The 103,469-nt window shown below is 41.8% G+C and overlaps 7 protein-coding genes across 17 annotated transcripts; 5 read left to right on the top strand and 2 right to left on the bottom strand.

Moving 5' to 3' along the window:
* The first annotated feature begins 308 nt into the window (after nucleotides 1-308).
* LOC140276750 (lysosomal membrane ascorbate-dependent ferrireductase CYB561A3-like) lies at nucleotides 309-2,832 on the top strand. The gene is made up of 6 exons (XM_072371552.1): nucleotides 309-342; nucleotides 673-861; nucleotides 1,807-2,015; nucleotides 2,109-2,263; nucleotides 2,438-2,591; nucleotides 2,806-2,832. Exons 1-6 carry the CDS (start codon nucleotides 309-311, stop codon nucleotides 2,830-2,832), a joined length of 768 nt encoding a protein of 255 aa, XP_072227653.1.
* A 2,075-nt stretch (nucleotides 2,833-4,907) lies between these two features.
* On the top strand, nucleotides 4,908-14,409 carry trappc13 (trafficking protein particle complex subunit 13). Of its 2 annotated transcripts, XM_072371613.1 has the most exons (13): nucleotides 4,908-5,027; nucleotides 6,166-6,234; nucleotides 8,918-9,017; nucleotides 9,110-9,194; nucleotides 9,291-9,418; nucleotides 9,568-9,640; nucleotides 9,898-9,942; nucleotides 10,322-10,339; nucleotides 13,174-13,307; nucleotides 13,393-13,591; nucleotides 13,681-13,781; nucleotides 13,885-14,032; nucleotides 14,111-14,409. In XM_072371613.1, exons 1-13 carry the CDS (start codon nucleotides 4,982-4,984, stop codon nucleotides 14,216-14,218), a joined length of 1,254 nt encoding a protein of 417 aa, XP_072227714.1. In that variant the 5' UTR covers nucleotides 4,908-4,981; the 3' UTR covers nucleotides 14,219-14,409. The 2 variants fall into 2 exon arrangements, with proteins under 2 accessions (XP_072227714.1, XP_072227715.1); XM_072371614.1 differs by lacking the exon at nucleotides 10,322-10,339.
* A 926-nt stretch (nucleotides 14,410-15,335) lies between these two features.
* On the bottom strand, nucleotides 15,336-22,340 carry sgtb (small glutamine rich tetratricopeptide repeat co-chaperone beta). Of its 4 annotated transcripts, none has more exons than XM_072371641.1 (12): nucleotides 22,207-22,340; nucleotides 19,434-19,549; nucleotides 19,054-19,157; nucleotides 18,854-18,929; nucleotides 17,831-17,930; nucleotides 17,588-17,692; nucleotides 17,347-17,485; nucleotides 17,178-17,240; nucleotides 16,778-16,815; nucleotides 16,598-16,681; nucleotides 15,977-16,097; nucleotides 15,336-15,888 (listed from the first exon to the last, which is right to left on the bottom strand). In XM_072371641.1, the coding sequence occupies exons 2-11, from the start codon at nucleotides 19,531-19,533 to the stop codon at nucleotides 15,986-15,988; spliced, it is 921 nt and encodes a 306-aa protein (XP_072227742.1). In that variant the 5' UTR covers nucleotides 19,534-19,549; nucleotides 22,207-22,340; the 3' UTR covers nucleotides 15,336-15,888; nucleotides 15,977-15,985. The 4 variants fall into 4 exon arrangements, with proteins under 4 accessions (XP_072227742.1, XP_072227741.1, XP_072227739.1 ...); XM_072371640.1 differs by having other exon boundaries at nucleotides 19,434-19,546; XM_072371638.1 differs by lacking the exon at nucleotides 22,207-22,340 and having other exon boundaries at nucleotides 19,434-22,181.
* A 27-nt stretch (nucleotides 22,341-22,367) lies between these two features.
* nln (neurolysin (metallopeptidase M3 family)) lies at nucleotides 22,368-32,608 on the top strand. The gene is made up of 13 exons (XM_072371637.1): nucleotides 22,368-22,476; nucleotides 24,685-24,935; nucleotides 25,596-25,744; nucleotides 26,128-26,232; nucleotides 27,209-27,311; nucleotides 27,390-27,550; nucleotides 28,326-28,461; nucleotides 29,400-29,766; nucleotides 29,887-30,088; nucleotides 30,196-30,382; nucleotides 30,477-30,605; nucleotides 32,152-32,288; nucleotides 32,377-32,608. Exons 1-13 carry the CDS (start codon nucleotides 22,436-22,438, stop codon nucleotides 32,527-32,529), a joined length of 2,121 nt encoding a protein of 706 aa, XP_072227738.1. The 5' UTR covers nucleotides 22,368-22,435; the 3' UTR covers nucleotides 32,530-32,608.
* Nucleotides 32,609-35,044: 2,436 nt separating this feature from the next.
* On the top strand, nucleotides 35,045-81,573 carry erbin (erbb2 interacting protein). 3 transcript variants are annotated; one of them, XM_072372499.1, is made up of 27 exons: nucleotides 35,046-35,829; nucleotides 44,049-44,119; nucleotides 57,495-57,689; nucleotides 58,311-58,428; nucleotides 59,933-60,011; nucleotides 60,115-60,204; nucleotides 61,779-61,835; nucleotides 63,823-63,886; nucleotides 64,136-64,210; nucleotides 64,851-64,995; nucleotides 65,626-65,698; nucleotides 66,835-66,964; nucleotides 67,064-67,179; nucleotides 67,514-67,583; nucleotides 70,179-70,278; nucleotides 71,865-71,986; nucleotides 72,923-73,084; nucleotides 73,236-73,403; nucleotides 73,515-73,632; nucleotides 73,713-73,896; nucleotides 73,977-75,483; nucleotides 76,124-76,267; nucleotides 77,212-77,268; nucleotides 77,503-77,670; nucleotides 78,369-78,461; nucleotides 78,551-78,625; nucleotides 78,717-81,573. In XM_072372499.1, the coding sequence occupies exons 3-27, from the start codon at nucleotides 57,504-57,506 to the stop codon at nucleotides 78,822-78,824; spliced, it is 4,209 nt and encodes a 1,402-aa protein (XP_072228600.1). In that variant the 5' UTR covers nucleotides 35,046-35,829; nucleotides 44,049-44,119; nucleotides 57,495-57,503; the 3' UTR covers nucleotides 78,825-81,573. The 3 variants fall into 3 exon arrangements, with proteins under 3 accessions (XP_072228601.1, XP_072228600.1, XP_072228602.1); XM_072372500.1 differs by lacking the exon at nucleotides 44,049-44,119 and having other exon boundaries at nucleotides 35,045-35,829; XM_072372501.1 differs by lacking the exon at nucleotides 76,124-76,267 and having other exon boundaries at nucleotides 35,048-35,829.
* A 1,455-nt stretch (nucleotides 81,574-83,028) lies between these two features.
* Nucleotides 83,029-94,200, top strand: srek1 (splicing regulatory glutamine/lysine-rich protein 1). Of its 5 annotated transcripts, XM_072371585.1 has the most exons (12): nucleotides 83,468-83,558; nucleotides 84,148-84,655; nucleotides 85,138-85,265; nucleotides 85,615-85,730; nucleotides 85,818-85,964; nucleotides 87,572-87,750; nucleotides 87,891-88,021; nucleotides 88,116-88,218; nucleotides 88,301-88,408; nucleotides 88,773-88,844; nucleotides 88,961-89,075; nucleotides 91,482-94,200. In XM_072371585.1, the coding sequence occupies exons 3-12, from the start codon at nucleotides 85,235-85,237 to the stop codon at nucleotides 91,641-91,643; spliced, it is 1,164 nt and encodes a 387-aa protein (XP_072227686.1). In that variant the 5' UTR covers nucleotides 83,468-83,558; nucleotides 84,148-84,655; nucleotides 85,138-85,234; the 3' UTR covers nucleotides 91,644-94,200. The 5 variants fall into 5 exon arrangements, with proteins under 5 accessions (XP_072227685.1, XP_072227684.1, XP_072227683.1 ...); XM_072371584.1 differs by lacking the exons at nucleotides 84,148-84,655; nucleotides 85,138-85,265 and adding an exon at nucleotides 83,029-83,269 and having other exon boundaries at nucleotides 83,425-83,558; nucleotides 88,119-88,218; nucleotides 88,304-88,408; XM_072371583.1 differs by lacking the exons at nucleotides 84,148-84,655; nucleotides 85,138-85,265 and adding an exon at nucleotides 83,029-83,269 and having other exon boundaries at nucleotides 83,425-83,558; nucleotides 88,119-88,218.
* Nucleotides 94,201-94,870: 670 nt separating this feature from the next.
* Nucleotides 94,871-102,807, bottom strand: LOC140276895 (interleukin-31 receptor subunit alpha). Its single transcript, XM_072371744.1, has 12 exons — nucleotides 102,665-102,807; nucleotides 102,426-102,571; nucleotides 101,279-101,414; nucleotides 101,049-101,137; nucleotides 100,706-100,913; nucleotides 100,376-100,561; nucleotides 98,458-98,589; nucleotides 98,206-98,367; nucleotides 97,534-97,677; nucleotides 97,361-97,442; nucleotides 97,178-97,259; nucleotides 94,871-96,359 (listed from the first exon to the last, which is right to left on the bottom strand). The coding sequence occupies exons 1-12, from the start codon at nucleotides 102,741-102,743 to the stop codon at nucleotides 95,901-95,903; spliced, it is 1,905 nt and encodes a 634-aa protein (XP_072227845.1). The 5' UTR covers nucleotides 102,744-102,807; the 3' UTR covers nucleotides 94,871-95,900.
* Between the last annotated feature and the right edge of the window lie 662 nt (nucleotides 102,808-103,469).

The raw sequence follows: 103,469 nt of genomic DNA, 5'->3' as shown, positions 1-103,469 counted from the left end.
TCAGAGGAACAAAGGCTTATCCGTGCTTGAATATATCTTAGAAAGTAACCAGTTTCTACCTTTTTTTTTTTTCACTCAACTGTAACAGTGACTTGTACCCTTCAGTGACCAGGATAATGCTGGGAAAACTTTATCAGCATCTTCGTCACACGCTCCTCCAAAACAAACCCCACAAAGCCCATCCCTCCCTCCACCGGCAGGCTTATTTAACATCAGAAGCCATTTCTGATGAAATCTGTCCGCCTGAAATCACCTCCTGATGAACGGATATAAAACAGAAAGGAGAGCAGCATTTTCCTGTCGAAATAATGGATCCACATGAGGCAGAGAAGCACATCAGTGGTAAGTACAGATTTTTCTCAACAGAAAAAAGATCCAAGGCTATTACTTAAGATTTAAAAAGAATATAAAGCGGTGACAATTTGCCACTTAAATCAGCTGCAACAATGAAATATTTAGTGAAATCAGCAACAATGATCTGACAGTGTATGCTGTATGTATATTACTGTAAAACTGGCCGATCTAAAGCATATTTTTTCATTTTTTCTCAAATGGTAGAGCAAGTTCATAAATGTTCATAAACTTTTAACCAACTTGGATCAAAATGTTCTCACAGCCTTGCACTGTTCTGGTGGAGTAGCAACGCTTTCTGTCTCTCTCCCACGCTCACAGGTGCGAATCCGCCTGTGTTTTTCTATGTCACCTACGGGCTGTGCCTGTGTTTGGGCCTGCTCTGTGTGCTGTTCGTGAGCCTCTGGAGCTCACTGTGGCTGGGTGGGTTCGCTTGGAATGGCTCCGACCTGCAGTTCAACTGGCATCCTGTCCTCATGGTGTCTGGCCTGGTAGTTCTGTATGGCATTGGTAAGCTTTCATACTGGGGTCATACCAGCCCTTCTCTAGTCATTGTCCGTCAGCAAATTTTCACAAAAACCTCCGAACCCAAATTTCAAACTTGGCAAAGAAAGTTCCCCCAATTTTTTTCCTTCTGATTGTAGTCAGCTTCTTGTTTTTCTTCTGATTTGTTCATTTTATCCTTGCTAATTTCCATCACTGTGGATGCTTGTGTTTGCTTTACACCTGCTATGTGTCCTGAGCTGTGGAACCAGAGCACTTTGACCATTTTTCTGTTTTAAATTGTTTCATTGTTTTTATAGTTTCAATCTTTTTATCAGTTGTTGGGATTTTTAACACGTTTTTGAAGATTTTGATCAATCATTACGATTCTGTAGGATGTCGTTTATATAACGCTTAGAACAGTAAAACATCAGCTTTAAAAGACCATTCCACCAGTTTTTCCAGGAGTCTCAGCTGATTTGCCACAATGGGCAGAGCTCTGCTTGTGAAAACAGTTGGTTCATGCCATCTGTGGCTCTGAGGAGAGTTTCTGAACATCTGAGCGATGTCATCAGCGTAATCTTCGATAAGCTGTTGTGTAAATTGTCAGATCGATGTTTAATGGAGGTGGAGACAAAGTGTCAGGATTGATTTTGACCTTTCTTTCTTACTTTACCCTTTTCCGTGGCGTCATACTAAATAGATGAAGAACTTCATTAGCATTTGGTGAAAAATAGATGTAAGGCAGATTTATTTCTGTGCGTGCAGTTTTGAACTGTGCATCAGCACAGTGTCAAAATATATAGAACCAAGAAATGTTTGAATTAAAAGAGAGTTCCACTGATAGAGATGTTGTTTCTTTTTTTAGTTAAATACGATCATTTCTCAGAAATGTCTCAGCTGAAGTTATTTATCTGTCACTTTATATAATGCGACCACGACAAACACTCTGTTTCCGGGTTTGGTCTGCAGCGGCTGTGATGTATCGCGTACCTTTCACCTGGAAGCAGAGGAAGTCCATCTGGAAGTGGGCGCATGCTGCACTGATGTTTCTGGCCCTTCTTCTGTCCATCCTGGGCTTGTGTGCTGTGTTTGACTTCCACAGAGCTGCTGGCATCCCTGACATGTACTCTCTGCACAGCTGGGTGGGCATCTGTACTGTGGTCCTGTTTGCATTTCAGGTACAGATTACTAATATTTACACATTTATCTTGCTTTGTAAAAGGAGCTGTTAGTATAATTGACCTCTTTTGTGACCTCGTGTTGCTGGACAGTGGGTCCTCGGGCTGGCTGGCTTCTTATTGCCCTGTTCTCCTCGGTGGTTCCGCGCCAGTCTCAAACCAGCCCATATCTGGTTGGGGAGCGCAATCTTAATTTTGAGCCTGACCTCCTGCATCAGCGGTATCGGCGAAAAACTGTTCTTTTCTCTGTGAGTACTTCAATATCCAACAGATGACAACGAATTGTCCTCCTAATCTAAATGGGATTGCAGCTGTAACATTAACAGAATCACGATGCTGGAGTCTGTGCAGTATGGGAATGACAAAAAAATATGTATTCAAGTGAAAAATTCCTTCTAACCCAATGCCTCCATCTGCTGCAGTGACGGAGACACTGGAGAATCATATGATGCACTGCCTGTGGAAGCAAAGTTTGCTAATTTTCTCGGTATCCTCATTATGGCTTTTGGGTTGATCGTCTTTGGAATCTTATCCAAAGCCCAGTGGCAGCGGCCAGAAACAGATGAAAGTGCTTATGTGAGTATTCTATATGAACGATATGACCGAAGCAGACAGAAGTATGTTATTTTGGTCTGAATCTGTAAAGTTGGAGCAACTGTTTAACTGATAAACTTGTTTTTCATCTTCCATCATTCATATTCATTGTATTTTCGCGTTTTTCATCCCTGCTTCTCTCTGTATTTGCGCTGTCTTGATAAGATATTAATGCGGATGTCATTTCAAATTGCAGCCTCTGCTCAGTGAACATGGCACATGAAATCCAGGCCCGAAGAGTCCAGCTTCAATCATGTCTTCACAGCCACATGAAAACTGTGATGGTATCAGTGTATACAGAGGATGAATAAAACAACTCTTTGTTGTTTCATATGACCAGACTTGTACAAAACTGATCTGATGTTCTATGGTTGAATCTACTTGAGAAGCAAAGCCTCCTTGTAATGCAGATATTATCCCTGCTTGTCACAGTTGTTCCTTCTTGTTTTTCATGGGTCGCAAAATGTGTTTCAGAGGATTGACTCTTCTGTAAAGAGTCTGATGGATGCTTTTTTTAAAGGAATTTTTTCTGTTTTCCTCTTCCTGCAAAGTTGAATCTGCAATTAATGACAACCACAGCTTTTTTGCAGTGTGACTGTGGTATTCTGTTTTGAATAAAGCACGCTAAAACAGCTACAGTTGAAATTTTTGTCTATTTAAAAAACATTTTAGGCTCTTGGTATAAAGTAAAGCTTTCTTGATGTCTATTCTACGAACAAAGCCCCCACAATGACACATCATCATCATTGTGATAACTGTAAATGCCGTTTATTTATAGACTACTCGTAAATTCTTCAAAAATTAAACAAAAGTGCTGTACAAAATAAGATATCACGCAATGATTAAGCCAAATAAAGCCAGTCGAAATAATAGCATTCCAAAGACAAAACAAAGAACATTAGAATTAATTACAATTAAGTGTTCAAACATGATAGAAAGACAAAGTCAATGTTGGGCACTCTTCAAACTAAAAGTTTATTTCTTCTTTATCCAGTTAAACTGAACGATTGATGCTTCTTTGATGACCAAATATGATGCAGATGTATCGCGTTGCACTCCATTAGATGTTAATGGAGTGCAACATGTGATATCACAACCACATGTAGATGGTGCATGAAGAGGGACTATATGTATACACACACTCACACACACACACACACATATATATGCACTCACCGGCCACTTTATTAGGTACACCTGTTCAATTGCTTGTTAACACAAATGGCTTAGACGGGCTGGTCTGAGTATTTCAGAAACTGCTGATCTACTGGGATTTTCACACACAACCATCTCTTGGTTTTGCAGAGAATGGTCCGACAAAGAGAAAATTTCCTGTGAGCGACAGTTGTGTGGACGAAAATGCCTTGTTAATGTGAGAGGTCAGAGGAGAATGGGCAGACTGGTTCGAGATGACAGGAAGGCAACAGTAACTCAAATAAGCACTCGTTACAACCAAGGAATGCAGAATACCATCTCTGAACGCACAACACGTCGAACCTTGAAGAAGATGGGCTACATCAGCAGAAGACCACACCGGGTGCAGCTCCTGTCAGCTAACAACAGGAAACTGAGGCTACAATTCACACAGGCTCACCAAAATTAGACAATAGAAGATTGGAAAAACGTTCGAGCTCTCAAAATTAAAGCAAGTTAACTGAAATGTAACCTTTTAATCCAAAATGAGCTTTTTAGGCAAGATTACCGTTCGCACGTTCTATAAATATGTCAAATTTAACGCCTTAATGGATATATGTATCCATATTGATATATATATTTACAATTATTATATTTACAATCATTTAATCAATTTTGACAGCCCTTGTATTCACATTTATATGTATAGGCTATACATATATATATATACACACAAATATGCAGCAACTGTGTGATGCTATCATGTGAATGTGGACCAAAATCTCTGAGGAATGTTTCCAACACCTTGTTGAAAGTATGCCACGAATAATTAAAGCAGTCCTGAAGGCAAAAGGGGGTCCAATCTTTTTGCTAGCAAGGTGTACCTAATGAAGTGGCCGGTATACGTGTCTGTGTGTATAATGTATATATTACCAGAATGGATGGTAAGATGTCATTTAAATGCCCGAAACAAGAAGAAGTAGTTATTTGAATACAACAAGCGTAATATAAACTATGCACCAGTTTAATTTTGCCTTGGATAAAATAAAATAAAATAAAATATTTTTGTAATGCCCATCTCAGACTGTGAGGGGCAGTACTACATTCTGTCTACAGTCTTTCCTATTTTAGAGGACGAAGAAGAATTTCGTTTCCTTTAGGGTCAAAGTTTATCAGCTAGCCAGATGATCACCCAGCTAGCTAAGTGGCTTGTAGATTAAGACTTTTCATTTCTCAAAATGGATGTAAATCAGACGAAGCAGGAGCACTTGCTTGCGTTAAAAGGTATTTGCTTTTCATCAACGAATATTGTATTTTCAGAGGATGTTTAGCGGTAGAACAGACGGGTTTGTTAGATGTGTAGTAGATAGCCGTGGCTGCAGTATAGATGCTAATAGCGGTAACTATTAGCAACAGCTTCCAGTGGGTTATTAATTTATCAACATAATGTTGTTGGCTGGTGTAGCTTTACAGAGCGCGTTTCTTTTCGAAACTAAAATATGAGACTGTAGATACTGTAGAAATAAAGTGTCAATTAAGTTGTCATAGTGTAATTTAGGGAGTTTTTTATGTGTTGTCAGCAGTAGCTAAAACACTTAGCTTAGGTTTCCCAATAATATAACTGCTGCAGCTATGCTGTCTTGTCTTTAGCAAGTGTGTCCGCGTATGTCAAATAATTTGTCAGGCGGTCACAAGACCAACAGTCTTCACTCTGTTTCTGTTTAATTGGTATCAATGTTTTTTCATAATAAGTGTTCAATATATGATATGTTAAATGTTATATGTCGTTGAATGTTATTCATAATACGGTGTTAAATGTTATACCAGAATCGTTGTTGACATCCAACTATTTGAGATCAGCAGACACAAATTGTAAACTTCAGCTGATCGACTGTCACTTTATTGAATGCAACTGTTTTTTTATCACTATTATTATTAATTTATTTTCTTGTACTTGTAAAAAACATATATTGATGGGTAGCTGATTTATATATATTTTTTCAATAGAACAGGCGTAAATATAAGCATTACGCTTCAGCCTGTGCCTTTTCAGTCACTTTAAAAGGCTTTGATTGTACCGAACACATTTGTTGTTTACTGTGTGACTGAATAAACCAAAAAACTTCAAACTTGAGAGCCTTAACGTTACATGAAAGGAGTTAACGTCCCTGTAGGTCTTAAAGAGAGAAGCATACATATGCTGCATCCAAATGGACATCTTGACAGACCGAATGATTTCCAAATGACCAAGTTGATAGAGAAAATAACATTTGGTTGCAGCCCTATTTTCCACTGTTTCTGTCACTTCGAGGCATTCCCACACAAGGTTGATGTGTGATGATCTGTGTTCTGAGGCTGGTTTTCAAACAGGTAAATGCATCACCGCAGTAACTAACCTCACCGACACCACTTTGCTTTACAGTGATGCGGTTAACGAAACCGACTCTCTTCACAAACCTGCCGGTGACGTGTGAAGACCGAGATCTTCCAGGTGAGCCCGTCCACAACAACGAGCCTGGGTAGAACCACATTTTCTGTTTTTCGGCTCACATTGCAATGCATTTAAGCACCATGGCTGTGGACTGACTCATCAGTCCACTTTGTTGTTGTTTCCCCAGCATCTCTTTAGCTCAAATGTGGATTACATGAGTCAGTGATGTCTAACCTCTTGAATCTTTCAACATAGATTAATTTTGTGTCATCCAATAGCAGTCTCTCTATCGTTGCCTGTAATATCACTTGATCTGCATGTTATGGGATAGTCTGGAAACTTGCTCATTGCAGGTGTATAACTATCTTAATAAAGCCGAGAGGGGAAAAAACAAACCTGAGTAGTGACACAAAAGTCTTGTGATTGTAGGATAATTTCTTACTTTTTGCCTCAACCTATTGTTATTGTTCATCAGATTGTGGAAACTCTGTTTGGAATCTTTGTGACTTGAGAGATTTTTCTCTTATTTCAGCTGCTCTTCTATTTAGTCCATAACTGTTTGTTGAGAAACTGAGTCAAGAAACTGCTTCTAAAGACTGATGTAAAATTTATAATGCTTTGGTTTGGAGAGAGGCTCTGGTCAGCATTTTGTTGCAGTTTGGGAGGCAACTTAAGGACAGAGACCATAAACCTGAGAGGATTGCATCTACCTCATGCTAAGGCTCACTTTTTGATTAAGAAGAACACTAACTACCCTCATGGAATTTTTTTACAGGTATGGGGATTGGATTTAGTTTACGTCTGTAGATATAGATTTACAGTCCAAGGTCACATTCTTGGACAGCAAGGCTGCTTAGAGATTTAACTGTTTGTTTTTCAGTTTAGTGGAGTGCAGACCAAGCAGGGCACCGGTAACCGAACACCACAGAAACCATCAATCACACAGACACTTCTAGGTAGTTTCTCTATTTATATAGTCAGTAGCAGTGAAGTGAAAGTCTATCTTGAAGTATTTAAAGATGAGTAAAAGTGTTCCCCTTTTCTTTAACTACTGCACTGTTAGCTAAACCATACAATGAGATCCAACTGTTGATGTTGGTAATAGAGATGGATACATTGGAGGATGTCGTGATAATGGTTACAGAAGTGTGAGCAGTATAATTGATGTTATACAGAGAATTGAACCCAGCAGGACACACAAATGGACTGTTTAAAAGGACTTACGGTTGAAACAAAGACAGTTTATAAGTCAAAAGGAAAAAACATGAAGTGTCTGAGTAAGTTTGCTGGAATAATTTCAGTGCTCTAAGGCTTTGATTCTACGAGTCCCTGAAACTCTGCTGTAGGACTGGAACACCTTTCTTCCTCGGATATTCCCTCATTTGTGTTGTGATGGTGCTTGTGATGAGTGCCCCTTAAACGTTCAGCATCTCCTCTCGGATAGGATTCCTTCTTTTTTCAGAGCCTGTTGATTCTTATTCCATTTTCCAGTTTGCACATACTCCGTTGCTCCCCTTGACTCCTCTCCTTGCGCCTCTCTTTGATAAGAATCTGCTGTTTTTCCCATTGGTGATGTGAGCAGAAGCCTCGAGGTGACATTTAGTAAAATGTCACATATTTGCATGTTTTTTTTTTTTTTTCTGACGTTGGTTAAATATGAGGCGTGACGCAGCTGCATCACCAAACCACTGTTTTCTTCCAGCCTACTGCATTGAATTAGATTATTTCTGTCAGATGAGCATTAAAGCTGCTTGTGACCATGTTTATATTGACTTTGAATTCAATTTACAATCTGGATTTAAGGTGTGCTCCCTTCAGGCATCACAGATGACAAAGAACAGACTAATGCATCCTCCCTTATAGCGTCTCCATCTAACCACATCTCTCCTCTCCGAATGCCTTTTGTGAATCAAGACACCCTTTAAAATATTTATTTGAACCTTTTTGATGTGCATTTTGACACTGAAAAGTAGAAGAAGTCGATAGAAATGGCAAATTTGAGGGGGAAAAAAACCCCGGTCTTGCTTGAGTTGAGTTGTGTTGCATCAGGATATGTAACCTACGTCATCGATAACACGGACAATCGGCTCCTTCTACGGGAATACAAGCATTTACTGCCACCTGCTGACAGCATCATGCAAACTGGTTAATTCACTCCAAAGCAAGTAATGAAAATCAGCCCGGTGTGTGTTTTAAACAAAGGAATACGATCATTACCCAACCACAATAAAAACAGTTTTATATCAGTTTTCCCATCAGAGTGTGTGTGTGTGTGTGTGTGTGTGTGTGTGTGTGCGCGATGTAGCAGAAGGAGGTCATACAAAGCCTGACTCAGTCTCCAGGAATAAACTACTTGGTGTCTTCATGCAGAACTTTAAGGAAGTACCTCAAAGTGTACACAGAAACTAGCAGACAGTAGTAGAAATGTCTCAGCTTTCACTTGGAAGTGCATTTAGAACCAAAGTAGCACCGTGTAACCACTGACCAAACAGAGAAGAGAGGTGGCGGCGAGGCGCTCGCATGAAATCACAGCCCCGACAGAGCAGTTTCATATTCAGAAAGGTGTCAGAGAGGCAGATGGGAGGCAGGATCAAGGAACCGATCAACCAGATGCATGAAGCCAAACCGTGATGGCAAAATGAGCCCCACCACTGCTTTACAAGGCCAATGACATGCAGCTATCAGTGGAGCCAGAGAGTCAAAGCCACGAGTGTCTATTAAACTTGTGTTTTTGTCTTCAAAGGGGATTTGTTTGGAAAACTTATGAGGGAAGACCCTTCCACTATAAAAGGAGCAGAGTCGTTAATGCTGGGAGAGATGCTCACATTACCGCAGAACTTTGGGTATAAACGCTTCTATTTCCCATCGACTCAAACTTAAACTGCTGCAAAGCAGGTTTTTTTTTGTGTGTAACTCTTCTCTTTGTGTTTCACAGAAATATTTTTCTCGGCGAGACCTTCTCCAGTTACATAAGTGTTCACAATGACAGCAACCAAGTCGTAAAAGACATTCTCGTGAAGGTACGGCACAGACAAAATCACCGTCTGACAAACATTGCACTTTTCGCTCCTGTTGGCATCTGATTCTTTCGCCTTTTGTGCCGCGACTCCCGTCAGGCTGATCTACAGACGAGCTCGCAGAGGCTCAATCTTTCTGCGTCAAACTCCGCCGTAGCAGAGCTCAAATCCGAGTGCTGCATCGATGATGTCATCCACCACGAAGTCAAAGAAATCGGAACGCACATGTGAGTGTTTTCGTTTTACTTGAACTTTGGTTTGACACTCAATCGGTCTCAAAAATGTCCTCCCGCCTGAGGACAAAAACCAGAAAAAGCTGATTTTCAGGACAAACTTTTCTGATTCCAGTTCTGTTTTCCCCTTTCCACATCTCCAGATTAGTGTGTGCGGTCAGCTACACCACTCAGTACGGGGAGAAACTCTATTTTCGGAAGTTCTTCAAATTCCAGGTGAGATGTATTTGAGAGCTCTCAGTAGATGACGCCGCATAGCTTGGAGGTGACTTGAGAAATGCCACAGACCTGCAACACAGCAAATGCAATTAGCCACCCATGTGTGGGTTTGGCGTCTTACGGTCCTCTGAACTTACTGTAGGAACAAGCGCAGCCTTTTTCCAGCTGTAGGAATCCTCTTTTTTCTTTTTAGCCGAATGGAGCAACACGGTGAGAAAAGCCCAGCATTCAGTTTTCAATCTATTTTCAACCAGGTTTTGAAGCCGCTGGACGTGAAGACAAAGTTCTACAATGCCGAGGTAAGTGCCACTCAGACACCGCTGCAAAGTGCCAGCCGTAACACGCTTCGTATCGTGTTTCATGTCGTAGACGTGAACATTTCCAGATGCTCTTAGAGGCAGTTAGCTTTAGAGTAGGCCTCCTGGAAAACCCTTGTGTCTCCAGGAAGATGAGCTGAGCAGAATGACATAAAAGCTGGAGATCAGGGGTTTTCCTTAAGTAGAGGCAATAAGCCACCCCCCCCCCCCCCCCTTTTTTTTTTTCTTTTTTTTTTTGTTTTCCTCATTTTCATATCAGTAGCTTCTTAAGAATATATTTGACAGCAAACATTCATTGTCATCAACTGTTGCATGTAACTTCATTTGTTCATTATGTCTTGTATTTTATTTTCTCCATTAGAGTGACCTCAGTTCTGTGGTAATTCATCCTTCTGTTCTCATGGCTGAACATTAGCTTCTCTTCATCCTTTTCGGTGCAGCAGACTGTGTCTCTCTGAGCCCACAGAAAGGTGCAAAATGAAAGAATGGGAGGAAATGCACCTGCAACCTCAGTGACCTTCCATGAGTTTTCTTTTGCCCTTTCTTTGTATGCTCGTGCTTTCTTGCAAACTCACCCTTCACAGGGCTTGGACTGTCTTTAATTGAAGTTTGTGGTGATCAAACTGGTGGGTGGGAGCTGCAGTAATTGTGTTAAAACAGTCGGTGGGAAAGCAGCAGGATACGCGACGATTTGTGCTAATTTGTAAAGATTGAACTGATCGGGTCAGAGCACAAATGATGTTTTAATCTCCATTTTTAGCTGAATGTCGCAGGCTGGTGGAACAGGCCGATTACAGTCTCGTCTTTGGTGATTTCACACCCAAAATTTCTTGTTTTGTTCCAATCATTTGACTTTTGGTGATGTGAAATTAATCGGATGTGACAGAAATATTCGATCATGTTCAACAAGGTGTTAGGGTTTTGTTGGAATGGCTTTGCATGGAGCAGAGCTGCTAAGCTCTGGGAATTTATATTAACTTAATTCAGAGTCAATGAAGCGTATTATGAATTTCAGGCATGAACTAATCTCTGCTTTTATTCCTGTTGAATTTCACTGTGAAGTAGAGGCTGCACAAACAAACTGACTGATAGAGAGGCAGAGTGTGTTGTTCCCACAAAGCATCAACTACAGTAGTTAGAAAAACCACAGTCCTGCAGCACGTGAAGGCGAGTAATGTGGAACACCTTCACTGTTTGACTCATTTAAGTCCCATTATAATCAAGAAAGTAATTCATGTGAGATTCTGTACAATCATGTACATTTTCCTTTTTTTTATGAATTAGATTTAGTTTTTCAGCGTAGTAAATGAGCTCTCCACATTAAGTTAAGACATCAGTGTCATTTTTCCACCTTAAACAGTATTTAATAAAAACACAAATTGACCAAACAGTTAGTTTGACGTGTTAATTCCAACTGAAATGCAGGTTTATCGAAACGCCTCACTAAATAAACGACTGACCTCCAATTCCACGTGACATAAGATTATGCTGGTTACTAAAATCGAAACTAATAATAAGCTTATGTCACTGCTGGTTCTTCTCTTGATTCGATGCGTTTAACGGCAGCGAACGGTTAACACATAAGAGGGTTATGTTAAGCCGTCATATTTTGTCATTTCCACTTGAAATAAACTTAAATAAAGCACAGCCAAGGCAAGCATGAATGAATGTGCTAACACTGAGCAACCTTTAAAATGAGCCTTCTGATCAGGACCTGATCAGGACATATGAGCGGGCCTTTGGAGGGTAAATTTAAAATTTAAAATGAGGCGCGCTCTACCTCAGACCTTCAGACCAATCGCAACCTTTCATTTAATAATGGGCGAGTTTCATGTTAAAACGCTGGACAGAGGAGCGTCTTCAGCTCATGTTGCTCAGTACTAAATCACATTTTCCTGCTCCTTGGTTACTGTTGGTACTGTTTTAGTCATTCAAACACTCACTACATTAACCTGGCAGGTGCTTTTATCCAGAGTGACTCACAAGTAAAGAGCTGATTGGTTAATATCGCATGGCCTGGATGTAACAATGTTCAAATGCTTATGGTGCATTCAACAAGGGAAGAAATGCCCCGGTCAGCAGAATCTCAACCCCCAGTTGACCAAACTGTTTCTACGTGTCGTTTCATTTGTCATCCACCCCACAGTAGCTAGACTTTGGTGTCCAAATAAAAGGCAAAATGGCTTTAAAACAAAAAGGCTCAGCAAGTTGATGTGTGAGAAACCATTGTGAATAACTCAGAAAGTAAAGTTGAAGCACTAAAGTCAGTCAAACTTGTGCAGCCTCCACTGTTTTTCTGCAGCACTGGTACTAACATATCCTCAGAGGTACACTGAGCAAACCCGATAGAATCAAATTCTCTATGCCAACTCTGTTTTTGTGTTTAAATGTTTGTCCTCCAAGGATGGTTGATTAAACAGTCACCGAATGACTCCCATCCCCTGGAGAGTAGCTCAAAGGATGGGTTCACATTTTATTCTCACATGCCTGAAAGCCGTGTATGATCGCTCTTCGTGTCCGTACTGGCTGTGAAAAGAGCTCTTCGTGTCCGTACTGGCTGTGAAAAGAGCTCTTCGTGTCCGTACTGGCTGTGAAAAGAGCTCTTCGTGTCCGTACTGGCTGTGAAAAGAGCTCTTCGTGTCCGTACTGGCTGTGAAAAGAGCTCTTCGTGTCCGTACTGGCTGTGAAAAGAGCTCTTCGTGTGCTGGTGGACAGAACTCACGCCCCTCATTTGTGCAAAAAGGTCAGCGTAAGCAAACGCCACGCTTCAGCAGTTGGAGTTAGTCAAAGAAAACATCTGTTTTCCAAAGTTAATGTTATTTTCAGTGCGTATCATCGCCTTGTTCTGCGTCGCTCGGGCTGCTGAATCTCACTACCTTTGGTTAAACTTGAAACTGTTCTTTTTGCATGTGGATTTCGTCCATCGGCTCTCACTTTTATGACGTGTGAGGGCGCTGGTCGTGGCCAGTAAAGACAGGAAGAAACTACAGCCACCAAAAACCCTTGAAATGCTCATGTGAGCATGTGAGTCGGGCCTCTGGACAAACTTGAAAAATGTGAATTTATCCTTTTGAGGCAGTAGAATTTTTAGTCTAACCTCGTTGATAGCTGAAGATAAAGTCCACGTGTTGCTCAGTTCACCTAAGAGACTATGTAAGTGTACATGATGGGTAACAGTAAGTATTAATGTGACCCCTGAGCTCTCCATTCCAGACAGACGAAGTGTTTCTGGAAGCTCAGATCCAGAACATCACCACCTCACCAATGTTCATGGAGAAAGTGTCTCTAGAACCTTCCATGATGTACAACGTCACAGAGCTCAACACGGTCACATCTGAGGATCATGGGTAAATAATTCCTCCCCCGTTGAGCACAAAAACGTGGATGGAAACTCGATTCTCAGCTCCATTTCTTCATGTTTTTATCGTGCAGAGAGTCCACATTTGGGAAAATGTCCTACCTGCAGCCCATGGACACACGGCAGTACTTGTACTGCCTGAAGCCAAAGCCGGAGTACGCGGAGAAGGCCGGCGTCATCAAGGGAGTGACGGTGATAGGAAAGCTGGACATCGTGTGGAAGACCAATCTCGGAGAGAGAGGAAGGCTGCAGACCAGTCAGCTGCAAAGAATGGTATTACAGTCCCCTCTTTGACTCGTCCTCTCAGCGTAAAACACTTGATCTTTATCTTTTATTCGCTTTGATTCTTTTGTGCCCCTCAGGCTCCAGGTTATGGAGACATTAGGCTGTCTCTGGAGATGATCCCCGACACTGTAAACCTCGAAGAACCTTTTGACATCATCTGTAAAATCACCAACTGCAGGTGCGACGTGCCGCCCGCGTGGGGAAAGCTTTAACGCTACGTGACATGAGATCAGATGATCCGAATGCACCCTAAAAGCTTCTCTTTAATGCTCACGTTGCAGTGAAAGAACCATGGACCTGCTGCTGGAGATGTGCAACACCAGGTCCATCCACTGGTGTGGTATATCAGGGCAGCAGCTGGGCAAACTGAGTCCCGGTGCCTCCCTCTCGCTGCCCCTCGCCGTCTTCTCCTCTGTCCAGGGTCTGCAGGTACGATCCAAACTTTCAAGGTTTTTATTTAGTTTGTTTTCTTTTTTTTAAATCACATTCTCCTCCTCTTTGTTTCAGAGTGTCTCCGGGCTGAGGCTCACGGACACGTTTCTGAAGAGGACGTACGAGTACGATGACATAGCACAGGTGTGTGTGGTCTGCCCGTACACCAGCAACGAGTGCTAGAACTTTTAACTGCCTTTTTAGATATGAATGGACCAACCGTGGAACTCTGCACTTGATAGTTCTCTCTTTTTGCAACTTAAGGAGGGGATATTGAATTTTAAATGAATTGTGAATAATAGAAATCATTTTCCTTGAAAAAAAAAAACTCCTGTAAATGTGTAATAGTGTTAATAAATTCTCTGTAAACTTGATTTCCTCCTGTTTTTACGGACATGCAGTATGTGATGCTAACAACGGTGGATTTTGCTATTAAAATATCTAACACCATGCACATTTTCTTATTTTTAATGGACTTCTGGAATCTACTCTTTTTTTTTATTTATTTTGTGAATCCCCCTTCAGAAGCAATAGTTGAGTTTTGTAAGTTTTATTCTTTATGACCCGAGTAGAACATCTTTAGGGGAAGGTTCGAGATGAAAGTCCTTCTCGTCCTTATGTGCTGAGGTTAACGGCTCAGTGTAGTATTTTAGTTATACGTGTTACAGTTCTACATTAGTCATACCTAACGGTGCCCAAGTTCCACATATCCTGTGGCCTCATCTTTAAAAAAACAGGACTCATTGGAGCTATTTAAGGAAGTCCAGTGTGTTTGTTTATGAAAATCATCGGTCAGCGCTGACAAGAATTGTCTTGAGTAAAATGAATTTGCTAAAAGAAAAAGGCAAATCGCACAATAAGTTACGTTAAAACATGATTTCAACCGAATCCAATGTGATTGGGGTTTTTTTTTGTTTTTGAGGTCAACATTGCACAATTTCTCACTGTTTACCAAAAAAAAATCCCACAGAAATAAAATAATGAAACAACAGCAAGCAAACATGTAAGTGGATATTTAATTTCAAGACATTATTCATACATGTTTTGACATAACAAAGTGCTGCCATGGCATACTTATTTGTTTCCAGAAAGCATCTGATCTCAAATACCAGATTTAAGAGCATGCAAAATGAACCGTATGAATATGTAGCGACGTAGCAGGTTAAACTGGCTTAAAGGTTGAAGGGCGTTTATTTTTGCTAAAGTGCTGTAACGACCTAACAAAGGCTACAAACACTGCTGTACAGTTACATTGTCTTGATCAAAAGTTAAGTCGTACAAAGCAACGATGTGAGTCCCACTTGTTTTTTTTTTTGTTTTTTTTAGATGAACAAGTACAGAGAAATTCTGCCTACAAAAATAATATTAAACATTATAAACAAAGTCGACAAGATGTTCTGTTTGTGTTCCTATGAGAAAAGCTGACATGTACATTCCTCCCCGACCCTCTATTTAACGTGACCAGAGCGGTCGGATCCGTAACTCATAACATGAAGAAGGCAGTAGGTTCAGCACATGGAAATCATGATCTCTGCCCGACGTAAAAGCTCTGAAGAAAGAATTCACACATGTTCTGTCAGCGGGCTGAATGACTTCTTGGCTCTTTTTTTTATGATTAGGTGTTAACGGCTTGTTTTGCCCCTTTTTGAGTCGGGTTTCATTTCATGGTCCAGTTTCCAGGCCCGTCTGCCTCCACTCCTGGGCCTTCAGCCACAGTAAAGTGCCTTCAACCCCACCCTTGTCTCTTGGTTCCAGCTATGCCGGGGAATTGAGTTAAAGAAATGGGTGTAGAGATTGTTATCGCGCCATATGGTTGCTCTTCCTTGTGGGGGGAAAAAAAAAATAAAGTGTGGCTGGAATGAAAATGTTACATGTTAATTATTTGTTTAAAAATGTAGTTTTGTGAATGAAAAAACAATATTTTTTTAAATATAAGAATACCTGAATAGATCATGAGTGCTCCTCTGCGCTGCCGCTGAAGGAGCGGCTCCGAATGTGGTTCCTGAGCTGCTCAATCAACTCGGGGTTCTGCTGTTGGATCTGCTGGGCAAACTGTTGTCCGCTGACAGAAAGATCAGATCATTTGGTTACCGGCTGTATTTCTGCTCAGATCAGCTTTAGCTCAGCTTCTGATATCCAGTAAATCAAAACAAGGAACTTCTCTGCTGACTTTCGAGGGGATAAAATATCACAGTCCCAGTTCCAAAGAGGGTTGGGGCTCGTGTAAAAGCAGCACATCAGACGATAAAAAGGAAGAAGTTAAAGCCTGGTGGTACTGCTGTGTGGCATCTTCTCTTTCAACATGACTGTAAATGTTTGGGAACTGAACAGACTGTCGCTGGAGGTTTTTACCACTCTTGTTTGATTTAATCCAGGCCCTCCTTTGGCATATTTCTGTTTCATAATCCTTCAAATGTTTTCAGTGGGTGACATGACTGGAATGCAGGCAGGTCACTTTAGTATTATGGTTAGGATGTGGGTGGGTGGGTGTTGTTTTGCTGAAATAAGCAAAGTCTTCCCATATGTTGCTCCAAAACCCGTGTGTATCATTCTGATACTTACGCCTCAATCAAGCTGGAGATGTCTGATAGTCCTCCCACTCCTGCTGCAGGCCCGCCGACTGCGTTAGACATCATTCCTGACATCCTGAACACAGCGAGAGTGAGTCGGTGCTTAATGAAACTCCATTTAAGACCACAAACAAATGTGATGCCAGAATAATCAAACGCAGATTCTACTCACAGCTGTTGCACTTGTTGGTTCTGCATGACACTCGCAGCCTGTAAAAAAGAAATCAACCTGAAACCCGTTGTGTCTCTCACAGGTTTAAAAAAAGGACTATTTACTACTGCTCCCACTGGCAGTTTTATGAGGAAAAGCAGTCCGTAAGTCACTGCGCTGGGGCCTGAGTGCAGGTGCACAGCTCTCAGATTTAGATGTGTCATGTCCCTGCTGCAATAAAACTCCGGCATGCCTGCAGAAGCGTTCTTGACCTGTCAGGCGTTCCCATGTGTCATCGTTTAACAACTATGTATTCTGTCGCTCCGGACAAGGACATTTCCACAGGACAATAACTCTGATGGTTAACAGGCTCCGATGGAACCAGTGACAAGCTGTTCAGAGCAGATATTCGGACGCTTACCATGCTGATGAATGCAGGGTTGTTGATTAAACTGGCCATGTCAAATCCCAATCCAGCAGCTATCTGTTGGGCATAAAGGCACGGCGTTACAGTGTCTGTGAGTGAATAAGTGCTGTATATGCTACATAAACAATAAAGCAAAAATGAACGTAGAACTTCTTTAACTCACCGGACTGGATGCTTCCTTCTGTTTCTGCTCTGCAATCTTCAGGTTGGATTTGTAAGTGTCGTTCTCGGGATCTAACACCAAAGCTTTCTTGAAGTAGGTGATTGCCTCGGGATACTTGTTCATGGCTGTCAAAGCCAATCTGAAGCCACAAAAGAAAGTCCGTTTGGATCGGCTTCCGAAAATACCACAGAGGGAGTTTGTTAAAAAACGTTTGATGATGAGGAAATAACATTGGACTCACCCCATCCTCCCGTAGGCTTTGCTGTAGGTTGGGTCGATCCCAATGGCTCTTTCGCAGTCGCCAGTTGCTTCGGTATAATTCCCCAGTTTACTGTGAGCTGCAGCCCTGCAGAGAGTTGCATCAGATAGCTTACTGTCTATCACAGTCTATCACATAGACGGTTTGTTTGCAGGCGTAACAAAACCTGCAACCTTGGACAGAAGGACAAACTTAGTAAGAAATCCTGATTTCTGTAGCGCATACCTGTTGCAATAATACACGGCGTTTCTTAAGTCCAGATCAATGGCTTTTGTGTAGCACTCCACTGCACATCTGTAGTTCTCCTCCTTCATGTGATTGTTCCCTAGAAGTTTAAAAACTGGATTGTTTACAGAAGTCGTACAGAAACACTGTGGATGCAAACATCAGACCAACTTTAGTTTTTTCAGTCATTCTGTTCAGTCTGTGACAAATAAGGACACCCGCTTTCAGTCCTAAAGTTTTACTCATCAGGAGCTGTTTTGAAAAATCGTCTGATCCTGAGGTCTTAAAATCAGGGGGATTCAGATGGACAGCATGTTACGTATTACGTTATTTAACAACTACTGAACCAAAATGCCAAGCAGTGTTTGAAAAGTTAAGTCCAGCCTATGATTCAGTAGGCAGCAGAAATGCATTCAGTAGCAATAAGTTGAAGTAATGGTTTTCTGTATGATGTTATCGGTCTCCCAGGAAGGGACTTTGGCCCACTCTTCTTTCCAACATTGCTCCAGCTCATTGAGGTTTACAGCATTGGTTTATTCTCTCTTATGCTCTCTTATGTTTTCTTTCTAGAGACACAGCTCTCTTAAGGTCCCACCACAGCATTTGAGTCAGGTTGAGGTCTGGACTTTGACTGGACCATTGTAACACCTCTTTTTCTGTTGTAGACTTGCTGCTGTGTTTGGGATCATCTCCACTTTGGTCTGGTCTGTCCAAAGGACATTGTTCCAGAAATCTTGTGGTTTGTTCAGATGCAGCTTTGCAAACCTGAGCTGTGCTGCCATGTTCTTTTTTTCCTGCAACCCTTCCAAACAAGCCGTATTTGTTCAGTCTTTTTCTAATCGTGCTGTCATGAACTTTAACCTTTAACATGCTAACTGAGGCCTGTAGAGTCTGAGATGTAGCTCTTGGGTTTTTGGCCCTTTCTCCGAGCATTCCATTCGTGAATAATTTTTCTCTCGGTCAAATTGTGGCCTCAAAAGGTATCTGACCTTTAAGAGTTCATATCGAGTTACTTAACCTCACCTTCATTCTTAAGCTGTTCTGCCCGTTCAATGTCCTCAGGAGACGGGGAGGTTTCCGGTATGGTTAGGTTGTCATTCTGTTCGAAATAGAAGAGCCACCGATGCGATTTAAATAGCAGTGACAGTTTTACTTAAACCAGGAAAAGTGTAATTAAAAACATCAAGCATTACGCCACTCACTGTGTGGTCTGCAGCACCCACCTTGAGCAGAGCGTTGAGGAATATCTCTCCAAGTGGCTGTGGAACTGCAAGATGACAGTCACTGGAGCTGATCTTGAAGGTAGTCTCCAAGCACTGTATTGCAACTGTGGTGGAGAATGAGTAAAATATGCCAGAATAATTTAATGTAACAGAACAGTCAGAGAAGTGGGCTGTTAACAGCACTGGCAGCACGTCCAGAGCAAGAAGTCTAAACTCCTCTCTTCATTTTTTATATTAGATTAAGGCCCTATTATATGTAGTCACTTGTCTTACTTTGTGACTAAATGGATGTTGGAAAGTAAGAGTCATTTTGGGATGGACAGAGCAGACTCTCATATATTAATGATGGCATTTTCCGAAGTATAAGCGAGTCGACTCACCCTCGAGGCTCTCCTGCTCATCTGAATTCAAAGCACCACAATGTGTTTGATCTCGTAGGAACTGCACAATAGCGAATGCCAGGCGCTTCTCCACTGCCATGTTTACCTCGAAACTGCTGGCAGAAAGGCACCCACACAACAATGACCACGCCGTTAATCCGTTAGGCGGTGGTTCATCATAAAAGTGATACATGCGTTACGCTTTTTCATTTAAAAATGGTAGTCAGGTGGAGTATCTATGCAATGCTGTGTGTGGCATTTTGTTTGGGTCAGAAAAATTCCGAATCACAGAGCTGTTCAGATATACAGGGAAGTTCTACGTCCTGCTCCAGGCTTATAGTAGAAATGTCCATCTTTATCAACTGCAAAGTTGTTAATTCTACTAGAATTATTTATCCTCATACTGTTCACTATTGAGCCACATCTTGTCTCTTTGTGTCTGAAATGCTCCATCTTGGCTCCTCTCTCTTTAAAGGTGCTCATCGTGGGAAAATAACTTTTAAAACCTCAAAAACTAAACTACTGCTTTTAACAGAAATGGAACAAGCAACACTTCTGACATTATATTAAAAAAGCACCCGCGTAACAAGTTGCTGAGATACAAATGAGAAACTGTAGTGGTGGACCGGACTTTTCTGTTTCTGTAATACCACTTTGTGCCACTAGATAGGACGGGGCTCATCACAGTGTCTCGTCTGCTTTGCGGCCAACAGATGAAGAAGAGGAAACAGTTGCCAGCAGTAGCTATCGTGCATAGATGAGCAATAAGTAGTGAAAAGCAAAGCGATTGCAACAGTGGTGGAAGCTCCTGGCAAGCTAACATAACTCCTGCCACCACCCCATCCCACCTCTATGGTCCAGTCTGCTCAGATCGGTCGGCTTGATTGTCACACATGCCCAGTTTTAGCATCAATTGTGCAAAAGTGTAACAGGGTGATGTCATAAAAAGATGTACAAATTAGGCCTTTCAGGTAGGTCTTTACTGGAAGAGAAAAGCTCTCTTTGTTGCTGATTTTGTAACCTTGGAAACCCTTTGCATGCACAAAAAGTTGTAAAATACTCCAAAAGAAAATAACACAATTTGCCAACTTTCTGTTTAAAAACATGTATCAGTGAAGGCATCAGTCATATGAGACTGCTTGTCTGTGTATCAGAAATGTTGATTTCTGCCAGGCTGCAGTAAAGGCAGAAGGTAGCAGCTGGAAGAGGACTGGCTCTGGAGGGACATGCCCCAAAACAAAGACCGAAGATGGCGCTGATGCGAACAAAAAGGGATTCACTCATCTCCCTGACAACAACTGCATGACACATAAAACCGTGCCCATGAGCTGCAGTGGGTCTGCCAGCAGCAGTTTAACAGCAGGAATCGACTGATCACTCTGCAGAAGAGTGAAACGACGACCAAATTCAGTGCATAGAACAAGAGCTGCCGTTCGCTTCATTTATGGGTCACGTTTGGTTGTTTGGGAAAACAGAGTTCAGGCGAGTCTGACTCTGAAACGACAGGATGTGTTGGCTTAAGTCCACATGCAGCTCAACTGCACTGCTTTATAAAGCAACAGCCATGCTCAAAGTTTGTCCATTTCTCTATTTAACTAAATATTCATTCACGAGAAACGGATTCAACATGAAGAAAATAAAAATGAAAGTCTTGCATTAAAGTTGATTGAAGCAGTGCCCTTTAGTTTTTGTTCTGGGCCCCCTGTGTTTAATTAAAGACAATGTGTGCCACTTTATCTGTAATAATATTGTGACAACTCTAATCATTAATAATGTATTAGGTATGCACCCTAGTTATAAAGTTGAGATGTTCTCACAGCTTCACCTCAGTGGACTGGATAAAACATTATACTGATGGTTTATAACAGTTATTATGGTTGGCCTATCCAGTGGGCAACAACAGACCCAGGTTTCCTGCACACCAACAGACCATTTGTAGTGTAATAAACTGCATCTGTTAAGGAATCTGAACCACTAAAGTGCAATTTAAACAAAGATGAACTCGTGCACTCAAATCCATTTTAGCGCAAATACACCCTGTGTTCCCATCATTCCCACAAAGAGGTGATAACACGCAGCTACCACAACATAAACCGTAAAGCAAACTGGTTAATCCAGCCACGTTATCATCTTTTATCTCTCACAACTGGAAAGGATGCTGGTGGTGCTTTCAATGCTTGTCTCCAAGACAACTCACAAGAGGATGAAAGCGAAATCATGCTTTGCCCCACCAACACGCTGGCTCTGGTTTGGTGTGTTTCTCCTCTGTCTCATAAAGAGACCCACAAAACGGACTATAATCTGACTCTAAGGTGATGGTCATTAACGGTGCCTCATATATCCATCACGTGCTGACGCCACGCGCTGTTATGTTCGTTTAGGTCCGCTGGCACAGCCACTCCTCCTTCAGTGTGTTGACACACGTAGATGCGGTGATGCAGAAGCTGTGATGTAATACCGCTTCACGGGAGAACAGGGGTGTTTAAATCCACCTCACAAATGTCGTACTTTCAAAAAACACAACGCATGAAGGCTAATTCAGCCAGTGACATCGGCAGGTGTCATTTTAAAAAGCCTAATCTGACAACAAGGCTCGCGCACTGTGCAGCTTGCGGGATCCTGGGCTATATATATAAAAAAAATACCCCACAAACCTCCAGAAAACAGCACGAGGAGAAGGAACAAAGGTGAACCCCGACACAAACATGAATTTATACCTAAGATTTGGTGACAGGATGCCGCTCGGTGTCACCCCCCCTACCCGCCCACCTACCTGAGCTCCTCAGCTGTCTGCTGCTACCGCGTCATGAGGGCTCGCGTGAGACTGATCGCATCCTCCTACGCGCCTGCGCGTTGACATCGGAAATAAAGAGGCTTCCCACAAGCGAAAGGGAGGGACGCTGGTGCTGCTGTTCGTGACAGTGACAGTAAGGGCTAGACTGGACGACATTGTGTTTTTTTCGGGGGGGGTTTGTGCTCGAAAAAACGCATGAAACGCCGGCATGTGTGCGTTAAGAGTTGTGGTCTGCCGAACGCTTTGCAGGTATGCTTTCGAGTAAAATGTGTTTATTTAACGTGCCACAAATTGCAGGATTATTTCCAGCTTCTGTGGTTTGCTTTGCATTATATTTCCACCTGCATTTGTTAAACATGAAAAATGATGATTTTCCAGGTGTGATTTTCCTGCTCTCGGACATTTGCTGCTTATAAGTCCTGGCTGTGATTTGATAGCTCCCTGACAGTTATTCTACTTTCTTATGAGCTTGGTTTGAAAGACTTTCAACTGCCACGCCGTGAAACTTTACACTGACATGGAAAAGGTTTCTGCTTAGCATGGAAAAAATGCAGAGCACTTCGTCCATGTGACCTTGAAAGATTTACCGCTTGTGGTATAAATGGGTGTCAAATTAAAGGGAAAACTAACATATAAAGGTAGCCTGAGGTGTAGTGCAACCAGAGCAGCTTCAACTTCAGTGATCCCTCATTGTTTGTGCGTGGAAGGATCCGGGAAAAAGGTAGAAATGTGCAACCACTCTGAGCAGATTTGTATTGATCTGCTTTGAACCATCAATCTAAGCAGAGACTCTCCCACGGCATAGCAGAGCCACCAGATCCTCCCACAGTGTGGGTCAAGCATTCAGTTCAGGCCCGGTGCACTTGTCAAGAGCTTGGTGAAGGATGGCTGAGCTGACTGTATCACTTTCTTTTCACACCTCTGAAAGACCAGTGCATGTGGTGTTTGGAGCACTGAACTCTCCAAAGTACACTTCTCCTGGCAGTGAGGGGTTTATTATGTTTGACAGTAAAAGTGTAGGTCTTTAGAATTTTTTTTTTGTAGATGGTTGTAAGAAATATGGTATCTTTATTGTTCTTTACTTCCTGTTTTGAGTGTTCTTTAATTACCCTTGAGAAGGAGACAACAGAGTAAAAGGAAAGCAAAGGACAACTAGTCTGACAGGAGTGTATTTTCTGTGTTTCTCCAGTGATGTCCCGATTTTCTTGTTATCATGAATGTTTCCTGAGCCTTTGTGGAAAAAGTAGTCGTGTAGATTAGGAGGAAGCAGTCCAAGAATAACCTTGTAAATGAGAACATGCCGATAGCTCAGTTTGTGTGGACGTGGCCGACCGTCCGACACGAGCACGCAACAAACGGTGGTGCATCACTAGTTATTAGTTTATTAGTTCTATCATTGGGAGTATAATGTTCTCACATTAATTTTAATGCAGATTTCTGGTTTATTTTCTAATTCTGGCAGGGTTTTAGGGGTGTTTCCAGAGATGAGCACCACCTTCTGGTTTGGATGCTCTAACATTCTTTTTTTATGGTCGTGTACCAGAATGTTTTGGCTAAAGTAATCAAAGGAGCCCACATTTTGGTGGTATTGGCCAGTCTTCTCCACAACGATGCTGAAGCTGATGTCGAAAGGCGAGGTATAGTTCATAAATCATCGGTTTGATAAACTTAAAGGTCAATAGATTTTAAAAAAACAATGACAGACATTAGGTGTCTTTCGTTTTCATCCTGCTCATTAAGTCTGATTCCACTGCATCAGCGATAATTAATATCCTTTCTGTCTCATTCAGCCCTGTGCTTCCTGAAGTATTGAAAACAAAAAGTAGCACGATTGTGTGTTTTAATGATGAAATCGTACTAAATTAAAGTTAGGACTGTCATTTTGAAGAAACAAGATGATTATTGTAAAAAAAAAACATTGTGATATGTTAGAAAAATTGGCCTATTGCCAATTATTACTTATTGTGGATAATACACTGCCTGGTGCTCTGTTAAGCCTAAAATAACTGTTAACTGTTAACTAAAATGTCCTATCTGCGCATAGTTCCATTTGGTTGCGCTGACTTGCACCTTTTTAATAATGCCACCTCGTTTTGCCTCTGTTTGTGAATGTAGTTCAGTCACACACGAATGGAGATTTACTGCCACCACCTGTTTGATTTCTTATGCTGGACAGTTTGCATGTTGACAGGCATGCATCAGCATGGTAGGCTTAGATCCAAGGACAAATGTGGTTTGAAATCAAATGTGGAAGGAGAACTCGGAGGAGGGTTTTTTTTCTTTTCAGATTTCAGACTTGAAAATTGAAAATTATCAGATGAAAATGTTCCTAGACTGGGTTTAGTCATTCATACAATTTGATTTTTTTTCAAATAAGATAAGATTGTTCTTTTGAAATAGGTTGTTTAACACTGTTTTACACTCCGATGTTGAATGGAGGGTCCAACTTTCTTCCAGAATCTTCAAACAACGCCTGAGAATGACCATCCCACGCGGCTCAGTGATATCGGCCAGAGACTGCTCTCAGGCGGGAAATGGCAGGAACACGCTGAGGTGGGACTTGTCTCCAGACGAGATCAGGACCATGACAGACAGCTTGATAGCCAGAGTAAAGCAGGTCTATGACGACATTGGATCTCTGAACATGGAGAGCGTCTCAGCTGAAAACACACTGGAAGCCTTGGCTAATGCCAAGCTGGATTATGCATGTAAGTCTTTTGAATGGCCCATTTTGTGAATGGAAAAGATATTCCAAATGTTCCTTGATGACTGGGTGACTTCAACCAGTGATAATTTTCATTACAGATTACATTTCATTACATTTGCTATCATAATCTGCCTCCAGAGTCCAAACTTTGGCAGATGGCAGTTTTATTTTCTGTCAATCTATACACGGATTAAGCAGCTAATCTTCAGCGTCATGGTCACCATTTTCTAAAATTTTCACCTAAGCACTGAATGCATATACATCCTCGTCTTAAAATAGTCCCAAAGAAATACACCACTCACTCACATTTAATCAGATTTCTTTTTTCTTTCTTTTTTTTTTAAGGATCCTGTCTAATATGATTTTTATGGCTCATTATATTATTATTTCATATTCGCTGGAGGACACGGTAATTAGAACACACAAAGGCCATAAGTCTTGGTGGTCGGGGTTTCTTCCAAACACTTGTTTTTAATGAGCAGAAACATATTAATGCTTGCAGCTGAGCATCTGAGACCTTTTTTTTTTTTTTTAGCAAAATCGAAACGTTAACAGATGGACCAATCCACTGGTCTTTTAATGAGACTCTGTATAAAACGTTGTGTGTTCTGTCAATCATTGAAACGCTTACTGTTTTTCTTCCATTTTGTTGCTCTCTTAGCATCGCGACATGTTCTCGACTTCCCTCAGTACGTTTGTCCCAGCAAGGAGGTTCGATCTGCGAGCACAGAGGCAGATAAGAAGCTGTCTGAGTTTGACGTGGAGATCAGCATGCGGGAAGACGTGTTCAGACGAATTACTGCCTTGCAGGTACACCCGGTGTCACATTTACCCGAACACGCACATGGCTAAGAATATCGTGGAGGCAAGGTTTATGTAAACACTGCAATTCAATAAGGCCTCTGGTCCACGAAGGCAATGATGTGTGAAAGCACTCACGATCGCAGCGTCTGTGGTGTGAGGATTAGATGAATTAATCACAGCAGTTATTCCAATGTTCTGTTAAGATCAAGGATCCTGCGCCCTCATCTGAGCCCCACCGCTGGCTCTTATTTAACCTTGGAAAGAAGTTGAATCTCATCTTATCAAAGGCAGCCAATTCCGTGGCTGATTTTCATGCGGCAGCGATTAAACGGATGATTTATTTTTTTTGTAAATGTCTCAAACCCATTTATATGATTATGTTTTGACAGAAAAAGCTTCAAGACAGTCTTTCAGGTGAAGAGAAGAGGTTCTTAGACAGACTTGTCGCATTGGGCCAGAGGAAAGGATTGCACCTGTCTAAAGATATTCGGGAGGTAATGCAGTGTGCTGTCTGAGTATGGTTCATCTTTACAGTTCCAGGTGTTTTTCACAGTTTCGTACAACCCCTTTTTCCAGAAATGTTAGGATGCTAAAATGTATAAAAACAGGGAATAGTACTAAGACAGATTTTTAAAAAATAGCGTTGATTTTGGATTAGGTGCCAGCAGCACGTGTGACAGACGTTTTTGCGGATTAACAAAAGCAAAAGTGTTGATGAGCATTCTCAAGAAATGTCAGCAGAAGTCTCTGATGGAGGAAAAAGGGGCCTGATCTCATCTGTTCTGTGGTCTGATGACTGAAAGTTCAAAAGTGCTCCTCTTAATCAGTTGTATAGTTTAAACGAAGCAACGCAAATCATGTATTCTGTTTTTCTGTTAAACTTTTTAGGGTTAGCTCTGTAAACTGGCCAAGGCAGGAAAGAAAAAGGCGTTTATTTAACAAATATCAGCTGTAGTTTGCTACCGTATTAAAGATGACTGAATAAATATGAGTCATTTGATTTATTTCAATAGATGTTAAATCAATAAATTATATATATATATATTTTTATTTGATTAATTGTATTAAAGAAATCCAAATTGATTTGATTTAATGTTAAATTCAATCGAAGTAACAACTATATTTTGTATAGAATGTTTGGCTCCAGCCCCCCCCGCGACCCAACCGATGGATTAAGTTGGTATAGAAAATGGATGGATGGATGTTTGGTTTAAATGATTTTCAGACCTTTTCAGTTTTATTTACACACAGCATGCTAACTTTTTGGAAACTTGGGTGGAGACTGTGTGAGGATGCAGGTGTTTGAGCATGTATTGCTAGATAAGTCTCTCATATTTGGTGAACTGTTGGTGCTGGTCTTTGGATCTCAGATTCAGCCTTTTATTTCCTTACTAATCATCTTGCATAACAAGAGACAAAATTGGATATTCTGGCGTAACGTTCTTGCCGTTGTCTCTTTTCTTTTCCAAGGAAGTAGAAAGAACGTCCAAGCTCATCAGTGATCTCTCCATAGAGTTCTGCAAGAATCTGAACGAGGACAACACATTTCTGTTTTTTTCCGAGCATGAACTGGGTAAGCTCACTGGCATAGATCCCTGTCTCATCTGAAAGTGCTTGGACTGTTTTCACTTGTTTTGTCCGTCTTGCGAAGGCGGGCTGGCTGACAGCTATCTCAACGGCTTGGAGAAGACGGAAGAGGGTCGGTATAAAGTGACTCTCGAATACCCTCATTACTACCCGCTGATGAAGCGGTGTCACAATCCGGAAACGAGGAGGAAGATGGAAGCAGCTTTTCACAGCAGGTGTAAAGAGGTAAGTGAAGTCAATGAATCCTACAGGTTTACCATCTGCTGCCCGGAAATGCTGTTACTTAATATTACTTTAAGGTATGAAATTTCAGTCCTTTTATATAAATTAATCTATGTTTCTGAGGAGGTTTATGTTTGTTTGTTGGATTCTCCAATTAAAGTCTTTACCCACCCATCTCTTTATATCTTCTTTCCGAGGAGCTGGACTTTCTTATCTTTTTAAGTGGTCCTGAGCCATAGTTCTCCAGGATTTCTGAAGGCCTTTAAACGTTTTTCTTGGGTTATTGCCTACTTTAACACTGACCTATGAACCATCTAAGCCTAATGAAAAAGGCACATTACTTGAGGGATGAACCAGTATTGTAACATAACAGACAAACTAAGCAAAAAACCTATTTTAAATAGTGTCTTTGGGCACTTTGTTACTACCAGCCTTTCACGAAGACACATCATTTGTTCCCATTTCTTTAGTTGCGTCTACAGAAAAAGCCAAAGATAACACAGAAAATAGTATTTTTGCATCAACAAGGTGATTGCCAAAGAACTGTTAGCTGCAACCAACCACTACGCACCATCTGTGGCATGAAATAACTCATGTTGTTAATGACATGTTAGAGAAAGATCCATCATCATCTGTGCGGACGTATGGCTGCGCTCTCCACAGAGCTTCCCAGCTGCTCTGGTCTTGTCCTTGTGGCGTTACTGTCATACTCTGCACCACCAGTAACCACAGATGTCACCAAATAAAGCAGATTTGTTTGTTTTCCTTTCTTTTCCAGGAGAACACCGCGATCCTCGAACAGCTGATCCAACTCAGGGCAAAGATCGCAGACTTACTTGGTTACAGTAGCCATGCAAACTATGTGCTGGAGATTAACATGGCCAAAAATGCAAGCAATGTGTCTGACTTCATAGGTATGACCGCTCTGACATCTCAGCCCCCCCGCCCACACAGACACGCATATTAACATTCAGTCATTTAAGATTACGATGGAGATAAATGTCATCTGACAACGATGTGGCAGTAAAGAAAAAACTTGAAGAGTTTAGTATCTGATACTGTAAATTCTTCTTATAAATAGAGTAACAGGCAGTAAATTAGGACTCATGCCGGCAGGTGGATGATATTACAAACAGGAATGGGCTCGTTCTGTGAGAACAGTCTGTTGTTATCGTTTTGCAGCACTGTGACAGCCTCATGCAGTTTACTCATCACTCGTCTGTAATCTACTGAGTACCCAACACAAATTCTTGATCGAAATTCAGAATATAGCAGCAAGCGTGACCTAAATATGCAGCAGAATATGCTGCGCACGCATCATTTTTAAAATGCACTCCAGTGTATTGAGCGTAGAGAGATCAAAAAAACTGCTGACGGCGTTTGATGTACAGTGACAAGTGGCGGCGATGAATTATTTTGCTGGCCTATATGAGCGCTTAAAAGCACAACACATGCATCGGCTCATGATGAGTGGAACTCAGCCGCGGGAGGGTTGAAACCCTGCGGCCGTGCTTCCCCAGTGACCATGACCTTCTTTCCATAATGTGCCACTTGGGAGATCCTCTCTCTGTGGTTTTTTTTTAATGACATCAACACATATGTAGAACAGCTGTTTCTGATGAGATGTCAGAGCAATTTGAAGCAGAACTGGAGAAAAACATACAGATGAATGTCGAGATTAAAATGATGGAAGAGTTTTGACTCCAGGCCTGGCTGTTTTTGAGAGGATCACATAAAAGGAAACTTGATTTTAGTTTCGTGCCACCACTGGGTTCAACTTTGGGGCTCTGAGTAGTGATGGTTTTCTTTCCATCTGTTGACCATGAAGATTGTGTTTTTCTTCCACGAACAGACGCTTTCTACGAGAGACTGAAGCCCATTGGAATCAAAGAGAGGAAATATATCCTTGCACTGAAGAAGAGGGAGTGCTTGATGAAAGGCTTCCCATTTGATGAGCAGATCAATGCCTGGGACCTGCCCTACTACATGAATCAAGTGGAGCAGTGCAAGTTTGCTGTGAACAAGGACAAGCTCATCGAGTATTTCCCACTTGAGGTGGTGACAGAAGGGCTGCTTGGTATCTACCAGGAGCTGCTGGGTCTCACGTTCGCAGAAGTGGAAAACGCTCACGTGTGGCATGAAAATGTCAAGCTTTATTCAGCCCATGACACTGAGACGGGGGAAGAGATCGGACAGTTTTACCTGGACTTGCATCCACGGTAGGCATTGTGTCACGTATTAAACATCCAGTTCGCAAATACGCACTCTGTATGATGAGATCGTTGTAATTCTGTTTGTATAAATGTTCAGACGTCGTCTTGACTGTAAGATTTCTCCAGGGAAGGAAAATATGGCCACGCAGCTTGCTTTGGGCTCCTGCCTGGCTGCAGAGGACCTGATGGAAAACGCAGGCTTCCTGTGGCGGCTATGGTGGCCAACTTTACCAAGCCAAGAAAAGGCTTCCCCTCTCTCCTCCAACACCATGAAGTGGAGACGTATTTCCATGAGTTCGGTCACGTCATGCACGAGCTCTGCTCCAGGGTGTGCGCCACTGTGAACAACACAATCTGCAGTTTCAGTCTCTTTGTATGTTCATTTCGAATTAAGGAGGCTTAATTTCCCCCTGTGTGTGTGTGTGTGTGAGTCAGACCACTTTTTCAGAATTCAGTGGAACTCTCGTGGAGACGGACTTTGTGGAAGTGCCATCTCAGATGCTGGAAAACTGGGTTTGGGAAAAGGAGCCTCTAAGAAGAATGTCTCGCCACTACAGGGACGGCACGCCAATCCCAGACAATCTGCTCGATAAACTGATCGCCTCCAGAGTAGCCAACACTGGTCAGACGCTTAAATTCTCAGAAGAATATAAAGCTCTCTGTAACGCTTATGCAAACGTTCAGAGTCTCTGTCAATGTGCTCGCCTCCTGTTCAGGTATGATGAACCTGCGCCAGGTAGTCCTCAGTAAAGTGGACCAGTCCCTGCACTCCAGCCACAGTGCAGACACAGCGGAAGTGTTTGCAAAGCACTGCCAGGACATCCTGGGTGTCCCTGCTACGCCAGGTCAGTTGTAACTTGAGCAACAAGCGCCGACAAAAATGAATAAAGATTATTTTGAGGCCAAGTTTTTCAACATTTGTACATTTTGGTTGTCTTATTGGCACTTCTAGACATTTTGTTTGTGCGTTTTAGCTAATTTGTGCACGAGGGGATCGGCCGTTCACCAAGGGGCCCTGGCTCTGTTAGATAAGACATTAGCTGTGTTAGCTTGCAGATGTGATTTGAGAATTGTTGGAGGGTGTTTAAAATATTGAGAGTATGCTACTTTTGCCATGCATCTCTGTTTTTCTCTGATCATGTGTAAATTCTGCAATGAAGTGTGAAAAACTGCCTCCAAGCTTCCTTGAGTGTGGACAACGTTTGGTCTGTCGTTCAACTAAATATGTAAACTGATCCTGCGAGGTCACCATTACCCAGCCTGCTTAAATTGTTAACTTTTTTTTTTCTTTCTTTTAACTGTATAAAAAGTTGTTCAAAACTGCTGACATAGGAAATCGACAAAGACTGGAGAGAAGAGAGAACAATTAGCTTATAAAGAGAAATTGAATCACAATGCCAGGGGATGTTATTTGGATAAACTAAGGAAACTGAAGCAACAGGATCCGTATGCTAGACTGGACTGCTGGCCTTTATACCCTGCCTCAGTTCACATTACCACACTTTGTGTTTGAACTGCGCTGATGCAATTTGTGCGAGTTAAACGTTATGAATCCCTTGAAAAACAGTATTACAGGAACAGCTAACGAAGCAGTTTTTTTTTTTTTGCTCAATCACTAAACCTCCTAAAACATTCGGCTATGTTCTTTTTATTAAATCATAGTCATGCGGGTTTTTAGAGCTGATCAGTCCCATTACTAATAATGAAGATTTAGTTTAATCTGGAACTTGTTGAAAATGTGCTGAGCATTTTGTGTTGTTAAGTAGAAATGAATGAAGTCTTAGTGCGTGCATGAAGGATCGCTACACCGTGGAGCCAAAAATGTCCACTTTACATTCTTTTTAACTCATTTTAAACTAATAATGAAATAAAAACGCACATATTAATTGGAGTATAGTACTTTAATACCCCTCCTCTTGCCCAATGACAGCTGGAATAGGCTCCACCTACCCCCCCGAACCTACAGTTGTATTAAGCGGGTATAGAAAATGGATGGATGGAAAATTACACATTAATAGACATTAGAATGAATTCAAATCAGAGGTTGATACCTAAAGAAGCAAAATTTGAAAGAATTCAACCTTCAGGTTCCTGCACTTCCCTCTCTGCTGTGCTTCAGCTTTGCCTCCAAAGCCCCTCCCTGAAGAGGAGGCTGTAATGCATTGTGAGAAGTTGGATTGACCTGAAAGGTGTTTTTCCTCATTAATCAGCATAAAGTGACAGTTTCAGCAAAAACGACTAAGCTTCTTGTTGAAGTTCCCTTGTTCTACTAATAATATAAAAAAAGTTTTAATTATGAATACCTCATTATGGGTAACCAAAGATTTTTTTTAATTTCCTTTATGGAGCACATGCCTTAAAATCCTTGTTGTAATTTTCTGTTCTCTGCAGGAACCAATATGACAGCCAGTTTCAGCCACTTGGCTGGCGGATATGATGGCCAATACTACAGCTATCTGTGGAGTGAAGTCTACTCCATGGACATTTTTTTCAGTCGTTTTAAGAAGGAAGGCATTATGAACCCAAAGGTGGGTCCGACAGATTCTGTCATTTAATTTAATTGTAATTTGGTTTTGTGTAGAGTTGTCTTTTATAAGTACGTCTGTGGCTCGACAGGTTGGAAAAGAGTACAGGAGGGTGATTCTGGATGCTGGTGGCTCTGTGGATGGAATAGACATGCTGAAAACCTTCCTCGGGCGTGAACCATGCCAGGAAGCCTTCTTTCAGTGCAAAGGACTGATTAAGTCACAGGAAACAAAGACATCATAATTCTATTTACAACCAGTCTTCAAAAATATGGGGATATGTTATATAAAATCTCAATAAAGAATGAAAACGGAGTGCCACGAGTTGCAAATAATTAATTCAGGCCTTGTATTTAACTGGGTTGTTCAATAAAAAAACAGAAGCTGAGTTGTGTTGTGACACAGCGATAAAATAACATTTATGGATCATCTGTATGAATGATAAATTGCGAAAAGTGTCTGTGCAGAGGGGACGATGCTGGAAACCAATAATTAGTGACCGGAATCAGGCTGTAATGCATTGAAACCAGACAGGATTCTGCAATGGAAATCACTGCATTGGCTCAAGAACACATCTAAAACCCACTGTCAGTGAACAGCATTTGCTTCCTCTACAAATTACGGTTGAATGAATTGGAAAAACTGACCTTGTGCCGCGTTTACCGAAGCCCTTTTCCTCAACTTCAATGGAAGATGTCACGGGGTTAAGGAAGGCTGGTTGGAGAGATTCATGAGGATGCTTTGTCCACTGCTTTATCACATATGTGTCTATAGCATAAGTTAGAAAATATTACTTTATGATCAGCGTTGGTAATTAAAGAAAGGCACAAAAATGAAAGATAACTGTTGCAGGCTACTCAGACTCACACTCCAGGCTGTTATCATTTATCCACACCAATCCCAGTTTGGGTAACCGGATAAATATGATCAAACTTGGGGAATTATCTCCTTCACGGATGGAAATTGTGGCTGCTGTGTCCTCCAGGCTGAAGAAAAGATGGACCACCTGACTTGTTATCAAATACAGCTCAAAATCCAGCATCTGTGACGGTATGGAGGTATATTTGTGAACACGGCATGACCGGAGCAACATATGCTGCCATTCAGAAAACATATTTCTACGGGAAAGTCTTGCTGATTTTAGCTATACCGTGCCAAACCACATCCTGTAATCCTCTGTAATGAGAGTCTGGGTATGAAACCGTCCGTCCATTTGGGGCATTATCACATGGACAAAAATATAATTCCTTCAAAAACTCCAGCAACTTAGTTCCTCGGTTATCAAAACTACAAGTTATCAAAAATCTTCATTTTTCCATAGCCGTTTCCTCCTGTTCAGGGCTGTTGTGGCTGTTTATCTCGTTTGCTGGCCCTGCGATGAACTGGCAGTCTGTATCCTGCCTCCGGCGCGGTGGCAGCTGCGATAGTTATATCTCTAATAAAAATAAATTAGGCTCTCTGACATTTGAGTGTCCTGATAAGCCATAGCAGTGTGGCAGCAAGTTAGCATGCACTATGGACAGATGTAACATTAGAAATGACCAGATTCTATTTCAGTGAGCTGGTTGAAGGAGCCCTGTTTTCTGCACTCTTGCTCTTCAGCATTTTGAGCAACACTGCCTGGTTTTGGAACTCTTATTCTTAGAGTAGGAGGCCATGTTATCAGTGAGCACACTGATAAGAAACTGTTTCAAAACTACTGACAGATGTGAGAAGCAGTAGAAGCAGCAGCTGCACATGCAGTGCAGTGAAAAACCTAAAACCTAAATGTTTATGCAGTTTATGGAAAACTTCCATCCTTAAAAGGCATCAAGTTGTTATGTGACAAGCTCCTCATTACCGTTATCTAAAAGAAAAATGCCTTCATTACAGTAGGAAGCTTTGATTTGTGTCGTCTCTCAGAAAAAATGAGAAGAAAATGTTGAAAATATACATTAAGGTATTCATTTTACTTTACTTTATATCTAATTTTCATATCAACATATACAATTTCAACTTGAAACATGGTGACTTGTTGCAGGTTTACCTCTAAAAAGTGCTTTCCATTAAATATGTGTGGATTTTTTTGTCTTTATTCCAACCTACACTTATCAGCCATAACATTATGACCACCTGACTTCTATTAAGTAGGTCGTTCTCGGGCGCAAATAGAGCTCTGAGCAGTCAGAACACAGGCCAGGAACATTTAAGGTTGTCCTTGAGGGTTCGATAACAGGTTGCTAGATCCTGAGTTTGGAGTATGGAGGCCAGGTAAACACCTCAGGCCCTTGTTGGCAGTTTTTTTCTGGCCGGCTGCTGTCCTGTCAGGTGAGGCAGCGACTGAAAGGGTTGTTGTATCAAAATAACATCTATTCATCTATGTGAGTGGCATGCAGGTTTTGTCATCAGAACATTGCATTGTGATTAAAAATATGCACAGGAAAAATCCATTACATGACACCTGACATCTTTGGCTCAAATATTGCAACAAACCTGGTTATGTCCAACATTAGGGGTTCTGTATTGGAAATATATTCAAAATGAGCACAAATGTAATTGATTTGCCCGTGTTTTATAGTTACATTTACTTTAAAAATGTACTTTATTCACCTCTAATGTCTCATCTCCACCGAGAGAAAAAGTTGTACTTACACCAGGTGGCGCCACAAGATAACAATATTGGTCCAGTTGTGAACAGCACCAACACCTTTGTATACATGTAAATGTGATTATTAAAGATATATCTATGCCTTGTTTGTGCATTTACAGTTTGTAGTCTGCCTGGAAACGGAACCGTCGCTGATTTGAAAGGGAAAATACAGTCGAACCGATGGGCTGGGGTAGATAGGGGTAATCACCAACACTGTCTGGGTGAGATAGGAAAAGCATCATCTGTGGGGGGGGGGTTCTCTGTGAAGCTGGAAAAGCGACTTCTGGTGGACAGCCTCCCACATGTAGAGGTCGCAGAGAAGAAACTCGCCTCTTCATGCAGTACTTCACCAGCCTCAGCGTAGCTCTGTCGACTCCATACAGCTGCGTTTATTGTCAATGATTAAACATAAGAAATTATGACAGAAAACATCTGGGCGCGGCACACTAGAGGAAAAGGTTTCGCTCTGCCGGAGGTCTCACGCATTTTTGCCTTTTGTATTTCCTTGCTGAATGTCGTGGACATTTTGGATTTTTTTAAATATTCTGTGTCATTATAGTCTACCTGTTACGGACCATTCTGCTCCCGTCTTCGCCTTCGGTTCGTGTGTCTGAGTCACGTTTGGAAGGTAACACTTTTAAGTCCGAAAACAGCTGGGAACGTTCAACTACTTGAGGGCGGCTTTGCTGAGGAGAATGTGCGCACTGGGCCAGCTTCGACTTCGAGTTGCTCTTTAAGTGGGCAGCTTTAGCTAGTTGCTAACGCTAGCCAAACCCAACTGAACTATCGTTGAGAAAATCTGTGAAGCAAGCCAACACCCTCCTCTCTAAATATATATGCTTTTTTTTGGGATAACGGCATACTTTCCACAGCGTGGGCATCATTAAGCGAGACACCGACTCGACGTCCATTGCGGTAAGTCGCTTTGTTTGTGCAAGTTACTGCTTCTGTCTGTGGGGCCCCATACACCATGCTAGCATGACTGCTAGCTGCACCGTAGCGCACTGTTGTATCGCCCTGGTCCCATTCTGATGGTGTCCGACTTGAGTCTTACTTATTAGTTTAATAGGTTTTAATCGTCAAATTGTAATGCTGGAGCCCACACCTGAGTGCTACTACTTAAGTGACTGTTGTCTGCATATTTTCTGTGTAAAACAACAGTGGAGTTTGGGATGTGCTGAGTGTTTTTTTTGGTAGGTTTTACATCAACAGCTGTAGGTGGCTGCTCCTTTTGCTATTTCGCTCTTTGTCATTTCCAGTCAGCAGAACATCAAACGTAGCGTATTGTTGTAACAATTTAAAGCAGTCAATATATTTAACACGGTCGCTAATAGCAGTCATTAACCTAATAGCTGTATTGCAACAACAGCAGCAGCAGTCTGTCGTGGCGGAGCACCTTGAGCTCCTCTACGGATGGGGATTAGTGAGCAGTACACTCGACACAATCGGTGTTTTCATTTTCTCACCCCCTCACTAATCAGCTTACTATATGCACTTAACTCGAGTGTTAAGGTTGCAGATGGAACTGGGTGTTTTTGTCGTTTAGTTTTGATTTGTCTAATGACAGCGGATCCGTCCGGGCTTGTTTCCCTCAGGGAGACGCTGTCAAGAGATCCAGCCTCGAAAATAACGAACTGTGAGGAAAATGAATACATAGATAAAAACCCGAATGAAACCAAACAACATGCAGGTGAAAATAAAGGAAAGATTGTGGTCTTTTTTTCCCCTTCTTCTCCCTGGCTGATTTACAGGTACTTACGGGGAAAGCCCCTGTGTCTGCATCACCCTGTGTTTAAAATGCAGATGTTTTCCAGCCACTCAGACTAATAGAATATGGTCTGAATCTATGTGGATCGTCTTATTTCACAAAGCATAGTGGACGCTGCTGGACCAGCCATAGAGGCTGACAGATGGTGTTGCCAAAGGGAGTATGTGGCTGTATGTTTGCATGTAAATCAGGTGATTCAGGTCCTCTGTGTTGCTTGTTACAGAGAGGGCCGATGCTCCCTCACCCTCATCACACCCAGGCTTTAATTGTGCATGAATATTTCCTCTCTCCTGGCTATTTTGGATGAGTAAGACCTGAGAAGTGTAAAATATAAGGATACAGGCTTTGAACGGGAAGTGGTTTCTGATTTGTATATTTGCAAGAGGTGTCTGTATGTGGTGACCATGTGTCTATCAAGGTGGTTAAAACTCAGGCTCTCAATGCGATGGCAACGTTGTCGAATGGTTAAACTGATACCATATCTAATTAGCCTTCAAAGACCATCCTTGCTGTAATGAAATGTAAACAGACACTAGGACATATCAGCTGCCATTTGTTGTTTTGTCAGCCTTTATTCTACTGGGAAGCGAGTTCCACACAGCCGAGGTTTGTTTGTGTTAGGTGGCTTGGCGTAACTTCAGTCTCTGCTCAAAAGTGGCGGGTAATACAACAGCGACTGTGGTTTTGTGCAGGCTCACATGAAATGGGTGTTTTTAAGTCTTGTTTGAGGCTTCCTCTACACAAAGAATGGCAATCACCTGACACATAATTCATAAGAAGGGCAGATTTTATGAAAGGAGCGGGTTATGAGTTTAGTTTGAGCTGCCAAGGTGATGTCGTCAGCTTAAAAGAGAGCTACTGAAATCTTTCAGTCCATCACAGCTCACAAAGCCACTGATCTCTCTTAGTTTTACATCCTCTGTTAGTCATACAATTGTGGATTATAAAATAGACGTTTATGATGATATTGACTAATGGTATGTGCTATCTATCCCTATAGTTTAGGCACTCTTCTCTAATTTTTGAATGTTCTCTTCTTGTATTATTTAAGCCACATTTATCAGAGCAAATGCTGGATTGGTTCAAACTGTATGAATAGCACAGGTGACGCCTTCTTACAGTATAAGTGTTCATTGACGTATTGAAAGCCATTTCTGGTGGTTAACTTCCTTTAAGCTCCTCATATGATCATTTACAACAAGCCTTATCTGGAACCAAAGATAAGATCGGCACTCGCAGAAGGCTCCCTACTCTACTGCTTGTTTTCTCACAGTAGTATTGTTACACTTGCCCAGCTGTTTGTTCTGCCTCTTTGAGACTGAAAGGAAGCAAACATCTGACAAAAGCAGCAAAGCCATGTTCCTTATCTTTATTATACGCCAACAATGCTAATCAGGGTGCTAACAGTCATGCTAACTTATGGATCGGTTGCCTCCATTGGGAATTCTTCTCCACCAAACGTTGAACTCGGACAAACTGATTTGGTCAGATATGTTAAAGCTGTTTTATTTTTGTCTTTAATGGCCAATGATTGTTCTGGTCAGCTGCTCTGAACTCTCCCTGGATTACTTTTGGGTAATACCATTTTCAAAAGCTTCCTGAAATGTCTACCTTAGTGATGTAGTTCCTGTTGAAACAGAAACTGTCAACCAATGGACTATCAGATGACAGGAGGGATTTGTGGACTTTTGTTGACTTCTAGTATTGCAGTTGAACAATTGACACGGTGCTTTGTGTATTGTTTCCTTACCAGCGTGACTCAAGGTCATTTTATGGCAGAGAGAGCAGCCTTTTTTCTTTTTACTTGTTAAATATACCTCCCTGTGTGGCCAAACAAGTGCTCATTTCCTCTTCAGCAAATTAATCCTAGGTCTGACTCATATTTTATGACAGTTATGACTAGGTAACCTCATCCAAGTAGCACGTCTTCACTGACTAAACACTCTTGTGATGTGTTGATTATTTGCTAGTGACCCAGTATAGCATGAGTAAAGCCATGTTGTAAGAAATGTTGGTAGAAGCTCATCTGTGTGTGTGAGGTGATGTCCACACGTTTGTCAAAAATCCAAAGTAGTAGCCTTATCATTATCATTTCATAAAGTTGTGATCAGAATTTGCAGTCCAACGCCTTCCCTTGGTGTTGTTGGAGCTCGCAGGCTGTTCCCTGGCAGGTGGTGGCAGTTACTGGACATAACTCCAGTTCTATAAGTGGGTTGTAGCTCTCACATCATGGAGGGTAAATGCATTACCGGGAGTGGTAAAAGATTTAATAGGCTTGATTCAGAAGGTGAACCAGTGTTTAAAAACTCAGTTTTAACCGTATAAGACTGTCCCTGCAGTCTTGTTGTTTTCCCATGCATTTAGAAGTATTTAGCTGACAAATGTTTTGGGTTTGAACCTTTTCATTAGATGTCCCTTGGTTTGGGCCTGTATTTGGTGAGCTGATGCATTAAGTTTGCTGTATATGCAGGCCTCTGTCAGGTCCCTGCAGGACAAGGTGTTGCACGTTATTGAGTTTGATTTAATGGGCTAGCTTAGAGAGGCTATATAATGCGAATCTTTCCTGTAGAGCAGAAGGAGTTGTGTAATTATCTGCTGTAAGTTAAGGCTTCTCTTGGTGGGATAAGGGTTTAGCTTCTGTGAGATATGAGCATTTTTCAGTTTTGGACCGAATTTGACATTCTGCTTTAGAAAATTTCAACATTTTCTGATATTTAGCAAATTGATATAGCAAATTGAACGATTGCGGGGAGTCACGTGTGCAACTTTGGAAACCCAGAGGGACCGTAGCATTATTAGATGCAGATCATTTAAAGTTGGTCTACGTTGCGGTTCTTAACTCAACTCACCTCTTCAGTGTCACGGCCCTTAGAAACGTTTACTCCAGCGGAGAAGCAAAAGTTGAACCCCAGCGTCCCGTGTTCACTGTGCTAAATGTAACTGGCACTGTTCTCATACACATGGTCGTGTATGTATTTGTTATTCAGATGTTACTGAGAGTAAGACATAACCCACTCTTCCATTTTTGCATGTATGTCACATCTATTCTCGTACAACAGAGAGCATGAGCCGATATTTTAACGCCTTGCCGACATCATCAGTGTCTCTGCTCGTATAACTTGTTAGAACTACTTCTGAATGCAGTTTTTTAAGAAAGTGGCAGGTTTAGATTCATGTAAGTCAATGTGTGCATGCATGCTTATTTTTTTATGCTTATTTGCATGCAATGACTTTGGAAATGTGGTCACGTGAAAAAGCAGAATCATGAGATTGAGTCAGCAACCTGAGGATGACCATTCATGGTCACACAGCTGTGATACCCGCATACGATAAAAGAAGAACCGGGAAAGACGCCTCATGATCTTTTCCAAGGACAATTACTATCGAGCGCCTACGAAGAGTATTTTTGGATGTGCACATGTGTCCTGATGATTACTCATTACTTTTCAGGATTAGCTGGCAAATGTTACGGCACCAGTGGTGGCTAGCTAACGAAAAAGGCTGATTGTGCGGGTAATTGAGGAATAGTCCATTTTCGGAGAAGGGGCATCCTGAACTGATATTTATCATTCTTGGCAACTTTTTATCCGACTGACTTACCTTATCGCAGGAAAAAGAAAGCCCCCACGCTCATTTCCATTTAAGATTTGAGTGCCCTTTCTAAACTAAATTGTTCTAAACTTAACAAGTGTTCATTGAAATATTACAGTCTATAAATAATATACTCATTAGACATAATTGTCCTACGGCTGATCTGCAGTATTTTGTGTGATACATGCTTTGATTCTCAACCCAAAGAAGAATTGCGGCATGTTTTATACTTGCTAAATCTGGTTTAATATATAGCAAGTAATGCATATTAATGCTTGCAGATATAAATATCGAATGAACAGCCATTGAAGTGTGCTGGAAACCCACAGCAAGCTTTGTGAGTTTGCGTGAATCTTCAATCTTTGTGCAAAAGTGAACACTTGCATACCATTTGACATGCTGGTGTATTGGTTTGAGACACATCTGTGCGTTCCCCTTAATGATTTCTCTGCTTCTCTGACCCACTTAGTACAGCATCTGTCTGTGCTTCGCTCATTCTGTCCATCAGCAGTCATGTTGATGGAGACAAATCCGACAGCACGAAGAAACTGTTCAACCTGGACTTAGAAAACCAAAATCATGTGTTCGTAGAGTGAAAATGTGAAGTTATGTAATGGAAGAAATTTGACAGGGTTTTGTTTCCAAATCGGAAAGAAAAGGGGTTCTAAGGAATATGCCCCGCAAGAAATGGTCTGCTGTAATAACTGCTGCAGATATGCTTTCTATCTCTGCTTAAAACATGCATTCATACTGTTGAGCCCAACTTACTTTATGTGCAGTGGGCATGCGGTGCATTGTCTTCAGGCTGTTTTCATATGATAAGGGCTTGATCATTCAGTTGGGCACATATAATACAGTCAGTACAGTCAACTCGGTGCACTTTGTATTTCTTATTTAACCGTTGTCCAAAAATGAATGCAGTAACATACGGCAGTGCAGTTATCACCTCACCAAAAAGCATGGAAATGAACTGTCTGCAGCAGAGCATGTTAGCAGGAGCCCAGACAGACATTTGGTAACACATTTCCCATTTTAAAGTACATTCTCAAAGATTTATGGGTAAAATCTTTCATTTAAAGAAGAGCTCTTAACGTAGTGTTACAATTGTCTAGATCAGCTGTATATAATAGATACATTTTTACAGTTTATTTTTGGGCTCATTGCAGTCTGTTTCACCCAGATGAATCACTTTATCTTTCCTCTGCTGAAATTGGGCCAAAAACCCTTTCTGTACTCTTGCGCAATTATGTTTGGTAGATACTGTGCGTCTCACTGATGACGTTGGGAGTTTTTCCATCATGCAAACGCTCTTTTTTTTTTTTTTTTGGTGTCACGTTCAAATCATTTCCTCAACTAATCACATTTGTTGCGTAACTTTTAACTTCCCATATCCCCAAAAGACCAGTGCATTGATCAGATCGTTAGCCAACGGGGCTGTTTGTTCATGTTTCACAGCTGGAGCTCTTTGTTTTCAGGTCCTACAGCGTTTTTGTCAGCTTCCACTTGGGATGTACCCCAAACTCAACTCTTGTTTGAATGTGTAAATCACTTGTACTTCAAGAGACCGTTATGATTCGATTTTAAACTGAGTTTTAGTATCGACGATTGCACCGTTTGTTATGAGCTTCTCCTGCAAACATTTACACGAGCTGCAAAATGAGCTTAAACGTCTCTGCTGTCCAATTCGTCACGCATTTCGTGCTAAATCAGCCGAATTATTATTTAAATTTAATTTAATTATAAGATGTGAACCGCTCCGAATTGGCTTTTGCCCCTTTTCAAAGTGGAATAAATTGCATTTGTGTCACTGCGGTGTGCCGTGATTTAAACAGTCTGAGGCCTGTTCACTGACCCCATGACACCACAGCCTGTCCGTGAAGTCATGTGACCAGCGGCAGCTTCGGAATAGGTTTGGTCCCACCTTGATCTGGAGACTTCTTCTCTCGCTGATAAAATCATTCAACAGACCAACATTACGCTGCGCCGGCCTCATTTCTTTCTCACGTTGTCATTTTTGACAGCCTTTTGAGAAGGAGCCAAATTGGATTTGAATTTGCGGCGCTCTGCAGAGTCGATTAGCGGAGCAAAGAAAGGAGCTGACCAAATGAGGAAGCCAGACGTTTGTATTACTAGAACTCAGTTAGATCAGTAATTTCAGAAATAATGACTTTATCGCCATAGCAAACAAAACAAACAGCAGCTCTTTTACTTTGCTCCATGGATATGATTGACTTCCGAAACGATAGCCGATGGAAGGCCTGTCCCTGCTGAGTTTCATGAGAAACATAATACTTAAGAGTATATTTATTATGTTAAGAAGCTTGGAGGAGCACCGATATTTTTAGCGAAGCACGGTCTTGATCACGTTGGTTATTTGTAGCTTGTGAATTCAGAATGAATGTCGGTTTAGGGCGACAGCGTGCAGGAAGGATTATGATAAACGTGTGCACAGATGAAAATTCTTCCCAATCTGATACATCTTGATTTTTAGACTCGGAACACATCTTTTTGTTCACAGGACAAAGTACTTCCTCATTTGAGGGGTTGATGTAAACAAGCTTTCAGGTGATTTCCTTCTCACAGCCGCTTTTGGTTTCTCAGAATGGCACTAAATCAAAAGGCAAGTAGCTGCAAAGAAGAGAGAAATGCAGCGTAACCACCCCCATCCCTCCTCTGACACCCCCCCGTTTAAAATTGAAGCGTCTCTTTTATGATGGAGAGAACTTTTGTTCAGTTAGAGTCACCATCCAAATAGACGTGATGAGGATAAAGGCACCCCAGAGGAAGTGGGGCAGAAACTAATGGGTGACAGTGCAGTCCAATGTGTTCGCAGCTGATTGGGAGGTCGCAATGAATAAGTCAAACTTTCTCCTCCTTTCTGTCTTCCTCCTCCCCTCTTTCGCCATGTCTTTCCCTCCTCTCTTCCCTGCTGTATAGCTCTGTTGTTCTCGATGAGGACAGAGGAGGGACGATCCTATCTTTTTAGCTGGCTCCGGTTTGTTTTTTCTTCTCAGATCAGCTGGCAGGGCTAATGCTTTTCTGGGCATGCACAGACAATGCCGTTGTGTTGTGCTCAGACCTGATAATCACGCTCACGTTGCGCTGCTTCTTGTTACGGTTCTTGTTTTTCTGCTTGAAGACGAGTGGGTTTAACGTTGGGAGATTTTAACGTGTTGTCAGTGCACCCAAAAGTGTTGGCTGCTCAGAATATGTTCAGGCATTATGAAATTTACTGAGATCTGGTGGAAATGAACAGGTGAATGGGGAAACTTCCTGGTCCGTCCAGCAGCTCGAGTTAATGAATCAATTTCTCCCATCAAACATTAGCTGCCACACTTTCACAGTCAGCCCTTAACGAGCTTGAAGCTTAACTTAACGTGACACAGAAAAGAGGTTCTGTTGACCTAAATTTGACTGCTTAGCATGTGCCAGGAAACATGCATTCTTAACGAGCTCAATCAGTTTGGATTTTTTTGGCGCGTTTCCATCAGCTTTTACAAGGCACTTCCATGATCCAACAGGGATGAGCTTCTTTTCTTACTACGAAACAATGATTAATCTTGGATGTTGTGATATTTCACAGACGATTGAGTTGTTCACTACGGCGATAACATCAATGTGGGGGGGGGGGCTGCATTCAGTGTTATAAAACGCAACAAAATGTTTTATCGGTGCACAAAAAGCACATCTTTCAAATGGGTCTAAATGAGGTGGACATTTTGATTTGTTATTATTTCTTATGTTGTGTTTTTATCTTTTTTTTTTTTTTGGTTAGATAAGCAAATTGTTGTTGGATCTATCATCAGCCATCCACTGGGGCCAGGCGCTTGAGTCATAAATGACAAGGTAAGTAAAGGAAACCGATCATTTCAGACTGGTAGAACTCATTTTGTTAAGTTTGATTTATTAGAAGTAGAACTCCACGCTACAGTCTGCTGATTAGCTCAGTTTTAAGGCTAATGCTAATGCTAATGCATCAGATATGTCAGAGAGAGGTTGTCTGGATTGTTGGGTTGGGTTTCTGAGGTTAGATTTGAATGTGCCATGAAGCCTGTGTGTGCGTGTTTGGCCTGTTTTCCCCTCATGGAAGTGATGTCAAGTCAAACATTAGCCCAACTCTTAACAAGAAACAACAAGAAATGCTCCACCCTGTTTTCCTGGAGGCCAAACCACACGATACACCTGCCAAACTAGCTCTGTGTGCAATCGGTATCATATTTCATTAAAAGGTCAGAAAGCAGCTCTAATATTGTGCAGACTGCTTCTGGCTACAGCATCACCACTTCCTCAGCTCACCTTACATGTATGATGTTTCTTCAGTTGGGCAGCTGTTACAGTTGTAGTAGCAAAGACTAACACTCACTTTCAGTGCTGGATGCCACGTTGGTTTGGCAGCCTTGTCAGCGAGTCACTTTGAGGTGTCCCTATTTTGGCGTTTATGTGTTCAGAAAAAAAATCTCAGCTGCTGCTCAGTGAAACCCTGTCAAACTGCTTTTTATGTGACTGTTGGGCACAAAATAAGCCATGGCCGGTCGAGATATGCGAGAGTGTTCAGTTTCAGAGCCTTCTTGAATCCCAGCCTGAATTTTGGATGGATTAATCATGGTTTCATAGGACAGAAGACCACCCTTCCACAAATTATTAACAACAACGTCTTTCTTTGCTTTATGGATGCGGAAAAGTTTCCCTTTCAAAACTGAGGCATTCTGCTTTGTCTTAAGTACAACAATTACTTGTTTGACTACTTTGCCCATAACTCATAGTCTCTTTGTTTGTATCAGTGAAAGGCTTTTCATTAGCTTAATACAAGGATCTAGTCTGAAGCCATCAAACCGGTCTTAATTTCAATAATGGGGTCACAAAGTTACACGGGGGAGAGCATCAGGGGCGTATAACTACATAATGATGATGTGAGCACACTTTGAGCACCGAGGCCTGATACAAACTATCAGTTTGTAAAGCACTAACCGTTCCCAAGGAGACATTTATCCCATGATGATGAGAGTTCTCCAGAATGATCCTTCAAGGCAAAAATTCTTCTGCTGTAAGACTTCCTAGTACTGGATGTTTGTGGGATTGTAACCATCGCACCATTTATTTTTCTTAAATTAAAATTCCTCCAGCTTCTTATTCATCTCACTAACTTTCCAGAGAAGAGAGTTTGCTTGAAGCGTGACGTTGACATGTGCTCCTCTAACCCAACCCTGCCAGCTTCATCTGCATCATCTGTTCAAGGCAAACTTTTCATACTTGGGTGTCTTAAGACAAGAGTTAATCGACCTCAACAGCTGCAACGTGTGATCCACAGATTTAATTAACTACCCTCGCTCTCCAGTATCTTATCGGAGCATCTTATAGATTTCCCATGCATGCGGATGGTGCCAGTGGCACTATAAAAACCAGGTCCCACTGCAGTTTGTATTGACTGGCTCCTACATCTACAAATAAAGATACATTCTGCATTGACCTGGTCCCATCCGTGTATATTGTTAGATCATCAGATCTTTATATATATCTTATATATATATATATATATATATATATATATATATATATATATATATCTTTTTATATATATATATATATATATGATCGTGGCGGTCAAATATTGTTCAGCGACTGCACACAAAAAGCTCTTTTTAAGCAGAGATTGTTTATAGTGAAGATGACGTGAAAAAGACTCGGTCTAATTAATCTAATTATTTTGGTTGACTCTCAGCTCAGAGTTTTCAACACTACTTTCGGATGGAAACTTTGATTTTTCTTAGCTGTATTTTATTGCTCTGCATAATCCTTAAACGGGCAAATAACATTCACTTCTTCTCTGAGAGAAAATGGACTCATTTCTCATGATCTAATTCAGAGATTTCTTTTTTTTTTTCTCTTTCAAAATGGCATTTAATGAGCAAACTTTGGGACTTAAGCAAGTCATTAGGAGAAATGTTTTCCGTCTTTATGTCCCGCAGAATGCAAACTATTAAAATGTGGCAGTTATCTACACGGATGCGTGGCTCTGACCTGAATGCGTCTGACCTGGCTATTGAGAGTTGGCGAATTGTATCTCATCCGCTTTATCTTTCTTGCTCACATGGACAAACGTACAGAGACGAGCGGCAGTGTCAGATACACTGTCCAATTTCTCCGTTTACTGGGGAAGCATCAGCCTTCGGTCATGTTTTCAAAGAGAACGGCAACATCAGTTTGATTCAGTTGTAAATGGACTCAGGAAGACTTCCTCAATTTCTTCAGTATCATTTAAAGTAGAAGTAAACTGTATACTGTAATGATTTTGATGAGCTTTTCCTTCCCTGTCTGGCATGCAAATTTAAAGCACTTCTTGGCCTCGACCACAAGCAGATCTCCCTCCAGCTCTGTTGAAGATAAATGAGTTCAAAACAATCTGAGCAGCTTTGCTCTTTAGTACTTGTACTTGCACTACTGTAGTACTCTGTTTATCAAGTACGGCATGGTTCAAAATGAGCCGGTAGGAAATGGTGGCTGCATGCATTCAAGATGTCATGTGACAGATCTTGGAATTGAACAGATGACGCGCTCGACGACGTCAAAGCCAAACCTACCGAACCCAAACGCTTTGTTGTATTATTACCGTTGCCACGGGATGTTTTGCAGCAAGGAGGTTTCATCAGATTTTGATAGAAAATCATTTAACCTGGGGAAAAGTGTGCATTAGGAATTTAGCAGCTTTGCAGTCCTCTGTGTGAGAGCTGCTGTGCACGACATCCTGTCGCTGTGCACTTCTCACTGAGACACTGCTGTGTGTCTGTGCTGCGTCATAGTCCAAACGGTCACAATACTTGCATCAGGAAGACGTGTTATTGTTTTCACAGGTTGTAAGGAGGCGTTGTTGTCAGCTGCCCTGTCCCTCGTGCATTGGCTTATCGTTGTTGCAGGGCACTGTCTCCATTGAGATCAGTATTGAGCTGTTTGGAAGCACTGGAAACTCAAAGTGAATCAGTTAAGACCATCAGCACCACTGTACTGGTAGTGGTTAGCTTCCTTTTCTTCCTTCCTTTCATGTAAACACAATTGATTATTGCTTTGTTAGCTAAGCTTCTACTTTTTTAGAGTAGTTTTATAATCTAAAATATCCACGAACCATGAGAAACATGCAGCTCGTATGAGTTTATGTGAGGAAATGAGTCCCAGAGGGTTAGAATTAGCTGGATTTTGTTCATACTTTGGACCCTAACATAAGAGGGATGTTTTTCTCAGGAGACTGAAGTAATAACGAGGATTCTCCCTTACTTTTATAAGGTCAGGTGTTGATGAGGATACCTTCAGTGTGAAAAGAGTGTTTGAAGTGACAGTTGGCAGGTTCAGGTGGTGCAACATTTATGCAAATATTTCGGTTTGTCAGCAGCAGACCCGTCCATCCTGTTGTCGTTCTTCTGCCCAACCTGCATACAGTTCTGCGAGTGAAAGCGCTTAGATATGGTTAAGATTGTGGAAACGTGGCATCAGGCAGTAAGGGAAAGGAAGCGAGAGTAAGGGAAAATGCTCAGTGACTGTCTGCTTAAAGTTAATGAAGCTGCTGCCTCATTTACAAAGGCAGGCTTTGAAGCACCTCTCTATCTGCTAACCCTTGTCACTGAAAATGACTTTTCTCCTCGTAGTGTTCTCCTAATTAGCAATGGTAATATCGTGCAGGGGAAATTATTCATCAAGTCCTACTCAACATATTCTGCTAGGCTATATACATTGGAGTTGCTTGTTTTCAGCTGTGTCTCTGGAATTTACTTTGAACTGCAGCTCAAACTAGAGTGTTATGTATTCTGACGTGCTTTGATTTCATCAGGCGAGACAAATTTATTAAGGCAAGGTATTTGCAAAAGATTCTCACCTGTTAACATTCTGCTTTTATGCTGGAAATGTAAAAAACATCCTTTGCATTGGCATATAAATTGAGAGGTGAGTTGTCAAATCACAACTGTGGTGAACTCCTCATAGATTGCTTTCATGCTGCACATGTCAGCAGAAGGCTTCTTTCTGCAGGAAGTGGCTTTCAGAGGGGGGGAAAAAAAACAGGTAGTCAAAAAACCAGCTGTGAATAATGTTCTGATCGCAGATCCTGCATATTTCACCCAGCAGTGATGACTTAATGATGTTGGCTAAGCAAAAAAAATTCTTACCATGGGGAGCTCTTTAATGGATCTTTATAAGGATGGATGAGTTTCTCTTGTTGCATCGCCACACAGCCCTGTAATCTTTTAGTTTATTATATTAAAACTTTCATGCACAGCTGAAGTGGGGTTGAGAAACACCCTCACAGAGGTACAGGCTCTGGAACAAATGTGATTTATTTCATGAATGGACTGGTTAGAACGTCATAGATCAGATGTGTGTGTCGATGTAGAACAGCTTTTCTTTTTTAGCTTATGACGTTCTAACCAGTCCATTCATGAAATAAAAGGGCAAAGTCACATCTGCGTCACATCACGTGGTAGATTGTAGCATTAATCATAAAAAAAATCAGAAGTAGATGTGGAATTAGCACATTGTTACACTATTTCATCTTTTTTTTTTTTTACATATAACGTAAAACAAAAGAAAATTTCCAATGTAGAATTTTAGAATTCATCTCTACATGCAGGAGCCATTGAGTACAAACTGTTGTGGGACCTGGTTTATATCGCATTATTGAGAGAAATATTGCAAGATAGACTTCCATGTTAAAAGAATGATCTTTTTCCTAATCCTTAAAGGCCCGATGCAAAACATAAGCATAGTGTTTCCTTTGTATTGAGAGCGCCTCGGGTCCTAATGAGTTAGATGGAAAAACGATAATACGTAGTTGTCATTTAATTATGTCAGCATTACGTTTGCAATCCAGTGCTGGTTGAAATACCGAGACTCTTTTACATATTTTCCACATACTGACATTTCAGAGCTACGTGAATTACAGTGCAGACTATCAGCTGCTTGCACGGAAGGACAGAAGATAAACATGCCTATTAATGAACCCACTCGTGGTAGGGTAGACAACCTTTGAAAGAAGAGTTACCCTTTGCCAAGTTTGCGTCAGTCTCCGGGGAGTAAATGACATCTCTATAACCTCAGAGATGCAAAGGCCTGAACAAATTAAGTTAAAATGAGTCTGCCTTCATTTGCCTCGGTCCCATCCGTGTCTAAAGATAACACGGGAAGTATTCATTAGAGTAATTATAATGGCCATCTCAAACATCTCAAAGGGATATTAAATGAAGATGTCCTGGTTTCAGGATCTTTATCCGCTCCACTCTGAGCCACGCTGCCGGTGTAGAGGGAAGAATAAAACCGATCCCTCTGAAACTTGAGTTGGTTTAACTTGGACATGATAACCCAGGAGGAGTTTAGCTGGAACCTATTCCTTTTAACCTAATGAGATGAGGTCCCATGTATGTACCACTGTTGTAACAGCAAGCCAGTGAACAGACTTTATAAATGTGTCGAATTTCTGCCAGTTCAATTTTTATCAAAAGAACTCTTACATCTACCTTGTGTCATGCCTTTTATTTTAACAAACCAGTAAATCGTACATAAACCTACAATATAATGAGGACAAGATGACCCACAAAGCGCCAGATACAGCTACAGCTGCAGCTGCCAGTGTTTTTTTTTCATTTTTACGTCCCATGAAACAACTGGGGATACATTTGTGAGACAAATGCAAAGCCTCATTTACCCCCAGCAAGCATCAGAATTCAGACCAAATGGGATTGGGGCGGGTAGCATGTGGGAGGGCTTGTTCTTTAAACATACTGTGTTGATAGTCAATACTGGGTATTGTTGGAATGGATGAAGTAGGTGGTGGCTGGAAATGTTTTCCTCTGCCATTACTGGCTACATGTGATTTCCTTTGTTTTCCTATAAACATTGCGTTTTGTATTAGTATGATCTGCTGGATGTTTTATGATGCTACTGAAAGATTGCATTTTTTTGTCCCGCAGAGAGAAAGTAACTGATAAATCCCTCGGTCCTCTGCAGCCATGGCAGGTTCAGGAAGAGTAATGGGCTGTTTTGACCTTTTATTTAAAAAAAATTGGGAATAAGTAGCAGATGAAAGCGAAGTGGACAAAAACATCTCCACTCATGCTGGGTGTATTCTTGCAGAGCCAGTCTGTTCAGAGTAGAGCATTGACAAAGAGCTTTTTACAGCATCTTCCCCAAAGATCAGATTACTTCAACTCATTTCAACACGATTTCAAAGAAAACAATCATGGTTTTGTTTCCTGAAGCGACACAAGACCACTGAGACCAGAACTCACTGGTGAGAACTAATACCAAGGGGAGAGCAAAACTGGAACTTCAGGTTTCACTCGGCCGCACTCCCTGCGAGCGATACTAAAAAACAGGCTCGTCTTTCTACCCGTTTCAGCTGTATTCTCAGCCATCGTTACACGGATTTCTTCTTTGGTACAATTCAGTCCTACTTTGAGGGAAATTCATGCTTTGATCGCAAGCGGTTTTAAAGCATATCTTACAAAAGAAAAAGGGAAAAGAAACAACAGACATGCATATAAGCAGCTGTTTCATGTCTTGTTTTGACAGTATGGAGCATTCAAACATGCCTTTGAGTGTCTTGGCTGCTGCACTGCTGTTTTAACCCTACAGCCCGCTGCATTATTGAGAAGCAGCGCTTCTGTTGTGCCAGCCGGAGTTGAATGTAATGCTGTTAATGAGTTGCTGTACTGTACTCCTGTGAAAAGAGACATTCCTTTCCTTCAGCGTGACTGCAAAAACGTCTTATCTGCACCTAAACTATGTGCTTGAGGATATTTGAGTGAGTGGTGCGCTGGACTGAACTTCCACACAACATTTTGTTTGAAACTTGGCTCAGCACAGCTCTACATTGGTTTTGTCCACCACTTACTAACCAGTTTACACAGCTGTTCAGCCAGCTGAGTGTTGGTGTTGTCCCATTGACTGCTGCCCTGTGAAAATGCTGCATGGAGCAGAGCTCTCAGCTCACAAATGCAGAGATGCCACTTGTGATAACGATGCAACGTGTGTCATGCTGTGTAAAATGTAGACAAAAGGTTGGTCAGTCCACACTCTTCCACTACGAAGCCACGCTGTTATAATAGATGCAGTATGTTGTTTAACATGGTCTTGCTCAAATATGCCGGGCCTTTTCTGAAAAAGACATCGTCTGAATGCTCCAGAACCTTAAAAATACCTTTCAGGTGCTCTTTTTTTATTCTTTTTATGCCCAATCGTGCTACTGACTTGCCGCCAGTTAACCTCATTAGTTGCTAAACGTTCCTCCAGCTTCTTCCTTTCGATATCACTTCCTTTCCTTCTTACTTTCCACTTGCTTACTTCACCCATCTCAGCTGTTTAAAGAGGTGGTGCTGATGAACACACATTTTTTTTGCTGTTCTTTTCCATAATGAGTCAGTGGGTGCGGATACCACTGGGCTGTTGGATGCATTGTTGCTCATGAACAGACAGAATATGACTAGAACATGTCTCGTGCATACGACCAATGAATAAATTTTCAGTTCCAGACACCTGGGCGTGACGAGCTGATGTGTGAGACAGCTCCAGTCACAGCCAGGGTGATGTACCCTACTGTTATGATGATCCATGCGAGTGTAGTTTGCTATGTTAGTGGACCTGATTCAGGCCCAGGGTGTTCACACCAGATATTGCTCCTGGGAACAATAGAGTGGAGTTCTGGCTCTTTTGTTCAGTTTCTGCAGAAATTAACAAAAAACAAGCAAGACATTTTCTTTTAATTATTCTTCATTTTTTACAAAAAGAAGAACATTTAGAAAACCTGCACTTCCATGGAGTCACGTCAGCTAAGTGTACCCCAGGACTCATCAGACTACATCTGAATGAGTCTTCAGTGCGTCCGCAGTGCGCTCTAACCTGTATTTAGCGCTGTGGACTTCAGATCCGATCAGCCAGGATGTCGGTACCGCGTCTGAAGACAACATATCTGAGGACAGTTGAAGGTCCCTGGTAATGGAAACCACATACAGACAGTTTCCTCTGCAAACCTGAAGTTGCATTCCGCAGCAGTGTGTGTTTATGTTGAAATGAACATGGATCGGTGTCGACTTTAAAAGGTAGCTGAAGCTGCATTGTAGAAAGAGTAAGAGCAAACGCCTGTTGGCGCTCTGCCCTACATTGAGGAAGTGGCTTTTTCTTTCCTCTTCCTTCAGACAGAAGCAACACCACAGAGCCTGGAGGCTGCCGTGTGTCCTTTTCCCGCCCCGCCTGCTCTGTCTCTGTTGCAGTAATCTCTAATGTAAAAATTTCAGCTGTGGCTCGGCAAACCTGTAACAGTGCACCGCAATCTGGTTCAAAAGCTGTTTTCATAAAGTAAGAGCTCGCCTGAACTAATCACATTCAGCCATATCAACCAGACGAGTCCTATAAATAACACAAGCTGCTTGCTACTGTCAAACGCTGCACTTGTGCTTCCGCTTAACCCGTGACCCACTCGAAGATTCAGACGCACACAGCAGCGCATCCTGTGTTTGCATTGGATACCTGTGCGCTTATGTTCCATATCCCCGTCCATTCTGTGCCTGCCAGATGTTCCACGAAGGACTTTTAACAGCTTAATGAGGTTGACAAAGCATAAATTGGAAGGAGAGTTTCACAATAAAAGCGGAGACTGTTTAGAAAACACTCACTTTGAACCCAACACGCATTCTTCCAGCTTCAGTAATCTGTAGAGCATGAAATGGAAAGTATTCATTATACCATAGCATCTGTTAGAATTCACTGTAGACCGAGCTTTCTGCGTCGCTCTTTGTGTTTTGAATCAGTCTGCTGCTGTTTACATATGAATATAATAGCTGAGCTCAGCTGTGTGTGTCATACATGACATTTGTGGGTGTGAGAGCCGATCCTTGGCCGTAATCTCTGTGGCACCAGCGTTGACCCAGGGAGCTCTTAGGTTGCAGGGAGAGGGTTGTAAGAGGAAAGTGGTTTCCTGGTTGGAAGTAGAAGTAGAAGAATAAAGTAGGAATCTGGGATTGGCCTGCCCTCTGGACTGTTTCATTCACTGTTGCACAGAGGAAGCCACAGAGCTCACCGCCTGGCTGCAAAGTCACATGGTCACAACTGGCACATTCCCACACATTTTTTTTTCTTTTTAAAATTTATGAACAAATACAGTCACTGTTGGCATAAAGTCACTCCCTGTTTTTTTTTTTTTTTTTAAAGCTTTCAACAGTTTTGCTGCTATCAGCACTTACATGCATGATGATATTTTGCTTATAGAAGTAGGCTAAGAAGGAAAAATCCGCAGAGAGCTTAACTTGTCTGGAATCTTTGTAGCATGTCTTGAATTTTCTTAGTTTCGGAAGTCAGAAGCTCCCGCTGGACTAAAGCTGGGTGAGTGTAGTCTGTCATCATTCCTGCAACATGTAGGTCAGTGGATAAGCCTATCTATGTTGTGGGCTGTGCGCTTCTCATTAGTGTGCTGCCTTCCAGATTACTTTTGGGGTTAGCGGTAGATGGCAAGCATGGGAATTGCAGTTCTTCTCTCTTTTCTTTTCCATGTAGGGAAACTCTCTTGTAGTAAAAAGTTGTTTAAAAAAGTGTAAAACCACCATCAACTATGTTCTATAAAGGATGTAGCAGATACATGAACCTCACTTAGCTTCACTAGCAGCTTGCTTGAGCATTTGCGTCATTTTATTGCTGTAACGAAGAAGCAATATTCCGTATTTTTGCTGTCGGGAACAAGAGCGTAGCATTACTGTCTTTCTTATGGGGATCTCAACCCTGAATCTGGGGACTCTGCCTTTTGGGTCCTTTTAACCAGTAGATGTTCAGAAAATTGTACATGGATATCTGGATTACATGAAGCAGATTAACTAGCTAAATTAGCTAACAGAAATAGAAATTGCTCTCAAAAAGTCGCTAATATTTTGATCAGAGATTGTGTTCCATCTTTCTCCTCACCACTGACCCCAGATTCAGATACTTTGGGATGACTCACAGATGTTTTGGGCTGATATATGTTAATCTTGGGTATTGAACATATTCTAACGTCTGTTGGGAAGCTTTTGTTGTAATTACAGTAACATAACGAGGAACATCTTCATCCAATTCCTTTCCCGTCTCTCTTAGGCTACTATAAACTACACCAGAACTCTGTAGAAACTCACACAGAACTGAAAATAAAATGCGTATCTTCTTCTTTAAATTGGGAACAGAAACCACAATTGTTTCCTAATTTTTTGTCAATTTATTACTGAATTAATGGATAAATGGTTAAATGTTTGGCATTAAAGGAATTTTTGAGTACTTGGCAGTGGTTTCAAGAGGCCACGAGGCCTGAGCAGTTCTAGAGGAAACGCTGTAGCTTTAAAATCACAGCATTAATTCCTCAAACAGGAGTAAATGTTGTATTTTACGTCTGTTATTTTCAACTGTGCATTTCTTGCTTTGGTCATGGCTTGAAAGAAATGTGTCCCTCAGAAGAATTTTTAGAAGTTTTGGTTGACTGTGAAGTAATGTGGGGCAAGATATGCCAAGCATGTGAAAAATAAGAAGCATGGTGTCACAGATGTTGAGTGTAGAGAAATTTCAGAAAAAATTCTAACCACCGACCAACATCTTGGTTCATAACCAAATACCAGAAACTACGAGTCCCACCAGTCTGACTCTGACTTTGTTCATAGCACTAATTTGCAAAGAATGCTAAACTAAACACGGTAAACATGTTGTCTGCTAAGCAAAAGCAAATTAGCATTGCTATGCAGAGCATGCCGACGTTAGTGTTTGATAAAAGAAGACAATGTAGTTCCCAAGTAGAGCCTCACACAGCCCGGAGCATTATTTATTGTTCCAGTCATTCATTTATAATTCAGGCAACACAATTTTTAAAATATTTCTACTTCTAGTCATTCAGAGCATACGCTCCAGATCTTAGTTGATATTGGGCAGGTTTTAACATGTCCAACACATCCATTCTTATCTTTGATGCGACCTTGCTGCTCGCCTGTTGGTCCTCGGAACCGCACACATTTCACCCCACAGCCTTTTTCCACAGCTTCTGTTTTTTCTCATTCATTGCTTTTCTTGCATACCTCAAGATAACCCACAGCTACCCGCTTTCTGCGTTAAACCATGTCGCACCCTCCTCTGTCAGTGTCTCCCCCCCCCTCCCCCTCCACCCACTCAGCATAGCCTGCGTCATCCATACGCTGAGTTGTCATTACTCTGGGTGAATTGAGCCAAGCTCTCTGTGGTGATAGACCAGAATATTTATACATGAGCTGTCTGCTTCTATAGCATTGGAGGCAGAGATTATGTGGGAGGCAAAATACCTCACCAGTGTGGGTGTGTGCATACATGCACCCATTAATAATTAGTTGGAGATGGAGGAACTGCTGACTGTTTCTCGTTCGGAAAACTTATGACAGATTTGAAGGGTTCTCCTGAAAAACTTCTCTATTATATAATCAAGAAGTACTGGTTTGCCCCCCCCCCCCCCCCCCTCCATCTCTTTGTCAGCACAACAAATGTGGTGGTAGGCAAATGGATCACATTTGATTACCTAAGAAAATCGACTCCTCTGCACACTGTCCAGGACAAGCATTTCTTCCAAAGACCAAAACAAAACAGTCGTACTCAATCTACCAGATTTCATAGAAAATTTGGTAAATTGGGCAGTCGACATGCACAGCGAATGGAGTATGCATGAAGATTATGTGCTGTGGCGGCACTCAGATTAAGACAGGGAGAGGAAAAGTCACATTCTCTACATGCTCCAAAGAACAAAGCCTCTGTTGACCAGAGCACATTCCCCAGTGTTTACTGTACTCTGTCTTGACCCCACTCTCAAGCTATAAAAATATATATTTCCATACACCCATGCCCTTCACCTTTTAAATTGCTTCTCAACCAGATTTACTGGCTTGTGTATCACTTTATTTCATTCTTGTACAAAGAAAAACCTCCTCGGGGAGGAGGATTTCCAAAATACAATCCGATTCTTGGCATAGGTTCTCTGCTTCAACCCAAATGTGCTGAACCCCACCACCCTTACAAGAAATGTAGAAATGGGAACCAAAAATGAAACTCCCTCCCTGTACTTTCTTTGACATTAAGTCGAAAATCAGCACAGGAAGTGCGTATTTGCCTGTTTGAATTTGTCAGTGGTTTAATTCAGGCTCTATTTTTGCTGAATGGTCACTCATTGTCCCTGATCGGTGTTTTTAAAATGCAAATTTGATTGCAGATTGAAAGACTCCATACAAATGAGTATGCAGGATGCAGCTCATGCCTGCTTTGAGAGGTCCTTCTACTCAAGTGCCACAGGGCTGTTGTAGATCCACCGATATAATTGTAACACTGCGATGTCCTTTCGACTGGATCCTACATTTCACATATATTTTTAAGGTTTCGTATCCTAAAAATGAGAGAGTTGCCGCATCAAAGGAGAATTCCCTCCCAGTATTTGTCAGACTTGTATATTTTTCCACATAATGACAGTTTACTTACACAACACCATTGTTGACTGGGATAAGAAGGCTCCTACAGCTTTCCAGGAAACGCATGTTTATGAGATATCTACTACCCGTGCACCACGAGTTCCAGCAAGAGTAAACAGAAAGTAGTCAGTTGGCTGTTCCTGAGGACACTGGGAGAAACTGAATTGCGGTTGAGAAGAAATTTGCCACTCCTATCGCTACTTCTGTGATATGTCATTCAGTATTTATCAGAAATTAGTAGACAAATATTGATATGACTCTTTGTTGAAGTATCCGTGTTTTTTTTTGGATGTGCTCAGGCATGACTGCTGGACCTTATGATGTAATGTATGAGTCTGATGTGTGTACTGTTGAATCTTTTCAAGTTATTTGGAAAAACAAATTAAATTTGCAGGGAAAAGACGGTAAACAGGAGTTTTTGACCGCAACTCTCCGCTCCTTGACGTTTCGTAACCCGCTCTTTTCGAGTTAGATAGTAGCTTATTGTTGCGTCCTAATCGACGCTCGAGTCCCTGTACTTGTGCTCGTCTCGTGGACACCTCTGATCATCTTCTGTTCCAAGGAAGCAAATTTAACGAGTTCTCTTCTTCCACATGAGGATCATCTGAAAAGATCAAATGTGGGGAAAAAGTCACGTTACACAGTAGGGCTGCGAGAAAGAATTTAGTCCAGACACTTAAAATGAACATATTAAAGTGGTGCCATGCATATGCTGACAGCCTCTTCTTCATGCTTATCTCTCTGGTTTCCCTCTGCAGTGCCTGAGGATGTCCAAGCGGAGCTTGTTTGTTCGCCTGGTGCCGTGCCGCTGCTTGCGGGGTGAGGAGGAGACGGTAACATTGCTGGACTACTCCCACTGCAGCCTGGAGACTGTTCCTAAGGAGATCTTTAGCTTTGAGAAGACCCTGCAGGAACTTTTCCTCGATGCCAACCAGATCGAGGAACTGCCCAAAGTAAGACGCACATTGTCATTGATGGAACCTTTATTTTCGAATGATTTATTCTTTTTGGCTTTTCAATTACGCCACTTTCCCAAATACAGAAAAAGTAGCCAAAATCAGGCCAGTCCATGTGAAAAGAGAAGGATTTGCCATGTGCTAAAGAATCCTTATAAAAGGCAATTTTTTCCTTTTGCCCTTCCTTATAGCCGGTAGAGTAATACAAATACAGAAATAAACAATTATAAAAGATTGAGGAGGCCATATGAAATAATATAGATCAAATAAGTTTAACTATAAAGAGAGAGAGGACGGATCCCCTCAGCAGAAGCATTATATTTTGTACATATCAGTTATTTTCAGGAGTTTAAATATTATCAGTACAGTCACATAACCTATGAATGGGTACATTGTGTGATGTCCTCAGCCTGTCAATACAACGGCTGCTGTTGTGACCAAAGAACATCTTGTAGAATATTTTATCATAAGCCTGGAGGTTCATGTCAGATCCTTCATAGGTATTTCATCAAAATAACCTCGTTACCCTGCTTATGTTGGACATTGGAAGTTGATTTAGCAATGTGTATTTTTCGAGCAGATAATTTTGAACTTACTGTTCTTTTCTTCTCCAACCAGCAACTGTTTAACTGCCAGTTACTCAACCGACTGAGCATGCCAGATAATGACCTAACAGTGTTGCCAGCAGCAATCGCAAACCTCATCAATCTCAGGGAGCTTGATGTCAGCAAAAACAGTAAGCAGAATAACTCCTCGTTTGGTTTTTGTGTGTCTTTTATTTTCTCGAGTGTCATCTCTGAGGTTGAATGGGTCGCGGGAAACTACAGTTCAGGTCCCTAAAACCTGAAAACTGGCTGCGGTTCAGTCTGTCCTGGAGAGCTCAAATGTGTAATCGACCTAGTTTTCTGTGCGTTGTTGTGACTGCCGTTGACATCTGTCAATGAAGGACTTCAAACAAGACCTTTCCAGTGGAGAACTGCAAAGATACCATGTTTAGATCGGATCTCTTCTGTGGTAAAGTGGCAAAGCATCTTTAGTTTGGTATGGAACTTAAAGCCGCTGATGTGAATGCACCAGCCAGGCATGCCGTATACCAGAGGCTGTCTCCACAATGCAGTGCAACAGCAGCGATAAAGAGCAACCAGTTGTCTCTTTGAGTCTGTTCTCACAGATCATGACGATACATATTGCTGCTCGACTCAAAGTATCTTGTTTCACTGAGTTGGAATCAAAGGCAGTGAAGTAGCCGACGTTTGATGCTAAACGATTATTCTGTTTAACGTCTTTTACTTGAAGTTCTCACAGCAGGGGTCGTCTTTATTCTGATATTCAGAACGAGATAACGTCCCACGTTTGAATATCATGCTGTTGATGCAAAGAGTTGTGGTTCAAACATGACAGTAACTTAGCTTTAACTTGTGTAGAGAGTTCTTTGGTTAAAGAAAGCTTGTTCTAACATAGATAAGTCTGTGCAGAAGCAGCCGAGATTAATCTTGTGACTTTTCTCTTCTTCTTCTTCTTCTTCCTTTAACCAGAGATGCATGTGCCATGTTTACATTATAAGTGGCTTATCCTCCTACACACAGCACTTTAGCCTAAGTGTTGTAGACACAAAACAAAGTGGAGGAAACAAACTTTGAGACATCCTCTTTCTTGTAGTTTTAACAGTGGAAGTCGTGTGAGAACTTGCAGACTATCTCTCAGCGGTCTTTCTCTTTTTTTCTTCTTTCCTGCGCTTTTATTACGTCACAGCGAGTGTTCCTTTCTGTGGTTGTTGAGAGCCGAACGGTGCAGAGCCGCTCTTCGTGCACTTTTGAGCGCACAACTCGGTCTTGCATCTCTTTTTTTCTTTCTTTTTATCAGTTCTTGTTTTGTTTGTTTGTTTCAGCAGATTAAGATATGACGGTGGGTGGCGTGTCGTGGTTGTCCTTTTAAGCTATCTCATGTGAATTAGTGACTTTAAGATTTGATCAAAAAACATGAGCGTCTTTGAACAATGCTGTGTGTGACATCAGCAGCCGCGTTGTTGCTAAGTTACCAAAACACCCCAGTCCACGCCTGGCGGCCTCTGAAGGTTTCTTCCACACCTCTCTTGTGGCTACATTTCAACTTTCTGAATGTTCACAGCTGCTTGCTTCTTTATTCATTTCATTATCTTTGATAATATATTATAATGTAGCAATATAATTTCCCTTCAGGGCTTAATAAAGTATTTTTGAATTTAACTGAACATTTTCCAGGTATCCAGGAGTTTCCAGAAAACATCAAGAACTGCAAAGTCCTAGCTATTGTAGAAGCCAGTGTGAATCCCATATCCAAGTGAGTAAACCTCTCCATGTAGCTCCTGAGCCACCTTTTCTGACACAGCAGCTGATTTTTGTCTGACTCATGTGATTCTTGCTCTCTCCCTCTGTGTCGTCAGGCTCCCAGAAGGGTTCACACAGCTCCTGAGTCTGTCACAGCTCTACCTGAACGATGCCTTCCTGGAGTTCTTACCAGCCAGCTTTGGCAGGTCAGTTTGTTCTCCAGTCTTATCAGGTGGAATTTTGCCCCCAAAAGCTCAAACACCAACCATCCACGCAGACCTTGTTGTTTTAAGCTAATGTATTGTATGGCTTGGGGCTGGCAGGATATCAGAATTCGCAGTATTTTACATTATTGCGACATGTGAAGACATTTGTGATAGAAATGTAAACACTCCTCCTTATCAGTGTGCTTGTTTTCCATCTGAAAAAACTGTATATGTATGTTTATCAGCTTTCAAGTGTAACTCTCTGGTCACTTCTTGCTTCCAATCAAAAGCAGAACTCAAGGCTTCAAACCAGCGGAGAACACCGTGGCTGTGGTTGCTCACCAGCTGCCAACTCTGTGTTTAGTGCAAATATTTTAAGATTAATCTCTGTGTATCCAAGAGCCCTTCTGTCAGAGCAGGTTGTGTTTTATGAGACGGCTCTCTCAGGTGGACCAGTCATGGAAAAAGAGAACATGATGTGTTACAACTTCTACTTGGCGTACTTAACGTTGCACGTCCTGTGATGTAACTGCTGTGCGTACGCACACTGCTTGGTTAATGGCGTGTTGTGCAGCCAAAGTCGCTCACGACACCGACGCGGCTGTGAGGATATTTCTGGGATTTGGATTCGGTGTTTGAAATCACTAAAAAAAAAATCAGTAGTTTGTCTTTTTGGACTCATATTTTCTAAAAGCACTCAGTTAAAATGGGGCTTTATGAGTAATAAACATCAGAGTATTTAAGATGACATCGCTGCCTCGATCAGATGAACCTATAAGAGATGCTTGTACTGGGTGTAACGTAGAGAAACTATTGATTATGACATAGGACCAGCTTATGTCCTCTTCAGATCATGGTGATGAAGTCTTCGGACATGGATAATGGACGTCTCCTGTTTTCGCCCACTAAGCCCTTGTTTATGGATCTGTAGTGTTGGCTCTTGATCAGTAGAGAATTGCACAGCTTAAATACGTCTTTCACTGGACAACCAGACTGTAAAAATGTTTATTTATTTCATGTCACACTGTTTGTGATCCACAATGATTTGATAGATTCTGTCAAAAGTAAAAGCTGTCAAAGCATCATGATTTATTGATGGCTTTCACTGTTTGCAGTTTTATACACGAGTTCGTGTTGAGTCCTCTGCTTGCATAAAACATGTGAGAGGAGATGCCCTATTTTCCTGTTTCCTCCCTCTAAAACACCTCTTTTGCAGTCCGTATTGCCACCCAGCTTTAAGTCCTCCTTAAACGCAGGAGAGTACATCAATACATCAGGTTTCTTTGTTTTTGTTGTGCAAAAAGGTGTCATATAGCTGGATTATGTCTGCTCAGTAGAGAAAATGCAAGCCAGTATGCTGCCAAAGTTCAGAAAGTGTTCATTAACTAGCTATTTGTCTTCAGCCGTGTACTTCAGATTAAGCTTCTCGAGGTTGAAAAGTAAAAGTTGTTTGAACCTTGCATATTATTTGAATGTGTTTTCAGCCACAGTAACGGTTAAACTGTAAAGTGATTTAACTTGGTGCTTAAAAGAAAAACTGTGATAATATGACGCCGACTTTTTCTTGGTTGCAGGTTGACAAAGCTGCAGATCCTGGAGTTGAGGGAGAACCAGTTAAAGATGCTGCCAAAGTAAGTGGTTGTCACTTCCTAAATCTTCATAACACCAGCTACAACATCAAAGAGCGCTTTAACTGGGATTCGCACTTGTCATGAGGCATGTTAAGAATCTTTATCTCTTCTTGGTTAGCCTGTGATATCTCTGTGTGTCCTCGGTCCTGCCTCTTTTTTATCACCACACCTCTGACTGTAGTATTAAATTCCACTGTGTTACATAAAGCCCCCCCCCCCCCCCCGTACTTGGCTGCTTGCCGTGACAGGTTTTATAATCCTCAACTCGCAGTGGTGAGGGTTATTTCACCATTTGCGCTGGGAGGCTGAACATCCCACAAACATTAGAGAAGGCTCCAGGTGCTTTTGGTGGAAGTGACTTTCTTTTTGTCCTCTTTCTTCTCTTTCTTTCATGCTTCACTCGCTGTATCATTTTTATTCCCTTGCCACTTCCTCTGCAAAACTGTGCCTTCCTACTTTCCTTTTAGTCCTCCCTCCCCTGGCTGGGTTTCCTTTTGTTTATCTTGCTCACTTTTTTTCTCGATGACTGACGGCCCCAGCCAGCGCTCAAAGTGCAGCGCAGTTGGTGCTGCAGCGCAGAGCCGGATCTCCTTTTCTCACTGTGTATATGTGACAGAGGCCAGACCTGCTAAAGGCTGGAGCCCTGACAAAGAAGACGACTAATGATCGGGAGCGTTACCAAAGCAACGCATAAGCATTTCAGAGATGTAAACAAATGTGTCCGTGCACAAAGGGCCGCAGGAGAGGTCTTTTCAGGGCTTCTATATGGAAGGTGCAGTCTCCTTTCTGTGCCTTTCTCTCCCCACACAGACCTGCACCGAGCACATGTAGAAAGCAAACCTTTCTCTGTATTTTAAGGACGGTTGCTGTTGCTCACGGCTTAGGGTCAGAAGCCTTAGTGGTATTTATTTTTAATTTTTTTTTAACTGTGAACTCACTTTTTTGATGAGCCAGCACAGCTCGGTCTTCGCCTTTCAGCTCAAATTGTAGGTCTGTTGTGTTCGTGCCATTTTATTTTAAGTAAGAATGTGACAAAGCAGGCAAATGCTCTGTTTCATCACGTGTTTTAATATCGTACCAAATACCAAAGGGTTAAAATCGTATTTATAATTCGTGCCGTTTGTCGGACATTCTTATTTTATGAGAAGGCACAAGGAAGGACGGCTCAGTCCTGCCATGAAAGGCCCATCATATCACATTATATCTCTACCTTGGCGGTGTCTTGCTTTGGTTTTAGTGTGAAATAAGTTTTTGAACTTTTAATAACTCACAGGAAAGCTTTGAATAATTCCTTTTAAACACCTGACTCTTGTGCATTTTATAACCAGCTCAGTCTTATTGTTTTGCCACTTTGGATTAGAGCAGATTTGCGTTTTGCTGCTTCTGCTCAGGTCAGAGGCATCTTGTCAGTGTCGACCTTACCACGCAAAGTGAAATGAGCTTTTGCAGTTTTCTGTTTGCGACGACCAGCTGCATAAAGTCACAACTGTAAGCAGCTGAACAGTCCTGGTCTGTTCCTGCTTGTTTACGGTGTAATGGGGAATATGAGCCTGTGACCTGAATGTGTGGAGGAAATTCTGGAGCAAGGCTTAGGGCAAGCATACGTCACATTTTCCATTATTTAAAGCATAATTCTGTCACGCCTCGGCTCTAAAAGATATTTATTTCCACTTAAATGTATTCAGTGGCAGGAGAAAAGCGAAAGCATGTGTGCCATCCAAAAATATCCAAAAGCAAACATAATGGAAATTGACAGACATTTTTAAGAAGTTTATGTGGGCTTTCTTTTTCGATGCATATGCTCCACATTCCTTTCGGTTTTAGCTGTTACTTTTGTCAGATCACAGAGGTGCAGAGCATTATTTTATCCTGATTTGTCAACATGCAGCATTCCCGCTGTTTAAGCCTCTAATACACCAATCTGTGATGCGCTTTCACCTCATTCTTACGGTTTGATTTTAGTGTGTTACTGCTTGTGTGTCAACAGAAGCATGCAGAAGCTTACACAGCTGGAGAGGTTGGACCTGGGGAGTAATGAGTTCACTGAAGTGGTGAGTAGCCGTCAGTCCATCCATACCCAGAGCGCTCTACCTCTCTGAGGTGACCTCATCTCCTTAAAGTGTTTGCTTTTCTCCTCCTCAGTGTTTTATAAGCACACATGGAGACTTCTCATTCCTTTTAACTGGCGATCTGTTATTGCTGTCGGCCGAATGAGTTTCCTGATGTTTAATTTTTAGCTTTCTTACACTCTCGCACACATCTCTGACACTTGATCTCCTTCCTCTTGTCGGCATCTGCAGCCTGAAGTGTTGGAGCACCTGACTGGACTCAAAGAACTGTGGATGGATGGGAACAGACTGACATTCTTACCTGGGGTAAAATTTACAGTGGTTTATACTTTCAGGGCACTGTTGTGTCCAAAAAACATCATGTTGAGATTATTTCCTTTGATTTCTCAAAACTCTCCGTCTCCTCAAATCTTCATCACAGGAAACAGCAGTCAGTTTACATCAGACTAGAGAAAACCAGCAGGGGAGCAGCCTTTTGCAGACTTTTGCTTTGCACGCGTCCTAAAAAAAAAAGACGTTTTTCCACTGAACATGACTGATGTACAAGAATGCATCGATGGTTTAAAAATGACGTGAGGTTCTTCTCATCCAAATGACCTGCTTGTTGTAACTGGGTCAAAGCATTAGTTCTGCTGCCAGCACTTTTTACAGCATCAGCTGTAATCACAGACTGGCTTTTTATTAGCAGCGAAGTCTGTCAAGCATATAAAACCAAACGAGTGGCTGTGACTGTTCTCCATTAAATCAAATGTATGCTTTCACTTTTGAAATCGTGCACAATTGTAAGCCACTTTCGGCTGATATCTGGTCTTGGACGCTTCTAGTTTCAATCCACTGCTTATGTGATCATCTGCCATTTGTCCTTAGCCCTTGGCATAAGTTAAGAACAGATAATGAGTCATGTGCGAAACCTTAATGTCATTTTTGCTTGCTCTTATCTTCACAGATGCTGGGAATGCTAAAACAACTGGTGTATCTGGATGTGTCAAAAAACAGCTTAGAGATGGTAGATGAACAAATCCGCGGCTGCGAGAGCCTGCAGGACCTCCTGCTATCCAACAATGCCCTCACACAGCTTCCTGGCTCCATCGGTAAAGATAACAGATTACACAGAAAACATCTGAGGATAATGTGCTCTGAAACATCTGTTTTGTTTGCGCTGGCATTCTGGGGATGTAATTCCTTTCTATATGAAATACGTTTTCATCACAGAAAGTGTCAAAACGTTTTCTCGAGAAAAATTTTCACAAGAGGAAGCCATTGCCTGGTTTGCTTGTGCGTTGATACAACGTATAGAAGTACAACAATGGGTTTATGAAGGCTGCTTTCTTATTGTTCATCTGTGTATTCATCCAAATGGTTTCAGAGCGAATAAATTGGGACAGAATATTGTTGGGAGAAGGTGGCATTATTGGGTGGTTTTACACGTGGTTTATTACGCAGTAATAAACAGTAGAGTTTGTTTCAATAACTAGATTTAGTCATTTTAGTCACTTCGTGGGCCAAATCATTTCAGACTAGAGTAATAAAACCTGCTGAGTACAAGCTGTCAAATTTGGGATTCTTATTAAACGTATTACTGCACTGATGTCAGTATTAATGAATCTAATTAACTGCTCTAGTGGATACTCTTCTTTGTGGGTTCATCAAGAGGAGATGATCAATAACTCCTCTGGGCCGTTGTTATGCATCTCTCTCCATCTCTGTGATCCCGTCTTTAGGCTCCTTGAAGAAACTGACTGCTCTGAAAGTGGATGAAAACCAGCTGATGTATTTGCCAGACTCTGTTGGAGGGTGAGTTTTACAGCTTTAAAATCAGCAGAATAAAGCCTGAGGTCAGTGGATTATTATTCTGTTTTTATCATCAATCCACTGATCGCGTACAATGTCTGTCTGGATAAATCTGATATTCCCACTGAACATAATGTTTCTGTACGCCCCCCCCCCTTCCCTAATGCTGGCGGTATTAAGCGACCTGTTAATGTTCATGGATTTTGAAGACCGGATCACAGTCGGTGCATATCAGTGTTTTTATGGAAAGCGCTGACAGTATTGGAGAGGGGCTGGTGGTAGAAAAACTTGGCGCTAAACTGATCGATAACTGGTTAGATAAGCAGCACCTGGCTGATTTTTGCCGGCAGCAGACAGGTAAATCCAGCAGGAGACAGCTGCTAAGTAGTGAGTAAGCCGGGCCCACATGTTGACCCTCAATCTCCTGCGAATCATAGTGGTGTAGCATAAAGATTAGGCACCATTTAATCCGTCTAAAATAGATTTTTTTTCTTTCCCCATCCTACATCTGCGACAGACCAATCTACATCTACTGACAAATACTGCCGCTTGTTTGTGATTTATTGTGTCCAAACACCGTTGGTTATCCCTTATGTCGGAATATGTCTCCTTGTGTACTTTGACACAGATTATGTAACAAAGCCTATGGTTTAGTTTAATCCCATGCATGGATTCTCCTTTAAGCAAGCTAATTTCTTTCTCATTTATACTTGGCTGGTTGTAGTCACTGCTTTTGTAGCGTTTTGTTTTCCGTTGAAAGGAGTCAAATCCCCTCTTTTACTGTAACGCATAAGACAAGCATTTCTGGCTAGTCTCCCCTCGTTGACCCTGTTATTGTACGCTACTGCCACGCTGTATGGCTCAAAATTTAACTAGGCTCTTGTTAAAAGAGTTGCTTGGGAGTATTTTTAAGGAAAAAGTGTTGGAGACTGTGGAATTAGTTCATTACTCGGGTGTGAATGCACAGATCTCTGTTGGAATGTTGTGTTTCAGGTAGCAAAACAAAATGTCATGCCCATTTGTGCCACTGCTTTTGACAGACTAGTTCATCTCATTTCCCATGTTTAACAGTGCTGAGATGTTAGAGCTGATGCGATTAAAGCACCTGATTTAAATGCTCCTGTATCACTCTCTGTTAGGCTGGCATCTCTCGATGAGCTGGACTGCAGTTTCAATGAGATCGAAGCATTGCCTTCTTCCATTGGCCAGTGTGTCTCCATTCGCACCTTTGCTGCGGATCACAACTTCCTCACCCAGCTTCCCCCTGAGGTGAGCGTGTCTTTCAGTAGATTGAAGCCCGCTCGTCTCCAGCACTGCTAGCACTGTTGGCTAAAGGCTCACGCGTCCTTGGTTTGTTCCCCCTCACAGATGGGCAGCTGGAAGAATGCAACTGTTCTGTTTCTACATTCCAACAAGCTGGAGTCTTTGCCAGAGGAGATGGGCGACATGCAGAGGCTCAAGGTCATCAATCTGAGCAACAACAAGTGAGTCTTCACCGATGGTGTTAAGTTATGAGGCCGAGATAAAAGGACTGAAGTTAATTCGATTTTTCTTGTTGTAATTTAATGTTAAATCAATTAATTTGGTCTGGTTTATTTGTTTGTGAATTTATCTTTTAATTGAAATTAGCTTCTTTGTTCAGACTAAACAAAACATTGGTGGATATCCTAATCGGGTTTTATTGACTATACGATCAATTAAACAAACGTCTAATCAGCAGCTGAGTTTCTAACATAAGGGATAATCTGTATTTCCAGCACAAATGATTGCTGGAAATATTGGCTGCACCTCTTACTTTTTGCTTTTGTTGTGCTGCAGGTTGAAAAATCTTCCCTACAGTTTCACTAAACTCAGTGAGATGACTGCAATGTGGCTGTCTGAAAACCAGGTAAGACCACACTTATTTTCTAAGCCATATAATGGGCTCATAGAAAGCTCCGTGGGGCTTCCAAGCTGTCAGATGGTCATGTGAGTGGCTGCGGTGGATGTGACTCACAGGAAAACGCATCTAAAATGCAGTAAACCACTTCCAGGACATTCGATCTAAACAAGCCAAATGTCAGTGCAGGTCAGCTTCAGTGATACCTCTTTGCCTTTAAAGTGTGGAAGAAGCCTAATGAACGTCAGAAAATGATATCCTTATCTCCACTCTTTAAGGAAAACAGAGTGGTAATCTAGACCGAAACCTAACGAGCTGCATCTGAATGACTGGGAGCCAGTTGGTGAGATAAAGCAGCAGCTGCTGGACGGAAGAAAATCAGATCAAGGATAGCATGCAAATTGTAATGTCTAAAATGTGAACTGCTTCCCCTATTCTCAACAGTCAACAGGCCCGTCTTTTGTAGAAATGCTGAAGTGTGGTCAGCTCAGAAAGTGAGAAAGTGGCTTGTAATCTCAGCTGAGTGGGGCCATGTGTGGTCAAAGAATACTTAAACTACACATATCAAGCCTATCTGAAATGTTTAAGTACACAAAGGAATAGTAATGTTGGAGAACACTCTGTGGGAGTATACTGCTGCAGTCTGTGTGCTTTGTCTGACTTATAAATATTTCCAAATTACAGACAGACTCTCACAAGGTTCTAAAATCAATTATTCATGCGTTTTCTTCCTCCTGGCTGGTCTATTCCAAGGCTCAGATGAACTGCCTTGACAAATTGTCCCTGGGAAACTGCAGCTGTTTCAGAATGCTGCAGAAGAGCTGCTGTGCAGAATCAGCCGTGGAGCTCCCGTCTCTGCTGTCCTTGCCTCAAATTGGTGATTAAACAGAGAATAAGATTAGAGCATTTTTCTGCTCTTACAAGGCTCCCCATAATTCCTCCTTAAATTCTTAACCTTCTACTGAACAGAGTCCAGCAGGCATGTCGGCACAGGTGCAGTAATGGTGGCAGGTGGGCCGTAGAGCAGCTTCATTGAGAAATGGTTGATAAGGAAAGGGATCCAGATATCGAAGGGAACGTAGCTGATTAGAAGACACTCAGAGGACGCCAAGCTGTTCGACAGAGCAGAATGATTGTTAACAAAATGGCTGCAAGCAGTGTAAGGGAAAATGTTTGGGTTTTTTTGCCCCCCCCCCCTCCACCCTTCTCAATACACCTCAGGAAGGACAGCTGAGTCATGCATTAGTTCATGCTTTCTGAGTTTGTAAGGTTGTGAGGGTGATCTGTGCGGGGGCTTTAAGTGTAATTCTACTTCTGTTTATATCTACGTCTTCATGCTTGTTTCAGGTTGGGGTCATTTGATAATATTTCAATGGTCAGCTAGAACACACGGATGCTGTTTTTCTTCCTTTAATGTTCAGCCGTAAACAACGAGGACAGGAGCTGTTCTCCCTGCTGTTGTGAAGTTGTCATTTTCCCGTCCTACTGGGCTTGAACTGAAATGTGTCGTGAAGTAACAGGTTAACGGTACCAGTTGTAGTACCAGATGGATCAAATGCTTTAGCTGGTATAAGGCCAAAGGCCTTTTTCCTGTCGCGGTGTTCTCTCCCCTCATGGCCTCACGTCGCATGTTCCAAGCTTTTAAAAACATCGAAACCTTGCTGAAAATTCTTTGAATCAAATCTTTAAAAACAGTAAATGTTTGAAAAAAAAGGATGTAATCCTAAATGATAGAAAATTATGTCCAAGGATGCATTGAAGCTCCTTGGACCAAGTCAACCAACTGTATCTAATTGCTTTAAAAATTGGCGAAATTATCTCTATAAACGCTGCTCCAACTTCAACCCTTTGATGTTATAAGAGTGCCGGAGGCCTGAGAAGAATCAGGGAACTGTTCTCGGTTAATGAACCATATTTTAAAACCTTCCATCTTACGGTCGTACAGACCGGCTCTTCCATGCTTCATTTTTTTCCCCACAGGCAGTATCCCCTGGATGTGATCAGCTGTTTATCATCGCAGCAGAGAAATGAGATGCGGTGTAGCGAGTAAGGGATGATCATTGCACTTGGAAGGGTTCGCTATGTCTTTATCTTATGATAAACTTGTACGTGTTGGTCACATGCACATATGCGCAGAAACGAGATATGGAGATACTTTCAGGCGACCTCATAGAGCATGTGAGCGTGTTGGCGTATATGTGCTGCAACAGAGATCTGGTTGTTTATGGCAGCAGGTGAGTAGTGACTCTCTCTCTCACCGTGTCACTGTATACTACCAGCTTGGCTCACTTGGAACCCCAGCTGAGGTTGTGCCCAAAAACCAACCAGTAGCCAGTATCGGTTACGTTGTGCTGCCTGCAACGGAAAACCCAAAGCTCAGGCGCATCGTTCCACGCGATGGAAAGATGCCACGAGAGAAGAAAGATGTGCAAAGCAATTTGAGGGAGACACAATGAATCAGTAGTGTTATTTCCCTCCTTTATGTGTGCTACAATTGATCGGATTTAAGTCCACTTATCTTGATGTTGCGGCCCAGTTGATCAGAAACCGAAAACTCCAGGACATTCTCTGAGTGTTGACAGAGTGACTTTCTGTCTCCCACAGTCGAAGCCCCTGATTCCTCTCCAGAAAGAAGAAGATCCGGAGACTCAGAAAACTGTGCTGACCAACTACATGTTCCCTCAGCAAACCAGGACCGAGGACTGTGAGTAGACAGTCTTTTCTATTCTTTCATGCTCCATCTGGCAGACTAACAAATGTTTAGCTATTAGCAACAGGGCAGGATTTTAAGGGCCCGGAGCTTTATGTATCTGATGTAGAACTTACTGCATTTAAGTTTCATATGAAGCTGTGACAATTATCAGAGTTTTATATTAATAATATGTACACAATAATTCTAAATGTATTTGTAGATGGCGTTCAATCAAAGTTCTTCACAGAAAACACAGTAACAGAGTAAAAACCCATGATTTGAAACCTAAAGAAACCTTTAAAATAACAGATAATCAGTTTAGTTTTTGATGTATGAATCTAATTTTAGGTTAATTTGATGCCACATTCTGAGTGACTGCCATGACTACAAGTAGGTTCTTTGTTATCACAGTCTTATAGGTGACCTACAAGGATCCCTCACTGCATATTTTATGGGAGACTGATTACCTGAGCCTGCAGGGGAAACCCTAGCCTTTGTGTTGTTGTCAAGCATCCATCTGTTTGCTTTGGGTTTCCGTTACACCAGAATGCTTGAACTGACCCTATTGCATCTTAGCCTTTGCGTAATTAGGGGTTCAGGATCGACAAGCTTGACCTACTAACATGGTCATGAGTCAACAGGTTGATTTTTGAGATAATGTCTGTGGTTTGCTGTGCTGCCATAAAAGATCTGTTCTTTATTTGCTACATGCCAGCCATGTGCTCGATACCATTTCCCCCGTTCTGTTTTCCTGGGAAGCTGGAATCGGTTATGACCTAACCTTAATTATTATGTTTGACAACTTGTGATCTGTCAGGCATACAAGGTGACTCATGTTATCCAGTGTGCTTTTACTCTCTGGCACAGAGCAACAAGTTGAACCAGAATTCTTTAGAAGACTTGCTCTTAGCTGAGAATCAAACAAATTGGATCACCAGTTTGATCATCAGTCTGTAAACGTGGTTTATCGAAGTGTTTAGAACTCCAGGGTAAAGGGCTTTTTAACACAGGAACCACACTGACTGATTTTTAAGCTTAAGCTGGTACAAGCAGCTTCGATTAGTCTGTGCATGTATTTACACACCAGATTCATATCAACTCACGGCAAAGTTGTTAATACTGTCAGACAAAGAGCAGCAAGATGATTCTGCAGAGTTTCGGGAAGGTGGCGTCTCTGTGTTCACCACTACTAACACGACCTCATAGTAACCGTGGCCTTGTTTTTCTCTTGGCAGCATGTAGTAGTCAAACAGGAGTTGCAACACATCAGTGTTTTGCTTTCTTCATCAGCAACAAGCTTGCCCCTTTTTGAGCAGACTGCAGATATGTTCCATCTTTACTTTAACCATAGTATCAAGCTAAAACACTGGTAATAATGTGCATTAGTTAGTTAGAATGAAATTTTAAAAAAAGAAAAAGAAAGAAGAACAGCACTTCCAGGTGGTTTTAGAGGCAACCTCCTTCAGGTTGCCTCGCGCTGTCTTAGCTCCATCTTGTGGTGAGACGTCAATGAAACTAACACAGTGGTGGTGACTGAAAAAGCCATAAATACCAAAAACTGATGAATAATCTGATGCATGGCCTCTGTTTCTTTTCAGACATTCCCAACTCCGACTCTGAGAGCTTCAATCCGACCCTCTGGGAGGAGCAGCGCAAGCAGCGAGCTCAGGTGGCCTTCGAATGTGACGAGGACAAGGATGAGCGAGAAACGCCCCCGAGGGTTAGTGACACACATTTGTTACAGTGTACATAATTGGCAAAGGGAAAAACAACGGCGCTGGCGCAACTTACTGAAACTGCAAGGCTATTGTTGTTATCTTTATCAGCGAAGCTTTACTTTGCTCTACAAGCCCCATCATGTAAACCAATAGAAACATTCATCCCAGTCTGTTCCAGCCTGGCTGGGAATGTTTCACACAAACAGAGCTAATGATGACTTCAGCACTCAGTTGAAAGGTGTCTGAATGAACTGGTAATTAAGAAGGAAGAGGAATTAATCATATGTGTGTTCAAACTGAAGGACCTGAGCAACAACACTGTAATACTACAGCAACAACTGTAGGGCTTTGTGAGAGATTTTACCTCCCAAAATGTCATTGGTTTGGAGGCTTTTTTAAAAAGTCCCCGTCACCCTCAGGATAAGGCTTTCACTGCAGAATATTTGTTCCCTCCCAGTGTGTTGGTTTCCCCTTTTAACGAATTCCAAATGAACACGTTTTCTCATTTATAAACGCTGAACATTGAAACCATTTCAATGATGGGCTGGCAGTCCGATGAATGAGCACCAAATTCAAGAGAAATAGACATTGTTTTCTGCTTGTTTCAGGGAATTTTCACTGTAGGGGACAGATAAAACACCCACATCTTAACACGGTTTTGTGGAAAGATCCCACACTTGCACTTCCTCCTTCACTTCTCGGTCTGTGTCTTAGACCTGCTCCCATGTACTTTAGGCTGCAGAGGAAACACCATAGTCTGAATCTATTATTCAGTTCTTTTGGACTTTGTTCAAAGTACTTTTGTTCAGAATCCAGTTCATATAATGCACAAAGAATGAGCACAGTTTGTTGCCAAGGATGAGTTTGTTTTTTAATCTCTGCGCTCATTATTTATTTAGCTCTCTAATTTTAGTCTGTATGTATTTTTACTCTGTCAGGAGGGAAACCTGAAGCGCTACCCCACACCATATCCAGACGAGCTGAAGAATATGGTAAAGACGGCTCAGTCGGTGGCTCACAGGCTAAAGGAGGACGAGTCGAGTGACGAATCAAAACCAACAGAGAGGAACCACATTGGAGTACAGGACACAGGAGTTAAGGTCAGCTTCAGAAAAAGCTACTCCTGTACTCGGAAAGAAATAACTCCCTTTCACATCCTGTTTTTAGTTAGCTATGCTTTAGATTCTGTTCAACAAACTAACTGCATGCACGTAGAAGAAGATTTACATGAGAGCACTTGTTTTCATGCAGGTGATAGAGGCCCCCCGTCCCAACGGTGTGGCATCAGACATTCAGCCCCCAGAATCCTCCAATCCTTCTGCAGCCGAAACAAAGGAAACTTCTGAGTCTCTCAGCTCCCAAAAAGTCCCTCTCAAGTCTTCAGAGGGCTCTGTAATGAACCACGAGGACACACTCGAGGTTGTCCAAACATGCAGCACTCACAAGTTCTCACAAGTTCTTTTTACACTGAGCAAATGAGGTTTGAATGAAAAGGTGCAGTCTTTACAAAAGCATTTTCATCGTCTGCAGGATTCTGAGGAACTGTCGGATGACGAAGAGGAGATGAAAATTGCTGAGATGAGACCTCCCCTTATTGAGATTTCCATCAATCAGCCTAAAGTAGTGACTCTAAGTAAGGATAAAAAAGGTAAATTTGACTGACTATAACAAGATTTTAACCGGGAAAACTAACTGAAGCGTCTTAACAGTGATATTTGTGCTTGACAGATGATGGGAAAGATGCTGACTCTTTACTGGATGACACGGTAGCCAACAGCAACCAGAACAACAGTAACTGTTCGTCACCATCACGTATGTCCGACTCTGTGTCTCTGACCACAGACAGCAGTCAGGACAACTCCCTGTGCACACCTGAGAGAGAGGCAAAGATGCCTTTCCTACCAAAAAGCCGGTTAGTACCATTCTTTACCGTGTTAATGTCCTGCTGTTGCTGCCTTGCATCTGAAGCCTTGCATTATGTCCTTGCTTTAGGCAAGAAGACGAGAACATGAACCAGCCAAAAGACACGACCCCACTTCTTCATAATGGGAATGGCTCTGAAACGTCCCTTCAGGCCCTTTTGAAAAGCCAACAGACGCCGCCAGACTATGACCTGTCAATGGAAGCCAGACTGGCGTTCATTGAGAAGGGAATAAACAATGGTATGGGAGAAACGTACAACAAGTGGGACCAGATCAACATGAATATGACCAAGCTGCCAACCTACAACGTGTGTCAGCTGGATGAGATGGACAAAGCAAAGAACAGTTCAGTAGCTCAGGAGGACTTAAACTGCAAGCAGGGCTATGGAAATGACAACATGGATCATTTACAGAATGGAAATCAGCAGGGGAACGACTGCATCAATAGTCTGGATAACACATGCCAAGTGATGAGAGTAGAGACATCTGCTGTGCATGTGGCCTCCACAGGCGTAACTGCCAGCAGTGACATGTCTCTGTCTCGCAGCACAGAGGAGCTGTCTCCAGAGAAAAGGTGTCACCCACCGCAGGTGATGAAGTCTCACAGCATTAGCAACATAGAAACGGGGGGCATGAAGCTGTACTCCTTCGATGGGGCTGCAGACCCTTATGAGTCTGCAGCAATGAGTAGAATGGCAGGGGCCGGCCCGGGGCCAGGATCGCAGGGCCAGAGCATAGTCAGGAGCAAGTCCGCCAGTCAGTTACTCAATGACCAGACGCTCCTGGTCTACCCCGGCTCATCTACATCCTCCTCAGACCTGCTGTCCTCTTCTAAGCCTCCGATGAGCACCAGCAGATATCCAGTCTCATCCAGCATGAATATGGGAATTTCTCCCCCTCAGTATAATATACAATACACAAGCAGTGCCATGTCTAATGAGGGCTCCTGGGCCCAGAGAGCACCCATGCCTCCAGAGCACCAAGGCTACCTCCCCCCTCCCCCACACTCACTAGCCAACACCAATTATTCAAACCGTAATCAGGCACCTCCTTACCCTCTGCCGCCCCAGCAGAGGGGCCCCCCCATGGCTCCCAAAGGAGACTGGACCAAGGAGAGGCTTCATCCTCCAGGCGGTCAGCCGAGAAGCAGCACCTTGCAGAGGCAAAGCAGCATCTCCTCCACAGCCTCCATGGGCGACCCAAGGCGTATGCAGGTGCACGAGGGGGAGTACATGACATACAGGGACATCCACACCCTCGCACGAGGGCCCCTGGCCATGAGCCAGGCCATGCAGAGGCCCCTCTCAGCTCGCACTTACAGCATCGATGCACCCGGAGCTTCCAGGCCCGCCAGCGCCAGGCCACAGCCCCACGAGCTTCCAGAAAGGACCATGTCTGTCAGCGATTTCAACTACCAGCACAGCAGCCCCAGCAAGCGGCCCAACACCAGGGTGAAGTCGGAGCACTCCCTCCTGGACGGTCCAGCACAGATGTCGGGAGGAATGGGTGCAGGGAGGGTGCCAGCAGACTGGAGGGATCAGGTGATGCGACACATCGAGGCCAAGAAAATGGAAAAGGTAACAGATGCTTGTATGAATGAACCCCGAAGTCTGCACTTAGTGGGGGACGAAGCTGCCTGCGGCTGCCCCAGTACTGTCTGTTTCCAAAATGCCACAGTGCCTGCTTTTGTTATTTTGCCCTCAGATACATTGTTAAATATGAATTTGGGTTTAATCAGTGTCTTTGTACCAGTGACTCCTCAAACAAACTGCTACTAAACCTGCAACAGACTTGGGCTTGACATCTTTCGTTGTTCTATTAACTTTTGAAGTTCAGCATATGGAAGAGTAATAACTTTGTTATTAAGTCTTTGTTCGACCTTTAACTCCATTTGCGGGGCTGATTTGTTTGTTTGGTGCCTCTGAATGCAGACAGTTTTTTTTTCTTTTTTTTTTTTTGCACTGAAGCAGAGAAGACATCTTTTCTAAGATGAAACCAAATTCAAATTGCTATCAAAGCGCAGCACAACAGTGAGGTTTCTTAAAAGCAAAAGATTACAAGAGCCTACTAACCCGTCTTTATGTAAGATCTCTCTGATTCTCTATCTTTGTAAGCTGCAAATGTTTTTTTTTTATGTGTCTATTTCATGTCTGTCAATCATTTGGTGGATTGCATGGCCACCTCTGCTGCATGTCTGCTGCTACTGCTGGTCGTCAGAATGCACTGTCTCGCTCCTATAATTCCAATAACTCTCCACTGAGCTGGTCTCACTACGGCAGCTGTAGGGATATGCATGCCAGCCAAGGCTCCCTGGCGTTTAGTAGCAGGGACGGACAGCCCTACGGAGCCCTGAGCTTCTGTGTGAGTACTGTAAACCTGTAGTTGACTCCTGCTCATACTAAGCCAGGGCCTCCTGTTTCTGCTAGTTTCACATCCCTTAGAATATAAGGAAATAGCTGGTTCCTTCTCTCCTCAATGTTGAGAATTAGTCAGACCCACTGAAGCTTTCTTTCACTTGTCCTTTTTATAGACAATTGACCGTGTTTCTCAGCATGTGATTTCTCATGACTAAAAACCCTAGTTTAGTGCTCGATGTCAGTAAAAAGAAAAAAAATAGATGAATTTTAGTTTTTGTGTTGCTAGTGCTCGTAATCTTTAGAGGTGGAGCTGTTTAAAAGGGGCCATGTTATGTCAAACTGTTTCCTTGTTATTTCTAGTGACACATTAACATACATTCACATATACCAATGAGTAATAGGAGCTTTGCATCTAGGATGAAATGGCCCCCTTTAAACTTTCCTGTCCCTGTATGATCATCCCTGTCCTTCTCTCCATCGTGCCACCCTCAAATCATCCTGTGATAGAACTTTTCTCTTTTAACTGCACTTTAAATGCTTCTTTTACTCATTCGTCATCTTCACTCCAGCTTTTGATCACTTCAGAGTCACTTCATAACCGCTCACTTTGTGTGTGGGGATGAAACTGTGTTGGTGAAAGGTAAGTGCTGTTAAGTGTGTGTCGAAGTGATGTAGAATCTGTAGAGGCACATTGCCCTTTAATGCTGTCATTGTATTCTTTAGCTTCATCAATTTATAATTAATTTAATTTCCAGAAGGCTAATATTCAAAATTACACACTGCTTACTGCCTGGACAGAACCAAAGAAGAGTTTATTCTGTTTTTTACCCCCTTTATCAACACCTTGCTGCCTAATGTCATTACAAGACATGAAATCTGTTCATGTCAGCCTTTAAATAACTTTTATGTTTTGTTTGGGTACAATAATCTTTATTCTTTACCTTTCAGGATGATGTTTTTGTTCCTCAAGGGCCACAAAGCTACACAATGGACCCCCACAGAAAAGTATGTATGATATATATACAGGCTGTTACTTGCAGAGCAAAGAGGAATTGATTAGACTTTCAGAAGTTGTTCTGCATTTATCATTATGTAGCACGGCCTATTTTAAAGTTTTTTAGAGCCATTCAAGCTCTGTCCTCTGCAAAAGTTGGAATCAATAATTGGATTAAGGATATAAAAACCTGCTGAGTGCTCAGGAAAGCATTCTGTTTATTATGGTGTGTGTTTGTTGCCCAGGTGCCTTTGATGAATGGTCAGATGGGCCCTTCTGTTCGTCCTCAGATGAGCCAGACATCCATGGCTCGACACCCTTCCAGAGAGCAGCTCATTGACTACCTGATGCTCAAAGTCTCCCAGCAACCTCCAGGGCCTCCGCGTATTCCAAACGATACTCTGCAGCAAGAGGTAAAGGGTCGATGCTCATTTAACCTCGCGCTGGCTGCAGATTCATGTTTAACTGAAGGATCTTAAGGGGCTCTATTCCTTTAAATCGAGTTTTAAGTCTTTAACCAGTGGCTCTGTTAACAAACATGTTTGAGGTAGCCTCCCATACCTCCTAATAAAAGGTTTGGAGCTGAGCGTCGTCATTAGAGCGGTGCTCACTTTTCTTTCTGGTGTAATGGTTTAATTTTAATTTTGTCGGGTTGGGGATTGGAGCACCACCATAGCTCTGCTGGACAATCCAATCTGACGTCTTTCGTTACCTCACCATCCATCTGCGTTTAAGGATTTCTCATTTCTGACATTTTTCCCTCAGTTTTAGAATCTCTTAAGCCTCTTATTAGCCCTCTGTTGGAGTTCTCATAAGAGCTTAGGTGCTTTGTGAATAACCGTTACATTTACCAAGATCAGGTCTTAACTTTGAGAAGAAATTCTTACTCAACGTAATCCTGGGAAAGGAAGCTTTACCAACATGGACGCTAATGCTTGTGGTCCCCCAACTAAATCTGAGTCCCTTTCGTTTATATCTGCCTTGGCTCGCTCATGAAACACCCCGTCCTCTTAAGTTCCCACAGCTCTGTACTAGTGTTAGAAAATTGCGTAATTGACAGTGACTGTGACTGCTTTACTTTGGCTAATAAGAATGTGTGGGTGTGTTTCAGATCCGTGTGAAAGTAGAGAAGAATCCAGAACTGGGTTTCAGTATTTCAGGAGGAGTGGGAGGCCGGGGAAACCCCTTTCGTCCTGACGACAATGTAAATTCACATCTTTGATCTTCTTTCTTTTATGAGCTATTATGACCGTAATAGTTACACTTGATAGCTTACGTGTCGTGTCATTTCAGGGTATATTTGTGACACGGGTTCAACCTGAGGGACCGGCGTTCAAGATTCTTCAGCCCGGAGATAAAATTATCCAGGTATTCTTCTGTCTGCGTTGTTTGATTAGCTCAGCCTCTAACGTGCATTTGAGATGTTAACCAATAATTCTTTTTTTTTTCTTGTCGTCAGGCAAACGGATACAGCTTTGTGAATATCGATCATGGCTATGCGGTGTCCCTCCTGAAGACATTTGCAACCACTGTGGATTTAACTATCGTACGAGAAGTGCAAGCATAGACTCAAGGGATGTGACCCCCGGCACAGTTGGCGGATGGTTGGCACATGAAAGAACAAAGAAATTTATGTTGACCGTCATATTTTTATACATAAAAGACTGATCTGCTGACACCTGTTGGGACTATTTATAGTGGAGAGCTTCAGAGGTCTTCTTAGCCTCGATTAAACGGGGAAACCACTGAATGTAGTGGATCTAAGTGAGACAGCATCAAAAACCTGCAAGTACGCGTCCTCAAAAGGCCGTCACTGTGGTATATATATATTTTTTTACAAAGAAGCTGAACATATGATGTGCTTTGATGCAAATACTGTGGTCTCTGTACAGATCATCCTTCTTTTTTGGTGTTGTTTTTTAACTCATCAACCACTGATCAAGGGTGAGGTTTATTTCTGCAGATGGACATGGAAGCTGACCACTAGGGGGCAGTGCTCTCCTTTTTTCTTTTTTTTTTTTTTCTCTTCTGTCATCCAGTTTGCCTTTTTTACTTTTGGACTTCTTACTTCAGATGTTGAAACTCTCGCCTGCCAGCTGATCTTATCCAGAGGACAGTGGTACGTGCTTGTCATGGGGAGACGAATGTAGATCAAAGACGTGTGCGGTTTGGGTTTGTTCTTCTTGCAAGATTGAAGAGTGGAGAAGAGGAAATCATCCACCCCTGCTTCTGTGACCCTGTAGACAACCTTTAACACACAAGACACCTCCCTCCAACTCAGTTGCCTGGTGTAGCTAGATCCATTCACACTTGAAGCATCGAGAAATCGCATGAGAACTTCCCTGAGATTGCAGGAGGTTGAAGAAATGCACTCTGCATGTTTTCATGTAATGAGGCAGGAAAACGGAAAGGAAATGGACATATCGGGAGAATAAGTGGGTCAAAGTGTCATGTGTTTAAAACTGGGGGAAATGGGCATATTTGTTTTAGTCGAAATGATATAATTAGGCTAAAGATAGACATGCTAGCTGTTGCCACTAGTTTTCAGGCTAAAATAAGCTGTCAAATAATTTCCCAAAATGTCAGAGTATGTGTTGGATGTGCTAATTGATTAAGGGTTAATGCAGGGGGCGCAACTTAAGATAGATATTCGAATAAGGTCAATATTTTAGTAATGTGACGTCATCTGTCAGGATGAGTGCGTTTCAGCATCTTGCAGTTTTATTTTCCACATGAGAGAAGACCACAGGTTGCCTTTTGTGTTTCTGAAAATGTTTTTTTTTTTTTTGTGCTCGTCATTCATCACTTTGGAGCAGTTTTGTTTTTCGTTTTGTTTTTCTCACTGTACAGAGGGTAGAATTGGGAGACACACATTTGTCAAAGTGCCATAGACCTTGAACTGTTTGAGCAGGGGAGGATGTTTGACCCCGGAACCCAAGCAATACTCACGCGCTCACAACCACTTTGAGTACATTTGCAGCTTAACGGCTTAAAAGCAATATTTAAAGCCTTTATTTTCATTCACAGAACATCGTTTTTAAAACAAAACACAACCTTTTTAGCAATCCCTGATGATTTTACATGGTTTTTATATTGTGAAATGAAACCTTTTTTGTAATTGAACAGCACAGGACTTATATCTCTAAAGTAGTGCTCAAAAGAACTCTGCAGTGTGTAAAAGTGAGCGTTTTGTCACTTTGCCTGAGACTTTTTACTGTCCGTGGTGTAGAGTACCGGCTCCGTCGATGTTCTTGTGTGTGAAATAATCAACTTACACTGTGGGGGAGAAAACCAATCCACTTAATGAGCAGCTGTGAGATCCGATTTTCTTACTTTATTTGATTCTCTCGGCCTTTTCACTGCTCCGGCGGTGAAAATGAATGAAATGATGAAATTCACGTGCCAAGTCGTGGCCCCATAAATTCCAGCAGTGTGTTTGTGACCACTGAGATGTTTGTACAATATAGCTATAAAGGCATTCTATTCTGTGGTGTTTTAACAACCCCCCCCCACCTGTTGACAGTGGATGGTGTCGTCTGCTGTACTGTGTGTATGTAACAAAGTTTGGCTCGTGTTTCGTGCTCGTGGCACCGGCAGAGCAAAATGAAAACACTGTGGAGATGAACTGAGTTTAAATTCCTGTTGTGATGGTTGTGCTGTTGAAAGGTAGCTTTTGTTCTTAATGAGGCGGTGCTTTTTAGTTTTCAATCTCAGTCCAGGATTGGTCCGTTTTATTCAAAGGCAAAACAACATGACAACGTGCATTTCCCAAATGTTTCACACAATGTTGTATTTTACACGGATAAAACTATCGATTATATTTGTTTTTAATTTGTTACAGTTTTCTGTTCACTTTTTAAACTGGGGGGGGGGGATTTTTCCGGGCTCATGGTCACTTTATATTCATGGAAAACAAATGTCTTGACGTTCGAGACAATCTCGGGAGATGATCTTTTCACTTTTTCTTCATCCATGTCGGTTTGTTTCTTAAGCTCCCACTTTGTTCATATTTATTTAGCCGACTTACGTGGATTTTAGACCTTACTAATCAAATTGTAAATACTCTAAAAGAAAAAAAAACCTTTGAGAGAAGAGCTCATAAAGGCATTAGTGACTTGCGATTGTAAAACCAGCAATAAATTGCAATGCAGAGGCACCCGTTTTGATGTAAAGCTAGTATTTCTAAAGTTTCCCTAGAAACGGTCACAGTGAGATGATGATGATTGATATGCATTTATCAACATTCCAGATTTTGTACATAGTTACATGTTTCAGAAGTAACCTGTGGAAAATAAACTAATGCTGTTCAACAGTGATTCTGTTTTCTTCCATTTATTGGGTTTTCCTCAAAGAATGATGCCAAAACGGAGATATTTTATTAACCAGCAATAATTTGTAGGCTAAGTTCACACAAGACTTTCATGAGCCGAGCATTAGATGAGCGTTTGCACCTCGAGCTTTGAAACGTCTCATCTTTGCCTACCTTGTTGTTCGAGACTTAAATCCAGCAGCCCCTAAACGGATGAACTGTGGAGAAACATGAGTTTTCAGTCACATTTGTTTTTTTCTTAGAAGCATGTAAAAATACAGCACTGTAGCAATATGTGGGCTCACTTGATATTAAAACCTCGTACATGATTTAGCTTCAGGGCCATTATTTCTGTGTTGATTTTCTGCTTACATGGGACAGTTCTTTTTTTGATTGGTATTCAATAAAAGAAAAATGAAAACCGGAGCAGGGTGAGTGTGGTCCTCGCAGCTCATTTCGGCTCTGTGGGAGTCTCCTGAATTTGCCAATACTTTGTCTTTTATAGCTCTTTGGTAAAGAGAAGGTGCAAAATGCTGAGTGGTTTTGAAGAAATAAATCTAAAAGAAATGTATTTTCAAATCTTTTCTTTAGTCTTTTCTGCCCATCATCTTCTCAAAATTTCCAAAAGGTTTATTATCTCTGGCTTTTCCAGTCAAAAAACACTTCAATTAAAACTGAAATCGAACAGGAAGTTTAGACTGAAGATTCCTAAACTTTTTAGCTTCTGACCTACTACTAACGGTTTCTGTTATATTATGGTTTTCTTTTTAGGAACAAGTGGATGTCTTCACTACATGTAAATTTTAAGCAGTGATTCCAACATTTACTTTGATTTTTAACCAACTACAGACTGTTTAAACCCATTTATCAACTTAATACAATTTATTGATACATTGATTTTTGTGTTTCAGGCCTGCAACACGTTTCCCAAAAAAGTTGGGATCAGGCAGTCTAGGGCTTGTAATAAGATTTAAAAAGAGAGAGATGCCAATGAGCCAAATGCATGGGGAAATCATTGGAAATGTTGTAAAACAATGTTTTTTTAAAGAAATACTCGAAAGGATTTACATATTTCCCCTCTTTAGTGCGCAATATTATTAAAACATTGATGGAATCAGGAGGGATTTCAGTACATAAGAGGCAACGGGTAATAGATTGGCCTACTTACACTGTGGGTAATTTTGAAACCAAAAAATGCTTAATCTCATGCCTTTTAAATGTGTAGGTGGAATAAGAAAAATGCTGTGTTTATATTGTCTGCAATGAGAAAATGTATTTATTTTTTTATTTTTATGTTTTTACATTTCTTCACCATCCCAGAGATAATTTAAGTACAAATGTAATAAGTTGCTAACATCGTTAACGCTGAAATGATGGCGGTAATGTATAGTGCCCTCCTGCAGGGGGAGGTAGAGCGCCCAAAAGCTGATAGTCGGTCCCTGCTCAAAACTATGAAGAAGAACGAGACGTCCCTTCCGCCCTCTTTAATGCACTGCACAGAAAAAGCTATCTGGGAAATAAATATAGTAATAACACCACAAACATTTCAAGTCAACGCAATTATCAGTTTGAACAATGAGCGGGATACCAGGGACTGCTGTCGTCCAGGTCACCAACCTTTCCTCGGCTGTGAGCAGTGAGCAGATGCGCACTCTGTTCGGTTTCCTGGGAGACATCGAGGAGCTGCGCCTCTACCCGCCCGAGTAAGCGCCTCTTTCCTAGGCACAGCTAGTTAGGCAACCCCGCTGGCTTGCGGCCTATTCGCGGTCCACACGAACATTACAATTAAGGAGTCTCAGGTTTAATGGATAACTAACATGCGTTTTTTCTCTGTTTTTTTTCTTCCCCCCCTTTGCAGCAACGCTGCCCTGTCTTTCTCGTCCAAAGTGTGTTACATAAAGTACCGAGAGCCTTCCAGTGTTGGTGTGGCGCAACATCTCACCAACACTGTTTTTATTGACAGAGCTTTAATAGTAGTACCATGTGCGGAAGGTGAGTGCAACCCGTTTCATTTGAAGAGGTAAACTAGATGTTGCTGTCTTCCCTTGAATTCCTTGCTTTGGTGTTTTTCATTGTGGGATTTTTTTTTTCTTCACATGGAAAATTAGCCAGTTGTGCCATTGGTTACTTCGGCTTAGGTTTTCAGCCATTTGTATTTGACACAGGTGACGGGTTTTATTGCCAGCTAATTTCTCCGAGCACACAGCCAAGGTTTCCTTTTGGTGTCACAAGGCGGTTCAGATAAAATTAGCTGTTGAGAGCAACTTCACTTAAAAATATATTTTAAAAAACTGGACTGTCTGGAACATGTAGCTCGTGCATCTTTAAGAATGAGACTTGTTACCAAAAACTGAATATCAATCCATTGTAACTCAGTTAATTCAATCTTTTCCCTCTTTAATTTTTTTTTAACTTTGAACTCCCCTTCCTATTTGGTGCCACTGTTGTTCCCTTGTGTACAGTCGCAATGATATCACCTCTAACCTGATGCATTTGTCCACGTGACTTGGTGCTGGATGGCTACTGAGTTTATTAATTTGGTTTTGTATGTTTTTTCTGTGTGATTATGTGTGCATATCAGATGACTAGACTGGCCCAGCTGTTACACTACACTAGCCTGAGTCAGGCATTGTTTTCCAAGCCACTATCCCCGATCGGGCCAACGCAGCCTTCAAGGGGGAATGTGACCCGGAGAATAGCCCGCTGAACCTTCCAAGATGGACACCTTGTCTCTTTTTTTTTTTTTTTTTTTTTAAATATTATTTTTTCTTTTATTTTCGGTTTGTTTTCCTTTCATACTATCCCATGTTGTCCAATCTCTATTGTCTCTACCTAGAAACTGCAGTTATCTCTAGCGTTGTGTTTATATTTGTTATTTTTGTTTGTTATTTTGATTATTGTCCAACCCCTACCCCCCTCTCTCTTTCTGCTACAGCTGCAGCTTGTGTGTGATTGAATTCTGTCCAGGTTGCTTCGGCACATCGGTGGGATGTGTCTCACACAAAGGGATGCTAGGAGGATCACTAACATTTTAATTCTCTTGTCTCCTACACCTGTTGATGTAGTGAGGGGCCAGTCTTTTTGGAAAAGTGAGCCCCAGTAATGAAGCTGACATCTTTAAAATTACGTAGGCACTTCTTGTCTGTACTCAAGGATGTAAAGAAGGCAACATTTACAAGTTTTTCTTTTTTTTCTTTTTCCTCACATTGCTACAGTACTGCTCTGCTATGGATGTAAAGTATTTTGTAATAACGCAGAACTGATCAGTGAAGCATTATTTTCTCATCATAACATACTCTGCATTGTTAATGTTTTGAAAGATGGCTCCTCGCATTAAAGGGGGGAAGCCTTTGATGTTAAACAAATGGAAATCTATGCTAAATTCCTCCACCTGTACTCGAATAAATCTGTAGCCTTTATGTCTTCTTCCCCCCCAGCATGGAAGCAGAGTATAATTCAGAGGAATGAGCAAAAATCCTAATTGGTTGTCTTTTTTATAATCGCTAAGTTTTGGCTAACAGTTCTTAAAATTGTTGTTCTTTTCTGTATCTGATGTCCTGTGTGCTATTAGTGATGCAGCCATTGGGGTTGTCTTGTGTTGCACACCTTTCCAACACTGCGAAACGATCGCCCCCCCCACACGGAAAAGCGCCCATGCTTGATATCGTATGGTTCATGACCAATATGTTTCCAGTACAGGTGACCCATGCATCAAAGTGTTGACTCATTCTCTGCATTTTGTTTCTTTTTTCTCTTTTTTTTTTTAACCTATGAAAAGAGAACAACGACAGAATCAGTGCTCTTTTGTTTGTGAAAAAAAAGTGTAATTATTTCCTTTTTTTTGCACTTCATATTGTAATACACATTGAGAAGAATAATTCTATAAAAGCAAAGTAAGGATGTTCGGCCATGAGTAGACAGTAGAAGACTTTTAGGACTGTACGGGGAAGTTTATGCTCTCTTTCTCTCTAGAATACAGTGGGCTAGTTGTGCAGACAGAGATAAGATTGCCTCTCTTGCCTTCACTAATGTCCGTTTTGTCCTGCAGGGAAAATCCCAGAAGAGGCCAAGGCTCTGTCACTACTGGCACCTGCCACCCCAGCACCCAGCCTGATTCCTGGCGGAGGATTGCTTCCAATTCCTACTCCAGCGCCACTTCAGAACGTGAGCCAATCTCCTTTTTGTTGTTTCTTCTGTACCTCTCAGCTGTGGCGGTTAAATGAAGTCCATTTTTGTGCTTTACACTTGCAGCTTAACCTCCCCTTAGTGAATCGAATCTCCGCTTGTCTGAGCCCCACGTCGTCGGCGCTCTCCCAGCCTCCGCTCGTAGGAAATGTCGATCCCTCAAAAATCGACGAGATCAGGAGGACGGTTTATGTTGGCAACTTGAACTCGCAGGTAACACCAAATCTGGATGTTGTGTCCTTGAAGGCAGCGTCCAGCTTAACGCTTTGTTTTCAAAACATTTTTATTTTTTTTGCCAGTTTGGTTCATTTTGAGTTGGATGATGAATATTTTCTTTTTGACCATGTGCTGGGCTGGTGCCACTGCCAGATTAGAGTTAGTTCAGCTCTATAGCGCTCGAAGAACCTTTTTTTTTTTCTATAGACAAAGAATCCTCACAGATCTGCTCAATTATATCACTATTCCAACGCTGGTTGCGTATAATCGGTGCGGAACCTGTGGCAAAAGGTCACCAACAAGTCAGATTTTCTTCAGCATTTATGATGAATCAGACCATTGGGGGGGGGGGGGGAGCAGGATGTTGGTGAACTTGTAATGAGATGCCATAGAAACACGTGTTTGTGGGACAAAGTGCAGATAAAACACTGTACTTCTAAAACAATCCCAGCATGATATGAAGCCATGTGGTGGGGGGTAACAAATGTTTTTACTCTGTGGAAACCTGGGGTCACAGCTTTTGTTTTTCTTCTTCTGTAGTATTTTTTTGTGAGGTGCTTCAAACCTGGCATCAAAACTCCTCCCGCTGTGTCTCTTGAGTGACCGCTTGTGATCGGACCCGAGTTACCCAGCACACACAGCTTTGTAGAACATCGCAAATGAAGCCGTGGGTCTGAATTACGTAATTATTCAGACATTAAGACGTTTCAGTTGCAGCGATTGCTCACTCTAGGCCGGTCTCTGAGGAAACGAGCCACGATGAACTGATTCACATGGAGTTCTGCTTCGTAATATAATCCCATCTGTGCCGAGCAGAACTGTGCGACTCGGCTCTCAGCATTCGGGGGAAGGTCAGTTGAATGACAACTCCTGGGACTGGCAGGGTAGAGCATCAGCTGTGAATCTCTAGCACATCACTCACAATTGCCTTGTTCACCATCTCTGCAGAAATGAACATAAAAGGCCAGCAGGAGATTTTTGGATGCTGCTTTTTGCGGAATATTTTCACCCGAAAACATACAGAAAAGAGAGGAAGCCCCACTAGTGTGATCTCTCCTGCTTAGTCTCGTCAGGTTAGTAGGTGGTCCGTAAATGTGGCCCATAACCCTGCAGGCTGCACGTTTCCCCCACTGGATGGAACATTTTCAGCTATGTCGGACCCAAATAAAATGCCACTGTTGCAATTTGATTTTGAGTTTGTAATGACTTCAGACACCAAATTATATGCTCTCAACTTCAGAAAAGGTGCGTCTCCACCCAGATAATGCTGTTGTGTTCGTATGCACTCCATCCATTAACCTGCTGATTTGATGTCGGGTTCAGGAGGGAAGCCCAGACTCCAGGGAGCGGTAATGCTTGTCTGTATTAATGGAGCAGATTAAGGCTGCTGAAAGCGTTTCCAGATGGTCGCTCACCTCCTTTAAAAATCCTGATTTTTTTTTTATGACCGCAGCATCATCCCATCAAATCACCATTCAAGTATCTTAAAGACGAACATCTGAGCAGAGAATTCGGCTGTGCTTACATCAGCGGAATTTAACATTGTGGATTTTTGCGTGTTTGCAGAAAACCTGCTGACCTTAGTTGCTCTTTCTTTCCCACAGACCACCACTGCAGAACAGCTGTTGGAGTTCTTTAAGCAGGTGGGAGATGTGAAGTTTGTGCGAATGGCCGGCGACGAGACCCAGCCGACACGCTTCGCCTTCGTAGAGTTTATTGAGCAGGACTCCGTCGCCAGAGCCCTGACCTTCAATGGAGTCATGTTTGGAGACAGACCCCTGAAGTATGTCCCCTTCTTCTTCTGCGGTTCAGTCCAGGGTCGGGGATTGTGAATAAACAGAGATAGAAACTTGTTTCCTTTGAAGAATGCAGTCAAATGTTGTTACATCATTTTCACGAGCTGATCGATCAAATCTCTTTCAGGGTTAATCATTCCAATAACGCCATAGTAAAACCCCCAGAGCTGACGCCACAAGCCGCTGCCAAGGAGCTGGAAAATGTGATGAAGAGGGTGAGGGAAGCCCAGTCCACCATCGCTGCCGCCATAGAACCAGGTAGGGCGCTTTGATTTGCCGCATGCGTGGGGGTCGCAGCAGCTGAGCCGAAGTTGTCTCCATCCTGATGCTGAAACTGCTCTTCATACTTCAGCAGAAACAGAGAAGTGTTCCTCCAGTCGGTCGCAAAGGTCACGGCGGTCTCATTCACGCTCGCACTCGAGATCTCGCAGGAAAAGGTCCCGCTCCAAACACAGGTGCCCGGCCGACGCTTTTAACGTACGGTTCAGCAGGATGTGATGCCGGCCAGTCGCTGACCGCTTTTCTCTCCTTCTGAAGCAGACCGCCGCAGAAGCCATGGACGGGGAGCGACTCCCACGCCTCCAGAAGCAGTCACAAGAGGCGCTCTCGCTCCAAAGACAGGAGGCGCGCTCAGAGTCGTTCCAGGTTTGTGGGCGGCAGCCAGCTTAGATTTTGATCTCCAAATGATCTCAAAATGTAACTGCTGTTCGGTTGCTGAGCTCTATGTGCAGCACCATCCACTCCAGACTATTTCAGGCTGGAAAACGTCAGATCCTCTACCATCAAGAAAACAAAATACAACAAACCTGTTATTCCTGCCTTTGACAGTAGGGGTCAGCAGCTTTTCAAGTACCCGAATAGCTTCCTGAATTTGACTGATTCAAATATTACTATTAAACCTTTAAATACAGTCGGGTGTCAAATCAAACTCGTATGTTTTTGTTATTTTACATCAGCTGCTCCCAATGCTTCAGTGCATCTGCTGATCAAGTGTACATTTTGTCATCAGAGTCCATAAAAGGAGGAGTAAGGATCGATCCAGAAGCCCTCGAAGGAAAGCCAGATCACCTTCGCCAAAACGGTGAATCAATTTCATCCCATCCTACCAGACTGTTTTCAGTCCTGCACTTTATGTGTTCGAGTAGCTAAAAAGCATGTGAGCTAATGTGCTGATTTACTTCAACTGGATTCTTTTAGAGGAAAGAGGGAGAAGAGGAGGGAGCGCAGCAGGGACAGGAGGGAACGCTCCACGTCGAGGAAGAGGAGCCGCAAAGATGAGGAGCGGATAAAGAGCAAATCCAAGACAACAAAGGTTAGGAAGCTCACTCAGGAGTCAAAAATAAGAGTTAAGTAAAGGGAAAATCACATCAAATCCAACCTATTTAGAAAAGCACTGGCAGTAAAAGCAGAATTTACAGTTTAAGAGTAAATGAACACCACGTTTACAGCCCCGTGTGGCAATATAAAGCAAGAAGTTGTTAGGTTACCTGCCAAAGCAGTGAAATCTGCTACAGCAGAGCTCAGAGGAGCGCCCTGTCCCCTCTTAACTGACCCACACCACATCAAAATGCCACCGACGTTAGACAAAGTTAGGGTTTTATTTGGTTACAGTCTTTAAGTAACGGAAAGGATTACATTTTAGCCCAACTTGCATGAAATACTGGCACACGTCGTATATCTATTCAGCCTTAATTACTGGGATATGATCTTTGGTTCATTTCGCTCAGCCGTATTGTGCGCAAGTCATTTTTACCGTTTTTAGTCCTTAACTAAGAAAACAACAAATCTGCAGAGTTAAAGCTCAGGGAGGTCGGACTGGGGTGGGTGGGTGCAGGTGGATCCGTTTGGGAGAATATCAGAGAAACTGAGAGTGCGTTATTGTGGTGTGCAGCTCCAAAAATAGATGATCAGTTTGTGGCGAGCAAACTTTCTTTGTTTGGAGGTCGCCCGTTAATCTCTGAACCCGTGGGAAACACTGCAGCGCTGTGATGTCTGATCTGGTCTTTTCTTTGATAGAAATTGGGTCCAAATGAATGAACAGGAGCTGGTGCTTTGTAGTGGATGTGGAATTCGGTCAGTGTTTTGCTTTGCGTCGCCTCTTGTTTCGACACCTCTGGAATCTTTTGGGATGTGTGTGAGGCTGAACGATTATAATTGCATTTGCGATAAAATCGCGATGTGTTGCAGAGCTGAAAACAGCTGAGTTTGTCTACTATAACAGAAAGATATAATCTCTATATTTGTTGAAAAATACAAAAGATGAGGAACTTGGAAAATAATCGCTTATGAAATCGCAGTTTGATTATTTTTTCCATATTGTTCAGCCCTAGATGTGTGTGATATGTATGTTTTTATGGGTCCATTTTCTGTCCTCAGCACATTCAGCCCCATTTCTCCTCGCTTCTTTGGTAAATATTTCCCTTTCTCACCGCTTCGAACTTCAGACCACGCGACCGACCTACTTCTCTCAGTTTAGGGTAGAGATGCAGCCAAACGGCGGCTGTGAGATAAAAGGTGACACGTTTACGGTACTATCACACTCCATCTTTTCTGTTGATAACGATCAGAGCGTGACAGCTTGTTTGACAGCTTGCATTTTGTTGTTGCAGACCTCCGACGTTTTTCACACACGCGCTCCTTTCTGCAGTTCTGCAAACGCTAAATATGCATTTTCACCAGCAAACTCTGTGTTTACTCTCCACTGCTGGTTAAAAACAAACAAACAAAAAAACCAACTATAAACTTGTCAAAACGCTTAAATGTAGCACAGTTGACTCCTCGGCCATCCATCTTCACAGTAAAACATTTTGATGCAAGATATGGATGAATTCACTGTGTTTTAGTCACTCCTCTCTTGTTGGTGATCTAATCCCCCGCCTGTCGGCTTGCGTTGACATCAGGAATTCTACTAACCTGAAACCTGGTTTAATTGAAAAAAAACTGCTGCATAAAACTTTGAAATCGTCTTTACTGAAGGGGTTCCTTTGTGCAGCTGCTTCTTCCTTGAGCTTCATCAACGCAGCCGTGCTCGCATTATTGACACAGGCCAAGCTGAACATTGTGAATTTCCATGAAAACGATCCCTTAATGTTGTGGAATGGTTTAGATTGAGCTCTATGGGTTGCGACAGCACTGTCATGTCAAACAGATGGAAGAAGCATGAAATGTTTTCTTTCTAGAATAACTTTTCCCCACCATCGTTGTACTGAAACAACACAAACAGGAACGTTTAAGATGATCCCTCAGGGACAGAAAAGACTAATCTGGTTCCATGTAAACATGCTGACTGTAAAATGACGAGTCTACGGGGGGGGGGCAGGTTTTTGTCGACGGTTAAAGGAAAGAACAATAAAACCATACAATGTCAGATGTTTGTAACGCATTACATGACTCTGACTCGAATAAGCTATCAGACGGCTGCTAACGTTTCACCAATATCGGGTAAACCTGAGTGTATTTGCAAAAAAAACGGCACAGAAGTTCAGATGAAAATGATTAACGATTTATTGGAGCTTATAATACAGCAGGTGTATTGAAAATAAATGCAGTAAATGTCATCTCGTGATGACTTAGGCCAAAAAAACAAGTCGGTTCCCTGTAAATAAGCATTTCAAACCTTCAGCTCCTACATTTCTTATTGATAGAAAGACTTCCTGTGTCATAAACCCATGAGATGTTGTTGTTTTTGACGAGGTTTGTGTGCTTTCGTTCCTCGCAGCTGGAAGCGGATTATCGCCGAAAGGAAGAGTATGAAAGCTACAGAGAGGACTCGGCCACACCGAGCGAGGACATGACGTCGTCGCCCTTCGCCCATCATAACGGCAGCTACAAGACGCACAGCGAGGAGGATGCACCTCTGGGTGCGCACGGCACCAAGTGACTTGACTCCGTCGAAGTATCTCAGCACCCATCGTGTGCGTATACATAAACACTGAATAACCACTCAGCTCCTTTTCCTCATCGCAATCCCCCGACATCTCCTCCTCTTGATAAAATACACCAGAACTCTGTCATTGAGCCCGTTCCGCACCTGACGTAATGTTTATCTCACACCTCAGTGGAGCACCGAAGGCAGTTCTGTTGGCTCATGTGTTTTCCACCAGTTTGTTCACCGCTTTTAAAACTCACAATCCTCGCCATAAAGCCGCAGACATCAACCATATCAGATTGGAAACTTGCAGGCCTGAGCCAGCCGCAGAGTCCCGGAGACTTAAAAAGGAAAGTCCGGGTTACAGCCAGGCAAAACCGAGTCGGTGCTCCCATCAGTTCGAAGCTGGTTTCAGCTGTGGCTGCGTCTCCGACGGTAGATTAAAGAGGAGAAAAAGACATTTGTTGCCTCCCAGATTATCAGTACCTGTCGCAGCTCAGTATGAACACAATTTCCAACACAATATACACCAAAACTCTGCTTTGTAAGTAATAAAGTCTTTATTATCGTCTTATTTATTTGGTAGTTGTCCTCGTGCCTGTGGTCCATGTGAAGAGATGACGGGGTTCACAAACGGTCAGATGTAATGTAAAGGGAAGAGGAAGGCAGCTGTTAGATGTTAGCTTTGATCCTCAGCCATGTGCATACAGAGTCTGAACAACTTCAACCCTGCAGCGATTTAAAAAAAAAAAAAAAAAAAAACTTCTCCGTAAAGCTGACCTGCTTCTCCAGTAAAAGTCTGCTTTGTCGCTTTTCTGTCATTCTGAATGAAATTTGGCCTCAGAATCAATCATGAGTGTCCCTTTTTGGCCTTTTAATATTTTATATTCCTGTGTTTTTGTTGATCTGAGCGTGTGACGGATCGGCCACAGGCTGCCTCACCGAACTGGACGTCGATTGTTTGTTTTCTCATTTGGTCCCTCCCGTGGGGTGTAATTGTTGTTTTTTTTTTCTTTGTCTAATTCTGTCGCTCTGCTCTCAAGGCGGCCGCGACAACTTCCCTTTTTCAGTTTGTTTATTTACTGGGTGAAGCCGTGACGTTTAGATGCAGCAGGAACAGCGAGGCTGCAACGGCACAGTGTGAAAATGGGAAGTAGAAATAACGAGAAAAAAAAAAAGCAGCTCATTCCCCTCCTGAGGCCTCCACCCCGCTCGGCCATTTTCTGCAAAGCCAGCCGCATCGCTGCCCAAATTCAGTAGATTTCTGCTTTAGTCGCTCTCTTCCAAGTTTTTATTGGAATAGTTTTTAAATAATTCGGCCAAGAGACGAAAAAAAGTCGCTGAAAACTGTTGAAGGAATATTTCAACTCCGAGGTTTGTGAAGTGCTCTTCATTCCCTGTTTTGCATCCTCTTCCCGCATCATCTGGGCGCTGGGCTGTGCTGCAAGATCCACTCTGACTTGGAGCGTTGTAATTCTAAGATTATAGCTATGTGTTATGTTTTTGCTGTGAACTGATAAAACACACGTTTCTCATTTAGTTAACATGAAAGCATTGATTTATTGGCCGTTTTGTAGGTGTACATGAAAATGTTTTGTTTTATACACACACACACAAGTAGCTGCAGGAACATCACAAAGTATCATGTTCCATCGTCCCTGCTATTGTTGGACTGCTGTGAGACTAAAACTACTAACTGTTTTTATACACAACACAGGCTTATGATGTACAGAATGGCTGCCGGCTCATGTTAAAGGAGAAGCTGCTGGTTCAGAGTGTAGATGAGGCTGAACGGGAAAGGTCAAAGGTCAACAAACTGCTTGCAAGCACAGAAATAGTCAAAAAGTGCCTAGACTACGATTGTACAGAATATTCTAACAGAAACGTTTTGGATGTGGAGCATAAAAAACCTGCTGAGATGTAATATTAAAGATGTAAGCTGTGCTTGGTAGCAGAGCAGGCGAAACATTCAAGGGTCTTTTTCAGTTTTTTTTCTGTAATTTTTGATGTTGTTATGAGTGTAACTGTGTCCAAAACTGTCTGAGAACAAAGTGTCTCCAGATTAAGTCTGGAAGTTTCTATATTTTAAATGGTTTACTTTTAAAAAAAAAAAAATGAAATTTCATGGCTGTTCTTGGCCCAATTCCACTTCTCTGGCTTTTACAACTTTTTTTTCTCTCTCTCTTTTTTTTAAATGGTTTCTTTTCCTTAGTTTTCCTGCTTTCTTTCTTTCTTTCTTTTTTTTTTTTAAAGCTTCAGTCTGAAGTGGTGAGCTTCTAAGTTCAGGAGGAAAAAAAAAGAAAAGCAAACATTTCAGATACAGCTGACGGTATGTGAAGAATTGTGTTATTTTATTTTCTATCACTGAATCCACTACATGAGGTAAAGACTGTAAAAACATTTCGCTGCAGGGGATCTGAGGTTTGATGCTGCGTTTGGGACTCGGTGAACCGCCTTTGGTGACAGTTTTTGAAAACCTTGGATGTATGTACATAATCATCTTCAGTTTGAATCTAACAGTACATCTTATTTGTTTCCAAACGCTCTCAATAAAGAGACTTTTCATTCAGTTAGTTTGCTCTGTTGTTGATGCCTTTTCATTTCAAGAAGGTAAGTGGAGTTTACACCCACTGGATGCTGATCCAAATGCTTTAATCTTCGGTTCTCACTTTGCCAATGAAACGCGTTAATATCTGAAATCAGCCGAGACAAAATCAGCTTAAACATTCATGCTCCCCTGAGGATGCGCTGCAGCTCAAAACGCGAAGCCAGCAATTCTGTTCTCTGGTCAGTTCGACTCATCTGCAAAAATAATGTCTGAACTTTGCATTCAGTACCATTTATCAAAGATTGGCATTGCTGAGCAGCTTTCTATTTTGAGCGTCGCCACACAGAGCTGCAACAAGGTCGTCTGTCTCTTGTTCCTGTAACTCAGTGCTGCCGACACAAGAAATAAGGGCAAAGATGTGGTGAGTGCAGCAGCTGCAAGTGTTAAAACTGTTAAAAACCCAGAATTAAACGTGGCCGACGTAAACTGAACAGTTTTTGGTGGGTAGTGGCCGATTCCTTCAGGGAGGCTGATACTTGGACACATATAAGGTAGCCTTTTCGGTATCTATTCATTTGGAAAAATAAATCGATAGATCTACACAGTTTGCATCAAGTAGGATTTGTATCACTTTGTGTTTGAAACTGGATGATATTTGGTCCCAGAGTCCAGGACTTTAAAGAAAAACTTTGTAGAAGTCACAAAAACTTCTTCATTTGTTGGTTGAAAAGGGGAAAAAAATGCTAATAAGTGTGCTGATAGGTGAAGATATGTCAATGATACGTATTTATTGTGGCTATAAAATGCACAGAAATACAGTAAATAGTGTGCTGCACATAAAGAAACCTCTTGGACAGCATAACAGATCTGTACATTAATGTTAAATAAAACCTTGTGCCTTTTGCCTGTCAGCTTCTGTTGATGTGGCTGAATTAAACACTTTAATTCAGTTAGACTCAGGATATGTGTTTTTATTCATTATTAATGAGGAGTAAATAATAACATGAAAACAAAATCTCATAATTAAAGATATATTCTTTGTGGAATTTACCAGTAATGGTTTCCTTCTTAAAACTGCGACAAAATGTCTGTATTTTATTAAACAGACTCACTTGGTTATGTCCTCTGTGACTCCTGCTGGAGCTTCAGCCTCAAACGAAGCTCATTAGAAAGCCACAGAGGTTAGGGTGGTTGCTGTCTTGTTCAACCAACCTCACTTGAGGTCTTCTATCACACTTCATCAAAACAAATATTTTGAGAGTGAAGTATAACAAGTTTTATTACGGACCAACACCAGACCTGAGAACTGGTGGAGTTTCCCTTTAAATCATTCGGGTAGCTGTGTGTTCACATTCACCAATAAGATCCTGCGTGTTCAGGGGCGTAAGTGCAGCAGAGCGGTAGAATATCCTCTGAAATACACTGTTAACCTATCAAATTGGGTTTCAACCATTCCATCATTCACTTAACAGAGGAATTATTCATATAAACATGCACTAAACACGGTTTTAGTACTGCCAGTGATGATATAGGACTGAATATATATCCATGTTGTTCTTATGTGGAGCAGAAGAACTGCTCCACATAATCTCCAAATGGCTGATCATATCCAAACATTAGCCAGACACAACACTTTCCCTGTTTAAAACCAAGCTCCTCGTGTAGTGGTTCTTGCAGTTCGTGCTCTGCCGTCTAATGTTTGATTATATAATCAAATCAAATTAGAAAATTGTGAACATGTCACTGTCTGAAGTTGGACTCGTGCTAATTTGCCTCACATAGTCTGACCCCAGCCTTACCAAAGTCAAGTTCTCTGGTTTGCTTCCTGTGGTAACGGCTGCATCTGCTGGCACGCCATGTGGCGTCAGCTTCTGGAACATTTCCAGTGTTGTATAGTCACTTGGAAAGACAAAAAGAGAGCTTTGGAGTTCTGCCCTTCGTGTGTCCAAGGATGTGTCTGTAGAATCATCAGGGAAGAGCTCCCCGGTTTCGCTGACCGTGTCCCTCTGGATCCAGTTCGAAGTCGTTTCTGGTGAATCTGTCTCATCCTCTGTCGTACTGAGAAGTCGCAACATTGATGGTAACGTTGCAGCAGGGATCACGGCTTCTTTTTCAAGTATCTGAAGGCTCTTTGTGTCCAATTCTTCCACAGTTAAAGTGGCAATTGCCTCAAGGAGTTCCTGAGTGAGAGATTATCAACAGTAAACAGGTTTGCTGCATTAGAAATGGAATTAAAATGGACGGGCTTCTGAATTTTATGTAACTGAACTGCACAAAATGCTCCAAATTGATTATGGGTGATTAAAAAAGACTGTAACATTAAGATCTGGTTCTGCCAATGACCTTCAGAAGTTGCTTATTTTGACATTCTAAATCGATATCGTAAAGATATGGATGTGACTGAAAGGCTGATTCGATGCCACTAAAGAAGTACCAACAGGTCAAAAACAAATATCCAAAACTGGAGTTTCCTTCAGTCCTTTTGGAATAATGAAAATAATGAGGCATTCTAACAAAGCTACCAAGAAAAGCAGAGTAGTTTTCATTCAGACCAGGGAGAATTTCAATTTATGTTGTTCAATCGAATTCATGGGTTTGGGTTCTTACTCATATATAACATTTTGATATTTCAATGACCCTGTTAAAGGTCACAATGCAAAATACACTGGGCAAACATCATTATAATGTACTACTGTTAATGGAGTTTTGACTTCTTAATGGAGGACTGGCCGGAAAAAAAGTCGTCCCTTAAAGCAAAAGCTTTTGGAGTTAGGGTTACCAAGTCATCCAGAGACTTGAGTCGGGCATGACGACTTGTTTCACATCTATAAATATTTTTCACCTTCGAACTGGTTGGCATGTTGTACTGATCGAATGATACAAATCCCACAAAAATACCTTTAAATATCAAGCTGCCAGATGATGAAATAGCAAAAGAGGGATGGAATACTCTGGCAGGGTATTACAACTGGTTGTAAAAGCAGAAAGTTCCACTCACCAGCTGGCAGGGCCAGTCTAATTTCTGCACCGCATTGCTGTGTCCCGGGTTGGGAATGCTTGGCCACAGGAGGGCTCTTACCCTGGGACAGAGTGGATCGAGGCGACAGTGTTGAATGTTTAAGCGTGTTAAGAGTTCAGATAAACATCCTCTCCACATGAATTTTGCATTCTTCTGCTGTACCTTTTTATTATTGGCGAGCCAAATATTAGCACAGTGGCCACAACTATAAAAACGAAGATGAAGCCACCGAGATAAGAATATCCTGCGCAAAGAGCAACGGGAAGAAAATGTTACATTTCAGAAAGTAGTTGTTTCTTTTTTTAATGACAAAACGGTTGAAAAGTTGATATAACCGTCATTATCTGTTTTAAAGACGTTTGGGATACTCCTCACTCCTGCTCCTGCAGATGTGAAACCGGATATCTGGACCTCATATATTGTGTCACTTCTGAGGTTCCCCAGTTCATAGCTGTTCAAATCTGGATCCACTGTTACATCTGCAAAGAAAGAGTCCCAGTTTGCTGCAATGTATCATCAAAGGTGGGGCACCAGCCATCTTTAAAATGAATATACCTCTTTTCAGTGATACCAACTTGGTCATTTAGTTGCGAGGTTTATCACCTTTTAGATTATCTTGGAACAAATTAAGCTAATTTGAGAATCAATCTTCAGTTTTTAAAGCAGTGTTTTAAAAGTGACTCTAAGGCTTTTTCACGGGCCCTGTGCACTAAAAGACTAGGAGTGCACCGGTTTGCTATGCATTTATACAGTAGGCTTCATCTGGGTTGTGAAGCAAATTTTGGCAAACTAATCCTCCTCAGATTGGTACGATGAGAATTCACTGCTCACTTCTAAAACTTTCAGAATGGCTACATTGTTCATTAACCTATTAGGACAGAAACCAGCTGGGGAACGCCGACAGTTATGCATGTGTAGGCTGAGGGGAATTTAGCAAATTCACTCAACTCTTTTGTCAGGATTTTACACATGAAACTATGATTTAGCTGTAGGTGGTTGACACTTACTGTTCTGTGTACTTGTCCATTTGTGGTGGTACTCAGTGTAGTAGATTATGTAACCAAGTAGGAACCCTCTGATGTCTTCCTCTGGGATCGACGACCACTGCAGAACCACTGAATTACCTGTCGCATTGTGGTTGCTGAAGTTTGAGGGCGCACTGACAGGAGCTGTGGGGATTTCAAGACAAAAAGAATGGTTTTGGAGGGCAATGTGAACGCGGACTGTAATGTTGTCATGCTAGGCAACCTCTGACTTACGTCCTTCGATGAAATAAAATTGTGTTGTCCCGTAGGTGCTCTCACTGTTGTTGATATGCTTCATGTTGCAGGTCTCCTTGTCTGGTCGTGTGTGCAAAGTGAGGCTGTATCTTACATAGGGCTCCAAAGGTTCTGGGTATTTAAGAAAAGAAACAAAAAATAAACTGATTGATGTGGATTACGGGCAGGACGGAGAATTGTTGCTTCTGTCAGATTACACGGCATTTATAAAAATCAAGAATTTATGAGAGCAGAGCGACAGCTTGGAAATGCTTAAAGGGACTGAGACGGAGTTATAATAAATGCGTATTTTCTGTCACAAATTCTGTCACATTTAGCCGTCTGACAAAAGAACATTTATGCAAATGAAAACTATATCAATATACACTTACAAGTGACTGTTTTTACAAAAAAGATTTTAAAAAAAAATACATGCAGGAGGGATTCAATCCCCAACCACATTATCTGTGTATGGTTTCACCTGGGCCAACGTGCATTTTAAAAGTTTGTCTTTTTGTGTGAAATAAATGTGCTTTTACTGTAAGCTTTTGCACTTAGATTAAATTTGTAATGTGGCACAATATTACGAAAGGACATTAAAAGCCTGAAATTATTTAAAATGACACGTAAAACGTCCTCAAAGGTGATGCACTGACTTTTGAAAGTTGTGTTTCATGTTTGTTAGCAATACAGAGGTTCTGTAAAACCATTCCTCTCTCATGGAGAACACAGTGATGCCAAACAAAGTCAAGCAGCCATGATGAAACAACATCAAATAAGTTAGAGTAAACAACTGAAAAATAGCCCATTTAAAGTAGATACAGTGACCTAAGTGTATCGTGCAAAATGGACCTTCAACTTCCTCCAATTCTGGCACCCTGGTTCACACTCTGTTCTGAAACCTTAGTAGAAGTGCAGACAACTGGAACAACCTTAAAGTTTCTTTAAGGCAAATGCTTGGACTAAAAAGGTGCTTTCAGATCACAGGAACTCAGTGACTGGTGGAAGCACCCCTTCATGGAAACTGAGATAGTTCTCAGAACTCTGTTTGTAAGAATTTTTTCTCAGCTTGTACACAGATCATGTACTCTCCCAGTATGAGTGGAAACCAACTGTATCTTAAGTTAAGAGTAATTTTTTGGAATACTTCTGGGCAGCATCATAACAAGAAAGCACGATGAAACTGGTAAAAACAAAAATTAGCCACAGCAATGATTCTGATCCAAAGTCTGAACAATTAAACAGACTACAAAAAGATGGACTGACAGTGAAGCCCAGAGTTTATTGTGCATATGCAACAGAGGAACAGGACTCTGACAGCCAGCCCCTCAGTGTTTAATCCTGCAGAGCGAATTCAAGCAGAAAAAAAGGTCTCTGAAGGTCAGGGTCTCCTCCTTGTAGTCTGTCTTTATGCATCCCTGAATGTTTCCACATAAGCTCAGAAGGAACAAACCGAACACAACCTCTGTCTGTCTGTATACGTCTATATTATACATATTGCATTTACATAACCCTTCTTCAGAACAACAGGCCTGGTTTGATATGAACTTTGGCACACAAACACTGACACGCACAGTCAAACACGCTCGTGTATGTTCTGGTTTCTTGAAAAACACATTCCTTTGTTATAATAGCAGCAGAAGTGACGTGAGGAAATACATCTCATTGTTCTATAAAAAACTCAGTGAAGGAGCAGTTGCTCTCTTTGCTGTCAGTCTGGCCACATATGGGTCTATCTGGCCAGACTATCTGGTTTCTGGTCTATTTTGTTAAGTTGGTCTCATACGAATCAATCTCTTATACTGTAAGATTTTTCCTTTCCGGCTCATCCTTTTCCAGCAGAAACCCACAACACCTCCAGCAAAATAAGTTAGCCCCAACTTGTTTGAAAAAAAAATAATTCGGAATAATCACACACCTGGTAAAGAAGATAAAGTCCTGTAGTTTTGGGTGTCCTGATAAAAGGACTTGTACAGTGGAGGAAGGCCCTTTTTCCTCCACTCCACAGAGTAGCAGACGTACTTTTTGATCAAGTCATCTTTCCAATAGATGGTAAACGATGTATTGTGTCTGACCGTCACATTCAGGTTCCCACCTCCTACACCTGTGGATGTAAAGTTTATTTAGATCTTAGAACTGCTTATTTCCATACTGTCATCCATTTTCAAACTAAAAGAAAAAAAGAATGACTCTGCTCTGAAACAACTAGTAACTGATTCAATAAAAAAAGAGACAAGTGAGTACAGACCTGGCATGTCCTCGTGCTGCGGTATCGTGTGGCTCACGACTGGAGAGTAGCTTACATTGTTGAAAGCACTGATGTTAAGCTGGTAAGCCGAATAGGAGAGAATCAAACTGATCTCAGGCTGAGAAGTGTTGATTTTCTGAAATGAGGCTTCTCCTGACACTTTCCCAATGGTCAAACTGTAGCAGTCATACAGCTCCTTTGCAGAAAACTAGCAAACAGATTTGCTTTACTGTCATGATACCAACATATGTGGCCCCACAGGGGATGTATTCACTGTAATACTTTGTATTGAAAATAATTCGAAGAATTATTATTATTGCTTATTAATTTGAAGAAAAATTACCTTCCAGCTTAAAGAAATCAGCCGGCGGCCTGTTTCATTTGGAATGTCAGTATATTTGAACTTGACAATGACAGGTGGCGTTGTGAGAGCTGTAAGAGAACATTATCCACTGTGAAATACACCTCTTTTTTTCAGTGTTTCATTTCTGTTCCTCTTTTGACCTCCATTTAAGTAAAAGCACATTATTATTAGTGTAGACGAAAAGAATTCAGAAAAAATCAAGCACTTACGTGACGGGACGGTGTAAACTTCACTCCATGGGCACTGTGTGCATTTATCACTAGTGGCACATCGCATCTGAACAATGTACACCAGAGAGGAGTTTAGATTTTCCACTCTGTGTCTGCTGTTAGTTGCCATGAATGACTGTGAACAGAGCAGACACTAATGAATGCCTGGAGAGTTTGTAATCAGCTGATTCAGTTGAAATCAGCTAGAAAAAAACAGTAAGAGATCATAGTTTAGAGGTAAAAAAAACAAAACAGATGAGATTAAAACAAATTCAAAGGTTAAGTTAAAGACATTTTAGGCTTCAATAATAGCACCCTAAGCACATTTATTGTTGGATTATAAGCCATGCAGAAGCTCTTATGAGAAACTTGTCTATTGCCTGTTTAGTTGACTTTGGCACAGTTAAACAGCACCACAAACAATGAGTTGATCAGACCTATTAGCAGTTATTCTGTGCTCTGACGTACAAATAGATGGGCTTTTTTTTTCAGCTACAGCATCTACAGTGAGAACAGTGCATAGTTTACAAAAAAGTACAAATTAATAGAAATTTTGAAAGCACATAAACAGAATGTAAGGCAGCACATTTCACTATAAAGGGTTTATTAGCCTTAATAAAACACAACAAATGCTGTTACAAAGTTTCTCATCCATGTCACTGAATGTTTTATAATCTAACAGGTAATGCATATATGATTTATTATTTATGTATAATTTCATTAATACTTCACACATGATATTAAGCATCTTGTAAAGACTTCTAACAGTCTTATTGGCAATTAACCAAAGCCTATTATAAGGACTTTTATCTCAAGGAGCTGCCTGGGCTGCATTATGGAGCTTTATGATGCATATATTAACACCACAACTTCAGACATGCTAACATATGAGGGCTCAGATGTTACCATTTACTATTATCTTATCTTATCTTACCTTATCTTATCTTATCTTATCTTATCTTATCTTATCTTATCTTATCTTATCTTATCTTATCTTATCTTATCTTATCTTACATTCTTGCTATGCATTTATACAGTAGGCGTCATCTGGGTTGTTCTATCTTCTCCATCATCATCCTTCTATCTTACTTCTCATAATCGTATGGTTGATGTGTACAAAGACTAGTAGAAAGCCACGCATGCTGACCTCATTCCACAAGGAGCTGCTCAGTGCTTTATATCTCACAGTGAAGTTGACAATGTACTTTCTGTCCTCCTCTGGCCATCCCACGTTCACATGAAGTCCTCCAGAGTTGCGACTGAAGGACGCATAATTTGGAGGCCCACAACGCACTGAAAAGTTACAATTAAAAGGAATCCCCTGTATTCAGATCTGTTGGAGATTTCTTATGGAAGGAGAAGTCAAATGATATTTTCTGGACTTACGTAGCCTCTCTGGTGAAGCTTTGAAAATTGCTTTTGTGCACTTTGTTCGGTCAGTGTTTTCAAAAACCTCCACGGTCATGTTCTCTTTATGAGACCATTCGATTATTTCAAAGAATCTTGTGATGTTGTAGTAAATTCTGCATTTGTTTCTGGGTGGACGAAAAAAGAAGAAGTTAACGCTGAAAATCCCCATAGAAGTCTGAACTAAGAGAGCAACCTTGTGCTGCCTACCGTTGTTGTAGTATTAGTGTGTATTTCTTCTCTGATGTGTGGATTCCAGGTTTCCACGTACAGTTTTTTGAACTGATGTATTTATGTCTCTCAAAACAGTCTAAATCGTGGACTCCATCTGTAAAAGCATGAGTGCAAAGAAAAAGAACGTATTGCTTCCTCAAATTTGCGAATAAGAGTGGTGATTCAGTGCAGGATGATTCAGATGTGTTTTCATTACCTGGCTGAATCCCACAGTGCAGATGATTGACATAAATGTCCTTTGCCTTGCATCTCACTGGAACATAACATTGTGTGTGAAAGCAGATCAATGAGCACATGAAATGTGTCATTATTACAGGAACTCACACACTTTGGAAAAACCCAGCTTGATCTCCCTTATTTGTTATCTTTTAGTAGTTTTTCATGACTTTTGTATGTTTTTGGAGAAAAAGCTCCTTTGTTAAGATATTCAAGTATTAAAAACATGATGAATAAGATGAAATGTTGTGACAAAATGTGGCATAATCCTACCTCCACTAGCTAGAGCATGTGAGGGGAATGCAGAATGGAAGGCAAGCAGCAGACCTTGAAC

Source organism: Leuresthes tenuis, unplaced genomic scaffold, assembly GCF_036924035.1.
Source record: "Leuresthes tenuis unplaced genomic scaffold, fLeuTen1.0.hap1 SCAF_19, whole genome shotgun sequence".
NCBI lineage: Eukaryota > Metazoa > Chordata > Actinopteri > Atheriniformes > Atherinopsidae > Leuresthes > Leuresthes tenuis.
The sequence above is the reverse complement of the archived record's forward strand: the minus strand, read 5'-3'. Positions and strand labels throughout refer to the sequence as shown.

Coding starts and splice junctions, on each gene's coding strand:
- LOC140276750 (XM_072371552.1), top strand. CDS start 309: ATGGATCCACATGAGGCAGAGAAGCACATCAGTG. Junction 343..672: donor GGCAGAGAAGCACATCAGTG/GTAAGTACAGAT, acceptor CCACGCTCACAG/GTGCGAATCCGCCTGTGTTT. Junction 862..1,806: donor GGTAGTTCTGTATGGCATTG/GTAAGCTTTCAT, acceptor TTTGGTCTGCAG/CGGCTGTGATGTATCGCGTA.
- trappc13 (XM_072371613.1), top strand. CDS start 4,982: ATGGATGTAAATCAGACGAAGCAGGAGCACTTGCTTGCGTTAAAAG. Junction 9,195..9,290: donor TAAAAGACATTCTCGTGAAG/GTACGGCACAGA, acceptor GACTCCCGTCAG/GCTGATCTACAGACGAGCTC. Junction 14,033..14,110: donor CCTCTGTCCAGGGTCTGCAG/GTACGATCCAAA, acceptor TCTTTGTTTCAG/AGTGTCTCCGGGCTGAGGCT.
- sgtb (XM_072371638.1), bottom strand. CDS start 19,626: ATGTATCACTTTTATGATGAACCACCGCCTAACGGATTAACGGCGTGG. Junction 17,486..17,587: donor AAAGCCTACGGGAGGATGGG/GTGAGTCCAATG, acceptor TTGTGGCTTCAG/ATTGGCTTTGACAGCCATGA. Junction 16,098..16,597: donor ATCTCCAGCTTGATTGAGGC/GTAAGTATCAGA, acceptor TCTTTCTGTCAG/CGGACAACAGTTTGCCCAGC.
- nln (XM_072371637.1), top strand. CDS start 22,436: ATGTGTGCGTTAAGAGTTGTGGTCTGCCGAACGCTTTGCAG. Junction 26,233..27,208: donor TGTCTAAAGATATTCGGGAG/GTAATGCAGTGT, acceptor TTCTTTTCCAAG/GAAGTAGAAAGAACGTCCAA. Junction 28,462..29,399: donor CAATGTGTCTGACTTCATAG/GTATGACCGCTC, acceptor TTCCACGAACAG/ACGCTTTCTACGAGAGACTG.
- erbin (XM_072372500.1), top strand. CDS start 57,504: ATGTCCAAGCGGAGCTTGTTTGTTCGCCTGGTGCCGTGCCGCTGCTTG. Junction 61,836..63,822: donor CAGTTAAAGATGCTGCCAAA/GTAAGTGGTTGT, acceptor GTGTGTCAACAG/AAGCATGCAGAAGCTTACAC. Junction 77,671..78,368: donor ACGATACTCTGCAGCAAGAG/GTAAAGGGTCGA, acceptor GGTGTGTTTCAG/ATCCGTGTGAAAGTAGAGAA.
- srek1 (XM_072371580.1), top strand. CDS start 83,142: ATGAGCGGGATACCAGGGACTGCTGTCGTCCAGGTCACCAACCTTTCC. Junction 88,022..88,115: donor CGCTGCCGCCATAGAACCAG/GTAGGGCGCTTT, acceptor TTCATACTTCAG/CAGAAACAGAGAAGTGTTCC. Junction 89,076..91,481: donor GCAAATCCAAGACAACAAAG/GTTAGGAAGCTC, acceptor CGTTCCTCGCAG/CTGGAAGCGGATTATCGCCG.
- LOC140276895 (XM_072371744.1), bottom strand. CDS start 102,743: ATGACCGTGGAGGTTTTTGAAAACACTGACCGAACAAAGTGCACAAAA. Junction 101,415..102,425: donor GCAGCTCCTTGTGGAATGAG/GTCAGCATGCGT, acceptor CTCTGTTCACAG/TCATTCATGGCAACTAACAG. Junction 97,260..97,360: donor GGCTCGCCAATAATAAAAAG/GTACAGCAGAAG, acceptor ACTCTGTCCCAG/GGTAAGAGCCCTCCTGTGGC.